The sequence below is a fragment of the Lepidochelys kempii genome, chromosome 1 (assembly GCF_965140285.1).
Source record: "Lepidochelys kempii isolate rLepKem1 chromosome 1, rLepKem1.hap1, whole genome shotgun sequence".
NCBI classification, from domain to species: domain Eukaryota; kingdom Metazoa; phylum Chordata; order Testudines; family Cheloniidae; genus Lepidochelys; species Lepidochelys kempii.
The window spans coordinates 171,881,315-172,025,493 of record NC_136380.1 but is presented as its reverse complement, the minus strand read 5'-3'; positions in this window follow the sequence as shown (position 1 = coordinate 172,025,493).

The following is a 144,179-nucleotide window of genomic DNA, read 5'->3' as shown; positions in this document are numbered from 1 at the left end:
TGGCCCATCCACAGTTGTGCAATGGGGTTTTGGGGGAAGGCTCCTTGTGTCTCTTTCTGCACTCATCCCTGCATGTGTTTTGGCACAACTTATTGCACAGTATAATTCATCTGTATCAGCTCTATTGAAATCCTCATCAATCTACATTTTCATGCCAGGTGACCTCTTGTCCCATTATATTGTCTTACATGAATACATAATGTACAGATTTTATGCTCTGAAATGTTTATTCTATCCATTCTGTATCATAATATATTCTAACTGCTGGTCCTCTGCCCTTCTGTGTGACTACATAAGCACTTTAGTTCTGATTCGGCAGGAAGTCTGTAACTTGCAGCCCCATATAACACCATAAAAGGTCGGTTGGTTATGAGAATGGACTACCTGTTTTCTTAACTAACTCATCAAAGAATAAAATCGAACTTTGCTGGTAATTAAAGCAGCAGTTTGCTCTGTAATTATGAGAACAAAGTTTAACTATAATCGGACTCATAAAAGACATTTTAAAATATTTCTCGAAAAAGCAAAACCTAATTATGCCTTTATCAGGAGGGACTGAAAAACAAATAATTAATATTTGATTGGTTTCGGTTAAAAAAAATACACAGAAATGAATTCCCTCCCCTCACCCCAAAAGTATATTTTTGTCGGTCAAGAACGGTTTAAAATCAGGCTCAAGATATCTCAAGTTGGATATCTAAAAAGGTGGGCATCCACAATCAGTGCCATTCCTGACAACTTGGCTGAAGAGGTTTGAATTTTGTGGACAGTGTTTTCTAGTGTTTCTAGCCAAAACACAGAACATAGATACATGAATGTGAAATGAGTTCTAATCCCATCACACTTATTGGTTTCTCAGATGGCTTTGGCAATGTCCAATTAAAATCTATATCTGTTAACTCCTATGCAAATTAAGGATGATAATACATCTAATTTCACCAGGGACATGTTAGGACATTTATTAATAGATATCTTTACTGTGCTTTGAATATTTAAAGAGATCAGTATAACAACGATTAGCCTCTAAAAATTACATTAAATGAGCAGAAGGCTAAAAAAGTTCTATATTGTAGCAAAATTGATATGTTGTGTTTTACTCCAGTTTGTAGTGTTTCTGTGCATTTTTCTATATAACTTCTTTCAAATCCTCTTGAAAAAGTAATATGGAAATATACTACAGACTTTCTGAAGAGCTTTTATGGGATAATCTACACAACTGTTCTCATTTACTTTCTATTGCACAGTTATCAGAATGTTCTAAGATCTAAATCAGTTCTGCAAAACTCTGTAAAAATCTTTCCTTACACATTGGTACAACACTGTCTGAGAAGAGTAAATGTTAGCCAAATACTTTCAATTGTGACCAAGGAAAGAGTGTTTTATTAACAGAGAATTTTAGTAACAATTTTAGGGATAGAGATCATGTGCCAGATCCTCAGCTGGCATAAATTTTACCTGTTATAGAAGTCAGTGGAGCAAAGCCAACCTATAGCACTTGAGGATCTGGCCCAATTTCTTTATTTTAATAGGTCTGGAAAACATCTAGCATATTATTGCAATCACAATTTTATTAATAATAATAATAATTAATAATCCTTTCTGTGGCTCCCCAGAGAAGAAGGGACCCTACCTCTTGTCATACCATCTCCTTGTGAGAGAGGTCCCCCAAAGGAACTGGGAAGGGGGGTTGTGGGTGGGAGACACCAGAAACTCAATCAAACAGCCACCATGAATAAACTCCAATACCCATTTGTCTGTAGTTAGATCCCTTCAGTTTTTAAAAAATTGGTAACATGGCCTCCAAATGTCAGAGAAGGGAAATAAAGTGGCATCAGTAAAGGACTGTGGGTCTCAACAGGACTGTCAAAAAAACCTTTTTGCTTGGGGGGGTAAGATGTGGAAGTGGATGTTGCAGAGGCTGGGTTCCTAGGTTCATGGTCCCTCTGTTTCTAGCATGGTGGTTCCTGAGGACAGTGGTGTAAAACAGTCTTGGAGTTGGTCTTGCCTTATCCCACTGTCTCTGGTGTTTTCTCTTGGGAGCAGGGGTATAAGTGTTCAGTGAGCAAAGCACTGTCCATTGAGACTTTGAGGGAGTGGAGAGATTCATCTGTCTCCTCATGAAGTAGGTTGACAACATTGAATAGCAGATCATGGATGGTATTCTGCACGGAAACCTGTAGATCATAACCATGAGTTTCTCCTCATAACGATGGCTGCATACCACTAAGTGCAGTATCTGCTGGTTCCACCATAGGTTGGATGAAAATTCTGGCCACCAATCTGCCTTCATCCACTAAGGCCTGGAAGCGGGCCCTGTCCTGCTCAGGAAGCTTGAGCTTAAGTTCCAAAAACTTATAATTAGTAATATCATATTTGGACAGGAGGGCCTGATAATTTGAGATCCCAAAATGGAGGGAAGTGGAAGAGAATATCTTTCTCCCTAGAAGGTCAAGTTGCTTGTGTCCCTTGTCAGAGGGTATAGTCCATGGATCAGCAACCTTTGGCACGCTGCCCACCAGGGTAAGCCCCTGGTGGGCTCGGCTGCTTTGTTTACCTGCCGCCTCTGCAAGTTCGGCCAATCGCAATTCCCACTGGCCATGGTTCACCGCTCCAGACCAATGGGGGCCGTGGGAAGCAGTGGCCAGCACATCCCTCGGCCCTCGCCACTTCCTGTGGCCCCCATTGGCCTGAAGCGGTGAACCGCAGCCAGTGGGAGCTGCTATGATGTAGATCCATTCCTGTACTCACATTTTAGTAAAAGCTGAGACTCTCATTGCTTTACTTCTTCAAGCTCTTAACTCTTTGTTTCTTTACAATCCTGTGCTGAACCGCTGATAAAGGCTACAAGTGTCAACAAAGTGTCTGACTTACTTTACTAATTTTATTAGATTATACACAGGGTTTCTTAGAGGTCTTAGTTCTTAGGATGTGCTTAAATTAAATCACTGTTGGACACTACTGAACCAAATGAACACTATACACACTAAAAACTGACTGCCTCTAGAAAGGACAGATTTACATTTTAAAATAAGGTTATGTATTACGATATTTCCATTAAATTTAATATCATGGTCACACCTACAAACATATGAAAGTTTTATTCCTCTTAGTTTTCTTTGCTATAACAACATCACTATGCCTTGAACTGTTAAAAAGAAAGCCATTTATTGTGGAGAGATGAAAGTTTTTATGTATAAGTATACACATTTGTGCATCTGACATTTAGAAAGAAAAATACAAATCACTTTGCATAAATCAATCAGCAGGCAAGATTTCTCTGAAACAAAATTGTTGTGATAGCTTTAAAAAATCTGCTGCTTTTTGGAAAAAAAACCCTATAAAACAACATTTAAAATGGAAAAAAAAAAAACTATAGTAAGCCACTGCTGCACAGCGAGAGCCTTCTGTCTAAGATGCACTTCATACTTCATCCAAGCTGTCAATCAAAGCAGCTGCATAAACAATGCGTTTCATTGCCACAAAGAAAAGTGTGTCTTTTAGACTCCCATATGTTACTCTTCCTGTAGCCGTATTGCTTGTAATTTGAATTTACATTTGAAGCCTGTTCCAAATGGAAAGATTATTTTGACAAATACAATTCATCAGGGATGCTTTTTTTTCAGGTCCTCTAATCCATGTAGTCACATAGAGCCTGAAGTCTAAAGGCTATTAAGACCATTGAAGCTCATGGAAAACTTTCCATTGACTTCAGTGGGTTTTGGATTGGGTCCATTTTGCTTAATACTACTATTGTCTTTAGTTCAGAGTGCATTATTTCAACAGTCAATTCTAAAAACTATGCTGTCACAGGGTTAGATATATCTATATTGCTCATGTGTAAATTAACAGAAGCCAGATAAATATTCTCTTTAATCAATGTAATATTGAACCTCATTTTTCTACATTTTTAAGTAAAGTACACATCTATTCTGTTCTTTAGATAACAACATTATTCATAGCCTACAAAGGGCTGTTTTTGCTTATTTTATAAACAAAGGCTTAAAGTTACACACATACATCTTGTGATCAGAGAGGAACTGGAGCTTAAGCATGCTTGGGGGTGATAGTTTGCTTTCCTTTGAAATTAAGCTTCCTTATAGACACTATCTTTCTCAGAGGCTGAAATTCTGAAGTTTACCTCACTTGACAGCATTACTTTACCATGTTCAGTACAGCCATTTCTAATAATTTACTGCTTTGAAACTAGCATTTATTCTTATCATGGTCTTACAGACACCGGCTAAATTTGTAAGGCTAGGTACCACTTTAGCTTTTTACTGTAGGCTCACTGTTCATGATGATATAGCTAAGGGACTTCTGTGTTTTCATTAAAACTTATTATTAGGATTCTTTTTTTAATGGGAAGGTATAGAATATATGCTAAAACTTGACAACTGAGAGCCATATTTGAAATAAAATGATCTCAGCAAGTAGGGCTCTCACACAAATTTGTGCAGATTCATATAAAAGATATGACCAGCCATATCACTTATCAGTAAACCCTGGAATTTTACAATCAACCTTTTGACATTCCATTATCTTCCTCAATGGTAATTGTAAAATCAAATTTCATACCTGTCAGTGTAGCTATATGTGTAAGAAATTAATAGTAATCAGGAAGACTGCCTAGAAACATGTAAGGACAAACTGGAGGTGTGGGGGGCAGGACAAGAAGAAGTGGGAGGAAACCTTCAAATTTAACATTCACTGAGGATGAAATTCATCCCTGGGTAGAGGGTCAGTGCAAGGCTCATCCACCACCTAAGTCCAGTGTAAGTCTTGAAAACAGTGTTTAAGAGACTTTTTAGTGTTGCATAGATCTTATGTTGGTCCTCTGCACTGGGGTGAATTTAACCTTGTGTGATTTAATGAAATCAGCTAAACATATGGAGTAGCAGTGGAAAAAGTAACTGTGCTCTCATTCATTTTAATCTGGAAATCTCTACCAGACTTCATAGAAGGTTTTTTCGTTTGTTTCCAGTGCTTCTCATTCACAGAAAAGGCAGTTCCACACCATCTTCTCACTCCTGCCTTCCTCTATCTTAGTCAATTTATTCCTCATACAATTATTACAATTACTTTAATAAAAATCAATGGAAGTGTAATGATAGATGTCCCATTATTCTTCTGGCTATCTCATGTATGACAAATAGAGATGAGAAATCTTCATTCCCCCTTTACTTTTTTTTCTGACTTGTAACAAAATCACTAAAGTCCATCATCCTTATATGATGGTTGAACGTTAAAATTGGAGTTGGACCCAAAGAAAAACATTGATCAATAATAGCCGCCACTCCAATCTTTGAGTAAATTCAGATTTTTAAAAATGGATTAAAATCCAATAGCCTGGGCCCACTTATAATCAAAGGGACAGTTAGCAGGGAATTCATGAGAACATTAATAATGAGAAATGAGTTACTCACTAACCTATATTAAGTAATATATAACATTACTAATTCTAATTTCACATGGAAGACCTAAGTTTGATTCCAGTCCCAGTTTCTTCTTTTCCAGGCTACAGACAGCATTCTCAGGCCCAAATGGGGAAAGAGTCCCTTGCATAACTTTCAGCTATTGCCCAGTGGAAAGGGACTTCCAAGGCAGGCACATAATGCAGCTGAACAGCATCTCCATGAGCATTTGATTAAATCCCTTTTTAAAATATCATTGCAGGCACTAAGTTCTGTCTCACCCTCCGATTAGACAAATAATTTCAAAATGTTTGCAGAATTCTTTTTGAGTGCTAAGACAGACAAACTTACTGAGCTTGATAACAAAACTTGCAGCTCTAAAAGAGTTGTTGGATATTAAGAAAGAAAGAAAATTAAGATGTTGGAGCCATGAAGTCTAAATACCCCAACATTTTAAAAGAAACAACCTTACATTTGGCCATAATAATGGATAACGAGTGAAACCATAGCTCTGTTGAAGTCAGTGGGGACAGGGCAGTATTTCAACCGATACATTTTCAGAAGACAAATTTTCTCCAATTTTCTTTAGATCAACTAACTGAAAGGGGAGATGGATTTCAAAATCATCTAATAAAAACTGAACAAAGAGTAGCAATGTTCAGATCAGCTCAAATGACAATAAACAGTCAATGCAGGGAAATCAGATGCTACCCACCCACTTCAAGAAGTGGGAAACTTGATGGGGCTGATGGTGAAAGGGGAGTACCCCACCAACAAGGGATGGAGACACTCGATGAGGGATACCAGGTAGGTCTTCCCTTCCTACTCTTGGCCTTTGGGGAGGAGTGGAAAAAGTATGATTGATCTGCATTTCTCAGTTCCCAGGATTTAACCTGGAGGAGCGGCCACATGGTGTCTTTCCAAGCTCTGTTCCAGCAAAGAAAAGGTTACTTGCTGTTCCAGAAGGAGTTAGCATAATACAGCATCAGTCGTCCTCTGTATGCAGAAGATGACAGATAAGGGTTCGGGGGCCAAAGAAGGAGCCCCCTTAAGGAGGAATTCCATGCTTGTTCCATCTTGGCCACCCACAGTCCCCCTGCTTGTGGGGTGAAGGGGTAGCCGAGGGTCATGCAATGCCGCTACAGTGCCCAGAAAGAGCCCTGTGTCTCTAGCCAACCCTGACAGGTTTGGTTGCTCATGGGAGGGGAGGCTGTGGATATGCTGTGGCTGCTGTGGGAACGCACTGTTCCTTGTGTCCTGTTCACCCGCCTGATTTGGGAGGCAGGAAGGACTTGTGAAATTTTGGCCAGAGGTACGTCGAGTGCCGCTGGGAGTGCCTGCTCCAGGAGCCACTCTGAAGGAGCCAGGAAGAATATCCAGTCCCTTCCCTCCCCCATACTTTCTCCTGGAAAGAACAAACTCGGACTGTACATTAGGCAATTGTGGGTGGAGGTTAGGTTAGTACAGTCTGAAATGCTCCTCAGATGGGTTTGACAGGGAGCTGCAAACCCAGCCTGTGTGGACAAGACTAGGAAGAATGTGAACAGGGAGGTCATGATGATATTCCTGGAGACAGGGGAGGGGCGAGTTCAGTGATACAGCATAGGGATATCTGTTACAATCAGCCTGAACTTTTCTGGGATTTGTTAGGTGGGAGAGCTAACATGTGACTATGAAATGTGAAGGACAGGAGTTGTGATGCCAGAGGTGGATGGGGGTGGGGTTGAAAAACTAGTCACTGTTGCCCCCTGTGGCCTGTTTTGGTTTAGTTAAATGGATAAAATGAATGGTTCCTAGAAGTAGAGATCCTACTATTTTGATGATGGGCCTTGGGCTCATAGGATAAGGTGAGACCTAGTGACTCTTGCAGGCAGAGGTTCCACCCTTTGCATTGTCTGTCCCCCTGGGTGGGTGCGGGTATGTATGTGTGTGAGAGAAACAAAGGAAGGACTCAGAGTGAGCTGAGTTCTCAGGACAAGGCTGAGGAGAGCCTACCCCAAGTTATGGGTTATATAGTAGAAGCCCTGTAACCCGTGCTACTTAAAATCTGTTCATGTCTGCCCTAACTTAGCCACCATCTGTTAAGAGAATATAGTTAAAGATACTAAATATATATATAAGGCCCTGATGCAATGCATGAGTGGAAAGTCCAAATTCAATGAGCTTTATATTTTATGGATTCCCAAAATTAATAATCTACTGATAGACAGGATTAAGTTTAAAAATAGATAGCTGCCAAGCATGGCTGTAAATGGCATCCTTCACCCTAACTTGTAGTTATTTGTCTACATACATTTAAAGAGAGGCAATTCCTTTTAGCGGCTGGCAAAAACAACAGTCTCACTGAAAAACTATCATTTCCCCAAGACCTTTCTCACCTTTTTATAGTAGCAAAGACTTGTATTAGCAGAATTCTGCTACTCCTGATGTAGCCATTTGGCTCAATCAACTTTAGGTGAAATCGTAGTTGCTGCTCTACACCAGCCATATGAAAGAAGACGACGACCTGCATTCAGTCCAGCAAGTAAACTACTGGATATTAGATATTTTTAGATACATTGATATTAGATATCTTACCCAGCAAGCCTGATGATTTTTATATTTTGCTCAGAACCTTAAAGAAGTCTGAAATTTGTAAAGACCCATGTGAAGCAAAAATTAATAAAAAAAAAATCTAAAGACAAGTTTTTGTGTTTAATTAATGCTGGTATGTGATTAGAATAACAATATTGTTTGCTAAATGAACAATATCTAAATAATTCATTTGATTTTTAGTCATATGGTATATGCTTATCTTCAGTGATTATAAAAAATATGTTTATTAATCGGGAACATCTCTCGTAGTGACTTTATGGCAACCTAATCTTTGCTAGTACTGATCTCAATCAGGACCATGTACCCTTAAGGAGCCTATACAAATATATATTATGTAGATAACTTCTCCACAGATGCACACACCAAAAGTTTTCAATATCCTTTTCTTTTCTCCTGGGCCTGATATTCCCAACCATCGTTCCTAGTATCTGACTAAGATTGCTAATGGGGTGAACTCTCATTCCTCCTTTCAAGAACACATCTTACCTTGCTGAATAATAACTAATACAACCAATTTAAAAGGTTCAAATTACATAATTCCTATTTTGACATGTTTCAGAGTAACAGCCGTGTTAGTCTGTATTCGCAAAAAGAAAAGGAGTACTTGTGGCACCTTAGAGACTAACCAATTTATTAGAGCATAAGCTTTCGTGAGCTACAGCTCACTTCATCAGATGCATATCGTGGAAACTGCATGTGTATATATAAAGTCTGCTGCAGTTTCCACGATATGCATCTGATGAAGTGAGCTGTAGCTCACGAAAGCTTATGCTCTAATAAATTGGTTAGTCTCTAAGGTGCCACAAGTACTCCTTTTCTTTTTATTTTGCCATGGTTTATCTTATTTAATATTAACCACAACAAGAAAATTGCATAATGCATGAAAAGTTCCCTCTGCTAGCTTGCTACCTTACTTTGTGATTGACAATCATCTAGTAAAAATCAATATAAATGTGTTGCTTATGATATTGTTTCTGTTACAAGTTTAATGGCTACACTTCTGTTCTGCCTTTAGCCATAACCATTTAATATCCACCCTTCTCACTTTGGGCCTGCGGCCAGTCCACTGGAGTCAATAGGAGTCCTTCTCTTGACTTCAGAAGACTTTGGATCAAGTCCTTTTTGCCCTCCAAAATAACTCCATTGACGTCACTGTAGGTACACAAGTGTAAACAGTGTGAGAGGCAGAATCACTCACAGTGGGTGAAATTCTGTGCAGCTAGCATAAAAAAGAAAAATGGTTCCATATTTTTAAAGTTTATTTAAAATGCTAAAATAAAAACATCACTTGGACTAAACTAAGGATGGATTCAATTCAGCTGTTTAAGAAATTAAACTAATGGATTAACAAATGTATTTAATTAGTATCAAATTAGTTAAATCACTGAATTATTACAGTAAATAAATCCTACACAAAAATAAAAGGGGTGAGCTATCCTTTTAGTTATATACCAATTAAAGAACTTTTACTCATGGCAAAATAACCATACCTAGCATATTAATAAGTTACTGATCAGACAATTGATTACCTTTCATTTCAATCTTGGAGCCAATCCAAGACTTCTCCTTGGGTTTTGCCTATTCACTGGTGACTAATGTTTTTCTCCATCCTTTTCAACAAAGATCTCAATGAACACTTTAGGATGCATGTGTATCGGATAACTTTGCCAAATTTTTGCATCAATACTTTGCATATAACAGTTTTACAATTTCTCAGGGTTTCTAACACAACACAAAACTTACAAATCTTGTTTGTATTATTTAAAAAGACAGCACTTAAGTTGCGTAAAACTTCAGACTATTTCTTGATAGTGCCTTCCCTTGGGATTTGACAGGTACTCACGCATGCATTCTCACCCTCCCACCCCCCCAAGACACACACATTCACACCTTTAAATTCTAGAAGGCCAAGTTGCTGCCCAGCTTCTTAAACAAAAATGTAAAAGTAAAATACTTAATCTAAAAGGGGTTCAAGGTCTTTAGTTCTTGTTGTCTTCAGACTTGTGTCCCTTGAATGTTTACTTCAGTCAAAGAACATGGCAAGGTGATAACTACTTGGCACTTTCATGCTAATGGGTATCTTTTGGAGGCAGAGACTGATCAGGCTGCCATAGGCTGTCATGCTAGTTTGCACTAGCTCCTTCCATAGGTGGCCAGCCTTAGAAGACAGTAGGAGTCTGCTTCTTCTGGTGTCTTTCACTGTCCAAAAGAACAAAAGATCTTCTGTTGTGATCCTTGTTCTTATAGTTGAGGTTCTTACTTGCTCCACCTCACAACAGCTCCCTTCCATATCTTTGAATGAATCAGCCGTGGCACATGCCTGGACCTCCAACCACATGGTTCAATCAAATTGAAATCATGCAATCCTTGAGAAACAATATGCTGTAAAACTCCAGCTCAGAGTGGCAATTTCCTCAAGATACAAGTTATTGCATATCATAAGATTGCACCTCCAAAAGATTTTAAAAATGGGGTTGGGGAAGTTGCCCTCATTGATCTTCTGCAGTAGACTACTGTGGGATGCTGTACAATGTCAGAATCTAGTAGTGGGCTTCAAGAAAGCCATGAAAATAGGTAATTGCCTAATAAAACAATTTTTCACCCAAATTTCTCATGTAATCTTCAATATTTCTTTAAGTACCTGACAAAATGTCATCTTTCTCCCACTCAAGAATGGGGAAGTTGAAACTTAGTGGCTTAACAAGCTGAACATTCTCAAAGCCGTCACTGGGTTAAAAATTCATAGCTCATTTATGAGGAAAAAACTATTTAGAACTTCAATTCAATCTTAATCTAAAATTAAATTAAATACAAATTTATACCAACTCTGTTTCTCATGTACACTATGTCTCTCACATCCCTCTCAGGTCTGGGCTGTCTCAGGAACTGAATAGCCCCTGCTGTAACTTAAGCAGCTCTAGAGGGCAGCAGTCTTCAAATCTCTACAGCACTTCAGGCTGGGGCCCTGTTCCCAACATGTACCTTCTGCCACCACTTATTGGTCTGGCATACTCCCTGCGTCAGTGCTTGTGAGGTGACAGTCTTTCTCAGTTCTTGAATTGGGGGAATTTTCAACCCTTAAGATCTGGTGCTTTAATAATCCCTTTATACAGTTCTGTCTAGCCCCCCTGCCCTCTTTTTTTTCTCTCTCAGTCTAAAGTGGGTCTGAGAATCTCAGGCAATATCAGTAGGAGAAATGCTCAATTTAGATGTTCCATTTAATTATTTGGTTGACAAAAGATTAATTACCAAACAATTTACCTATGGAGGGTACTCTACCAAGCAACCTTATACAAACAACATATTTACATAATTCCTAAGATACAAACATTAAGACAGGTTTCAGAGTAACAGCCATGTTAGTCTGTATTCGCAAAAAGAAAAGGAGTACTTGTGGAACCTTAGAGACTAACCAATTTATTTGAGCATAAGCTTTCGTGAGCTACAGCTCACTTCATCGGATGCACAGTGAACTGTAGCTCATGAAAGCTTATGCTCAAATAAATTGGTTAGTCTCTAAGGTGCCACAAGTACTCCTTTTCTTTCTGCAAATATTAAGCAAAGCCAACCCCATACCTACCTCTTTTGCATTCTTTAAAATTATATAGTTGGAATATTAAAGTATTAACCATTCAATAAACAAAGTTCTTTCCTTTCTTAAGAAAGGGAAGACTGAATTTACCTTAGTTCAGGAAACAAGTCTAAACACCTCTGAACGTTAAAACAATGATTGGGTGGATGCAAATGTTTACTCTATAGTACTCAAAAGAGAACAGCCATATTAATACATACAAATACCCTTTTTGGTTACTTCAATATTTGTAGATGACAATGGACCTTCTCTCATCTTTTCTGGCATATTGCCTGTCAATAATCTAAATATAGTGTATATATATATATGCCCTTCTGATGATTTGCTATCAGATTTATTTACCAATTACAGTTATCTTACAAATAACTTATCTGTTCTTAGACGAGCCTTTAATATTTTCAAATCTAAATTAGAAAAATGGTTTCCAATTTCTCAATGGAAAGTAAATCTAAAACCTTAACTCTTACCCTTATGGAGAAAAACAAGACTTAGTGGATGTCTGAAGGCTTCTAAACCAAAACACTAAAGATTTATTTTCCATTCTAAAATTCACGATTCTTCATCTAGAATAGATTTGAGGCTAAAGCAGTCACAAATAATTTAGCATCCAAAATAAATATAACTATCTCCAACCATGTACCAATATACACCTGGATAGAAACATTGGATGTCAAAGACCAGCTACTCAGATGATAATTCCCTTCTAATATACTAAAAAAATTAATAAATTGTGCAGTTTACCAACAGAAAAAAAGAACCATCCAATTCTCACTAACATTGATTTTCATTGACTTTATTGGACATTAGATTGGGCACATACACAATTATATTTTGAAACAAAAGACAATAGGAAAGTCTTCCATACGTTTGGGGGGAAATGTAGTTGAGGCATGACTATTACATATGATAGAAACCAAAATAACATTTTTCACATTTTTCTAGTTAATATTAGAAAAGAAACGGATACCACTTGGACTCGGTTGATGATGGGTGCCCCATAAGAAGCTTGAAATTATATAAGTCAGATACATTATCACATTTATGACACAAGCAACTCTCTTCCAAGAACATGATCACTTTTTAAATTTTGGAAATAAAACCAGGTTTATGGTTGGAAAAATATGCCATTCCATGATGCACTGATAATTATATCTGAAATTCTAATGTAACAAAAATAAAATTGATAAAGAGCAAAAACAGACACATTGTTTAAATTCTACAAAACAAAAACAAACCCTGTTCCTCCTCATGAATTCATATTACAACATAAATACATACTTATTTGGAGTAGCTAAAATCCTGTATAAATAAATAAAGTAATAAAATAGTATAAAGTAATAAAAATGTACAATTGGTTGTAGAACTATGACCAGAGAGATTTTAAAATGCTATAGGGGCCCTTCCAATTTTCAAATCTCTAAGGCTGGACAGCTTTAGCAGTGAGTTCTATAAATCTTGTTGTGAGCTTTTAGAGCCTCAAATACTCCAAATATTCAGTCCCTCTTTTGATCAGGGAAAATCACCTGAGTTCTGTTAAGAAGACAAAATAACTCCCCTCCTCCCCAGCAAAAAAATCCAGATGAGTCTGAGTTACACCAATTGTTATAAATAATCTATATAGATTATAAAATATTGATAAAACGCTTAGAAAACTGGCTAGCTTTATCCCGATAACCACTACTTCACTTTGACCAATTTGGCTTTGTTACAGGGAAAATAATAAATCATAATATTCTGCAAGTATCACACATCATCTTCATTTTAAACAAATGAAAGGAAGTAGCCTTCTTCTACTATTAGATGCAGAGAAGGCATTCAGTAGGCTCCTTTGGGGCTATTGTTTTGTAGTGCTGGAGGAATATAGTCAGAATATAACCTCCACCAATGGCTCTGCAATTCTCCAGAACATTCCTTTGTTTGAACAGCTGATGAGGGACTTTCTCCTTAAAGAGCTGCAGGTAAGGTTGTCCTCCTCCAGTTAAACTGCTTGCAATTGCCATGAGATATTCTCCAGAGATTCAGGGCATCACAATCCATGATAAAAAACACAGCATTTCTCTTTAAACAGATGCATCCTGCTTTTATCTCCCAGAAAAATAAATCTCCATTTCATAGCTTAAAGAAGTCATAGAGGTCTCCAACACAACTGTGTTGTTTATGTTTTTGTATTACTTTGATCACATAAAAGGTCTTATAAAACCACTCAGTGAGAGTCTTTAAGTAATTTTCCATGCTGGTGAGCCCCTGAAGTATTCAGATGCCTGGAGTTGCAAATCTCATCCAGTTGAATTAAACTAATAAGGATAAATCTGAAACCCTTCATGTCAAGACCTTCAAAGATGGTATAACTCACTATTACAAACATACCCAATCATGCCCTCCTTGATCAGCACATGGCTGGTTTTTCTTTGTGCTGTATCTCTCCCCTTTAGCATGGAGCAGGGCTCAGGAGCCTCTGCAGGACCAGCTGTTGGGGGAGGACAGGAAATAGGGTGGGATATTGGACATGCATATTTCTTTATCCCTTCTGTAATCCAGTAAAATTTACCTTGAAAAAGTAATACAGCCACATGTTGTACTCCTTTTCTGCATATCTGCTTGGTGGTCACAGGAAACTGCCACAGCCAAAGGGTGGGTGCTGGGGGAAGGAATTGCTAGTAGTGAGATACAAAAGGAGCTTGGCTGTATGCTGAGTAGAGGTCAGGGCTGATGCAGGGGTATAGCCGGCTGTGATGTCCCCACAGAGCCTGTCGATTCATCAGGATTGGACATGGGGCCTCACACCCTTTACGTGAGGGTAGAACAGTGGTTCTCAAAATTTTGTACTTCAGCACAGCAAACCTCTGAGTGCAACCCCTCTTTATAAATTAAAACCACTTTTTAGTATATTTAACACCATTATAAACACTGGATGCAAAGCAGGGTTTGGGGTGGAGGCTGACAGCTCGCGACCCCCCATGTAATAACCTTGTGATCCCCTGAGGGGTCCTGACCCCCAGTTTGAGAACCCCTGGGGTAGAATAATCATATCCCTGATAACAAGTTGTGGGGTATCTTGGCAGTGATGTACATATAAAATAGGCCCTCCCAGAGCTTGACCTGGTAGCCTGGCCCCAAGTCTGCCTTCACCAGCTAAACAAAAGTGATTTTTTTTTTCTTTGAATGTTTTATTTCCTACAAGACCTTCCCTATTTTAACTTACTTGGTAGGTAAACAAATTACATAGAGCTTGCAACAATTTTACACGGCATGACAAGAGACTGAGAATCTCACAGTCAGCTGGGAAGATGCTTTAAGAAGTCCCTTCCTTGTCCTCACTTCTGACACACACAAAATGCATAGACTGAATTTCCTACACTTTTGGTAGTTTTATGTGGAACTTTATTATATTTGATGTTATTTTGCAACAGCTATATTTAAATTCTGGATAAAATCCTAAGGGGTGGAGAATGACATTTTCATAAAACCTATATACTTGTGAGATTTTCCATGTGTTTGTTTCCCATCAAAGATACACAGATATTTCTGTATTATTAAATAGGATGACAAGTTGAAGGTATTATTGAAAGAAGTTCACGCTTGCAAGAAAGATATAATTACATAAAAAAAAGTCAATCTGGAAACTTCCTTCAACTTCAAAAAATACTTAAGTTTTCAAAATAAATATCCTTGGAGCTACCAAGGTAAAGTGATTAGATACAATGTTTATGAGCCCTATAGAAATTCCTAAAATAGTTTGATAGAAAGTCATGGAGAACACACACATTAGCTGGTTCCCATGGACTTTGGCTGATTCATCTGTGCCAAACAGATCAACTGTTGTGCTAGGGTCATTGCTGCAACTCCTAATTTAACCTGTTGATGAAAAGAATAAAATATATTTCTGTATAATAGAATTGGAGGGACTAAATCCTCATATGTGTAAGTCCGTATACCTCCACTAGTTTCAATGGAGCTGTGCTGATTGACTAACTTGCTGAGGGTCTGGTCATTAATTTTTCCATTGCTTCAGCTAGTTTTTAAGAAGGATTTTGTAGCTAAGATATTAAAAATGCTTGACCTGAAAATTGCAGGTGAAAAGGGTTAAATTGTATATTTGTATACTTTGTAGCACAGCATCTGTGTGACCCGAAATCTCTAACACAAACATTTATCTAAAAATGTCAGTTGGCCGTAGAGTGTGCCCATAAATGTATGTTAACATCTATCAGTCCAATAAATGTTGGTGATTGGTTGGATTAAAATTTGTTTTGGGGACACACACATTTTCACATCCACATAGCAGATCTGAATCCAGCCAGGTTGTAACAATATTTACCATTTAATGATGGTTTGGTGGCCTGTGTAAAGGGAGTAGGTGGGCCTAATGCCTTTTTTATAGGAACGGTTTTACATCAACTCTTGAACAAGTCACTTAATATATAGGTGAATCAATTTTCCAATTACTTTAAGATTCTTGAATGAAAGGTATGATTGATATAAATACAAAATATTATACTAAAACTTGCTTATAGTATATTTGGATATTGGGAAGCTTCTAATTGTGAAGAGGAAGGAGAATCTAAAATTGCTTAAACAATTATGTAGTGAAAGTATTTTAGAAATGGAAATAATAATATTCTACCCAGCTCCAGGAAGACAAGTGTCTGTGGATGAAATTCTGGACCCATTAAGTCAATAGGACATTTGCAATTAATTTTAACAGGGCCAGGATCTCAAACCCATCACCACCATACTGGCATTCTTGTTAGCAGTCTCACAATGACATCAAGAACTGAATGGGCATGGAAACTAAACTGAACTATCTTTCTCTATGTATGGATTGTTTTTGAGGATAGGATAAAGACAGATTGTGTTAAAGAGAGTCCCCAAGACTCGAGCTGTGTGAAATTTTTCAGACAAAGCTTTTTCCCCCCCACACCAAAACCTGCAGATTTGTCTCGACCAATGCAGTTTGTGAATCTATATCAAGCGAGTTGAATTGGTTTGGTTTAAAAAAAATCTGTAAAAGTTGAAATATTTCATTTTGGCATTTTCAAAACAAAATGTTTTCATTTCTTATGTGAAATGACGTATGTGTTTTGAAATCTCTATCAATTTAACTAAAAAAAAAAATCAAAAATTCTGTTTCCAGCCACATGATGCAACATTTTTTTTCCAACTTTTTTTTTTTATTTGCTGCAATTTTTTTTTAAGTCATTTTGGCTTGATCCAAAAAGAACTTCCCCTGATACCCAGTTTTTTGGTTTGGTCAGCAAACTAAAAAATCATTTATTTACACAACTCTACCTAAGGCTACTCCGGAAGCTTGTGATATACTTTTCATATAACTTTAGGGATTCCACAAAAAGAACAGGAGGACTTGTGGTACCTTAGAGACTAACCAATTTATTTGAGCATAAGCTTTCGTGAGCTACAGTTCACTTCATCAGATGCATTCAGTGGACACACAGAGAACATGAAACAATGGTGTTACCATACACAGTGTAACGAGAGTGATCAGGTAAGGTGAGCTATTACCAGCAGAAGAGCGGGGGTGGAGGGGAACCTTATGTAGTGATAATCAAGGTGGGCCATTTCCAGCAGTTGACAACAACGTCTGAGGAACAGTAGGGGGAGGAATAAACATGGGGAAATAGTTTTACTTTGTGTAATGACCCATCCACTCCCAGTCTCTATTCAAGCCTAAGTTAATTGTATCCAGTTTGCAAATTAATTCCAATTCAGCAGTCCCTCGTTGGAGTCTGGTTTTGAAGTTTTTTTGTTGAAGAATTGCCACTTTTAGGTCTGTAATCGAGTGACCAGAGAGATTGAAGTGTTCTCCGACTGGTTTTTGAATGTTATAATTCTTAACGTCTGATTTGAGTCATTTATTCTTTTGCGTAGAGACTGTCATTACACAAAGTAAAACTATTTCCCCATGTTTATTCCCCGCCCCCGCCGCTTACTGTTCCTCACATGTTCTTGTCAACTGCTGGAAATGGCCCACCTTGATTATCACTACATAAAGTTCCCCGCCCCCCCACTCTCCTGCTCACAAGAGATCACCTTACCTAATCACTCTTGTTACAGTGTGTATGGTAACACCCTTTGTTTCATGTTCTCTGTGTATATAAAATCTCCCCACTGTATTTTCCACTTCATGCATCCGATGAAGTGAGCTGTAGCTCAGAAAGCTTCTGCTCCTAAGATGCCACAAGTCCTCCTTTTCTTTTTGCGGATACAGACTAACACGGCTGCTACCCTGAAACCTGTCTTTAGGGATGCCATATATCATCAAAAAAAATGTCAGAGTGAAAACGAGCATATTTCTGAGCCAAGATTGCTTTAACAGTTACATCTTAGTAGTACACTTTTCTCATGTTTGTAGTGCAATGCCAGTCATTGCACTGAAATTTCTCAAGTAAAATGATTATTCAGAGTAAAATATTGTAAGGAAATACATAGAATGTTGCCCATATCTATCTTCCATATCTGTACATCTGGCACCTTATTCTGGCAGCAATCTACTTCCAAATAAATACATGTGCTCAAAAACTGATGAGGAAAATACACTTCTTTGTCCAGGAACAATGCAGCCAGAGTGTAAGCATTCGTGAAGCCATCTGGGAAAATAGATTAATCCATTTTCTTTCTGTCTGTACCTGCTTTGAGTGCACTCTCATGAAGGTACTTGAAAATTAGCTGCTGTCTCATTTACCAGTTGTCCACTGTAATCACAATGAAAATACTTTCCCCCAAAGAGATATGCAAATTAAATGAACAGAGGGAGAAATGTATTTAACTAGAACGGAAGCAGAGGTTATTAAGTTTCATATAGGATAGTGTCATTGTTTACCTCACAACAGCTTGATTTTGACAGTTCACCTGAGTTTTGGCCAATTTCAGAGACTGTAGAGATGTGGAGTCTTCAAAGTGGCCACATACATAGAAAATATACATGCTAATGTTAAAGTTATTCTAGCAACATTTATCTGAAGGATGAACAATCCAAGCAGCACTGAAGTACAGACAGGGGTGAAGGTAAGGCGGTAGGGGCCGGTACAGTGTACTGGTAAAAAGTAGCTGCCAGTACCAGCCCCTACCGCTGAATTTAAAGTGCTGCCGTGACAGCACTTCAAGGACCTTGCTTGAAGCGCTGCCCTTTTTGCAACCCCTGCCGGGTCCCTACCAGCACGGCCGCCAATGGGGTGCAAAAGGGGCAGCAATGGCCCGGCCCCGCCCCTTCCGGGGAGGGCAGAGCAGCCCTGTACCAATAATTGCTCAATTTTACTTTCACCCCTGACTACAGAGAATGTTATAGGAGAAAATTCTGAAATAAAGGACAAATATTGGAAACCCAATATGTTTTTTTCAGGTTTAATCTGTCAAAATTAAAGTACCAATGGGCCAAACCATGGAAGTTAGGAGACTCAATACCTTTGAGCCCGAATTATGTTCACTGTTACATTGTTGCAACCCCATTAAATTCAGTAGAGTGTGTAACTAGGAGAACTTACATTCTCAGAGTCATATTCAGGCAGCTGATTATCTCTAGTACAAACTAATGTAGAGTAGGTAAAGAAAGAACCAGTAGATTTTCAAATCAGTCTCAGACTGGACTATGCTTTGAGATGTGATTTCTTATGCCTTCTTGATGAAGACTCCTGTGTTACTCTCTGGTTCTATAAGATAATGAAGTCTATGGCCACTGATTCAGTTTTGAAGATGCAGAAGGATAAAGGTCCATCTTTCTGATATGCTCTCACCTTTCTGCAGATCTCACAGAAGCCCCTCTAGAGACTCCACAGGCTTCAGGCTCTGTGAATTGAGCAGGGAAGGATAGGAATAGGCAAGACAAGGGGGCAGGTAGGGCTAGGATGGCTTCTTCTCCCATCCTAAATCCAGACTCAGTAGTAATCTACACTAATTCTCTCTGTGCTGAGGAAGACCCCACACTGATACCCTTAAAGAGGCTTCCTGGGACAGGAGGCAGTTGAGGGAGTCTCTGGAGTGGGAATTCTTATAGGTGGTGCAGCAAACTGGAGGTGTGGGGGATCAGTGGCCTTTGTCCAGTTTCCCAAGATTTATGTTTACCTCAGTTGATCCACACACTGAGGGAGGGGCCTGACAAGAGACAAAGCTTAGTGCAAGAATTCTAAGGAAATTCCACAAGATAAAACTTTTGTTGAATAGAAGCCTATTAGGCCTTTACTTTTCTTCCACCCATCACATCACATAATCTTGGATGTTAAGGATGGTTGATTTACTTCACTATTAGATTTGGAGAGCATGTGTTCAGAGCTGTATAGGATATATAATAATAAGAATAACCTGGTGAACTATAATGGAAAAGTAAGCAGTAGCAGCACCACAAGAAGAAATCCATTCAGCGAGCGCTGCAATTGATTTAAAACAATAAGAAATACTTTAAGATAATAAGTATTGTAATGTATTTGCATAAAAATGCATTCTGTTATAAATGTTTATTTAGAAAATTATGTCACTTCTACTTTGTTTCATGAAACAATTATATGGTTCCCAGTCAATAAACTTCCCCTTCCCTACACTAGGTGGCTAAAGGTTGAGTAGAGTCTTTCCTGATTAACTAATTAGATTTTTATTGAGAAAACAGGTCAACGTTCTCATTATGGCTACTATGCTACAAGTCTTTTATCAAATTAGTTTTAATTTTTTAAACCCATATGCTGATGTAGTAAGAGAAGTCACAGGAGGGAGGGGAGTAGTTGGGAAGAAAAAGGGAGGAGCAAGATTAGAAAATTTTCTCATAGTCTTGTGGTGATTAAAAATTAGGTCTTGGATTTTCAAAGGGGCCTAAAGGAGTTAGGTGACTGTAGCAGGGTGGTCTGCCCTGTTAAGGACCTGGGGAATCAGGGAGCAGTAAGCCCTGGCCTAAAGAGCAGCTCAGCTGGCAGGTGTTGGGAACCAGATGATCCAGCTAATCAGCAGCTAATAAGATTGACTCTGATTTCCAGCTGGAAGTTGTAAGTGAGGACTGAGGCCTGTGAACAAGGAACCAGAAGAGACAAATACTTTCCTGAGAAGCAGCAGCTGATGATGATAATTAATAAATAAATTAATTAATAGGGCTGACTGACCTATCCAAATCTGCTCACTCTCTTGCTCATCCACACTCGAGTAAAAGGAGGGACATGAGTAATGAGATACTGGGAGTGAAGAGGATCTTGCATTATCAGTTTAGGTCAGTGCTATAATTTTTGTTATTTGTCTGTATTTGGGCGGGAGGGGTGTAGTATAATAATTAATAAAAGAACCTGTGGGGAAAGCTAAAGCAGGGCTGGGCTTGATAAAGTGATTTTTATTTTTCCTCCATGCTGGTGGTTAGGCCCACCAGACTATAGTTCCAAAATCCTGTTAAATGTCAATGGGACTTGGGTGTCTAGCTTTCTTGGGTGCCCTTGAAAACCTCACCTTAGATTTGCAATTTGAACATGTATCTTTTTCTTGTAGGTTAAAAAATGTAATAGTGGGTGTGTAATTACAAATGTGATAAACTTCAGGTGGTTCTGAATTTCCCACACAAGTAAACACCTAAAAAAAATGATTTTTTTTAACTATCCAAAACTTCTAAGTCTGTAAAACTGGGCTAGGAGTGTCATGAGATTAACATTCATGATGTATTCAATGTGTCCTAGATCTTGCTTCTAGTGCAATTGGGAACGAACCCACAACTTTTTCTGGTATTTTCATACATCCAGTTAGTTAATGTAGGGGACATATCCAAATTAATGTTTTTATGATTTTCTACTTAAATCAATTTTTTTTCACTTGGTATGTCTCAAAGCTTAAAAATGTTCCATCGTCATGGTTGCTCACAGTAATCCTAATCTAAAATGGAATGTTTTGGGAAAGTATTTAGGCTGTGCATGTTTTAGACTCTTATTGCACAGACTCAAAGGGAGTTTGAAGGAAACTGTAGGAGTATCACTTCTTTCCCAAACTTTAAGGAACTGTTGTGCCCCACAAAGGATGTGAACACCATTCCACAAAGATTGAGAAGGATAAAGCCTTCCTGAGAAGATCCCTAAGGGACTGTATGTATTTGTGCATGTATGATTTTATGTTGTTTGAACTCGTGATAGTAACAAGTACTAAAATTGAGGCATAATTTGTTGAGTGTTAGCTTTAAGAGTTGTTGACAGTATATACAGTTGTGTCAAGAGAGATTTAGTAAATGTTTTCCTTCTGAAACTTTGTTTCACGATCAGATTTAACTCTGTGTAATTATCTATAGGTTTATGTATGTCCTGAAAAGACTAAACTCCAGTCTGTACCACAGCAGAAAAATAAACTGAGGTACAGAAAGGGGAAAGAAATACTATGGCTGATGTCAGCCTGTTGCCTTCCCCTACCCATTGAACAAAAGGAATGAGCTAAGATACAGACACCTCCCCCGTCTCCTTTCCTCCAGATAAACACAAGCAATACTTTTTGCTATTTCATAAAGCATGCTGCATTGGTGGGTGGATCACTAGGTAAATATAGGCCCAGGTCTTAACTAGCTTAGGTCCAAGGAAGTCTCCAGTTTTTAACCAGTTGAGGAGCTAGACCATGATGCATTATTGTTTCTATTACTGTATCACTTTATTACTGTAACTGGAGGGAGGGCAGGGGAAGGCTTAACCACCTGTTGTACCACCCACATACTGAATCTAGCTCTCCAGTACTGGGGAGGGTAGATATATAATGACTTGGCTGAGGCTGTGCATTGAGGTGTGTAAGTGAAAGCAGCTGACTTATACCTGGAACGAATTAATCAATCAAAAGCAATGCCAAGCAGACTCTTATGTTTTCAAGTAAAGTACTCAAAAGAAAGTGAATATTTTATTAGAGAATTGGAGCTTATGATTCTAAATTTGGCCCCTTACATTTGATGTAATCACAAATAATAAAGATTTTTCACCTTCACTTTATCATTTCTCCCTTACACCCATACCATGTAGCTTTTTGGACAGTTCATAAGTCTTACTTTTTGTGTTCTAATGCATATTGGTTAATATTATTAGACACACTTTTTGTCCTTTGTTTTCTTTTCTAACACACAGTTCAATATCTTAATATCATAATGCCCTGAGCTCTGTTCACCACTACTAATTGTGCTGCATTTTGTGCATTGTGCTGATGGGTTAACACTAGTAATTTTTTTTAGTGATCGAATTTAGTGGTTTAGTCATATAACTTTGACTAGGTAAAATTTTGTTGGCAATATTTGAAGCCCTTAATTGGGGCTTCTGTGAACATTCACGGACCAAATATTGTTTGTAGAAATGGAGAAAACAGATTTCAGCCCAGAGTCAAGATTAGTCTAATCATGTGACTAAAAGAATTTTTTTTATAAAGTTTAGATCAGCAAATTAGGGAACAGAGAAAAAAATATCATGTGACTTAAGTCACCAAGCACAAAGCTCAAACAACACATTGAATATACTGGCTACTCAAACAATTAGTCACAGCAAACAGTCTGTGAATAATCCATAGGCTGAAGTACTTCTGAACAAAACATTCAATGAAAAATTTCTAATAAGAGCAAGTTAATAAACATCACAATCTGTTCACAACTCATGACCAAATAGATTAAAAAAAATCTTGTTTAGATTAATACTATTCCAGATATAGCTAATGGTAATTAATCAAGACTGTTACTGCCGAGGCAATGTCCATTTTCTATTACAAGTCAGAATGACCAACAAAAATTGCATCTCTAATAACTCAACACTCCCCCCCTCTTGCAATTACCTCAATGGCTTTAATTTCCTATCTTTTTTCAAGCTACTCTAACTTTAGATTATATGCCTTATTCTTTCCTTCCACTGCTACTTACTAAACACAGATGACCTTGTCTACCGATACATACCATACCTATTCATTCCTATTATTTCAGTCATCATTCAGCCTCATCAACTGCTCTAAGTGGAGTTAGAGAGAACAGGAGAGGAAAATATCACGAAAATAGCTTTAATAATGGGATTCAGTGATTCACAATGTTCTGAGAGATACTATAAAGATAACATTGTGTTCTCTATGAATATTTAAATAGTCATTTAGAAAAGGCTGTAGTCTGTACCTAGTGGTAGCACTAAAGTAGTAGGAGGTAAAGCATTCTTGATTCAGGGTGATAAGTCTTCAGGACTCCTTGACCTAGCTTCAACCTTCATTTAGGCCAGTGCAACCCCATTGGTTCCACATGCACACTGACCTCAGCAGTGTTTCATATGCATAAATGAGGAAACAAATAGACCTAATGAAACCCACACACCTCCAGGGTGTGGTGTTCTGTCCCCTCTAGTGGCACCGAGAGATAGAGATTAATGAGTTTGCTCTACAGCCTTAGCTAAGGTCATATAGCTTTTAGCTTATGCAGTAGATGGTCATGCACTAATCTCCAGAGGCCCTAGGTTCGATTTGGCCCAACGATGACTGCGGCGTTACGTTAACTGGTCACAAAATAAAACATTGTGTCAAGCTGGTACTTAATGCTATTCTGCTGGAACACCTTGACTACTCTCAGACCTGGAAGAACTGGGGAAAGGGAACAAGACCTAGTCAAAGCCAGTTAAGTGGTGCTGTTTCTGCCTTTGCAGCAGTAAGGACCAGGAACAGAGGAGTGGCCTGAGTGGCAAAGGCTTACAGCATCAAAGCAATCAATTTCAGGTGTTACTTTCTATCCTAAAAACTATTTATCATTCTCATTGCCAGAGAAGTTTGACTAATCTTTGTGGCCGTCAGGATTATGGACATCAGGACTGAAAATACACAGGAAAATTGTGTGTGTGAAGACTTACTTGCTTTGTGCTTTTTATAGTCTTGTCATCTTATGGCTTCACGAAAAGAAAGTGAGACTTGCTGAAGGTTTAATATGGACAACGTGCTTTGGAGATGTTTGTGACAAGTCAGTTGGTCCCAGATCCTCAAAAGGTATTTAGGCACCTAAATCCAAATGATGTCAATGTTATGACAGGATTCTGTAAATCAATAGCAATATCCATCATTATTAGGCAGAACTAAGCAGTAAATATAAATGGATATAAATAAGGATTTAGTCAGGAGGAAGCTAATTTAATACATAGGGCATGTTTCAGCTGAACATCAGCTGGTTAGAGTTTAGTTCACTCTCCATAAAATAAACTCAGTCATCCATGTACCTTCCTCTTTTTATATCTTCAGTTATCTTTCTGTGGTTTCCCTGGGCTTTGTCTAGGAAAACAACAAGAATATCTTAGAAATAATTGCTTTGTATGGCTCGAAGAAGAATTCAAGCATAAACAGGATAGAATTTCACTGGGCTAATACCTTCTGTTTCAGCTGATGACGGGAATGGCTATCTGGCATGTGCAGGTCTTGCAAGGCATGATAAGCATAATGGACAGTGATTAAGAATTTTTGCATTTTTCATACATCTTGGTTTTCACTTAGGAGTTGTTGGGCACCTATTCAGAAAATGTGGAATCTGGATAAATATAAATGATGGCACATGCTTGTCCTATCAGAGGCAATATATCAATCTAAGGAAAAATAAACAATGTCAGCAACTTGCCAGGAGGCTTTTCCAATGCATTAGCTACATTTTTTGTAGCACTGGCAGACTTTCACTTTCTGATGGGTAATGGATGATGGACATAAAATATGTCTCCACTGACCAGACTGCAAAGGAGTTACACCAGTGATGAACTTGGCATGTAGTTCATGACCTGCTTGGTAGTTGACATGTTAATTAGCGGAGGTATCCTTCTTCCCCTTCACCCTCTGCCCCCGCATTCCCATGTGGTCTCAAACACTTGGACAGCAACAAAGAGTTTTACGTGTAGGCTTGGGGGACACAATTTGGAAAATGCAGAGTACAACCATTTTGATATTCCACACATTATGGGAGTGAACAAAGGGATCACTGAAGGGTTGCTCATTTTTAAGCTCTGTAGTCAGAGGAAAACTTAGAGCTGCACAGAATTCTTATTGAACTCAAACCACTTGAAGTGAGGCTTTTGAAGTTGCTTGTAGTTTTTCCCTTGCCCCCAAGTGTGTGCAAGGGTGACAGACGCCCCATAATTCCTAGCAAGGCATTCCTTTCTTTCATTTCATTGTTCATTCACTGCTATACACACTGGGACCACTCTGTCCTTATGCTTGTATGTTGAGACGTTACTGGAGCTGGGAGTATTTCTCCATTCCTACTTCACCACATAGCCCGCTGTCCATATCCTGCTTCTTTAGAAGAGCATACCAGGAAAGGGAATGACTACCTGAAGATGGAGGAAGGGCCAATGGGTAAAACAAGGTGGCTGAGGGAAGATGTTAGATGCCCGATCACTATAAAACAAGGTCCATTTCGAGACTGGGAGGCGACACGATGTCTGTCTTGGGGATTTGATTTCATTAGACTGGAACCTCAAAGCAAAATACAAGGACTGGCTCACTGCCAAACTCTGTGATTCAAAAATAGGGAAGTTGTGTTTCTTGAAGCTGTACTGCAAAATTCTCAGTCTTCATGGAGATTGCAAATAGATACAAATACAAATTGCATTGTTTCTGAACCTAGAGGCTCCCATCAGGAATCAGAACTTTGTTTTGCTAGGTACTTTACACAGTTGCAGCAAAAAGACACCCCCCACCCAAAAAGGTTTACAGTCCTAGCATGTGATAAGGGGAAAAAAAAAACACTGGCCTAAATGAGTGGGAGTGGGTAGTGGGAGTGGGCAGACGAAGGGAGGTAGAGATGACAAAGTACAAGTGAAAAAAATGTTTGCCCCAGAAAGTCGCAGTACCAGAACACGGGCAATCTAGCCATTCATCAACCAAAGAAGAGAATTAGTGTATGCTAGGTCCCGACATGTTTTCTTCCTATGGCAGATTACTAGATGTATAATTACTATATGTAGTAATTTTTTAATGCAAGGATGAGTAAGAAGGGTTTTTAATTGTGTAATAAACCAGAAACTAAATTGCAATCTGTTCCATTTTCAAATTTAAAAAAAACACTTTACTGAAAGATAGGTAAGACAGACATTTTTCTGGCATCAAACAGAGTTTTAGCTACATAATTTTAAGTCAATACGAATCAGCTGTCTAAAATGCTGCATAATACATTGAAAAATTACCTCATGGGTCACACAAGAAAAATTAGTTGCAAACATTTTTCTTCATTTATTCACAGATAAAACTGCTTTGTGGGCTGCCAGTCACATCCCCCACCATAGCCATCTGTGATAAATACCAACATTTCTGCAGTCACATTCTTGCACTGAACAGTGTTTTACCATGTTGCATCTCTACTAATTACCCATCAGCTCTTTCCATAAATGACATAACCTATGATTAAGGATATACATTGGTGTTGATCCATTAGTTTATCTTTTGAGTTGAAGTAACAAGAAAGATCATGTATGTACCTTATTAAGATTTCTCTCTCTACTTTGGGCCATATTGTGAACACCTTATTTTCAGTTGTAAGCAGTGAATCACATGAATACAGTTATTTTCAAGAGGGTTACTCATGTGAGTAACAGCTCTCCAGTGGTAGTAAGTGGTTCAGATTCTGTTCTTTTGAAAATAAACAATGAATGCAATTTTCTGTGTGAGGTATTTTTTTTTAAACAGGAAAATGATTGTTTGCTTAGGAAGAGGTGTGGTTTTTTTTTTTGTAAAACTAAAAAAGCAACCTACAGTATTTGAGAAAGTTATATTATCAGATTAAACTGATGAAGTCATTGCTCAACTGCCCATCTCAAAGCCTTTATGCATAACAGTCTAACTCCTAATTGCCCACTTCAAGACACTGAGGCCATGTCCACACTACAGAGTTAAGTTGACTTAAGTTATAGCAATGATTCTAAACCGCTATAATTACATCACCTGTGCATGTTCACATAACTCTCCTTGTGTCAGTGGAGCAGGTCCATAATTGGTGCTCTAGCACTGATAGAGAGCAGTGCACAGCAGGCAGCTATCCCACTGTGCAAATCACCACCTTCTCTCTCTAAGAGTCCTGGGAATGGATCCCAGTGCATCATGGGGGTGGGATCAGTGCCCCCATGATGGAATTATGGTATGGAGAAAACTGCAAGGGCTTCCAACTGGAAATTGTGCTCTTTTTTTTTTTTTCAACTGCACCAGTAAACTTTGTTTCAGAGTAACAGCCGTGTTAGTCTATATTCACAAAAAGAAAAGGAGTACTAGTGGCACCTTAGAGACTAACCAATTTATTTGAGCATAAGCTTTTGTGAGCTACAGCTCACTTCATCGGATGTGCCTGCCATCTCTGCCTGAAAGCATGGATCCTGCACTGCTCTCCAGTCTTGTGGTACGCATTATGAACACAACGTGGCTGATCCTGCAGTATTTCATGAGCTGTGAATCTGAACAGGAATCTGTGCTGCCTGCCCTGCTGTGTGCCATGGAAAGAAACAATTCAAGATGTTGGCATTAATGGAGAAGCATCACATGGTGGACTGTCACTCTTGGGCTCAGGAAACAAGCACCGAGTGGTGAGATGGGATTGTGATGCAGGTGTGGGATGATGACCAGTGGCTACAGAACTTTTTCATATGCGCAAAGACACCTTTCTTGAACTGTGCAGAGCTCACCACCACCTTGCGGTGCAAGGACATCAAAATGAGAGCTGCCCTAATAGTGGAAACACTAGTGGTGGTTGCTCTGTGGAAGCTGACAACTCCAGACTATTACTGGTCAGATGCCAATCAGTTTGGAGTTGTGAAGTCCACCATGGGCAGTGTAGTCATACAAGTGTGCAAGGCCATTAATTGCTTCCTGCTACAAAGGACTGAGACTCTGGGTAATGTGCAGGAAATAGTGGATGGCTTTGTGGCAATGGGATTCCCTAATTTCAGAAGGGTGATGGAACGCATATCCCAATTTTGGCCCCAGACAATATTGGACGGAATACATCAACGGAAAGGGCTACTTCTCTAGGGTACTGCAGGCTTTGGTGGATAAGCGGGGCCATTTCACTGAAATCAACACAGAGTGATCAGTGATCAGGGATCACCTCTGGAATGCTGACCTGTACAAAATCTGCAAGCAGGGACTTTCGCTATTGGAATCTTGTGATCTGGAAAGAGTGTGGAAATGCTCACAGTGATCCTCGAAGACCCAGCCTACCCGTTACTCTCATGGCTCATGAAGCCATACACCAGAAACCTTAACAGCAGCGATGAGCACTTCAACAGGTTCAGTAGGTGCAAAATGACCATAGACTTTGTTGGGAACACTGGGGCATGACCACTAGGTAACTCGAGGGGATGGAAGACCACGAGTGTCAATGAAGCCCCCTCGCACTAGGCCCCTGTGTCCTTGCCCCTCCCCCTCCTGCCTGGAGGCATTCGCAGCAGCTCTGCGTACTAGGCCCAAGTGTCCTTGCCCCCCCCCCCCCCCCCCCCGCCTGGAGGCACACACAGCAGTTATGCTGAGAATCTGCAACAGTATGTTGCAGAGTCAGACTGCCTGAAACTAAGCAAGGCCAAACAGGGGAGATATGGAAGAACAATGCTGAATAAAGCAGCTTTATGTATAGTTTAACAAATGATACAGAGAATCAGGGAACTAGCTGGGAACTGGATTGGCTGGCTATATGGATACTTGGAGCAGCTTGCTATTGGATAAGTATGCTGGAAAAAAGAATGTATAAAAGCCTGTGTAACTTCCTGCTCTGTTGTGCAGGATTTGAGATTTTATTCTCCCTGTACCTTTTTGCAGCTGCAAATAAACTTTTCTGCTTCTCCACCCCGTTGTGGTTATTGGGTGTAGCACACCGGGTAACGAACCACTCAAGCTGTTGTTCAGCCTCTCGGCACTGGGTGCTGGCAACAGCTTTTGGCGTCCCTGGGTGGGCTCAAGGCTGCAATTTAGCCTTGCCCGGACCCCTCCTGGAGGTCAAGGATTGCGGCGAGAACCAACGCCCAGCGCGCACCGGTGAGTTCATCGGGGGCCTCGGAGGAGACGCAATTTGATTGACCCCAGAGGGCACAACGGTGCAACGCACTCATATAGTGGAGAAGCTGTTGTGGACCACGGTGAAGAACTGGTCCCTTAGACGTGGGGGAGGAGCAGCTGCAGGGCCACGGTGAAGAACCGGTCCCTTGGATCAGGTAGGATCCTTTTAAAATCCGGATTATATGCTCTGTTGGAACCTGGGGACGCCCAGAGTTACCCTGTAGGTATGGGACAGGGACAGAGCTCAGAGGTTAGGGCACAGTGTACGCCCCTAGAGTGCATTCTAGCAAACTGGAAGGTATTTGGTGCGGATCCGATGACTAAGAGCCAATTAAAACGATTCTGTACAGTTGACTGGCCTCAATATCAACTAGAGGACCAGGAGTGGTGGCCACCAGGAGGGTCAATTAATTACAACACGATCCTCCAATTAGTTTTGTTTTGTCAGTGAATGGGTAAATGGAATGAACATATGTATGCGCATTTGTTTCTGACTTTATGTACTCGACCAGATATTTTACAGCACTGTAATCTGACTCCGACTGGTTCGGTAGCAGCTGATGTTAGTCCCCAGACCCCCAACCCCCACTGTAATGGCAGAGCCGGTGTCCCCTTCGGCCCCCACACCCCGACCGTATAAGGGTAGGATGCCTCGGGTTACGGAGATTGCCCCCTCGGTGGGACTCTATCCTTTGCTTACCGAGACGGTTGTGGCTTGCCCAGGGGCAGACGGATGTCAGGCTACCACTATGCAAGTTTAAACCCATGTGCCATTCAATCCAATAGACCTAGCAGCTTTTAAAACACAGGCTGGGGAATTCTCAACGAACCCAAGCAGGTTTATATCGGTCTTTAAGGGGTGCCTCAGTAGTCACAAGCCGATTGAGACGACTGTAATATCCTCCTGAGAACCCTGTGGTCTGAGGTGGAGAGGGATCAGGTTACAGCTAAGGCAAGGGGAGCGTCAGCGTTCAAGCGAAAAAAAAGAAAGGAATCTATCTGTCAAGTTCCTCTCCAAATAATTGTAAGCAGCTCAGGGCATTTCTGGGTATGGCAGGCTTTTGCAGGATATGGATCCCAGAGTTTGGACTGTGGGCTAAACCCCTGTACGACTGTGTAAAAGGAGCAGATCATGACCCCTTCTATTGGACCCCAGAGGCTGACAGGGCATTTAAAATCCTGAAAAGAAAATTGATGGAAGCCCCAGCTCTGGGCCTGCCAGATCTCTCTAAGCCGTTTCAGTTGTATGTACATGAACGAAGGGGGATGGCGCTAGGAGTGCTCACACAGCTGTTAGGAGCATGGAAGCGTCCTGTGGCTTATTTTTCTAAGCAATTGGATCAGGTTGCAAAGGGTTGGCCGGCATGTTTACGGGCGGTCGCAGCTACTGCCCTATTGCTTGAGGAAGCGAGAAGCTAACATTGGGAGGGGTTATGCAAATCTATACTCCCCATATGGTCCGAGCCTTATTGGATGCAAAGGGAGGGCTTTGGCTCACCCAGGCTCGGATTGCTCGGTACCAGGCTAAGCTGTTAGAGAACTCTGAAGTCACCCTACAGCCTTACCCCTCCCTTAACCCAGCCACTCTCTTGCCAGAAACAGAGGAACAGAAACATGACTGTTTAGAAATCATAGATGTCCAGTACTCCAGCCGTCCAGATTTAAAGGATGTACCTCTCCCAAATGCAGATTATGAGTGGTACACTGATGGTAGCAGTACTGTAATAGATGGGCAAAGGAGGGCGGGTTATGCTGTTGTGACCCTCCATGACACTGTGGAAGCTGAAGGTTTGCCTGCTGGGACCTCTGCCCAGCTTGCCGAACTAATAGCCCTGACCCGTGCACTTGAACTGTCAAAAGGAAAGCGGGTCAACATTTTTACTGATTCAAAGTATGCTTTTGGTGTGCTGCATGCTCATGCTGGCCTATGGAAGCAAAGGGGAATGCTGACAGCCCAAGGCTCCCCAGTCAAGCACGGGCCCCAAATCCTCCAGCTCCTAGAAGCTGTACAACTCCCCTCGGAAGTGGTGGTGGTACATTGTAAAGCCCATCAAAGGGAGGATCAAGATGTGGCCAGAGGTAACACCCGGGCAGATAGAGAGTCTAAGCATGCTGCCACCCTGCCATCCCCTCAGACTGAGAACGCCCATATGCATGCCCTTATCCCATCAGTAGGGGAGCTTCCAACCCCTCAGTACTCTGGGGAGGAGAGACAGCTAACTGACAAACTCAGTCTTCAGGAAAAGGAGGGATGGCTTCATTCCCCAAAAGGGAAGGTCCTCTTACCAAAGGGCCTAATCCGGCCAGTGCTGCAGAAACTACATCAAAACCACTCATGCTGGCAGGGAAGCACTTATCCAACTAATGGGAAAATACTTTATCACCTCCGGACTCCGACCCCTGGCTGCCCAGGTACAAGCGGACTGCTTAGTCTGCCAAAAGAATAACCCCCGACCGGGACATCCTGTGCCACCAGCTGCCCTAGAACCCACTCCGGGCCCCGGACAAGTGTGGCAAATAGACTTTACTGAGTTTCCCCGGACCCAAGGGTTCAAATATCTCCTTGTTATAGTGGATCGGTTCAGCGGATGGCCAGAAGCCTTCCCCTGGTGTAACTGCACTGCCAGAACAGTGGCCCTCAAGTTTGTTAAGGAGATCATTCCTCGCTTTGGACTCCCCCTGTGGATGGAATCTGACAATGGGACACACTTCACGTCAAAAATCATTCAAAGCATCTCACATGCCTTACAGATCCCCTGGAACTCCATACGCCCTGGAGACCGCAAGCCAGTGGGGTAGTGGAGCGTACCAATCAGACCCTTAAACGGCATCTCTCAAAAGTGTGCCAAAAAGCCTCACTGCGATGGCCTGATGCTTTGCCCCTCGTCCTACTCCGTATCCGCGTTCTCCCAAAGGGTAGATTAGGGCTCAGTCCCTTTGAAATTATGTTTGGAAGGGCATGGCCCATGAATGGCACCCCGGTTCTGTCAGGGGAATGGAAGTTGGGTAATGTTTTTTTGTCACAGTATATGTGTTCCCTGTCTGCTGTTCTCTTGTCTCTTCACAGGTATACCAAGGATTCCCAGCCTCTCCCCTTGGACTCTCCCGTTCACTCCTTACAGCCCGGTGACTCTGTGCTTGTTCGCACCTGGAAAGACGAGCCTCTCCAGGAAAAGTGGAAAGGACCCTATACCGTCCTGCTGATCTCCCATACAGCGGCAAAGATCAAGGGACACAAGAACTGGATCCATCACTCTCGTCTGAAGGCAGTACCTGCCCCCTCGTCAGCAGAACAGTGGACCGTCCAACCTGCTGACTCCTCATCTAGTGACGATCTCGGGCTAAAGCTACTGTTTAAAAGACACAAATAGCGGGAACCTTAATGCTAAAATGGGCCCACCCAGGTACTGGAGACCCTGGGTTGGGAAGACTCTGGTAATAATTAATTGGGTAACATTGTTATTCTTTGTATTGGTATTTCCAAATTGTGCATATCGGGAGCATAACTCCTTTGTTTTGCTTGCGCACCATGTTGCTACTTTAACAAACCAGACTGATTGCTGGGTGTGTGCTCCAATTCCACTATCCCCCAAAACGGGAATGCCCCTTGACATGCTGCCCTTGACCCTAGCAGAATTAGCCACCACCAAAGAGCAGGAAAGAACGGACTCACCGTTCTGGAACAAGACCTCTTTACAGCAAGCCACCTATCAGGACCAGGAGTATTCAGTTGCAGTACTCACTGAGGGAGTGTTATGTTTTACCTGAAACCAATCTGATCCCTATGGGCATCCTGTGGAAAAGAGCTCCTGTGTTATTACACAGTGGGCTGATGGGTATTGGATAAAAACCAACAGGGGAGGCCAACAGTGTGGGTGTAATGGTTCCTCCCCTTTTAGGGAAACACTTACAAATAATCTTACCACAAAAAAGGGGTTTGGAAATGTAACTTGCCGTCCAGTTAATATCTCCAATGTAGCAAGCCAATGGTGGGTTTGTAGTCATCCCTATGGCGAGTGTAATTTGAACAGCACAATTAGAAACGCCCCCACTTGTACCCAATCAAAAAAATAAGATGCTCCCATAGAGGCATATAAATTGTTTAAAAAAGCAGCCAAAGCAGCCTTAAATATCCCAGAAATCCCCTTAAGAAACAGTCCTTACTGGGCCCTACAGGGTCACTATTTTGTATGTGGCCAAAAGGCTTACAAGGTGCTGCCAGCCAACTGGACAGGTAGCTGTTATATAGCTCATGGAGTTCCTCATCTTTCCATAACTGCCACACTGCCCAAAGGAAAGATTAGAAATGCCCGAGACACCTCTGTTGAGTCACGAGAAAAGACCCTGCGGCGACTGACTACGGCATTAGAGGGCAATATGAAGAATCCCCTCACAACCGAGAAGCTGGTAGGGTGCTCTGTACTGGGAATAGCACCACTGTTTACTGGGCCAGATATGGCATGCATAGGCTGCTATACTGTAAGGCTGCAGATGGTACTTGAGAAAGTGGCCTTAGAGTTAGAGGACTCGGTTAGTAATTTAGGGTCAGCAGTAAAAACATTAAATGAAGAGGTACAGCAGCTCAGAACGTTTTCCCTCCAAAACAGGCTGGCTTTGGACTATCTCTTGGCATCCCAAGGAGGGGTTTGTGCCCTTATCGGGCCCCGATGTTGTGTATATGTAAATGATAGCAGTTATGAGATCTATGACAAGGTGGTACAGGCTGAGGCCCATGCCCAAGCCGGAGCACAGGTTGCCTATACTGCCCCAGAGAACGATTGGTTGCAAACCTTGTTTTCAGGCTGGGGTTTGTCGTCTTGGCTTGGTGGTTTATTTAGCCTGCTATTGAAATTTCTCTTTCCTGTACTGCTTGTATTACTGGTATTATGCTGTGCGGTATCATGTGTCAGGGCCCTTTTGCAAAAGTTAATAAGTCATTCTCTTCAGGGCTATCACAAAGTGCTTATGCAAAGTCATATTGTAAAGAAATAAGTAGCCCAAGTGAGAAAACTCAGAGCCAAGGCTGTTGAGTGTTCTCAAAGGGGGGAGTTGTTGGGAACACTGGGGCATGGCCACTAGGTAACTCGAGGGGATGGAAGACCACGAGTGTCGATGAAGCCCCCTCGCACTAGGCCCCTGTGTCCTTGCCCCTCCCCCTCCTGCCTGGAGGCATTCTCAGCAGCTCTGCGTACTAGGCCCAAGTGTCCTTGGCCCCCCGTGCCTGGAGGCACACACAGCAGTTATGCTGAGAATCTGCAACAGTATGTTGCAGAGTCAGACTGCCTGAAACTAAGCAAGGCCAAACAGGGGAGATATGGAAGAACAATGCTGAATAAAGCAGCTTTATGTATAGTTTAACAAATGATACAGAGAATCAGGGAACTAGCTGGGAACTGGATTGGCTGGCTATATGGATACTTGGAGCAGCTTGCTATTGGATAAGTATGCTGGAAAAAAGAATGTATAAAAGCCTGTGTAACTTCCTGCTCTGTTGTGCAGGATTTGAGATTTTATTCTCCCTGTACCTTTTTGCAGCTGCAAATAAACTTTTCTGCTTCTCCACCCCATTGTGATTATTGTGTGTAGCACACCGGGTAACGAACCACTCAAGCTGTTGTTCAGCCTCTCGGCACTGGGTGCCGGCAACAACTTTGCATTTGGCAGATAGAAGGATTTCTGGCACTGCCTTTTCAGCAGAATAGACCTGAATGAGGAAAATATTTCCATGGTCATAGAAGCCTGCTGTGCTCTGCATAACATTTGTGAAGCCAAGGGGGGAAAGTTTCCCCAGGGCTGGGGCATTGAGGTGGATCAGCTGGCAGCTGATTTTGAGCAGCTAGACACCAGGGGGACTATTTCAATCAGGGGGCTTTGAAGGAGAATTTTGACAATGAGCCTCAATAATGTGTCTTTCTGTAATGAATTGAGCCAGGAATGATTTACTTGCCACCTTGAATGACCCACGTAATGATTTCTGCCTGAGCATTAATAGTAGTTTCCAAATGTGGCAATTGCCACTGTTTGAATTTCAGTTGCAACCACCCCGGGTAGGTCACAAATAAATAATCACTGTCTTTTTAAGTCTCGATTTTTATTAAACAGCAATACACAGATTAACATTTCTTACAAGGGACATGTGAGTCCTCCTGTCCCTCTGGAAAATACCCTAGGGTGGAGTGCAATGGGTACTGAGATAGGCTGGAAATGTGTGAGGAATGTGTGTGTGAGTTTGGGGAGGGCAAAGAATTCACTTTTGTATAGACTTCATGGAGAGTCAACCACACGTGTTCTGCCTGCAACTCGATCAGGGACCTCAGAATCTGTTTGGCTCTCCATGAGCTTTATTATCTGCTCCTGACCATGTCTTGTCTCCTGGCTATCCGTTTGTTAGCAAGCAGAGAGTGTGAAGAGAGATATCAGCCTAATCTGACTGTTGCAGCAATTCCCAAACAAGGTGTCGTCATCATTATCATCCTCCAATTTATCTGATGGGAGGCACTCTGCCGGTATTTACGAGCTGGCTTTCAAGGGCACATCTACAGAAGCAAAAGAAACAAGACACCGTATCCTGTGTGCACTCTCATTAATAATTAGTTACATGTGCCTCTTTCTCACTTTCCCTTGGCAAGCATGCAGCATGGCCAGAGCACTAAACATGGTGAGTTTGGCCTGAAGGGTAGTCGGGGGCAAGACAGGACAAAGGGCCTGGCTGGTTTCAGAAGGGGAACAGTACAAGTGCCTGGGGACACTATTCTGAATACTGGTGCTGTTTTCCAGAAGCAGAGGCAATTGAAGTGAAATCACACTACTAAGGGTAATGGAAGATGCAAGGGTGCATTTCCTGCATGCATGCAGCTTCAGACTGGGTTTGTATGCAGCTCTCTTGCATGCTGCTTTGGTTCCTGCAGAAGTAATTGCTGATTGGCATGGCAAAGTTTCCTACAGTGGGGGAAGAAACGAGGCAGCTCTGTCAAGGAATTTTTGGCAGAGGATTGCAGAGTATCTGCAGAAAAGTTTCCTAGAGATCTCGAGGATTCCTGGGAGATGTGTGTGCATTAACAAACTTTTCCACAGGGCCCCCACTAAACAGATGTATAGGGGAATGAGAAGCAGATGCGAACAGTAGCTACTGTTGTTAATTTCGATCCCTTCTTCCACGTGAACCATTTAACAAAATAAAGGACACCTCTACCTCATGTAACCATGCAGTATCAGAGAAAAATGACTATGTACTGAAGCTCCCTTCTCCTGCTTCAGGCATGCCAGAGCTGGAATTCTGGGACTGGATTGATCTCCCAGAGTCAAAAAGAGATCCTGGCTTGCCACACCACCTGATGAGACTGTTGCCTGTCCCACATTCTCCTCCAATTCTACCTCCTCATTCATGACTTCGTGCTTGGGTTTGACTCTCCTGACCATTGACTCCAGTCCCCCCATAAAGTATCCATGGGGCTCTGAGGAGGAGTTGGGGGTCACAGCTGAGGATGACATGCAGCTCCTTTGTAGAAGTGGCATGTTTTTGGAACCACACCAGAGCAATGGCTGGCCTCCATTGCCTTCTGGTGCCCCTACCTCCTTTATTTTAGCACAGCAATGTTGTGCATCCCTTTTGTACCTCTTCTCATCCATGCCACATGCGAAGTTCCTATGGCTGGTTCGAAGCTGCGAATACACAGCTTTCTCTCCCCACAGATCCAGCAACTCCAGTGTACTCCTTGCAGGAACCTGTTTGCTGTGGAAAGTCAGCTGGGAAGATGTGATGTTTGCTCAGTATGGACAGTTCACAAGAAGTGGAGTTTTAAAAATCCCTGGGGCTTTACAGGGGCTGGGGCATATGTCTGCGTACCTGGCTGCAGGGCAGCAGAGTAGAAACAGCTTACCAGACCAGAGTGGTCATGATGGGCATTGTGGAACACCTGCTGGAGGCCACTTAGGGCAATATTAAACAAGCACAGTATCTACACTGACACTTCATCACTCTAACTTTGTCACAAAAATTCTATGCTGCTCATCAAGGAGATTTTAGGTCAGCATAGCGGGAGAGTTAAATTGGTAGGAGGAGCATTGTCTTGTGTACACCACCACTGCTTTGTCGACAAAACTATGTAATGCAGATATGACCTGATTCCTTCCCCAGACTTGAAGAATACTGTTGGGCACCTCAAAAGGCTATAGACCTTCCACCAACAGAAGTTGGCCAATAAAATATATTACCCTCCTACCTTGTCTCTTTGCTTTTACACTAGTCATTTCAACTTAAATGATTCTTAGTCTTCAAACTGAAATGGTCATCAAAGAATGTAAAAAGTTTTCCTCTTAACAATCCTTGGAGAGGATTTTTTTCTCTTTCTGAGTTTGGTAATGAAGGGCTAGATTTAAAAACAACAACAACAAAAACGGTATGTTGGCTGCTTAAAGCTGAAGAGGTGCCTAAGGACCAGGAGGATCCTATATGCATCTTTAGGTGGTCCAATACCCTTTAAAAATGTATCCTGAAGTTTCTTAAGCATTTCCAGATAACTAGTTCCTCAATTCTGTAAATATTTTTTATTAAAATGGCTTATTTTTGTAATTTACAGCATGGTCATTTGATCTATATTGGTACATAAGAAACCTCACTAATCATATGATATCAGGAAGCTATTATATCAGGTGCTTTCCTTTATCTAAAAATAACCTTTACAAATGAACATTGCAAAAAGAGCTTATGCTTAAAATCCTATGTAAAGAAATATTTTCACCTTTAAATGGAAACATGAGGTTACAAAGAACCAAACCATTTCCCAACTGTAGAACTTCAAGGAAAAGTTGAAAAAAGGAAGAATTTAATGTGTTTATAAATCAGTTTCAAGGAAAATATGTTTAGAAATCTGAGAGAAGGAGAAGAAGAGGTGTTATGAAGAAGCTTTTAGCTTAGCTTTCATGGCTGTGAAACACTAACTGCTACAAATCACCTCTCCTTCAGCTACCCTTGGGAAAAGAATAGCTTCATATCCATTAACAAGGAGGGGATGACCTGCTCTTTGAGAAGACAGTTGTGTTGGTTGCTTGCCTTTTAACTAACTTGTTCCCAAAATTATAATCTGCAGTAGCTTCACCCTCCATTCAGAATGAAAGACTTGTACTATTACCATGCAAGGCAAAGAATCACAATAATATTTAGATCTTTCTATTAGAATATGGAATATCTAAAGCAAAATAGAGCTTATAAAGCTATATTCCAGAGTCAGTGCAATCAGCCCTCAAAGTTTATCGGTATGACTTTATGGCTAAAGAGGTGTCATTGTCCCTGACACTGAAAGAAAAGCAGAGATTTATTTAGTTAGACTGAACATTGTTTTATAAAATAACCAGACAAAACCAGCATGTGAACCACACTATTCTCTAAGTATTTTACGTGTGAAGTAATTATGTCCTAATTTCAGTAAAGATACTTGTGTAATCTAAATCTATTGTCATCTTTAATAATATTTGTGGATTAATAATGAGGTTTCCTCCTCCCCAACAATAGCAATCAAAGTGAGGGTTAGCAATATCTCCCCTGCTCCTCCCCCCATACCCTTACCTTGGAAAAATACAATTATTTTAGTGAAAGTGTCTGTCTGTGTGTGTGTCTCTCTCTCCCCTTCCCCACCAACCCACAAAATAACAAAAACTGCAGCAGCAGTGTAGCACTAAAGCTGAAGTGAATCTTGTGACCTGTCAAAAGAAGGGCTTTTGTGTTCTGCTTCAAATGAGGGGCTAAATCAGGGAGTAAAGTTCAGTTACATGACTTTCTCACCATCCTACCTTTTCTTTCCTCAAACCAGTGGGGATCTCCTCTACTTCCCTTGGGTGCCAGTAAAGCATTTAAGCATTCACTAAGGCTATGCATGTGCTTAAGTGCTTTGTGTAGTTGCAAGAGCTAGGCACATCCCCCTAGGGAGGCATGGAGGAACTGGGAGGGGGAGGGGCATGGCTGGGGCCCAGGCCAGCCCCCACGGGGGACAGGGAGGGAGGGCCACGCATCTCTGCTGCAGGCCCGAGGACTCCACCTACTGCCCCACCCCCAGCTGTGGCCCTAGCCCCTGCTCCCTTACCCCAGCCGGGAGGGATGGGGGACATGGACAGGGAAGGGGGTCATGAGGTAAAAAGTTTGGGGACCACTGAACTAGGCTGACCATATGTTGGAGTACTAAATTAGCCACAAGCTGTGTCTTGATATGTTTACATAATACTGGTCTTCCTGGAGTATCTCAAAGTGCTTTACAATCATTGTAAGCTCTACTGGAAGGAATCACTTCACTCACTAGTATTGTACATGTCTGGGATAGAATGTAGCATCTCTTTAGCCATGTCACATTATATAATGGCTCAGAACAAGGAAAATAATGCTGAATCCAATTAAAACTGTATGGGGGAATTAGGCAAGCACAGTGTAATTACCTGAGGTGGGATTTAGCCAGTTTAGGAGCATTAGCATCCAACTCCTTTAAAGTTGTCTTGAGTTCCTTCATAAACATAGCTGAATCAACATCACCAAACATTTTGACCATAAGTATTCCCTTGAGTTTATATGGATTTCATTTGTCCTCATCTTGTCTCCTTTTGTGTTAATTTTCCATGAGCATTCATACAACAGATTTTACTGGCATAAACAGCTTGTGGAAATCATCTCTGAAGCTTGCACACTCAGTTATTCACAGTGGAAGTGTTTTGTTTTAAATGGGATGGGACATTGCTCACACAATCATTTATAAACATTTTGATTTTTTTAAAGGAAATTTTGAAACTCAAAGTTGCTTCAAAGTGCAAAAAACATCAGAATGAAACATTTTTCCCCCCGCAACTGAAACAAATCAGCAAATCCAACAGGACTGAAAGGGACCTCGAGAGGTCATCTAGTCCAGTCCCCTGCCCTCAAGGGAGGACTATATAATAAATTGGTTTGTAATAACTAGACCATTCCTCACAGGTGTTTGTCCAACCTGTTCTTAAAAGCCTCCAATGATGGAGATTCCACAAACTCCCTAGGCAATTTGTTCCAGTGTTTATTCACCCTGATAGTTAGGACATTTTTCCTAACGTCCAGTCTAAACCTCTCTTGCTGTAATTTAAGCCCATTGCTTCTTGTCCTATCCTCACAGGCTAAGGAGAACAATTTTTTGCCCTCCTCCTTGTAGCAACAGTTTATGTACTTGGAAACTGTTATCATATCCCCCTCCATCTTCTCTTCTCCAAACTAAACAAACCATAGTTTTCCTCATAGGTAGTTTTTTCTATCTTTAATCATTTTCTTTTGCTTTCCTCAGGCCTTTCTACAACTTGTCCACATCTTTCCTGAAATGTGGTGCCCAGAACTGGATACAATATTCCAGTTGAGGCCTTATCAGTGTGAAGTAGAGCAGAATAATTAGTTCTCTTTTCTTGCTTACAACTCTCCTGCTAATACATCCCAGAAAGCTCTTTTCTTCCCCTCCCCAACTGTGACACTTTTAACTGATATTTTGCTTTTGAGCCACTATAACACCCAGATCTTTTCTGCAGTGCTCCTTCCTACATAGTCATTTCCCATTTTATATGTGTGCAACTGCGTGTTCCTTCCTACTTTGCATTTGTCCTTATTGAATTGAATTCTGTTTACTTTAGACCATTTGTCCAGATTATTCTGAATTTTAATCTTACCCTCTACAGCACTTGCAACCCCGCCTATCTTAGTATCATCTGCAAACTTAATAAGTGTACTCTATGCCATCATGTATCTCATGTAATATTTCAGAGTCACCAAATCTCTGTATTTTTTTGTCAGCTGTTTTGGGCGAATAACTCATCCAGATGTACTCAGAATTACTTAGTGTGAATATAAAGAGAGAAAATAAAATGTAAGTTGCTGTTGTTCCATAAATCTTAGACTACCCTAATATTTTTGAGGCAGAATGCAAGTATGAAGTTTGTGTGCCTAGAAAGGAGAAGGTTTAACCTCTCAGCTTTGTCAAGCCCTCCTTCTTAAACGGAGTCAGAGGTCAGAACTAATGCCCTGTGACTGTTGTGACCAATCACGGTAACCCAATACAGTCTGAATGTTAAATATCAACTAATAAATATACAGTGAACTGTTCACAATAACCCACAAATGTGCCAAAAATTAATCAAATTTGATTAGGGAATAAGTTCCAGGAAGTCACAATCTTCTTTTTGAAAATCCTCAAGTGAAAAAATGAGTAAATTATTCACTGAGTTATTTGTGCCAGTTATAATACCATAGATGAGTCCTGTGCTTTCTCATAAAGGATCTAGAAATAAGGGATGAACAGTGAGGTGGCACAGTTTGCACGTGATACAAAATTACTCAAGATATATAAGTCCAGATCAGACTGCAAAGAGATCTCACAAAAGTGATGACTGGGCAACAAAATGAGACGAAATTCAATGCTGATAACTGCACACTGTAAAACATAATGTCAACCACACATACATAATGATGGGGTCTAAATTAGCTGTTACCACTCAATAAAGAAATTTTGGGGTCATTTTGGATAGTTCTCTGAAAACATCTGCTCAATGTGCTGTGGCAGGCAAAAAAGCTAACAGTGTGAGAAACCATTAGGACAGGGACACCTAGTCAAATATTAAATGTGTAATGTCACTACATAAATCCATGGTATGGCACACCTTGAATTCTGCATGCAGCTCTGCTTGCCCTATCTCAGAAAAAGATATATTAGAAATGGGAAAAGTAGAGAGAGAGGCAACAAAAATGAGTAGGAGTATGGAACATCTTCCACATGAGGAGAGATTAAAAAGACTGGGACTGTTCATCTTAGAAAAGGGACAGCTAAGGGGGATATGATAGAGGTCGATAAAATCATGACTGTTGTGGAGAAAGTCAGTAAGGAAGTGTGCTTTACCCCTCCATAGAACACGAGAACCATGAGTCAACTAATGAAATTAATAGGTAGCAGGTTTAAAACAAAGGAAAGTACTACTTCACACAACACACAGTCAACCTGTGGAACTCATTGCCAGGAGATGTGAAGGTAATAACTATAACAGGGTTCAAAAAAGAATTTCCTAAATTCATGGAGGATAGGTGCAACAATGGGTATTAGCCAAGATGGTCAGGGATGCATTCCTATCTTCTGGATGTCCCTAAGCCTGACTGCCAGAAGCAGGGCCTGGACAACAGGGATGAATCGTGATAATTGCACTGTTCTGAAAAAAAACTGCCATTCTCCACAGTTTGGAGACAGGATACTGGGCTAAATGGACCATTGGTCTGACCCAGTATGGCCATTCTTATTTGGTATTCTGATTTTTATTTATTTTTAAACTGCATTTGACAAATAGAGAACAGGGTGTTAAGGCAAAATGAAGGGAAAGAAATGCAAGATTAATGCATAAAATGAATGTGTCTTGAAAATGTGTAGTATCAGTCTGATTTGTGTAAGATGTATCATCATGACTTCAATACAAAAGTTACATTAAAACAAACACATTCACAAAAGGCATACAATATTTTAGACAAAAACATTTTGAGGCCAACTCATGCAGAAATTCAGAGAGAGGTGCAATATTGGTGTAGGTGTTCCTTTTTAAGAAAAAAAAATATTTAATGCCTGTTTTAGATTAAAACACTGTCTATTTGATGTAGCTCCCTCCCATGTCCAGCTAACAAGAAAAGCTGGATCAAGCAGTTGTAAGACGAATCCGTTGCCAAGGTTACTGATTTCAACTAATTTGAAGAAGGCTAGTTATTTTCAAATGAGAGACTTTGTTGAGTACATGGAGGATAAACTTACCATGATTCAGTGGAGCAGTGCTGTTTTTATTCACACTTCATCAGCTCAGGAATGAGAAACTCAGCAGAAAGAGGGCAAAAAATGCTTCAAAAATCAATGATTGTAGCAGAACTGCAAAGTGACACTATTTCAGCTCCAGAGAGGGTTCAATTTTATTAATTTGATTTATATTTTAATATTATATATTACAAATCTTTTTCGATTTGTACAGCTGGAGTGAGAATGAAATAAATCATGCGTGATTCAATGATGATTTATGACAAGTGATTAACTGTCACTAATTCTCAAGAGAATTCGTTTCCTTTTTTTTTTTCTTTTAATCGTCTCTTTCACGGAAACTCCGATTAAAGTCTCTCTATGAAAACAAGGAGTCAACATTTTCCCTATATCAGCTCTCTGTGTCATTTGTATCCTTTTTAATGTTCTCATAATCACTGCCTCTTTTATCTAGAAGACATTAGGATAACAGTAAATAGCCTAAGAACCTTAATTTTCACTTTAACTTTATTAAATTTTCTGTTGACAATCCTGATGGGATATATCTTTTGCTGGGTAGTTAATTCAGGACCTGAATGTCAGAACCAGATTTATTTTGGCAATTTAGTAAGTCCAGTAACCTTCTAGAAATGTGTAATTTTTCTCAAGCAATTATTAAGGTGTTTGTTCTTCCATCTCTGAATATGCTTATCTCAAATTAATGCTAATGGAACTTATATGCACTCTTCACTGGGAAATAGATACTTAGTAGGAAGCTTCACTTTAGAAGTAAATATCTGCTTCCCCAAGAGTGATTAATTCATGTAAAATAAATAGCATATTTCTTTAAATATTTGAGTCTTTGGGCCAGACCCCAGCTAGTATAAATCAATATACCTGTAGTACCACTGATTTGAATGGAGCTGCACTGATTTACACTAGCTGAAGATTTGGTCCCTTGTTCTCAACAATCCGATCAGATGTCTACATTGCAGTTATGTTGTTAAAGGTTTGCTATAATAAAAGATGGAAAAAAGGCATGCTGGTGGAAACTGAAACTTTGTTTTTTTCACTTCTGTCACATGATAGGAAGCGGTATGGACTGGTTCATTGACTGTAGTGCTTACTATTGCAGTTTTTCCTGAATGTATTTTCACTGCTTTTCGTTTCCATTTCATTCAGAAATTAGTTTTCTTTTGTACTCAAAAGAAGCAGCTTGGTTTACAGGGACAACTAATTTGTGTTTGTGTTGTGTGGTGGTGCTTTTATTTTTAAAATGACATACAGGTTTCTACAAAGGATGTTTGATGGGGTGGGGACAGAGACAAGATGGGCCTGGTGAGGTAGCGTTGATTAGTGTTGTTTCAGTTTTCTTTGTGATATTACTTTCCAGAAAATCTAGTTATTGAATAAAAAGCTCTAGCACAGATTCTCAAGTCTGGTGTTAACACTGTTTGGTATGGGACTTGAAACTGGCTTTTTGAAGCACACAGGTGTTGGTAATTGATGTCATGCTCTGTTTGTCATTAGATTCATGTTAATCATTCAAACTTTCTCCAATATGTCATTCTATTGCTGTCATGGTTTTTTTTTTCTTGCCAGTAATAGCCAATACATATTTTTTTTCCCATCTAGTTACTTGCTTAATTTCTTCAGCCCTGCCTCAGTTATAACAGCGACAGCTGTGGCAGAAAAACATTAGTTTGTGTGGTAGTGAATTGGTTTGCTTATTCTCTAGCCTCATCTGCACTAGATAAAGAAAAGGTTTATTTGTACAGTATGGTAGCTAAAATATTGCAAAATCCTAATGTAGATGAGGCAAGTTGTAATTTTAACTTTATTTAGCTGCTTGAGATGATCCCTGGAGGGAGCAAGGACTGTACAGTTTAGGGTCACAGTACAGTAAGGGCTGCTTCTTTTGGAGCTGTGTAGAGATTCCCCTAGTAGCTCTTATTGGCTGGGAGTGGGGATGGTGCTGGCTTCTTGCTGCTAACTTGTCTCTCACTGTGGGGTGGAACAGAAACAAGGAATGGGGTTGCTCATTGCTCCCCATTGGAGAGAAGTGCTGCTTCAGAGCAGTGATGGATGACTGGTGACCTGACTCCCACCGGAAGGGAAGGAAGTCATTCCACAACAGACAACATATGGGCTGAAGATTAGCTGGTTGGCTCTGGGTCTGACAGATGGGGGCTGGAAGGAAGTGACTGCAGTTTTACTTTGTGCTGTAGGAGAAAAAGTAGAGAGGGGTCTCCAGAGAGATTGGGAGTAGTGGGTGAGCTACTGATCTACGGAGAGGTGGGAAACATCTGGGACGCCAAGACCAGCCCAGCAATATGGGGAGCAGACTTGTCAGCCCACCCAGCTGGGGACTCAAGGACTCTGCACAACGAGATCATATCATACCCTACCAGCAGACTGCACAACAAGAGGGATGCAAGGTAAATTTGTGCAGGTCTGAGCACCGGGGTGGAGCTGTATGAATAACTGATTTTGACTTGCTGGCTGAACCCAAAAATCTCCTCTTCATCTCACTCCCTACAAGAATAAAAAGCTTCTAGCTGAGCTGAAATGAAAAAGTGGTGGTTTGTTTTGTTTTACAAATTTTGGGGGCAAGTTTTTAAAAACCTTTAATTTGAGGTTGAACAAAATGTTTTGTTTCTGAGTTTTTACACTTGAAACAATAATTTTGAATAAAAAGATTGAAACACTTCATTGAAAAGTCAAAACAAAATATTATTTTTAATTAGCTTGTTTTGTTAACTGAAGACTTGGTGTATTTGACATGAATTCATGTAATGGTGCAGTTTACCTGAATCTGCATTTTTTTTTTCAGTGAAAAAGTTGTTGTGCTGAAAATTTTCACCCAGCTGTATACTAGTGCTTGGGCTGTTTGAACTTCTAATCAGGCCAGAGAAAATTAATCTGTGTATATTGAGATATTGGGGGCTGGATGCATTGCATTATAGCTGGGGGAGGTGTATGTGTAACTCCCATTAGAGATCTCCTCCTGGAATCTCCCCCGATACTGTCTGAGGGATCGCTCCTACTTAGATAAAGGTATTACTTCATTGTTGAGAGTTATGTCAATTCCCAGAGCTAACTGATGCCTCTCCAGGGTGGGTTAGTGCAGTGGTTCTCAACCAGGGGTATGTGTACCTGGGGGTGGGGTACTCGGAGGTCTTCAAGGGGGTACTCAGTTTATCTCCATAGTGTTTGTCAACCTGGAGCCTGCAACCTTCAGGGGGGTTGAGGGATGGGTTTTGGGGGGGAAGGTGTCAGAAGTTCAGGGCCAACATTAGGGGGTGGCAAGCAGAGCAATTGCCCAGGGTTGCACACTACAGGGGAGCCCGGGAAGCTAAGTTGCATGCTTCAGCCCCGCAACCTGGGTTTGAGCTTCAGACTAGGCTCACAAGTGAAAAACAGGCTCAAGTATCACACTGAAATGTAAGTACAATATTCATATTCCAATCAATTTATTTTACAATTATATGGCAAAAATGAGAAAGTCAGCAATGTTTCAGTAATAGTGTGCTGTGACACTTTAGTATTTTATGTCTGATTTTGTAAGCAAGTAGTTTTTAAGTGAGGTGAAACTTGGGGGTATGCAAGACAAATCAGCCTCTGGAAAGGTTGAGCACCAATGGTTAAAAATGGGCCAGGAGTGTTGTCTGAGGCGCACAGTCTGTCTAGGAACCACCCTACCATCCCCAGGGACTCCCACTTGACAATATTTACCCTGTACATACAAACCTGCCTCCATTCTATTTAATGGCAGGCTAGTCTGTAGCTGACTCTTCAAAAGGCCATGTGCTAGGGAACTAAACCTTTCCCCTCAAATCTATGGGCCAGATTGCAGCTCTGCAATCCTGGAGCAGCCACAGGGCTATCCCCTACGCAGAGTATAGCGTACTCTGGCTATATCTCTCCCTTCTCCCGACAAGCTGATTCTGCTATCTCTGAAGCTCTGGATTCCCCTGCACTGAGGAAATCTTCAGATATGTAGATCTGCCTGCTTTTCAAGCCCTGTGCACCACCACTGTTCAAAGGATTGGATTGCAGAACAGGATTTGGCTTGTTGACTTTTTAAATATGTGGATATTATCAAGGCTCATTTAAATTGGGAAAACTCCCCTCTAGCGCCAATGCCTAGGAACTTACAGAGCAACAAAAATGGGTTAATGTATTCCTTCATTTAACTCTGTGCAGCCACAAGAGCAGAAGTTGGTCAAGAGTTCAAGCCTCTGCTGTTACATTTCCACAGGAATTGGTGTCACTTATTCTGACAAGCATGGCACTGCCTTTAAGACTGTACAATGTTGGTTGTCTTAACTGTTTTGTTAGTAGAGCAGGATTGTTCTTTGAACCATGACAGGGCCTCCTAGACGTCTTATGACATTCTTCCCATTCTGTGCATTTTTTTTAATGTTTATAAGTTTAATATTTTACAGTCTACCACCATATCATTAAACTAAATGAGGGAGAGAACACCTTGATACAGAATGACAAGGTTAAGTGAAACCAGATCTTAAGGAATTATTTTGATGAATATTTATCCAGAGATGTCCAGAGGAAGATACTGGTGTTTTCTTATGGTATTTTCCTTTTAAATTGACAATATTGCAGTTCAGAGTTGTCATAACATTTTTCATTAAGGTGTTGAGACTGTTAGGAGAGAATTATTGCTTAACTTCCACCAGCACTCAGGATACCTAAAAGTAGCTCCTTGGATAATTTTAATAAATATCATAATACTGACGTCTTCATTTGTGTCATACTTACTGTGACTCCTAAGGAAAAAAACTACAAACTCTTTCCAAATGATAAGCTTTGATGCTATTTGATCTAAGTCACCGTACAGCAACCTCTACATTTGGAGCAAGGGATGCATATCCCAGCTTGGGTAGACATACTCATGCTAGCTCTCCTCAATCTAAACTCCAAAAGCAATAGTGTATCTCAGTGGTCTACAACCTTTTTACGCACAAGATCACTTTTTGAATTTAAGTGCAACCCAGGATCTACCCCAACCTGCCCCGCTCCCTCCATCCACCCTCCCTTCATCTCTTGCTCTTCTCCACCTTCACTCACTTTCACCGGGATGGGGCAGGGGGTTGGGCTGCAGGCTGGGCTGGGGCCAAGGGGTTCAGAGTATGGGAGGGAGCTCTGGGCTGAGCGTAGGGCAGGGGGTTACGGTGAAGGAGGCGGTGAGGAGTGCAAGCTCTGGGCGGGAGTTTGGGTGCAGGAGGGGGCTCTGGGCTGGGGAAGAGTGTTAGGGTGCAGGAGAGGGGGTTGGGGTGCAGGAGGGGGCAAGGGGTGCTGGCTCTGGGAGGGGTCTCAGGCATGGGGGTTAGAGTATGGGAGGGGTGGGGGCTCCCGCTGGGTGGCACTTACCTCAGGCGGCTCCCAGTCAGTGGCACAGCAGGATAAAGGCAGGCTCTCTGACTGCCCTGACCCCATGCTGTTCCCAGAAGCAACCAGCACACCCCGAGGCCCCTGGGAGAGGGACAGGGGGTCTCCGCAAGCTGCCCCTCCCTGCAGACTCTGTCCCTGCACCTCCCATTGGCTGCAGTTCTCCATTCCCAGCCAATGAGAGCTGCAGAGGCAGTGCTTCCAGGCAGGAGCGGCACACAAAGGTTGCAGGGGTGTGCTGGTCGCTTCTAGGAGCAGCACGGGGCCAGGGCAGGCAGGGAGCCTGCCTTAGTCCCGCTGCTCCTCCAGACTTCTAGCAGCTGGAGATCACTGTCAGAAGCTCCTGGACTGTCTAGAGGCTGACAGAAGCTCCAGGATTGACCCGTCGATTGCGATCTACCAGTTGGTGACCACTGGTGTAGCTGCAGTAGCATAGGCGGGAGTGGCAGCATGGGCTAGACACCTCGTTTAGAAAACCACCTGGACCTTGTGGGTCCAGCTATCCCATGCTACTGCTGTTCCTAGTAGCTAAGCTACTATTTTTAGTGTGCTAGGGCAGTGAGACCCAGCATATGTTTACGTGAGCTGAGAATCACATCACTAACTCCAAGTGTAGATATGCTCTGTAAGATGTAATTAATCACTGTAGTCTTAACTACCTTGCTGTCATCTTGTAAATACATAAGTTATTGTTTTTCCGTAAGGCTATATTCTTGCAAAAACGTATGCACATGCTTAATGTTACTATTGTGAGTAGTGGCTACTCATGGTAGTAAAGCTAATCATGTGCATTAATGTTTGCAGAATTGGGACCTAAATAATTACTATTAATTCTTTATAACCAGAAGGTAAATTGCATGACTGAATTACGTGTTACCACTTTTGTGGTTTTCTTAATGCACATATTGTTAGAATCCAGTTATATTAACTATGTTGTATTTATACGTAGATTATTCTCAGTTATATAGTGAACTTTCTAGTTTCATGAATTAATAGTAATTACAAGTATTGAAAAGCAAAACAGTAGAATTGAACTGTAATTGCTGTTTAACTGCAAGGTAATTCCATTATAATGTAATACACAAAGTTTCAACAAAGTTTAAAATACAGAATACTTGAACATTTTTCTGTCATTTCTTGCATCAATCAGGAACTTTGTACTTTCAGCAGAATCTCTGCATTTAAACAACGAAGTGATTTAATTCTCTCTTGGCATAATATTGCATTCTAAGAATTCATAACTGAATCAAGCTCCCTCAAAATCATGAAATTGGCTTGAACATCATGTCTTTAAACTTTTTTTTATTATTATTTGCCTTTTGAGCTCTTGGAGTTTTTGAGGTATTTCTCTGCAACAATGAGGGCTAAAAAAAGTGTGTAAAAGAAGGAAAGCTGAGATTCTCACACAACTGCATGACTCAAGGTGCTGGACTCTTATAAAAATAAAAATGCCACAAGACTCACGATAAAACCACAAGAGTTGACTACACTGCTGATGGTATAGTCTGGATTGGATTTTCAGTTTTCTTCCTATAAATTTTTGTTCAGTACCTTCTTGAGCAACAGTGATTTTTGAGGTGTGTATGGTCAGGCTTAATTTCCTGAGTCTTTGAGAGGGTTTTTTTTTTTCTTATTTTGTGTATTTCTCTTCTATACAACCCTCCAGATTGATATGTTCCATCAAAGTAACCAGGACACCAATTGATTGCTGCACCTTCCTAATTCTTGTTGTTATTTTTTAATTACAGATGACATGTTTAACTAAAGTCCTCCTCCTTGACCCAGGCTGCTGTACCATTTATTTTTGTAGCAGAGGATTGACATTTATAGAAACCTTACTGAATGTAGAAAGTGCCTGAGAGAAACAGTCTCAGATGATTTATGAATCACTTAAGTCCCAAATCTGCAACTGAGACAGAAAAACATTTGAAAATACTTTAAATCCAGATTGCAATTGAAACACAATATCATAGTTCTGTTACTGTCAATGCCCTATACCGCAAAGCAAGAGGGTGTATATGTATGTGTATAGAAAGGCAGTTGTATAGACAATGAGAACAACAATTACAGTAGATAGGATAAAATTAAATAAGGAATATCCACATTCATGGTTCATGATATAACACATCTCGTTACTGAGGGAGTTCAGGAAGAAATTTCCCTTATGGACAGGGATCCTTGGAGTTTCCTCTGAAGCATCTGGAACTGGCTACTACATGATATATTGATCTAACCAAGTACATCAGCTCCCACTCCCTGAGAAGTACACTAGAGATCACAGGTAAATGGCCAGAATACCTGATATAGCAGCCCTCCATACAATACCACTAAACCATTTGGTATTGTTCCTAGGCATTCAAATAATTTTGGAAAATGACAGAGCATAGTACCAGAAAAGCAATATCAAGGCATCGGCCAAAACTCATTAGCTAATGTTACCATGTAACTTATGGAAGCACCTTTTTGGGGGATAATACTTTAAGTGAAATAAACCCATCCCCCCCAGCTTACCCCCTCACTCTAGGTAAGCCTTTTTGTGGGGAGTAAAGGGGACTCATGAATAGCAAGTATTGGTCTGGCAGGACATTCCTGGCTCTCACATACCTCAGTGTAATGTAGCACTAAGATGAGGAAAAAGCAAATTATTTGATCCTCTAAACTCACAAATCTGTTAATATATCATTGGAAAATATTCACCACAGAAATAGAGATTTAAAAGCAGCTGCCACTTGCAAAAGCATCAATCATTCATAAACCATCTGAGCACCTTAGACAGTTTTTTTTGGTATTTTCTGTTTGTTTGGTGGAAACTTCATTTATACATTATTCATGCTGGTCTAATTGATTTGCAGGAGAGCTAACAATCCTATTTCCTGCACCTGGTTTGACAATTGATACCATCTGGTTCATTGGATTAGCAGCTGTAGTTCACAACTTCTATCAATTCAGACACATTTGACAAGACTTCTGCTTCTTTGGTCTCTTCCAATTCATTTCCCCCCTTTTATATGCTGAAATCTGCAGAGCGTCTTCATTGCAAAACAAGGGTTCCTTAAGTTATAGGATCGGGATAATGATTATCCCAATCTCACTAGGGGAAAAATGCATCATGCTAACAGCAAACACGAAGGGATGAATTAACACTGAAGGGTACATCTGTATTTTATTTACTTCAGTGGAGATAAAGGGGGGCTCAGCATCTCATAGGAGCAGACCATTCATCGTGAAGTAGCTAAATATAATTATCCAATTTTATTAATTAGAACCCAGTTTTGTCTAATCCTCTAGTCCCCAGAGAATACTTGCCAGCTCACTAAAACTTTGAGTCCAAATTCCCAGTTAGGTAAATTGGGAGAATAACAGTATAATAGTCTCCTACCAACAGTTGAAGATACTTGGTGTATTTTCAGATTATACTTTATATATATATATATCATTCTACAGATGGGAAAACTGAAACACAGGTAAAATGACTTGATGCTGAGACAGGACGGCCTGCTTGTGGTCTGAGCCTGGGCCTAGTAGTCAGAAGACCGAGATGTTCTCAGCCTCATGCTGATTGAAATGATATGCTAACAAGGACTTATTATGTGATTTGAACTGGCCAGCTAACCTCTCTGTATTTCATTTTCCCTATATGTACATTTGGGATAGTATTTACCTGCTTTATAGAGGGATTGTGGCCCAACTAAATTCTATATGTTGGTATAAAAGCACTAAGTGTATCACAAAAGATGTAGGGGAAAAAAATCAAGAGCCTTAAACTCCCACCATGTGCTCATAGACTCATAGACTTTAAGGTCAGAAGGGACCATTATGATCATATAGTCTAACCTCCTGCACAACGCAGGCCACAGAATCTCACCCACCCACTCCTGCAATAAACCTCTCACCTATGTCTGAGTTTTGACATCCTCAAACCATGGTTTAAAGACTTCAAGGTACAGAAAATCCTCCAGCAAGTGACCCATGCCCCACGCTGCAAGGGAAGGCAAAAAACCCCCAGGGCATCTTCAAATCTGCCCTGGAGGAAAATTCCTTCCCGACCCCAAATATGGCAATCAGCTGACCCCTGAGCATGTGGCAAGACTCACCAGCCAGATACTCAGGAAAGAATTGTCAGTAGTTATTCAGATCCCACCCCATCTAACATCCCATCACAGGCCATTGGACATATCTACTGCTAATAGTTGAAGATCAATTAATTGCCAAAATTAGGCTATCCCATCATACCGTCTCCTCCATAAACATATCAAGCTTAATCTTTACGCCAGATAGGTGTTTTGTCCCCATTGCTTCCCTTGGATGGCTGTTCCAGAACTTCAGTCCTCTGACGGTTAGAAACATTCATCTAATTTCAAGTCTAAACTTCCTTATGGCCAGTTTATATCCATTTGTTTTTGTGTCCACATTGGTACTGATCTTAAATAATTCCTCTCCCTCCCTGGTATTTATCAGGGTCATCCAGATCTTCCTTTATGATATCCCAGTCCTTCTCTTAATTGGCAATACCTCCCAGCTTTGTGTCATCCGCAAAATTTATTAGCACACTCCCACTTTTTGTGCTGAGGTCAGTAATAAAGAATAAATAAGATTGGTCCCAAAACCAATCCCAGAGGAACTCCACTGGTAACCTCCCTCTAGCCTGATGGTTCACCTTTCAGTGTGACCCGTTGTAGTCTCCCCTTTAACCAGTTCCTTATCCACCTTTCAATTTTGATATTGATCCCCATCTTTTCCAATTTAACTAATAATTCCCCATGTGGCACCATATCAAACGCCTTACTAAAATCAAGGTAAATTAGATCCACTGTGTTTCCTTTGTCTAAAAAATCTGTTACTTTCTCAAAGAAGGAGATCAGGTTGGTTTGGCATGATCTACCTTTTGTAAAACCATGTTGTATTTTGTCCCAATTACCATTGACCTCAATGTCCTTATCTACTTTCTCCTTCAAAATTTTTCCCAAGACCTTGCATACTACAGATGTCAAACTAACAGGCCTGTAGTTATCCGGATCACTTTTTTTTTCCTTTCTTAAAAATAGGAACTGTGTTAGCAATTCTTCAGTCATACAGTTTAACCCCTGAGTTTACAGATTCATTAAACATTCTTGCTAATGGGCTTGCAATTTCATGTGCCAGTTCCTTTAATATTCTCAGACAAAGATTATCTGGGCCCCCCCAGTATAGTCCCATTAAGCTGTTCGAGTTTCGCTACTACCTCGGATATAGTAATATATACTTCCATATCCTCATTCCCATTTGTCATGCTACCATTATCCCTAAGCTCCTCATTAGCCTCATTAAAAACTGAGGCAAAGTATTTGTTTAAATATTCGGCCACGCGTAGATTATCCTTAACCTCCACTCTATCCTCCGTGTTTAGCGGTCCCACCTCTTCTTTCCTTTTTTTATTCTTACTTATATGGCTATAGAACCCTTTACAGTTGATTTTAATTCCCTTTGCAAGGTTCAACTCTACATGACTTTTAGCCTCTCTCACTTTATCTCTACATGTTCTGACCTCAATAAGGTAGCTTTCCTTGCTGATCCCTCCCATCTTCCGCTCTTTGTTGGCTTTCTGCTTTTTCTTAATCACCTCTCTGAGATGCTTGCTCATCCAGCTTGGTCTACAACTCCTGCCTATGATTTCCCCCCCTTTCTTGGGATGCAGGCTTCTGATAGCTTCTGCAACTTTGACTTGAAGTAATCCCAGGGCTCCTCCGCCTTTAGATCCATAAGTGCTTCACTCCAATCCACTTCCCTAACTAATTTCCTTATTTTTTTTAAAGTTAGCCCTTTTGAAATAAAAAACCCTAGTCACAGATTTATTTTTGTTTATCCTTCCATTCAGTTTGAGCTAAATTAGCTCATGATCACTCGAGCCAAGGTTGTCCCCTACAACCATTTCTTCTATGAGGTCCTCACTACTCACCGAAACCAAATCTAAAATGACGTCCCCTCTTGTTGGTTCAGCAACTACATGATGAAGGAATCCATCAGCTATCGCATCGAGGAAAATCTGAGCCCTATTATTATTACTAGCATTTGTCCTCCTGTCTATATCTCAGAAGTTAAAGTCTCCCATGATCACATAGTTCCCATTAGTATTTACTTCATTAAAAACAAGGAAGAGGTTTCTATCCATATCTAAATTAGATCCCGGCGATCTATAATGCATTCCTTATGCTATTATTCCTATATGCTATTCCTTATACTTGATTCTGATAATCTTCTTAACAATTGTCCAGTATTCTGATTTTCCATTTTTGGTTAAGATGAATGTGAAGGGTGTGGCAAGACAATCCTGGATACCTAGATGCCACAGATCTCCTTGGCCCTTGTCAGTCTAGGTACAGAGATTTCACTCGTTGCTTAACTTAATGATTTTCTCCTGGTGATGGATGAAGATCAGTTGTCCATAATGATATTGTTAGGGATAACAGCTGTCTCCTATACTAATGTTCACAATAACGAGCAAAAGTGGATAGGACTTGCTGTTCCCTTGAGTGATTTTGTTCCAATCTCTAAGGGGGATTGGAGGCGATTCCGTTTGTGCCCAGATGATTCACTAGTGTAGAACTCCCTTTTCTCCTCTCTTGTTCAATATGTATGTGGTGTCATTGAGAGGGCTAGAGAGCAGGCATGCACCTAAATTTAAGAGCAAAACCAGGGTAAGTTGAACTGATGCAAGCCATATATTAACTTGGCATTGCACATCCTTGATGAAGCTACACTGGGTGCATAAATCCTAATGCAGGAAAAAACCTAACCTCTCTCATGTTCCATCTAGGCAGCACTGTTCATTGCCTTACCGTTTGGCAAAGATCAGGGTGTAGGAGAAGGTTATGGCCAGAACTTGATCTGGATCAGACAAAAGTGTTGCTGGCAGGATTTGGGAAGCAACTGGAAGATTTGGCAAAGGCTACAAATGCCCCTTTTTAGCATATCTGTTCCTGACACTTCTTACTTGAGTTCACATTCTGGGGTATTGTTGGATATCCAAGGGCTGGTATGTGATCATATAGCAGCCACGATCAGAATGGCTTTCTTTTATGCTTTGTCTGCTCAAGAATATTGACAGTCATTGCTGTCCTGATTCTTGTCTGTCATCTTGTCATTCAAATACTGCAATGTGCCGTACATGGAACAACACCTTAAATCAAATTGAAATCCCAGGATAGTGCCAGAATATGGTGGCTTTGTAAGTAGAGTTTCTCACTGTGATCACATGATACCAATATTCTGGTATCTACATTGGCCGCCCATTGGTTTCTAGGGAGAGTTCAAGGTACTGCTTTTGACCTATAAAGCTCAAATGTTTTTGGCTTTGCCTCTTTCTGCATATATTATTTGTATCCGCATGAGACTTTATCACAGCTGTAGTCAGTAGGGGCTTTTGAGGTGGAGTCTTCTTGTAAAATAGAAGGAATTTCTGGAAGATTATTTTCCACAAGGGATCCTAAAGAAAACAATCTATGGCAGTGGTTCCCAAACTTATTTCGCCGCTTGTGCAGGGAAAGTCCCTGGTGGGCCGGGCCGGTTTGTTTACCTGCCGCGTCCACAGGTTCGGCCGATCGCGGCTCCCAGTGGCCACGGTTCACTGCTACAGGCCAATGGGAGCTGCTAGAAGTGGTGGCCAGTACGTCCGTCGGCCCGCACAACTTCCAGCAGCTTCCATTGGCCTGGAAAGTGGTGCGGGCCGACGGACGTACTGGCCACCACTTCTAGCAGCTCCCATTGGCCTGGAGCAGTGAACCGCAGCCACTGGGAGCCGCGATCGGCCGAACCTGTGGACGCGGCAGGTAAACAAACTGGCCCGGCCCGCCAGGGACTTTCCCTGCACAAGCGGCGAAATAAGTTTGGGAACCACTGATCTATGGCATACACAAGCAGTTCAATGTTTCAAGGCTTAGACTGAGCAAAGAATTTGAACATAAAATCCAATTTATGCATATAGAGTATTCATACCTTGAAAACTTTTCTCCAGCTATATTCTTCATTCTTGATTTGTACTTTAGATTGTCATAAAATAGGCTAAGTTTGTCCAAAATCCTATCCATCCCTACTGGATTTTATGTATGCAGAAAACCACTGATTGGGTAATAGTGGCATGTATCAAATTCAAACACTCTGTTTTTGAAAATTTGAAAAAAAATATTTACCATCTCCTTTGGGCAGAGAACTGGTAGACAATTTCAGTCCTAAGGAAACCTAAATGAGACCACCTGAACAGGGTATTGTAATAAAGCAGTGTTTCTACTTTAACCATAGCTGTAACTATTATAGTGATGCTTAGCATTCTTTGGGTAAGTGTGCCTCCTAGCCCAGATACACAGATGTGTGCCAACTCTGCTAAGTTAGTACACTAAAAATAGCAGTGTTGACGTGGTCCAGGTGGCGGCACAGGCTAGCCACTCAAGTACAGACCGAAGGGGTTGAGCAGACTTATACTGGGGTGGTTAGCCCATGCCACGACCCATGCTACGATATCCACACTGCTATTTTTGGTGCACTACCTTGAGCAGAGCTAGCATATTTGTTTACTCTATTTTCATGTGCAAAGTGAATCTCCGATATTTCAGATTAAATACAGTTTTGGGGGTAAAACACAAACTTGTTGCAGTATATTATAATAGGTGCTTTATGTTACCTATTAGTTTATTAAAAAAAGCTCTGAGTAAATGTTGTTTGAATCACTGGAGAACAAAGCCCTTAGTGGAGAGAGTTGCCAGCACTGATATCTTCACAACTCTCTCCCATTAAAGTTAACTTTCATGAGTTACATGAGTACAGCTAGTCAGCAACCTGTTTCCGTTCTTGCAGCACACTCTCAGGACTGTAGCTTTTGAAAGAGATATTAATTAAAATGTGCTACCTTTTCCTTGGAGAGCAGGATATCGAACTGCCAGAGACTAGTAAGAAAATCACTGTTTGAACTACTGTATTTCAATTGGAAATGGTAAGATCAGTGGGAACTCCACTTTTCCCTAGAGTCTCTGTTTATTTTCTATCCTAGAATTTTGCACATTTTAGTTATTGACACATTAGAAGAATATCTCTGATAGTTTGCACAGCATATTACTAATTCGTTCTTTATATAAATTGAGGAAAAGAGAGATTTGCTAATATCATGGCTTTGATACACTGAGGTGCTATAGCCTTTGGGAATTTTGCCCTTTGATTCAGGAGCTCTTTTGGTTGATAGGTATGTGCATTCTATTCCTCTTCTCTTCATTCCCCCATGTTGGGGCGGGGAAATTTACTGCTATCATAATTGCAATTAATGGAGTGTTACAGCCTTTGGGAGGGTTGGCTACTGTTTATGAGGCATTGATTTATAAACTTGGCGTTATTTTCTGGAAGGAGAATTAATTGCCCCTTCATTTTACCCCCTCCTCATGCAAAGGAAGGATCAATAATTTGAAGGATGCTTTTTATAGTGCAACACTTCAAAGGGGTGAAAAAGTCTGATACCATATGTTGAGTTTTGATTGACACTTTAGTGTTTAAAAGTCTCTTTAGAACTACCTGGTATATCTGTTTCTTAACTGACTCTTCTAAATTTGCACCCATTAAAGTCAGCATGGGATTATGATGAGGTGTTTCTATAGTCAGTGGAGTAAGAGGCGGGGGGAAATACTGACAACTATACAAATCCAGTATTGGTTTAGTTCAACTGGAAATAAACAGACACCTACATGCAGAGATCCGGGAGCGAGCAAGTATTTTACTACCACTGCTGTTGCATTAGGAGCTTAATCCAAACTCCACATAAATCAATAGGTTTTTTTTAATTGACTACAAAGGAGATTTGGATTAAGGCCGAGATGGCCATATTCTCCCCTGCCCTAGCTAGTATAATATGCAATGGTCATCATTAACGCTTCCTGGGGATGGAAATTTGCATGAGAGCCAACCTTATGTAGGTCAGGCACAATATAGCCCAAGTTACTATGATGTCTGAGCTCCTGTTGTTTGGATAAATAGATTAAAAACAACAACCCTGTAAATTAGAAACACATTATTCTCATTTGACAGACAGATAACTGAGACACAGAATCCAAGTTGACATAGAAAATCTATGATAAAGTAGGAAATTGATCCTGGATTGCAGCCCTGAACCATTGGGACATCCATCCTTTCTAGCAGATATTGGCATCTCCTGTGATTTGAAAGTACTCCAACACTTTCCAGGAGCTGAACAAAGTATAGAGGTGTTTCAAGCACACCAATAAGTCAGAAAGTATTTGCAAGATATTTATGAGAAGTCAATAGATTTGAGCAATCCAGCTCCCTTCAAATAGCTTCTTTACAGAATTTGAGATTATATAAATTTATTTATCTGGGGAGCTAGCCACACCCCTACCTCTGAAATTAATGGGAGTGGTGTAGGTAAGTCTCCTAGTGGAGTTTGAAAGTCCCATCTATAGCCTCTTTCTTATCATTAATTCTCAAAGATCAGTTTACAACCTTCTCAGATTTATTTGTTGCATAAGTTACTTGTTACACAAATTACACAACTCTCCCCACTTTTTTTAGTGTGTATCTTAAACAACTAGTTATTGTGAATATTGAGTACTTGACAATTAAGACTAGATACTTCAGTTTGAATAGGATATGTTTTTCAGTTCCTTCTTCAAAATAATTTAACTCTTCAAATCAGGTGTCCAGCACAAATTATGTACTCTGAATTTAACATTACTTTCTCCAACTGATGCAAAGTTTGTATGTGCAGATATTTCTGCTAGTAAACTTATTCAGAAAGATACGCTTTCAAAGTGAACACAAAGTTCATTTTTTTCCTCTATATTCAAGTGAATATTCATGGATTTTTTAAAGGTATTTACCTAGCTCTAGTAATAAATCGCAAGAGACATCAATATGCATAGCAGCAATCTACCAGTACTTAATGTTTGGGGAATTTTGTTTTGTTTCAAATTACGAAGACATTTTCCTCCCTCCCTTCCTAAACATAAAACTGATGTGACATGACAAGGAAATTTTGCTTTACTACAAAGTAATTAGTAACACATTAAGTTTACTGAACTAATATATGAGCTAACACAATTGTTTCAAGGAACTGTGGATAAATAAGGTTGTAACATTTTTTTTTCAGTGTTGACAGGGAATCAGTTTAATTCATTGTTTGGCTTTTGGGGTCACATCTACATTTCAGTTAAGTGGTAGTGTTTGTTTAATTGGGACTTACCAGTATTCATAATATTCTATTTATTTGGGACAGGGTACCCAACAGTTTTATAAATAACGTGACTTGTATTTTATCCATTCATTGGAAAAGGGAGAGATTTAGAAAAATTATGTTCAATAGTCCTTCAGAAAAGAATGCCTGGAAATACCAGTGAACACTATAAAGTAAAAATTTCCACAACACTAATAACCATGAAATCAGATACTTAACTAACCAAACATAATTTAAAGTATTGAACCATAGAGTATTCAAATCACATATGTTAAATAATCTCTTTTAATAAACACTTCTGTTTGTTATGGTACATAAAGAATTTGGAATAATTCATTCCCCTACCTGAACAGGTTCAGCCATCTCTATCAGCCTGCCAGTCCAGGTCCTGCAAGAGGATTTAGGAGGCTGCACAAGGGATGGGGATATAATTAGGTGACATGCACAGGAAATACGTGGCACAGAGCACAGCTTGATGATGCCTCTCTTCCTGCTGTTGTCAGTTGGAAGTGACAGGGGAGGAAAAAAGACCTGGATGTATTGGTTGATCACAGGATGACTATGATCTGCCAAGGTGATTCAGCTGTGATTCATTTCCAGGCATCTGGCTGGTGGGTCTTGCCCACGTGCTCAGGGTCTAACTGATCACCCATATTTGGAGTGAGAGAGGCATTTTCCCTGGGGTCAGATTCGCAGAATCCCTAGGGCAGGAGGAGTTCATCTTTCTCTGCTGCATGGATCACAGGTCACTTGAAGGTTTAAACAACTGTAAATGGTGGATTCCCTGTAATGTGAAGTCTTTAAATCATGATTTTAGGACTTCAGTAACTCAGCCAGATGTTATGAGTCGATTACAGGAGTGGGTGGCTGAGGTTCTGTGGCCTGCAATGGCAGGAGGTCAGACTAGATGATCATGATGGTTCCTTCTGGTCTTAAAGATTTACAAGTAATGGGATAAGGGCAGGGTTATCTCAGAGAAGGATTATAGGTGGAGGATTAATTTCTGTGAAGATCTTCTAATCCTCCCTCACTATACTGACACCTCTGATACCACCCCCACACACCCACTTTGAATTTCCCTGGAAGGCAGGCAAATTATTCAAATGAGGCTCTGTGGAGAAGACTTTGCCCAAAATGTCAATGTAAAATACAAACTAAACAATGGATTGTGGCATAAAAATATTCATAACAATTTTATATAGCTGCTAATACCACCCACATTGCCATAGTATCTGAGTGTTTGCCACTAGTGCATAAGGTCCAATCCTGCAAAAACTTACGCATGTGGGTAACTTTGCTACCATGAATAGTCTTATGGACTTAACTGAAACTAGTCCATGGTAGTACATTAAATATGTGCACAAGTATTGGCAGGATTTGAGCCTAAGCATTGAGACTAACATCTGTCATGTGTAGTTTGTGCTTTCTCCTTCTCTCTCCAGGGAGAGAATTGTGTGTGCAATGCAACACTTTATTTTGGTAAGGGGTTTTGCCACTTTGTAGTAGATTCTCAGCTGTACCCATGTGCTGAGCGCTGCTTGGGAAGGGCTGTTTGCAGTTTCTTGATCTTGGGGCCAGTTGGACACTAGTCTTACCCCTAGTGCATTTAGAGTGTTCAGCACCCTGCTATGCATACAACTTAATGTACGTTATACATTATAATTAATGTTAACTAGCAAAATTGGTTGAAAGATTAAGGGTTTTTTTGGGTCGGGGTGTTAATGTGAACAAGATTATGGTTTCGTTTTGGAGATGGGAAGCTTTTACATTATTCAGAAGTGAGCACCACATGGAGATCTATAGACATAGTTGCATTTGTTTAAATTATTAGCTATTGCAGTAATCATTCGATTTCCCCATCAAAAGAAAAAAAAGTTTTTATAGGAAAGACTTTTAGTGGAAAAAATATAAAAAACTAAACCAACTAGTTTTTCTGCCATGCTAGCACTAAACCAATGAGAATTTTGCATCACCCATGTTTGTGTGAACCTACTGGTGCTCAAGGGGTACATAATTCCAAAGAAATAAAATGAGTGAGAATATGGAATGGCTCAAAGGCACCAACAAAAATAAGCTGTACAATGCATTCGTAAGATAAAACATTCCTTTCCTTCACTTTATTCTTTGGATATTTTGCTTTCCTAATAGCTTCAGGGCTTATAATCACTAAATAGCTAAAATGTACAAGGCTGTACCACTTCCTTCCCTTATGCAGTTGTACAGTTGAAGGAGGGAGTATGGACTCCTCTGCCAGCCTTTGCATGGTCCATGTAAGGTCCACTCTGAATTGCAGTCCCTGAACGTGGCAAGGTTTACCTTCCATGGCCCTCAGGAGCAACTTAGCATAAAGGAAGTGGGGATGGGCACCTCAAACAAGTTGTACTACTCCAGTAGTACCAAGGAGACATTTATGAGTCAGTCATCCCTTAAGTCAAAATTCTTACCTTGCTTCCTCCTTGCTCTGGTAGGTAGTGGTTTGCTGTTGTCATATAACATGATAAGGCCTTAAAAAAAAAAAAAAAAAAAAAGCAGGGTGGGGGGGAGGAATCTCTAGGCCTAGTTAAAAACAAACTCACTAGGAGTTTGATACCTTCTTTTTAAAGTGAAAATGTAACTATGAGAAGTGACATGCATTCAGTCAAATTATAAGAACATAACAGACACTTTATCTCTTTGGTGACTATACGCTGTGTCTTTATATTCACACTCCAGAAGTGTTAAGAGAATAGAAGACAAAGCACAAACAAGTCCATAAAAACATTGCTAACAAAGTCTTAAAGAAACAGTGCAGTTGAAGTAAATCTGGGCCACAATGTTCTTTGGTTTTGCTCTCATTTTCTGTAAAGCTCTTTCCCCCGAACTAATGACAGGCTTTTTCTATCAGTCTTTGTCTGCTGTATGCTCCAAAAGTCTTAACCCAAACCAAATGATACTTGCCTGTTTTTTTTTTTATTTTATTTTATTTTAGATTTTAGGGTATGCTTGGGTCACAGTTCTCAAGCTCTTCTCTGAAACCAGGAGAGCTAGAGACTTTATTTATTATTTTAAATTAAACAGAGATTCTCACCTAATTGTGGGGACTCTAAGAAAAAACCATTAAGTGTCACAAGATTTGCAGTGACATCATGAGTGCTAGCAATGCTGTGTTCTGAAATGTGCTCTCAATTTCTGTAGGAAAGTGTGGCCTGTGGAGACTCCAGTTCCCAGCATGCAATTCTGCATCTTGATAAGAAGGGATACAAATTGTATCTATAGTCTGCAATTCTAAAAATCAGAGTAGCAATAAGGCGTTTTGGAACTCCAGTCTGGGCCACTTTATCGGGTCAGGGGTGGGGGAGTGAAATCAGTGGAACCCATATATGCTTAGCCAATTGCTATTGTGGCCTGTGTATCAATAATACGTCTAAAGCATCCTTTCAACATACTATCAAATAACTTTGGACTAGATTCACAAAAGGATTTAGGTGCCTAAGCATCACTACTCCAAAGTGTGTCTGCAAATCTATTCCTTAATCTACTTTAGGGTGACCTGATGAACAGCAATAAGATCCCCTTTCTTAAAGATTATGAACATGTACACAATAACTAATTGTAAGTGGATCATGGGAGATCATATGTGTCTTTCAGTGTCTGCCACAATGAGGCTCTGATGCTGATAGGGACCTCTGAGATCTACCGTAAGCGGATGTAGCCTCCCAGTTCAATGGGTGAACAGTATAATGCTGGAGTAGAATGTTTAGTACTTTGGAATGTTTAGTTCTCATGGCTCTTCACGTTCTCTTTAACACTTCTCAGTCTGCATAGCAGTTCGTAGCTTATTCTCAGGAACTTTTTACTTACCAGAGAAATCAGATACCTTCCTGGACGTGGTTTTGAGTTGTAGTCTAGTATTGGTGCTCTGCATGCCACATGCATGCTTATAATGGAGTATTAAAACACAGTCGGTAGAATGTCATTCTGCTACCCACAGGCCTTTCTAGATATAACTTTAAGGAGGCCCTGTTCATTCAGGGTGAGGCTGCAAATTCTACTGAGGTAAGTGTGTCTCCACAGCTGACTGAGAGTGCACTGCTGACTAAATACTTTAGCTGCCACACCCCCTATTTATCAAGAACCTATGGCTGCACATCCCTCGGCCCACACCGCTTCCCTCAGCCCCCATTGGCCTGGAGCGGCAAACCGCAGCCATTGGGAGCTCCGACCGTCCGAACCTGCAGACGCTCCAGGTAGACAAACCAGCTCGGCCCACCAGGAGACTTACTCTGATAGGCCACATGCCAAACTTTGCCGATCCCTGTTCTACTGAATGATCACCAGTCAGTTGAATGAATCCAATAGGGTATTTAGTCAGTTTCTATTCTTACTTTGGGCTTCTCGGGCACATGCCCAGTCTCAGATTTCTTGTTGTTGTCCTTCCCTGGGACATGAGACTCTGCAGTCCAGCCACCCTTAGACCCTAAAACCAGCATCTCGGGTCTCCCAAGTCCTCCAATACATTGATTACACATGCTCCTTCAGCGTTCATTCTAGCTGTGCGCACTCTAGCTTCTAGATTAACCCTTTCAGGGACAATCTAGCAGAAAAGCAAGGAAAACGGGCTTAGCAAGAGAATCCCTTAATCACAGTTGCTTTACTCTTTAGAGAACTAGTGAGGTACAAATCTTCGCAAAATAAGCCCTAAAATGCATCCCTCACCAAATATAAAATAAACAATCTGATCTCACTTTTCTGAGTCCAAGGCTTGTCAGTGCCTAGCTTGAAACAGAGTCCCTTCTAACCCCCTCCCCGCCCCCCCCTCTAGCCGGTTCTGCCTCCAAGAAGCATCCTCTCAAAAAGTTTCTCTTCTGTTGCCATGTGCCCAGACTGAGAAGCTGCACATCCACCAGCCATGCTGGTGCCCCTGTGTAGAAAATTCATTAGCCCCTGGGGTTGGGCCAGCAGTTAAGACAAACAATGTTGATGGCTCCTGATTTCTTTGTGATGGCTTCTCCATGAAGATCTTTCAACAGTGTGTCAAGCATCTTTCCTGTCCAGTCTAACTCTCTTGAATGTAATTCAAAAACACTGATTATTAAGCCTAGATGTATTCAGTCAGCAATACAAAATGGAGGTTACCATGCATAATGGAGTCCATAATTTGATACAAACACATCTCACTTTGTCACACAAAATATACTACTATAGACTCCCACCAAAAGTAAAAGGAAAGGAGTTATTTTCTGTCTTTAATTTAATAATATATTAATTTAATATTAGTTTAAGGAGCACAGATGTTTTAATGTAGCAGTCTATATAAATTAATAGATTGTTTTAACCTATGTCTGTTAGCATATTTCACAGGGCTAGAAAGCTAGGAGGCTTAAATAAGATAAAGGGTTGCAAGAACAAAAATACGGTGATACATAAAGAAAATGCCATAAGAATTTGTTCTTCAGCTAGTTTTTGTCTTTTGCCAATTTACAGGGCTTTAACTGGTCCAGAGCAACAATTGTGGATCAGAGGTGGAAGAATCTGGGTGCCAGTTTTGACCCAGTGCTTTCAGGCTGACCACGGTCCATAACATGGACCAACAGTCATACCAGCACTTTTCTCCCGAGTCAGAGCAATGTCAATTCACCTCTTTATAGCAATCTTCTCATAAAACTGTTAGGCATTTGATCTAGCAAAATTCATTCTGAATTTTGGGCAATTATTATTTCAGATAACCCCCTAGAAGCACATAACTTTGTTAGTGCCTGCAAACAAACGTGGATCCTACTTGGTATCGTTAGTTCTGCACTGTTCCACTATACATTAGCCAGGTTTATTTTTCTAGAGTCACTGGGAGTGCTTTGATGAAGCAAACGCAGCAACTAGATGAAAGAAAAGATGGGCATACAGAAAGAAGATTAGGATCAAGGCGCTAGGACAGGGATTGGCAACCTTTGGCATGTGACTCGCCAGGGTAAGCCCCCTGGTTGGTGGGGGGGGGGTTGTTTACCTGCCGCGTCCACAGGTTCGGCCGATCGCAGCTCCCACTGGCAGCGGTTCACCGCTCTGGGCCAATGGGGGCTGCGGGAAGTGGCGGCCAGCAGATCCCTCAACCTGTGCTGCTTCCTGCATGCCAAAGGTTGCCTATCCCTGCACTAAGAGAAGGATTATAGAATCATAGAATATCAGGGTTGGAAGGGAGCTCAGGAGGTCATCTAGTCCAACCCCCTCCTCAAAGCAGGACCGATCCCCAATTAAATCATCCCAGCCAGGGCTTTGTCAAGCCTGACCTTAAAAACTTCTAAGGAAGGAGATTTGACCACCTCCCTAGGTAACGCATTCCAGTGCTTCACCACCCTCCTAGTGAAAAAGTTTTTTTCCTAATATCTAACCTAAATCTCCCCCACTGCAACTTGAGACCATTACTCCTTGTTCTGTCATCTGCTACCACTGAGAACAGTCTAGATCCATCCTCTTTGGAACCCTGTTCAGGTAGTTGAAAGCAGCTATCAAATTCCCCCTCATTCTTCTCTTCCATAGACTAAACATCCCCAGTTTCCTGAGCCTCTCCTCATAACTCATGTGTTCCAGTCCCCTAATATTTTTTGTTGCCCTCCATTAGACTACTCATTTTGAAAAGTGCTCTGTGTTCATTAACTTCTACTTCAGCAACTACCACAGATGGCCAAGGGGAGAAATGGGGGGTGGGGGTGGGAAGGAGGGCGAAACTTGGGTAGAATGTCACTGGAAAGAGAAGCCCATTTTTTCCCCTGACTATGGCACTACACTGAAGTTACATACACAAATCCTAGTATAAGATTGGAACTAATAAACTCCTAGCCTAAAAGCAACGGTCAATAATCGACTAAGCCATATTGTTAGAGTGTGACTGTGAACTACTATTCCTTCAACTCTTTAGATGGTGCTACTTTTTTTTTTAATGACCACATCACTTCTGACCCACAACTTTTCAAGTTATTTGAGACACAAATTTTAACCTGTTCAAATGACACAGGGTCAACTTCAGACAAAAATAACGACCAGCATCAATTTAAAGCAACCATCAACAAACTGTGCATGCACGTATAGTATTAACTTATTTACGCTAATGTTCCTGTGGGCTTGACAATGTCAATGTTATAGTGATGTAAAAATTAGCTAATATGAATGAAGAAATACCAAACATAAATCATTTTTTCAAACTAACAAGCAGATTAAAATGAGCAGACACAATCACTGGCAATAAATAATCAGGCTTATATCACTTCAAAAGGTAAATGATCTTCACAGTATTTAATCACAAGAATTCCATTAAAGTCAATGGGATTCATGTTGTTGAATTTCTCGGCATGTACTGGCATATGTTTCAGCATGTACTGGTATAAGCTTAGAAGAAAATTTAATAAGAATATTATTTCTGGGCTGGCCCAACCAAGGTCAAAAGGGGTCCCTCAATATAGATGCTTTCCTGAATGTTTTGTAAGTGTGACCTACTTTAAAATCTCTACAGAAGACAACCCCTTGCAATTGGCAGGCTAGGGAAGAGTGACAGAGCCAGCTGTGTTAAACGTGTTGTGTATAGGGTGAGCCTGATCCTGCAGTGGAATCCAATAGCATGGCATGGACCCCTGTACCTAGGTTATATCCCACTGACTTCACTGTGATTCTCCATATATAAATGCAGGAGGCCTTTCCTCTGGTGGCTCAAGATACAGTGACATGAACCTACAAATATTTGAGCACAGTTACTCATCCTTAAATATTTTCAGGATTGGGAGTTATGTAAGTAAATACTGATCTGCTGGATTCCTTAAGCAAGTTTCTTTACCTCTGTGCTTAAATTTCCCCATCAGTAAAATGGGGATACTGATAGTTACCTCTTTTGTAGAACACTTTATCTATGGTCGGGGAAAAAATGGTGGTGGAAGTAACCAGGGGGGCAGCCATTTAAGAATTGATTCTGACAGAGAGGAATTAGTTGCTAATCTGAATATAGAAGGCAACTTGGGTGAAAGGAATAATGAAATGATACTTCTCATGAGTCCAAGACAAGGAAGAAGTAAAAACAGCAGAATAAAGACAATGTTTTTTAAAAAAGCAGACTTTAACAAATTCAGAGAACTGGTAGGTAAGATCCCAGGGAAGAAAATAAATGGGGAAAAGTAGTTTGGGAAAGCTGGCAGTTTCTCGGAGACAGTGACAGACTATCCTGATGTGAATGGAAGAGAGTAAGATTAGCCATCAGGAGATCTTTAATGACCTGAAAATCAAAAAAGAATCCAAGTTAAAACATGGACAAATTGCAAAGGATGAATACAAAGAATAGCACAAACATGTAAGGACAAAATCAGAAAGGCTAAGGCACAGAATGAGTTACACCTGGGAAGGGAAAGAAAAGACAAGAACAAGAGATTTTATAAATATATTAGGCATCAGAGAAATATGAAGACTAGTGTAGGTCCACTGCTTAGCGGGGAAGTAAAGATGATAATGGATGTCACAAAGAAGGCTGAAGTGTTTAATGCCTATTTTGCTTTGGTCTTCTCAAAAAAAAAGTTAATTATAATGGGATACTTAACACAATGTTAAAACAATGGGGAAGGAACAGTAGCTTGATAAGGGGAAAACAGGTTAAAGAATATTTAGCTAAGTTAGATAAATTCAAGTCATCAGGGCCTGATGATATTCATGTTAAAATACTTAAGGAACTAGCTGAAGCAATTTTGGAGCCATTAGCAATTATCTTTGAAAACTCATGGAAGACAGGTGAGGTCCCAGAAGACTGTGGGAGGTGGGGCTGGGGTGGGAGGTGATGATGGAAACTTAATACCTAACTTTAAAAGGGGAACAATGAGGAACCAGGGAATTATAGATGATTCAGCATAACTTCAATACCTGAAAGATATTGGACCAAATTATTGGACAATCAGTTTGTAAGCACCTAGAAGACAAGTAATAGCCAACATGAAGCTGTCAAGAAAAAATCATGCCAAACCTACTTAATTTCCTTCTTTGGCAGAGTTATTTGCCTAGTGGATAGGGGAGAAAACAATCAACTTTATTTTAGTAAAGCTTTTGATACTGTCCCACATGACATTCTCATAAGTGAAGTAGGGAAATGAGGTCTAGATGAATTACTATAAAGTTGCTTTGCATCTGGTTGAAAAACTGTACTCCACGTAATCATCAGTGGTTCATTGTCAGACTCTAAGGCTATATCTAATGGGGTCCAATGGAGGGAGGGGGGTTCCTCAGGAGTCCAACATTAGTCAATATTTTCATTAATGTCTTAAATAATGGACTGGAAAGCACACTTACAAAATTTGGTACAAATTTGAAAGACACCAAGCTGGGAGGGGTCCAAAGCACTTTGGGGAACAAGATTAGAATTCAAATGACCTTGATAAATTGGAGAATCAATCTGAAATCAACAAGCTGAAATAAAATAAATACAAATGCAAAGGACTACACTTAAGAAGGAAACATCAAATTAAGTGGGGAATAACTAGCTGGTACTATGTACCAACAATATGATGCAATGGCCAAAAAAAAAAAAAAGCCTAATCATTCTGAGGTGTCATAACATAATGTAACAGTATGTACTGTAACATAACAGTAACATAACATAACAGAAGTGTCATATCTAAGACGTGACTTTGCTCAACACTGGTGAGACCTCAGCAGGAGAACTGTACCTTCTAAGAAAGATGTGGACAAATTCAAGGAAGTCCAGAGGAGAACAACACAAATTGATTTAAAAAAAATTAGAAAAGTTGACCTGAGGAAAGATTTAAAAAGAGAAAACCTTGGTCATGTTTTGTCTTGAGAATACTGAATGCATACCTTGTAAGTCTTTAAATATGTTAAGGACTGTTATAAACAGGGTGGTGATCAATTGCTCTCCATGTCCTCTGAGGAGAGGACAACAATTTTTCAGCTTAATGTGCAGCAAGGGTGATTTAGGTTAGATATTAAACTATAAGGATAGTTAAGTACTGGAATACATTACTAAGGGAGGCTGTGGAATCCTCATCACTGGAGGTTTTTAAGAACATAGGTCAGGAATAGTCTATAAATATTTTGGTACTACTTCCTCACTGGGGCAAGATTAGACGACCTCTTGAGAATAATTCCAGCCATATGTTTCTATTATTAAACCCCATTAAATGTACCTGCTTCTGATTAATCTGTTGTACTAATACAACATTTTTGTACTGTGGGAAGCTGAAGTTTTATATAAAACTTTTAATACAGCAATTGCCAAAGTTGTTTCTTTTTGACTGGCTAAAAAACAACAACACCCAAACGTATGTCCTATTTTATCATAACCCTTAACTGGGGAAGGACAAAAGAAACATTTATTCAACTAGCTGTCAGTATACTAGGGGAGAAATCAATAAAGTCAATTTCTGAGAAAAATAAATCTGAAAAATAACTTCATAGCCTTATCGGTGCTTTTAAAACTTGGTATCCTTTTATAAATCATGTGGAATCCAAATGAAATAAAATGGAGAAAGTGTTTTGATTTCTTTTGTGATTCTAATACTTCTTATGACTCTTATGGGCTAATGATGAATGATCATTCACATTTCTGTGAATCTTTCATTCCAAGATCTCAAAGGTAATTAAAGCAAAACATGAGCTCAGAACCAATCTCTTGACCATCCCCAGATTTGTGGGTCTTATCAATCCACACCTGGATCCAGACTTTGCAGCTCTGACATTTCCTTACCACCTGATCCTGCTATCAGTGAATAAAGTGAAGTAGGATTGAGATCCCCCTTCTGTAATCACAGAAGCACATAAATGTCCAAATTACTAGTTTACATACTATCTGCCTTTTTTTCTGCAGTTTGGACTAACGTGTCCCTGCTATTGTACATGTACAACTTTAAAACATGCCACTAAGATACAATTTTCTCCTGTCATGCATTATTAATAAATCATTGTGACTTCCATTACTGCAAAGTTGTTCATAAAACATTTTCCTCATTAAGAGCAATTGATAAAGCAGAATATCATTGTAATCTTTTCTTTGGGATTTTTCCATTTAGTGATGAGATGCTTCAACAATTATATCTTCTTTTTGCACATGGAAACTTTCAGTTAAGCCTTATGACTATTAATAGTAATATTTTAATTTAGTAATTATTCGACACTCATAAAGAAAATTAATGTCCATTATCCTGAGGGGTTTGGACAAAACTAACGCATTATTAATTCAGTTTTACTACTTCGAAGTAAAATTTTTTCAGCACTAAAAATTGGGTATCATTGCTCCAATTAACATTTTTATGAACATATAATCCATTTTTTGTAATGCTGCTAAGTATTACTTATTATATTAGTTAGCAATAAACTAATTTGTAGGAACAGTTGTTCACTTTGCTTAAAAGAGGACTTTCACAATTGCATAAATGTAGCCAAACAGACCATTTATATTAGAAAATGCCTTTGCTTGCAGCTTCAGCTGGCTGTTCTTGTTCTGGCAAAACTCTCATGAACTCAGAAGTGTTGTGGTGTGTGTAAGAACTAAAAGATTGGATTAGGCCTATGTATCCAATGATTACTGATGATGGGAGTCTTTTTTTTTTAATTCAAACTAAATACACAAATTAGATACTTTCCTCAACATTGTACTTGTGACCATTGTGTAATTCAGTGGTTCCCAGACTTGTTCTGCTGCTTGTGCAGGGAAAGCCCCTGGCAGGCCAGGCCAGTTTGTTTACCTGCTGTGTCAGCAGGTTTGGCCGATCGCGGCTCCCAGTGGCTGCGGTTCGCTGCTCCAGGCTAATGGGAGCTGCGGGAAGCAGCGCGGCCGAGGGACGTACTGGCCGCTGCTTCCCGCAGCTCCCAGTGGCCTGGAGCAGCGAACTGTGGCCACTGGGAGCTGCAATCGGCTGAAACTGTGGACGTGGCAGGTAAACAAACCGGCCCGGCCCACCAGGAGCTTTCCCTGCACAAGCAGCGGAACAAGTTTGGGAACCACTGGTGTAATTGTTATGTTTGACAATCATTTGTGGGTCCCATAAGAGCTGCAGGCAGCACTTTATGAGCAAACAAAGAGCTTTTAGTCCCAAAAGGAAGATTATCTGCCCATTCTTCTCTGGAGGCTTTGTGCCTTGACATGAGTGGTTCCTAAGATGAGTGAGTGTCAGCTCCATGACACTGCCTTCTCTAATCACCACAGCTGGACACTGAGGCTCCCAAAATAGGAAACCTTGAGAAAGTTGCTTGTTCTAGTACCACTAATTAAGCTATTTCCCAAGTCCAGAGAGTAATGATGCTTTCCTCTGGGAATGGGTGACGATACCCATGCCTGAAGAAAACTATCTGAAAGGCTCATGTGCAACTGTGCCCAGTGATTGAAATCCAGCCAAGCTACTTCTCCAAAGTAACGGGTGGAGAATGGAAAGAACTGAAACTTGTTGTAGGGAAAGGACATAACAAAGCAAACTCAGAGAATAGCTTACCCAGGGATGTGAAAAAACAACAACAACAAAACTGTGTTATACGTTGTTATACCCGGTGTTATACCTTGGTTGACTTCCAGATAAAGGAATCTTTAGAAAGGATTTAGATTACACCTGTAAGCACTTTTGGGTACATCCATATTGCACTTGAGTAGGCAGACACCCACTAGCTCTGATCAAACTAGCATATTAAAAATAATCGTGTAGCCAGGAGTCGTGTAGCCAGGAGTAACACAGGTAGCAGTTCAGGCTAGCTGCCTAAGTACAAACCTGCTGGGAACCCTGGGTACATGTGGAGGCAGCTAGCTTGTGCCACCACCTGAGTGTGACCCCCAGCTACATTGTTATTTTTTGTGTGCTAGCTCACACAAAGTGAACACATGCCTGTCTACTTGAGCTGGGATGCCTGCTTCCAGCTGCAGGGTGGAGGTACCTTTTGAGAAGCTGCTGTCTGCTATATCTATGAAGTTCTTAGTGTGGTGCTGTTATATTTTATGACCTAAAATAACAATGCATTTGTCTCTTCTCCCTTGCATCAGAAACACTGCCATTCTAGACATGCCAGGACTCCCTAATCCTGAATAGCTCATCACATGATTTCACTCCAGCCAGGAGGTCCTCCAGATACTGGCATAAGTGAATTAAATTAAGCCAGTGTGATCCACTAATACCAGAAAGGTCTAGGGGGAGAGAAGCAGTCCTGAGAACCATTGGTATGCCAAATGGAAGGGATAGAACCCAAAAGTATCTATACCCCACAGCCAAACAGAAGGGTAGTTAATGGAAGAAATGGATGGTGATATACAGAAATATATCCTTAAAGTCCATCAGACAGAGATACTATGGTTCCTTGGCCCCAGGCCCTGAAATAGACTCAAGAAAGGATGGGGGTCTGTATCCTTCAATTTTCCTGTTGGTCTGGAAGTAATCAGGATAAAATGATTCCTGTTCCTGAAGTAGAGTAACAATGGATTAGGTTTGCAATCCCTTAATTACAAGGTTTCTTGGAAGATGAGAAGGGAAAGGTTTTGTGGAGGGGTTGCCTTTTTTTTTTTTTTGGTGGGGGGGGAAGTTGAAACTCGAATAACTAGATCAGACTCTCTTACACTGAAGCTATGAAAAGTCTGGGACCAAGCTTGTGTGAAATGGTAGAGCCTCTGATAAGAGAGGGCGGGACTCTAACAGAAAGGCATCCCACAGGTTGACAAGTGGAAGTAGAGTTAGGGCCACATCCTCAGATGGGAGATGATAATTACACATTAATTACAAATTTTCAATTCTAACTTAAAAAAAAGATATTGACATGCACTAGCTACATTTAAGTTTTGTGTGCACAAACTTTTATACATTTTCCACTATTTTTAAACATTTAATAACAATTTGATTGTAATATTTTGCATATTTTAAACCCCAACTACTTTATTTTTAGGGTCAGCCAATAATTTTATCTATTCTATTGCACTAGAGACTCCTATTATCCCACACATTTATATTATTCATTTTTATTGTACTAAGCCAGTATCCTACACCTATATTACCTTCTAATCTATGGGGTTTATACATAGATAGCTTAGTCTGTTACTTCTTTTTTGTGTTTTTTAGAGATGAGTGGACATCTAAATACTTGTCCTATTCCTGATACCTCTGGCGGTCCAAATCTCCTGTTTGAATATATCTGTCATCATAAAAGTAAATGCAAAATTCTCATTATACAGTTGGAGCTCATCTGGTAGTTGCATGGGTCCTGATCCTGCCATGCTTGAAGAGATAAAACCATCAGTAAGAGTTTTGACTCTACAAAGACACTCATGCTTGAGTGCTTCAGTGGATCATCTGCAGTTATCAGGAAGGATATTTTTTTTCTTCAATGTATTCTCTCACTAACTTTTCCCATACTCCTTTCTCTGAAGTATCAGGGGTGGCTACAGCTGAAGATGGAACATGGGATGGGGTGCACTGGTTCTGCGGTGGGACTAAGAATTATCTTTCTTGGATGCCTGGCTGGCTGCTTCTTGCCCCATGCTCAGGGTCTAACTGATCATATGTGGTGGGGTCAGGAAGGAATTTTCTCTCAGGACAGACTGCAGTGTCCATGAGATGGTGGGGGGAGATGGTTGCCTTCCTCTGGGTCACTGGCCAGGATCATCTGGGTGTAGTTCAATCAATTGCCAGCTATTGCAAGGGCCTTATGCATTAGTGCACCTTGGTCCTTCCTATTCTCTGATTGTGGCACTCAATAGCTTAGTTGTCCTGCACACAGTAAACAAAAAATTATGTTGTAATGTGCATAATTATACTCATTTTACAACCCCCTATGTGTGTGTTTTCTTCACTCAATAGTTCTTAAACTATAAGAATACACTTGTTTTCTAATATTCTGTCATTTTGTTATGAGCATATTTAGGATGATGGGCAAGCTGTTTAACAGGATGACCCTAGACACATGCTTCATTAAGTTAGGAGTCAATAAACCACTATATGAAGCATATACAAAACAAATGGGGATTATGGTGTCAATGTAATAACATTCCCCCCCACCCCCCAAACCCCCAAAGGGAAACCTCAGATACATTGTTACATCTGATTTTCTGCAAGGAAAGATGACCTTGTGGCTATGGGAGAGGACTAGAAGTGGGTTCTGGGTTTTAATTCTGGCGCCCCTTCAGATTTCTTCTATGACCTTAGGCAAATCATTCATGCTCTCTCTGCCTCTTTCTTCATTCATTTAATGGGATTAATAATAAGTAATAGAAGGGTGTGTTGAAAATCAAATTTGTTTGCGAAGCTTGTGGAGTTCCTCAAATGAAAAGTGCTCCAGAAGTAACGTACTTCTGTTTTGCAAGAACCTGTCATTTTGGATTCTGTCTTTTTTCATATGTGAGGAATCAGATGACAGTCCCACTCTTTCTCCATATCCAGACTCTGTCCAGTAAAACCAGTAGAAGAGGCTTTTGAGAGAAGCATCTCACTGGACAATAAAAATGATGCAGGAGATGGAGGCTTTGTTCAAATAATCTGCTCATGCAAAACTGTAAGTTTGCACTACATCAAGGTGTTATTGACTACTTTAAATCTATCTTCTGTATTATAAATACAGCTTGCAGAATTCTTTAATTAAAAGTGTGCTCAAATAAGCATATGCCACCCTATTTCCCAGGACCCAGAGGCTCCAGAAATCAAGAAGTCTGTACATTTTCTTCGGGCATTCTAGCAAATAGCCTGTAGGAGAATTTCTTCTTTGCTTTGTTTCCTCACTAAAAGTTTGTAACACTTCATAGCTTCTCATACCCATAACCCATTACATGCAAGACTATATGACTGGTTCTCTTGTGCTGAGTGGGGAACAAGACAACAACATTTAGACTACTTATTAGAATTCCTGGACCTGTCCTATGCCTACTATTGTCCATTTATGTGTGCCCTTCCTCTTCATGCCCTGATAAAATACTGCAGCATTCTACAATAGGGGGTAAAGTCCTTGCCCCCATTGCAGTCAATGGTAAAACTTCCACTGAATTGAATGGTACCAGGCTTTCACCCTAGGGTCATAGAATAGTACTAATAAAGTGTTGGTTTTGGCTAGCAGTGCAAAATATAAGGATTTTATATTTGCTAAATTTCAAAAGGTTACTCATTACTAATGCTCCCCTTCTTTGGGTGATATTTATTATTTCAGTGGCACTACTTGCTACCCAATATGGAAAAAAGGCTGTAGAATCGGACTCTTGGATATTAGACTGTCTTCTGCATAGGAATTCCCTCATTTTGTTCTGTAAAGCACCACACTTTTCTATGACTCTCGATAGAAATAATTGTAACATCACTTGAATAGACTTGTATTTTGGGTATTTTTCAAAAAACAAAAACTTGAATTCTCCATTTATCTAAACAATCTGAGTGATTCATCTCTGTTTTTCTTTTAAAGGTGCAAACTGCCCAATTCTGCAGTCCTTATTTAATCAGTTAAAAAATAAATACTATGACATGCATAATATAATATTAACCAATAGGTTAATTTAAGGTTTGTTACTAAATTATAAATGACCACATGGGTCACATTCTGTGTTCTATACTATGGTATTTTTCTTTTTTATTCCATTAGAAAGATATGTGTTCCTGGCATTGGTGCATCTTTCTTCTGGATCATGTGTCAGTTCTGTAGACTATTTTGCATTTGTTTTCAAGATTTTGGAAAACCCTTATTTTTTCCAAATGACCTAGGAAAATATACCTCATAGTAAAATGGAGTTTTCAGTCTTTACAAAATCTTTCTTCCTGTTTAAACAGCATTGTGTTCTTTGTTTAATTCAGTATTGCAAGGTGTAAAGAGACAGCATTGTATTGGCCCTCCTTACTTTTTTCAAGCTCCTGGTCACTTCAGCGCAGATCCTCTGCTGGTGCAAATTGGCATTAATAGAACTATAATTGGCATCAGCTGAAGCTCTTCCCCCTGTAATTCACACAGGGGATGCTCAGTCTTAACACATTCATGTAGTCACCTTCCTACTAACATTACTTTATCTCATTAGCATACTCTCTCCCATCTAGTCATCTGAAGTTTGTTTTAACAAAAACTGGTCAGTTTATCTATCAAATATATGCCGTGAAACTATATCATTTAAATATGTGTTAAGGTTGATGCCATGGCTTTCTAAGCTCTTTTGCTAAACTTCTGTACTCCCTGGTTCACTTTTTTATGCTTCTAATTTATATTTCAGTATGAGATTAACTAGATATAAACCTCATGCCTACATCTGGACTGCTTCTTGGACTTTACTGACTTTTAAAACATCATGGCTGTAACAGCTAGTTATGCTGAAGACTACATTCATAGTCCTATTTACCAATGTATCAGAACAATGAATGAAGTGGAAATTCTTATCTAATCAGTCTACTAAAAACATAACAAGCAGCAATTAAAAACGTTGCATGACTTCTTAAAAGGCTATGTGACCCACTTTTTTCATCTATCCTCATGTCTTTGAAGCTTTTGCTTTTTAGCATCTGATAACCTATATGATCTCTAGATAGATGATATCAGATCAAGATTACATTCTGAAATAAAGCTAAATAAATCAACAAAGAAGTTCTCTACTCCTTGCCCTTATTTCTTACATTTTCCCCTCCATCGTAATTTGGAATGTGTAGATTTTGATCAGAACAAGCCTACATTTGTGATGAAATATCTATTAATAAACCAGACTCAAGAAGCTGGTAAGCTGAGAAATAGCTTTTAAAGAAGAGAGGCATACCACTTTGGAAACATTTTAGATTTATCCAAGCCTGGAGATACCAATTTAACTGACACCTCACTGGTTCTGATATATTTGACCTGAAGTTTAACCTATGAAAACATATTTCACTAAACTGAAACTAACATTTGTTTGTTTTTTTGTTTATTCAGAGCTGGAATAACAACCTCTCCCCTCCTACCCCACCCAAAAAATAAAAAAAAACCCATACCTCATCTTTTCCTGAATGGTGCTTTTTCCTAAGAAGAATTTTTAATTTTTTACAGAACAGTGTGTTTTTTTAGACCTTTCTGGCCTGCTGATTACTTGCAGTCTGTCTGAATCAGGTAGTTATAGCTGCATTATTTGACACACAGTGAAACAGGGCATTATGGATACTGTGCGATGAGTCACCTGAAGCAACATTGTATCAGCCAGAAAAGATGTAATTTTCTGACAACCAGGGTGTGAACAAGCAATACTGTAGAAATCTTTTTAAAAGATTTTAAAAAAATCTACTATCCCCTCAGGATTATGTCTAGACTTCATACCACCTATCTACAGAAATCTGGTGGAGAATTAGCTGCAAAAATAGGTACTATGTTCTTGACCCTCATTGTAAAAGCAGGTTAGGATTATTTTAAATCAAGTTAAATATTTCTAACCTCTACTATATACAAGAAAACCCCACCAACACAGGACTGGGAAAAGAGCTACTGAACTGTGTTACATCCACTTTAAACATGGTTTCAGCTTAATCAGTTTCTAGCAGCTTCAGTTAAATACTGCTTTCTAGCATGAATCTAAGAGCATCCTGTGAAATTCATGCCTTTGCAGAGGGCCTGCTAAACCCCTATGCAACATGCCACTTAATCCCTCAAAGCAGATTTAAATGCGGCTTAACTGGTGCATGGAAGTTTGTGCTTGCTTTTTATAGAAGAGCAATTTCATTTAATTAGATCAAGATTTGGTCCTTGACCCACCTTCTATCCAAAACATGTTAAAAACTGATTTAATTAGAATTTTCAATTTGAAGGCAATTCCTTAACTTGATTCTTAGCTCAGATTACAGAAGACCTAAATAATCCTGGGATACATTACCTCTCGTGTACATTTTATTTATTTTTTTTTAAAATCCCATGAGGCTTGTTTCTTTCCTTCCACTTCTGTTTGATAATTGTATTAAGTAATTGTCTCTCACATTACAGAAAAGAACTGTAAATTACATTATGTGGGTCTAAACCTGCAGACTGTACTAATGCAATAGGAACTGCTGGGTGCTCAGCACTTTTTAAAACACAAGGCCATGTATTCAGGCAGCTTAAACATGGATTTAGGAGCCTTTCTAAGCATCCAGTTTTGAATGCCTTGGTCAAAAATTAAAATGGTTAAAGAGAGAATATGGCTCCAATTCCTAGACCTAATGTGATCTCAGGAAAAATCCAGGCAGCTACCCCACTTAATTCCTATCAGCCTATTATGGTCTATAAGAAATGAATATCTTGTTACTTTCTCTTGACTTCATTGCAAAGTTGGATATGGTTCTAAAGTAGCTGCTGAGCTATAGAAGAAACTCCCTAGTAGTAACACTAATAGCCTGTTTCAAATAACTGTGTTAGAGGGCACAAGCTGATATTTCTTTTCTCAACCTTGGAATAGAACACCCTTTGCTATTACAAGTCACTACAAATCTCAGTGATAATGATAAACAATATTATCCATTCAAGGCATATACTTATACATTTGAGGGGAAAGCAGTGGCTTTTCTAAACATAGTACACTAAAATCTCAGGGTGTCCTTCTTTTGTCCTTTCTGAAAAGCCATTTCCTGCCCCTCATGTACACTTAAGGTAAAGTCAGAGATTCAGAGGCATGTTGTCAATTACCATGAACATTGATTTAAATGTTGTGGCAACTTTTCGTAAATTGTTCCTGGTGGCATCCTTGAACCAAAGTTCTTGGCAACTAACAACAGTACTTGTCTTTTAACATATGTTTGTACGATAGCTGCTGCAGTAGCACACTGTAGTTCTGTAGTGTAAACGCTTCTCACATCTATAGAAGGGGCTTTCCCATCAATATAAGTAATTGACCTCTCCAAGTGATTGCAGTTAGGTCAACGAAAGAATCCTTTAAGCTATCTAGCTTCAGAGAGTGATATTCAGAGAGTGGTGCTCAGAGAGTGATATTTCTCACAATCCTGAGCAACGTAGGTAGGTTGATCTAATTTTTATCTGTGGACCAGACCTTACATTGTGTTATCTTAAGGGTACACGAAAAGTAGGGAACAGATTTTTCAGAAAGGACAAAAGGAGGAGAGCTTGAAATCTTTAGATGCCCACTTGCTCGCTACAGAAGTACTATACTCACTGTAGAAGTAGCACACTATCCCCACTATCAAAGTAACAAGGTTTATTTGGGGTGAGCACTGCTCAGTGTTACAAGAGCCACATATAATAAAAGTAGCATCTGTATATATGTAGACAGTGTTTATATAAAGAGTGCTTTCTACTGGCAGGTATGTTTAAAGTACCATGTATTGTTTGTAAATCTGTAAATTCAATAAAGTGTTTGTTATGCACTGCAAATGGCTGTGTGGAGCTAAACACTATTGTTCAGTAGAACTATTCACAGTAGCCAGTAATTAATTCTCAAGTTTGTGTTTAAAAACTGGAGCCATTTTAACTAAAGGGGGCATTCTTCCCCCTTCCAACCCACCCCAGAAATCCTGAAGTCAAAGATGCCAAAGTTTCAGGCTACACAGACTCAGTTCCCAAATCCCACCAAAGTTATAATCAGATCATTTTTAATGGGTTTATATGTTAGGAATGGATTACATTATTTTGCTTAGTTACTTAACCAACTCAATCTTTGTGGGTTCAGAAGTGTGACTTTAACTCTATTATTGTTGAATTTGCTTATGGGTATATTAAAAGTCCTCAAAACTGCTAGGGGAAAAGCATGGGGTGAAGGACAGGGAAAAAAAAAGATTCAAAATAAATGAAATATATACACTCCATACCTGGAACACACACTTGTCTCACAAGCATTTGGGGCTGTTGTATCTCTAATCCATAGTACAGACTTTCATTGAGATAGAATTTCATGATTTTTCTTTAAAAAAAAAGGTCTTTGGAGGGGGGAGAAGAGTTTTAAATGATAGGAATATACATGTTGCAAACTGAAAATGGTTTTTGTTTTTTAATTTAAAAAGACCAACAACATTCAAAACTGTTTAAATCCACACACAGTACCAATCCCAGTGTATATAATGAAAGTAATTTATCAATCTTCTATTACTGTAACCCTGAAACTAACGAATATGTTTTCAATGTCTGAAATCATATGATAGTGACTATGTATAAAGGCATTAAAGAAAAAGGTAATTTTTGGCAGTATGCTTTACAACAAAGCAAGATTTTCCCAGTTAAAAAAATACATGCTATGCATTGTTTTCAATTTTTCATACAGATACTGATGGCACACAGGCTCTTCACAACATCCACAGCAGTTTGTTCTGTAACACCAGATCTAATGTTTGAGGGTATAGAGTGCAGTGTGCCTAAGACTCGAAGTTTATTAGTGTGAAATAACTTAAGAAATTAACTCTTTGCACACAGTGACTTTATGCATGTCAAGTATTTTGAAACAAAGCAACAGTGAAGGAGAACAATACATACAATTCTATACCCTAGAGTTTTATTGTCCTTCTGCAAGTCCTAGACTATTGACATGTAAATGGACAAAATATAAATTGGGGAATATGTCCAGTATAGATGAGTATCTTTGGAACAAGTTTTAGGGGACTATTCATGCTCACAGATGGATTGCTAACTGATTACCTCTTTCCATATTACATACTCAGAAAGAGATGTTGGAGTCAGTGGCTAAAAAAAAAAACAAAAACAGATCAATATGCAGCAGTGGTGAAAAAGGAAAACAGGACATTAGGAACTATTAGCAAAGGGATAGAAAATATAATAATGCCACTATGTAAACCCATGGTGCACCCACAATTTGAATACTGGGTCCAGTTATGCTTGCCTTATCTCAAAATGGATATAGTGGAACTGGAAAAGGTTCAGAGAAGGACAAGTATGATCAAAGGTACAGAACTGCTTCCATACTATAGAATCATAGAATATCAGGGTTGGAAGGGACCTCAGGAGGTCATCTAGTCCAACCCTCTGCTGAAAGCAGGACCAATCCCCCACAAAATCATCCCTGCCAGGGCTTTGTCAAGCCTGACCTTAAAAATCTCCAAAGAAGGAGATTCCATCACCTGCCTAGGTAACCCATTCCAGTGCTTCACCACCTGCCTAGTGAAAACATTTTTCCTAATATCCGACCTAAACCTCCCCCCTCCCTGCAACTTGAGACTATTAATCCTTGTTCTGTCATCTGCTTCCACTGCGAACAGAATAGATCCATCCTCTTTGGAACCCGCTTTGAAAGCAGTTATCAAATCCCCCCTCATTCTTCTCTTTTTCAGATTAAATAATCCCAGTTTCCTCAGCCTCTCCTCGTAAATCATGTGCTCCAGACCCCTAATCATCTTTGTTGCCCTCCATTGGACTCTTTCCAATTTTTCCACATCCTTCTTGTAGTGTGGGGCCCAAAACTGGACACAGTACTCCAGATGAGGTCTCACCAATGCCAAATAGAGGGTGTCAAGGTTCCTTCCCCACTCTGAACTCTAGGGTACAGATGTGGGGACCTGCATGAAAACCTCCTAAGCTTACTTTTACCAGCTTAGGTTAAAACTTCCCCAAGGTACAAATTAATTTTACCCTTTGCCCTTGGATTTCCACTGCCACCACCAAACTTTATCTGGGTTTACTGGGAAACGTAGTTTGAACACTTCTTTCCCTGCAAAATCCTCCCAACCCTTGCACCTCACTTCCCGGGGAAGGTTTGGTAAAAATCCTCACCAATTTGCATAGGTGACCACAGACCCAAACCCTTGCATCTCAGAACAATGAAAAAGCATTAAGTTTTCTTACAAGAAGACTTTTAATAGAAGTAAATTAATCACCTCTGTAAAATCAGGATGGTAGATACCTTACAGGGTAATTAGATTCAAAACATAGAGAATCCCTCTAGGCAAAACCTTTTGTTACAAAAAAGACACACAGACAGGAATAGTCATTCTCTTCAGCACTGCTCTTTTCTCAGCCATTTAAAGAAATCATAATTTAACACATACCTAGCTAGATTACTTACTAAACATTCTAAGACTCCATTCCTATTCTGTCCCCGGCAAAAGCAGCATACAGACAGATACAGACCCTTTGTTTTTCTCCTTCCTCCCAGCTTTTGAAAGTATCTTGTTTCTTCATTGGTCATTTTGGTCAGGTGCCAATGGTTACATTTAGCTTCTTAACCCTTTACAGGTGAGAGGATTTTTCCTCTGGCCAGGAGGGATTTTAAAGGGGTTTACCCTTCCCTTTATATTTATGACAGAGGGGAATGATCACGTCCTTAAATCTGCTGGAAATGCTCCTATTTATACAGCCCAAAATGCTGTTAGCCCTTCTTGGCAACAAGGGCACACTGTTGACTCATATTCAGCTTCTCGTTCACTGTAACCCCAAGATCCTTTTTTGAAGAACTGCTGCCTAGCCACTCAGCCCCTAGTCTGTAGCGGTGCATGGGATTCTTACGTCCTAAGTGCAGGACTCCGCACTTGTCCTGCTTGAACCTCATCAGATTTCTTTTGGCCCAATCCTCAAATTTGTCTAGGTCCCTCTGTATCCTATCCCTACCCTCCAGCATATCTCCCAGTTTAGTGTTCTCAAGGTTCCTCCCCCACTCTGAACTCTAGGGTACAGATGTGGGGACCTGCATGAAAAACCTCCTAAGCTTATCTTTACCAGCTTAGGTCAAAACTTCCCCAAGGTACAAAATATTACACCCGTTATCCTTGGACTGGCCGCTACCACCACCAAACTAATACTGGTTACTGGGGAAGAGCTGTTTGGACACGTCCTTCCCCCCAAAATACTTCCCAAAACCTTGCACCCCACTTCCTGGACAAGGTTTGGTAAAAAGCCTCACCAATTTGCCTAGGTGACTACAGACCCAGACCCTTGGATCTTAAGAACAATGAACAAGCCTCCCAACACTTGCACCCCCCCTTTCCTGGGAAATGTTGGATAAAAAGCCTCACCAATTTGCATAGGTGACCACAGACCCAAACCCTTGGATCTGAGAACAATGAAAAAGCATTCAGTTTTTTACAAGAAGACTTTTAATAAAAAATAGAAGTAAATAGAAATAAAGAAATCCCCCCTGTAAAATCAGGATGGTAGATATCTTACAGGGTAATTAGATTCAAAAATATAGAGAACCCCTCTAGGCAAAACCTTAAGTTACAAAAAAGATACACAGACAGAAATAGTTATTCTATTCAGCACAATTCTTTTCTCAGCCATTTAAAGAAATCATAATCTAACACATACCTAGATAGATTACTTACTAAAAGTTCTAAGACTCCATTCCTGTTCTGTCCCTGGCAAGAGCAGCCTCCAGACAGACACAGACCCTTTGTTTCTCTCCCTCCTCCCAGCTTTTGAAAGTATCTTGTCTCCTCATTGGTCATTTTGGTCAGGTGCCAGCGAGGTTACCTTTAGCTTCTTAACCCTTTACAGGTGAGAGGAGCTTTCCCCTGGCCAGGAGGGATTTCAAAGGGGTTTACCCTTCCCTTTATATTTATGACACGCCCCCCAAATCTCAGCTAGGGTGAAACACTGGCTGGGATTTCTTCCTGGAGCTCTAGGAAAAACAGAGTTAATAAGACACATGCATCTCTAAATATACTACCAAGTACATAAAGACTAACAATATTTTCCACATCTCAAGGACGATTTTAACCAGTTGATTCTGGGAAACTTTCACGGGAGAGTGCATCAGCCACTTTGTTAGAAGCTCCTGAGATGTGTTGGATGTCGAAATCAAAATCTTGGAGAGCTAAACTCCACCGAAGAAGTTTTTTTTAGTTTCCTTGACGGTGTGAAGCCACTTCAGTGCAGCATGGTCGGTTTGCAGGTGGAAACGCCGTCCCCAAACATATGGGTGTAGCTTTTCCAGAGCGTAGACAATGGCGTAACATTCTTTTTCAGTGACTGACCAGTTGCTTTCCCTCTCAGACAGTTTTTTGCTGAGAAACACTACAGGGTGGAATTCTTGATCAGGTCCTTTCTGCATTAAAACTGCTCCCACACCACGCTCGGACGCATCTGTGGTTACTAGGAACGGTTTGTCAAAGTCTGGGGCCCTTAGTACAGGGTCAGACATGAGTGTCGCTTTAAGCTTGTTAAAGGCCTTCTGACACTTTCCGGTCCACTGAACAGCATTTGGCTGTTTCTTTTTGGTTAGGTCTGTCAGTGGGGCAGCGATTTGGCTGTAGTGCGGTACAAATCGTCTGTAATAACCGGCCAAGCCTAAGAAGGATTGAACCTGTTTCTTTGACTTTGGGACAGGCCACTTTTGGATAGCATCCACTTTGGCCTGTAGGGGGCTGATAGTTCCTTGACCCACCTGGTGTCCAAGGTAAGTCACTCTGTTTAGGCCTATTTGACACTTCTTAGCCTTAACAGTTAGTCCTGCCTCCCTTATGCGCTCAAGGACTTTTTGTAGATGTTCCAGGTGGTCTGCCCAGGAATCCGAAAATATGGCCACATCGTCAAGGTAGGCGACTGCATATTCTCCTAATCCCGCTAGGAGACCATCTACAAGTCTTTGAAAAGTGGCGGGTGCATTTCGCAGCCCGAAAGGGAGTACATTAAATTCATACAGCCCGAGATGTGTGATGAAGGCTGACCTTTCCTTGGCAGATTCATCTAGCTGTACCTGCCAGTACCCCTTGGTTAAGTCCAAGGTAGAGATGAACTGGGCCCGTCCCAGTTTCTCTAATAGTTCATCTGTGCGTGGCATTGGATAGTTGTCTGGGCGAGTTACAGCATTTAGCTTACGGTAGTCCACGCAAAAACGTATTTCCCCATCTGGTTTGGGAACTAGAACCACTGGAGATGCCCATGCACTTTCAGAGGGGCGGATTACACCCATCTGTAACATATCCTGGATCTCCTGTTCTATAGCAGTTTTAGCTTGAGGAGACACCCGGAAAGGTTGAACCCTAATTGGGTGAGCATTAACTGTGTCAATGGAGTGGTATGCCCGTTCAGTCAGTCCTGGGGTGGCTGAGAACGTTGGCGCGTAGCTAGTGCACAGCTCCTGGATCTGCTGTTGCTGCATACGCCCAAGGGTCATGGAGAGGTTCACCTCTTCCACACCACCAGCACATTTCCCTTCATAGTAAACACCTTCAGGCCACTCAGCGTCGTCTCCTCCCTGGGCTGTAAACTGACAAACCTTTAATTCTCTGGATCGATTAGAAGAGCTGAGAGGCGGTGGGTTGCTCCGTGCCGCCGTCCAAGCTCTCTGGAGGCTTTCATCTGCTTCCTGTTCGGTCTGGAACTGTTCCTTTGATGCTGGAGACATCAGTCCCTCATTGGATTGGGGACCTAGGCTTGGTCCCTCTGGAAGCGATATAGGGGATGGAGCTGTTTCTGTTGACTGTGAACCGCTCTCCACTGGTGCACTATGTTGGGATTCAGGCTCCAGCTGAGCCTCTTGTGTAGGGTTATCGGCTGCTGCCAGTTCAGGTTCAGTGGGGCCCTCTGGTGTTGAGGTTGCAAGTACTGAATTCAGTGCTGGCACGGGGTCTGGTGTTGGTTGTTTGGCTGGTTCCGGTTCTGGGACTGGTTCCGTCTGGGTCTCTGGGACTGGATCCACTACTGCTGTTGCAGACATTGGCCTGGGGTCCGGGTCCATCACCTCTGTCTGGGTCCTGATAGAAGTTTCCGGAACAGAGCTAGGCCTCATGGTTTGTTTAGCCTGGCTGCGGGTTACCATTCCCACCCTCTTGGCCTGCTTCACATGATTGGCCAAGTCTTCCCCCAACAGCATGGGGATGGGATAATCATCATAGACTGCAAAAGTCCACATTCCTGACCAGCCCTTGTACTAGATAGGCAACTTGGCTGTAGGCAAATTGAAAGAGTTGGACTTGAAGGGTTGAATCGTCACTTGGATCTCTGGGTCGATTAAATTGGGGTCCACTAAGGAAGCATGGATAGCTGACACTTGTGCTCTGGTGTCCCTCCACGTGGTGACCTTCTTCCCGCCCACACTCACAGTTTCCCTCCGCTCCAAGGGTATCTGGGAGGTATCTGGGCCTGTGGACCTCTGGTGTGATTCCGGTGCAATGAACTGTAATCTGTTGGGGTTCTTGGGGCAGTTGGCCTTTACATGCCCCAGCTCGTTACAATTAAAACATCGTCCAGCTGACGGGTCACTGGGGCGAGGAGGGTTGCTGGAGAACGGGGTGGTGGGACGATAAGGGGTCTGGAGGGTTCTTTGGGAGGTAGGTGGGGCTTTGGGCGGCCCCCGGTAATAGGGTGTGGTCTGGGGTGGTCCCTTCTGGTCTCCGCTCCAACTGCGATCAGTTTTCTTCTTCTCTGCCACCTCCACCCATCTGGCTCCAATCTCTCCTGCCTCAATTACAGTTTTGGGTTTCCCATCTAGGATGTATCTTTCTATTTCCTCAGGAACACCCTCTAAGAATTGTTCCATTTGCATTAGGAAGGGCAAATTTACTGGAGATTCAACACTTGCTCCTGATATCCAGGCATCCCAATGTTTCACAGTGTGGTAGGCATGTCAGGTAAATGACATGTCTGGTTTCCACCTTAGGGCTCTGAACCTCCGACGAGACTGCTCGGGTGTTATCCCCATTCTGACTCTCGCCTTGGATTTAAACAGTTCATACTTATTCATGTGTTCTTTAGGCATTTCAGCTGCCACCTCAGCTAAGGGTCAACTGAGCTGTGGCCTCAGCTCTACCATGTATTGGTCAGTAGAGATGTTGTACCCAAGGCAGGCCCTTTCGAAGTTTTCTAAGAAGGCCTCAGTATCATCACCTGCCTTGTAGGTGGGGAACTTTCTGGGATGGGAAGTGGTACCTGGAGAAGGATTGCTAGGGTTTGTTGGTATATTCTGCTGGGCCTTTATCCTCTCCACCTCCTCCACATGCTTCCTCTCTTTTTCCTTCTCCTCCTCCACATGCTTCCTCTCTTTTTCCCTCTCCTCCTCCACATGCTTCCTTGCCTCCATTTCCCTCTTGTGGGCAGCCTCCTGTACCTCCTTCTCCAGCCACATGAGTTCTATCTGTCTTTCATGTTCCCTTTGTTTTTCCTCAGCCTGAAATTTGGCTAATTCCAGCTCTGGTCGAGCTGAGGATTTGGCCATTCTAACCTCTCTGTTTTTAACTAACTTTACACCCGAGGTTTAGAAATAAACAAACAAAACTTGGCTGTAAAATTTTGCTGTGCTGGAATAGAATACCTATTCTCTGATAGTGATTGTCAGCCTACAGAAAAAGACAATTCCCTTGTCTCTGCTCTGGGCCCAAATTAAAGTAAAAAACCTCCAACTACTTGGAAACCTGCTTACCCAGCCCAAAGAAAAAAAATTCCTTTTCAAACCTGTGCTCCTTGTAAAACAAAAAAATCAAAATCCTAAAAAAAAAAACCCTGCCACTTTTGTCTCCAGCAAATGGGTAGAACACACACCCCCTATTTACTTTTAGGAAGAAAAGAAAAAAAAAACTCTGGGTTGGAAGACTGTGAATTTCCCTGCAGGAGTTAAGTACCCTGCCTCCAGGCAAAGAAAACCTGCAATTCACAAAGATAATCCCTTTTTGTCTCTGCTTGGCCACAAAGCACAGAAAAAACAATCTGCTTTCAGTTTCAACTGCTTTCTGGACTTTCTTTCCAAAGGAAAAAAAAAATTCTTTTTAAAATCTGTATTTCTAGTTCAAAAAATCTCAACTGGATCTCAAAATGATTTCAGGTTAATCCCACCACTATGCCACCATGTCAAGGTTCCTCCCCCACTCTGAACTCTAGGGTACAGATGTGGGGACCTGCATGAAAAACCTCCTAAGCTTATCTTTACCAGCTTAGGTCAAAACTTCCCCAAGGTACAAAATATTACACCCGTTATCCTTGGACTGGCCGCTACCACCACCAAACTAATACTGGTTACTGGGGAAGAGCTGTTTGGACACGTCCTTCCCCCCAAAATACTTCCCAAAACCTTGCACCCCACTTCCTGGACAAGGTTTGGTAAAAAGCCTCACCAATTTGCCTAGGTGACTACAGACCCAGACCCTTGGATCTTAAGAACAATGAACAAGCCTCCCAACACTTGCACCCCCCCTTTCCTGGGAAATGTTGGATAAAAAGCCTCACCAATTTGCATAGGTGACCACAGACCCAAACCCTTGGATCTGAGAACAATGAAAAAGCATTCAGTTTTTTACAAGAAGACTTTTAATAAAAAATAGAAGTAAATAGAAATAAAGAAATCCCCCCTGTAAAATCAGGATGGTAGATATCTTACAGGGTAATTAGATTCAAAAACATAGAGAACCCCTCTAGGCAAAACCTTAAGTTACAAAACAGATACACAGACAGAAATAGTTATTCTATTCAGCACAATTCTTTTCTCAGCCATTTAAAGAAATCATAATCTAACACATACCTAGCTAGATTACTTACTAAAATTTCTAAGACTCCATTCCTGTTCTGTCCCTGGCAAGAGCAGCCTCCAGACAGACACAGACCCTTTGTTTCTCTCCCTCCTCCCAGCTTTTGAAAGTATCTTGTCTCCTCATTGGTCATTTTGGTCAGGTGCCAGCGAGGTTACCTTTAGCTTCTTAACCCTTTACAGGTGAGAGGAGCTTTCCCCTGGCCAGGAGGGATTTCAAAGGGGTTTACCCTTCCCTTTATATTTATGACAAGTGTCATCTGCAAACTTGCTGAGGGTGCAATCCACGCCATCCTCCAGATCGTTAATGAAGATATTGAACAAAACCAGCCCCAGGACTGACCCTTGGGGCACTCCGCTTGATACCGGCTGCCAACTAGACATGGAGCATTTCATCACTACCCGTTGAGCCTATCTAGCCAGCTTTCTGTCCACCTTATTGTCCATTCATCCAGCCCATGCTTCTTTAACTTCCTGGCAAGAATACTGTGGGAGATGGTATCAAAAGCTTTGCTAAAGTCAAGGAATAACATGGCCACTGATTTCCCCTCATCCACAGAGCCAGTTATCTTGTCATAGAAGGCAATTAGTTTAGTCAGGCATGACTTGCCCTTGGTGAATCCATGCTGACTGTTTCTGATCACTTTCCTCTCCTCTAAGTGCTTCAGAATTGATTCCTTGAGGACCTGCTCCACGATTTTTCCAGAGACTGAGGTGAGGCTGACTGGCCTGTAGTACCCCGGATCCTCCTTCCCTTTTATATTAGCCTTTTTTCAGTCATCTGAGACCTCCCCTGATCACCATCAGTTTTCAAAGATAATGGCCAATGGCTCTGCAATCACATCAGCCAACTCCTTTAGCACCCTCGGATGCAGTGCATCCGGCCTGATGGACCTGTGCTCATCCAGCTTTTCGAAATAATCCTGAACCACTTATTTCTTCACAGAGGGCTGGCCACCTCCTCCCCATGCTGCGCTGCCCAGTGCAGTAGTCTGAGAGCTGACCTTGTTCGTGAAGACAGAGGCAAAAAAAGCATGGAGTACATTAGCTTTTTCCACATCCTCTGTCACTAGGTTGCATCCTTCATTCAGTAAGGGGCTAACACTTTCCTTGACCTTCTTCTTGTTGTTAACATTCCTGAAGAAACCTTTCTTGTTACTCTTAACATCTCTTGCTAACTGGAACTCCAAGTGTGATTTGGCCTTCCTGATTTTGCTCCTGCATGCCTGAGCAATATTTTTATACTCCTCCCTGGTCATTTGTCCAATCATCCACTTCTTGTAAGCTTCTTTTATGTGTTTAAGATCGGCAAGGATTTCACTGTTAAGCCAAGCTGGTCACTTTTCATATTTATTATTCTTTCTAAACATCGGTATGGTTTATTCCTGCAACCTCAATAAGGATTCTATAAAATACAGCCAGCTCTCCTGGACTCCTTTCCTCTTCATGTTATTCTCCCAGGGGATCCTGCCCATCAGTTCCCTGAGGGAGTCAAAGTCTGCTTTTCTGAAGTCTAGGGTCTGTATTCTGCTGCTCTCCTTTCTTCATTGTGTCAGTATCCTGAACTCGACCATCTCATGGTCACTGCCTTCCACGTTCCCCTCCACTTATGCTTTCCCTACTACTTCTTCACATGAGGAGAGATGAAAAATATTAGGGCAGTCCAGCTTAGAAAAGAGATAACTGGGGTGGGAGGGTGTACGATTGAGGCCCATAGAATCACGAATGATGGAGGGGGGAAAAGTGTAATGTACCCATTTTCCAGAATACAAAAATCAGGGATTACTTCATGAAACTAATAGGCAGCAAGCTTAATACAAAAAAAGAGAGAGTATTTTTTCATGTAATTCACTCATTTTCATGGACTGCTGTGATGGCCCAAAGTATAACTGGGTTAAAAAAAAGAACTAAAGTTCACAGAGTTTAGGTCCATCAATGGCTATTAGCCAACATGGTCAGGAATGCAACCCCATTCTCAGAAGCAACTCTAAAACTCTGGCTCCCAGAAGCCAGTAGGGAAAGCCAGGACATGACAGAACAAGGAGCAGTGGTCTCAAGTTGTAGTGGGGGAGGTTTAGGTTGGATATTAGGAAAAAAAATTCACTAGGAGGGTGGTGAAGCACTGGAATGGGTTACCTAGGGAGGTGGTGAAATCTCCTTCCTTAGAGGTTTTTAAGGTCAGGCTTGACAAAGCCCTGGCAGGGATGATTTAGTTGGGGATTGGTCCTTCTTTGAGCAGGGGGTTGGACTAGATGACCTCCTGAGGTCCCTTCCAACCCTGATATTCTATGATATTAACAATTTTTGTCACTATTTAGCTTTATTAAGCACCTGTTTACAAATCTAGACATTGATCGGTGTTCTATGCTAGGCTGGTGGCCTATCAGGAGTGCTCCGAGAGAACGAGGCCTAAACGCAGCAAAGCAGCGAGTTATCGGCTTTAATGAAGGTAAGTGACACACCTACAAAGGGGATTCCAAGCGTTGCTGTCACAGAGGCGGGGAACCCAGCGCACCGGAACTCTGCCTGGGACGGAGTCCGACGAAGGGGCAAACAGCGAGCCGTAATAAGCAGTACACAGAAACAGCTCATGAATATATAATTAGATACTTTCCTAAAGGGGTTTTCCACTACCTGGCAAAGTGCCATGCAGGGCAGACAAAACTGGCCTAGAGCTGGTTGTAGCCAGATTTCCATGTCCTACAGTGACCCGTCTGCTCCGAGAAAGCGGAAGTTCCCTAGCTAGGCCATAACAAGGTCTTCCACAGTCCCTTACAATCGGGAAGGAAAGAAGAAACATAAAACCAATAAGCTGCAGATTTTTCTCTGCAACACTGCACCACAATCTGGTAATGGCTAATTGAATGGACTTTGCTAAAACAGAGTAATGCATACCATTTTTAAATACCCTGAATGGTCAGAGTTTTTTCTTTAAACCAGTCATGATAACCCTCATACAGGTCATATTTTATATGAGAAGCAATAAAGGAAATATAAATTGGTTTGAATCAGCAGAGTATTCTCACTAGGGATGTATCCTATCACCTCTATTCTTCCTAACAGCTGTGCTTTTAAAATTGAGAACTGCAACCACACATGGTAAGAACTCTGAAATAACTTGGAATGAAGAATAATTATTAACAGCTGTTGACTCTGCTGTCTACATTGTCTAGTCACTTGTTACCTATGCAAAGTGCCGAAAATGATGGATCACAAAGCTACCTGCATCTCTCAGACTTAGTGTAAGCTCAAAAAAGTGGGTGCTGATGGAATTTAGTGGGTGAGGGAAGATGAGACTAGCAACTGGAAGACTGTAAATGTTGAATGATTTTTTTCTTACAAATAATTCCCATTGTTGAGTTAAGATTCTTCACATTTGTATTAAATATAGCCTGCCAATAAATAAATAAACTTTTGGGAGTTACATGTTCTGTGCAGCTTGAGACTTTCCACATATAATGAGGTTAAATGGCATGCTGAGTAGAAGACAATCGGGTGAAATCCTGAAAGTATAAAGTAAGCATAGGCCTCACCATCTTTTATCTATGCAAAACCAGGCATGTGCTTAACATTGTACCTTTGAAAAGTTTTCTGTTGCACAGAAAGACATTTTTGCCAATGTAGATTCTAGTTTGGTGGAATGAATGTTCTCTTTCTGGACACAATGAAATTTCAGTAAATCTCCATAGAGAAGACAAATTAAGGCTAGTAATATAACCTGAGCTTGCTGAAAAAAGCCTATGGGGGAGGGGGAATAGGAGGGAAGAAAGAAAGGAAAAGTGCAAGACAATGGGTGCCTGTCTGAATTTCTTCACTTGTCTATCTAGGCTGTGGTTATTCCTTTGTCTTTCAGAACTGATTCAGCCATCCCTAGAAAGCATATGGATGGTGTAGGGAGTTCTCTCCTGTGCCAATGGCACGTACACAATATATAACAAGAACAGTTAGAATTAGCCATCAGAGCAGTTACAAGAGTACATTCTTGTACTTGTCAATTCTTATTGTTCACTGTACTCTAATGTTTTACACACACACTTTAATACCGTTTGTGTCTTTGTCTCAACCCTTGAGTCATCTTCCACCAAACAGATCTACAGTGCTCTATTTAACTCATCTAAAAACTTGCCACTACTTGAAAGCCAATATGCACAAATTCACTGTCATTACAAAATTGTGTTGTTCTTGTGTTTCCAGATACAAAGATAAAAATTACTTTCAGAAACTATAAAACTCTAGGGGTGCAGGTTATCTCTGCTTCTCCAGGAACCAAGGACAGTAGGAGTTGATTAAGATGAAATAGCTATCTACTAAATACCTCCAGAGAGATCCCATCCCCTTGGGTGTATAGGCACCCCATTTACCATTTATACTAATTCATACTAGATTTTCCCAGAGACTAACAGACAAACAAAGGGCTTTTGGTATAAAAAGATGGCATTTAAACTGACTTGGGGCCTTCTTTCTGATCCAGCAAACAGAGAGCACCTTTTGACCAAGGTCCCTAGCCCTTACAGAAGGGTTGGAAAGTCTTTGACCTACTAGGACCTCAAAAGATTGATGAGTGATCTCTGGTAAGCTTTTAGCATGCATATAGGAACTATTATTTTTTTGTTTTCTTTTTAATGCTTTTACCTTAAGAATAAATATGTTTCCTTAGAGATGTGTGATAACATAACTGCTGACAATGCACTGTTTGTTGCCCTCAGAAACAAAGCAAAGTACAGGTGCTGACCTTTAGGCAGAATGGCTTGCTGGGAATATCACAGTGTAACCAGGGAACTGTGCAGCCTTACAACCCCTTGTCAGGAGGGTGAGAGATGTGGGTCTTCACCCAAGAGAGGTGATGACTGGAGTGGGTCCTCTCACGGGACCATGGCAGGGGAATAAAGGTGCAGTTACCCTGAAAGGGGTATATCATTCATACTGATTTTTGAGGTCCTCATCCAAAGAACTCTGAGTACTTTAATCATTAGTGTTGCCAGCACCCAGTGCCGAGAGGCTGAACAACAGCTTGAGTTGGTTCATTACCCGGTGTGCTGCACCCAATAATCACAACGGGGTGGAGAAACAGAAAAAATTATTTGCAGCTGCAAAAAGGTACAGGGAGAATAAAATCTCAAATCCTGCACAACAGAGCAGGAAGTTACACAGGCTTTTATACATCCTTTTTCCCAGCATACTTATCCAATAGCAAGCTGCCCCAAGTATCCATATAGCCAGCCAATCCAGTTCCCAGCTAGTTCCCTGATTCTCTGTATCATTTGTTAAACTACACATAAAGCTGCTTTATTCAGCTTTGTTCTTCCATATCTCCCCTGTTTGGCCTTGCTTAGTTTCAGGCAGTCTGACTCTGCAACATATTGTTGCAGATTCTCAGCATAACTGCTGTGTGTGCTTCCAGGCGGGGCGGGCCAAGGACACTTGGGCCTAGTACGCAGAGCTTCTGCGAGTGCCTCCAGGCAGGAGGGGGGGGGGCAAGGACACCGGGGCCTAGTGCGAGGGGGCTTCATTGACACTCGTGGTCTTCCATCCCCTCGAGTTACCTAGTGGCCATGCCCCAGTGTCCCCAACATTAGAATTGAAAGGCACAGAGAAAATAAGTCAATTAAAAGTGAAGGACACTTTCAGAGGGTGTCTATTGTCTCTTCTCCCTCCATGGGGAAACAAAATGAATATCTGAGGTAAGGAAGGAGTATTTGTAATTAACACAGAGTTAAGGCACTCAACTGGGACTTGGGTTCAGTTTCTGCCTCTGTCAGATGTCCCGTGTGCCACTGAGCAAGTGACTTAGTCTGTGCATGCCTCCAGGCCCTATCTCTGACTATGGATAATAATGCTTCCTGTCAAGGCTGAATCCCCACTCTGGCACTTTGAGTACAGAAGGTGGGGCCCTCAAGGATTTTAAAAAATAAAACCTGCCACTCCATGCTTGTATTAAACTCCCAAGGTTACAGCTTTTCTCTGACCTTGGCTTGGTAAACGCTGCCACCACCCAAATGCAAAAATAACCCTTGAACCCAGGAAGGAGAACTTGGGAATTTTTCCCTCTGGGGTACCCGCAAGCCCTTTTACCCCCCTCAGGTAAAAGCTGAGAAGAAACAAAGAAAATTGACTGTTGCCACCGGCTAATCAAACAATATATGCACAAACCGCTTAGGACACCAAAAATCATAGAATCATAGAATATCAGAGTTGGAAGGGACCTCAGTAGGTCATCTAGTCCAACCCCCTGCTCAAAGCAGGACCTAATCCCCAACTAAATCATCCCTGCCAGGCTTTGTCAAGCCTGACCTTAAACCTCTAAGGAAGGAGATTTCACCATCTCCCTAGGTAACCCATTCCAGTGCTTCACCACCCTTCTAGTGAAAAGGTTTTTTTCCTAATATCCAACTTAAACATCCCCCACTGCAACTTGAGACAATTGCTCCTTTACCGTCATCTGCTACCACTGAGACAGTCTCGATCCATCCTTTTTGGAACCCCTCTTCAGGTAGTTGAAAGCAGCTATCAAATCCCCCCTCTTTTTCTCTTCTGCAGATTAAATAATCCCAGTTCCCTCAGCCTCTCCTCATCAATCTTGTGCTCCAGCCCCCTAATCATTTTTGTTGCCCTCCACTGGATTCTTTCCAATTTTTCCACATCCTTCTTGTAGTGTGGGGCCCAAAACTAGACACAGTACTCCAGATGAGGCCTCACCAATGCCGAATAGCGAGGAATGATCACATCACTCAATCTGCTGGCAATGCTCCTATTTATACAGCCCAAAATTCCATTAGCCTTCTTGGCAACAAGGGCACACTGTTGACTCATATCCAGCTTCTTGTCCACTGTAACCCCTATGCAGAACTGCTGCCTAGCCGCTCGGTCCCTAGTCTGTAGCGGTGCATGGGATTCTTCCTTCCTAAGTGCAGGATCTACACTTGTTCTTTCTGAACCTCATCAGATTTCTTTTGGCCCAATCCTCTAATTTGTCTAGGTCCCTCTGTATCCTCTCCCTACCCTCCCATATCTACCACTCCTCCCTGTTTAGTGTCATCTGCAAACTTGCTGAGGGTGTAATCCATGCCATCCTCCAGATCGTTAATGAAGATATTGAACAAAACCGGTCCCAGTACCGACTCTTGGGCCACTCCATTTGATACCGTCTGCCAACTAGACATGGAGTCATTGATCACTACCTGTTGAGTCCGATGATCTAGCCAGTTTCTATCCACCTTATAGTCCATAAATCCAGCCCATACTTCTTTAATTTGCTAACTCTAATCCAATCCTGTTCTTAAAAATGGTAAATTTTATTAAAAACAAAAAGGAAGGAAATACATCTGGAACATAGTTTTTTGCTATATTTTAAAGGCGCAATTCCAAAAATTAAGCACCCAAAATAGCTTTCTTGGGGGTTCAGCTTAAAGGTTACAAGCAAACAAAAGCATCTGGGGTTAGCACGGAGGGGATTCATAAGCCAAAATAAAGAAATGAACCTGATCATGTCTATCTGAACATTTCCTGCCTTCTAATGATTTCTTCTAGGTATGGAAGATAATTTTTCATATCTGGTTCAAACCTTACACAGCATTCCTGCTCATAGCATTGCTGCTCTGTGTCCCTGCAGCCCAGAGAGAACAACAGACAAAGGGAAAGTTTCTTTCCCAATTTAAAAAGTTCTACCTTCCCATTGGCTCTTTTGGTCAGGTGCCCACTTCCTTTTCTTTTACCTGTGGGCTTGTTAATCCTTTACAGGGAAAAGAAAGTAGAGAACAGCTACTAAGAGGATTTTTATAGCTAACTGGCTATAAAGTCAAGTGGGGTTTTTTTTAAACAAAATATTTTTAATCAGAAAGTTCCAATTCATCAAACCCACAATTGTTTGCCATTGACTGTTCCAATATGACAGGAAAAAATCATTAAAAGTCTCAAGTTCTTGCTAGACAGCATAACAGGTGAGCTCTACTTTAAACTGCTTGTACAGTGCCTAGTTTTATGGGACCTCCATATTTCCACTACACACAATTGTAATATTGTTTTTTTTTCCTCATTGGGTCATCTTGCACCAAACAATAATACAAATGAATAATAAGTGAAATCCCACACTTGAAATACAATGGACTTTCAAGTATGACTTAATGAACTGGTGAATACTTCAAATTTCCTATAATTGAACCCAGGGGGGGCATATTTTCCAAATCTTATTTATCTGAATAATCCTTACTTAAATAAGTAGTCTTCAGTGGGGTTAGTCATGTAAGTAAGGGTTAGAAGATTTAAGACCATGATTTTCCAGAATTGTTTGCCTCTTCAATACATATTTTGGTTGACAAAGTAAAGGAAACATGCACAGAATAGTACAGAATCCTGGCAAACAGTAAGCACATTTTAGCATGGCTAAAACCTAAGTATCTAAAAGCTGGTGTGGAACCCCAGTAAATAATTGTTGCCACAGATATGTGGGTGTGTGTGTTTGTGTCTGTCTGTCTGTCTCTCTCTGTTTACAATTAAGACTGCATTTGAATTCTGCCTTCACTGTCAAATGTTGCATAAGGCATGAACAAGGCTTTGTGTGTATTCTCAGATATAAGAATTCACAAATGGTACTATATTATTGAAGCATAGAAATCTACACTAGATAAATTTCAAATTGTTTATTAGGGGAAATCTCTGTCCTCAGATCAGAATGACTCATCTAACCTCTGAAATCCTTCTTTCCCTTCTGGGTGCTCTATGCATACATGGAGAACTGAATATTAGAGTTGAGATTCTCTGTGAATCTGAGAGGTTTAAAAAAAAAACAGATTTACCAGCTAAACTCACTCTTTTCTGACTTATATAACATTTTAAATAAAAGCAAAAGTTTATTTCCACTCTCCATTGCAAATATCTGATCTGCTTATTTTAACAGAAATGATGGTATATTAGCAATCACATCCTCAATGGATTGAATAGGAGATGAGAAGATGGCCCTGTATATCCCATTTGGGCTTCACCTTTTAATCTATTGGTTTTATCCATGGCTTTAATGAAAATATTAATAGAAGTACCTTCTCATTTAAGTGCCTTAAAATTAATTGGGCCAAATATCTGCTTTTAGATACACTAGTGTAAACCCTTTGATTTCAGTGGGATTAGCCAGGTATAAAGGAAGGGAAGATGAGACCCAGTGTATAAATCAGTGCAACACAGCTATAAAATTTCTTAATTTCTTCCTGGTGTCTAGTCCAGATATATGTTAAGAGCCAGCTACTGCTGCCAGTTAATGGAGTTAACTCCTTTAGCCTGCATGCTAGAAGTCTGTTCTGTGGTAATGAGGGTCACAGGTTCAAATCCTGCAACAACATGAGAGTAACCAAGATCAGGAGAGAGAGAGAGAGAGAGAGAGAGAGAGAGAGAGAATAGCCAATCAAATGAAGACTTCCCACTATCATTAAACTAGAGGACCTCATTCACTGAGCCTGTACTCACTGTTGATGTCTTTACCATTAATGTCAAATTTGCTTGAATAAAAAGGTGCTGAATCAGACTCATATTGGTTTACGTGTTGCAGAAGTCACCTCCAAATATATATTATAGCAGTAGAAAAAAGCTGTTGATGGGAAGTTTTCATTTTTTAGTTGTCTGAACAAAGACCACCTGTGCCTTATTTATTCAACATTCAGAGGTATCCTCCGAGTCAATAGTTACTTTACAAGGAGAATGTAAGAATAGAATGCTTTAGATTTGTATCATCAACTCTGGTAACTAACTCAATGTGACCGAATGAAATTGTGAAATAAGTAGAATGATTAAAATGTAAAGTCATGCATATTTGTGGGTGTTATAGTCAGTAGACTTTACAAGTCGAAAAGCTGTGAGGGAAATAGAGGCACAAACTGGAGTACAAATTTATACACATCCAGCTCCATCAGTTCACCCTTCTTCAACCCCCACAATTGATTTGCTGGGATGAAACAGATCAGTCTTCAGTCCCTTGTCTATTCTGTTTGTGAAGTGTCAATACTTTTAGTTACAGCTCCTGATTAGTATGGCCTCACAGGCAACCACTCCCTGATCTTTAAATGCTTAACTATGCAAATGTATTAGTCTATTAACACTGGGACAGATTCACAGGTATACTCCAGGTGCTTTGTGTTGCTTTAGCAATGCAAAATGGCCACAAATCCAGCTGAGGTGTTCATTTTAAGCTGGAACGTTTGCTCGTGCAAAACATCCACAGACTACCAGTGATTCTGAGCCATTATTTTTTCCTATGAAATATAAATGTACAGTATATGGAAAAACTTACCTGTATAGTTAACACACAATAATACAAAAGCTTTGTTTTGAAAAAGTTAACACTGTTCTGCCCATAACAAACCTGACACCCCCCCACAAAATCACGAATATAAAAAGTTAAACCATCTACCAGTACATAACCTCTACTCCTCTGCCCATTAGCACACGCCTTTGCCATTACCATAACAATCATAACTCTGGGTCCCTCAATTCACAACGAGAAGTCTGCTCACCCAAGCAGTGGTGTACATTTTTAGTTGTGACTAAAATGATTCACAATTCAATTTTCATAAGCTGCACAGTGAACCAGTTACTCAGAAAATACCCCACTAACAAATTTTGTTTAAAAAAAAGCCACCAATGAACAATTGGACTGTAACTGATGAATTTCAGCTAGAGCCCAATTTCAAAGACTTCTATTTAAAAAATTATGGAAAGAAAACCAAAAAAGCCACCAAAATCAATGGGCATTAAAAATTACCTCGTATGAAATATCACATTGTTAGGCCACCAATTTTTTAATAAAACTAGGAATTCATGCCCCATTTTCGAATGTAATCTACACACACAGCAATGAGGACAAGCACACATTAAATGCATTTTTAGTAATTTCCGACTGAAGCAGAAGTTGTCAGGATTATTTGTTGCGGAAAGAATGTAAAACAGTAAACATACTGATGAGTATTATACAGCATGACTTTACATATGAAAATGTAAGTAGGACCTTATCTTTTTATTCTTTTAGTGTTAAGCATCTTTCATAACGCTTAAAAATACATTTAAACATTTGAGGCAAAGTTGGTGTTTACATCCCAGTTGGCATCTAATTAAAGGTATTTCTGTTTGTGGAAAATTGAGCATCTGGGATTGGCATGGGATCTTGTGATGGCCAAAAGTATAACTGGGTTCAAAAAAGAACTGGATAAGTTTGTGGAAGATAGGTCCATCAACTACTATCAGCCAAGACGGTCAGGGATGCACCCCATGCTTAGGGCAACCCTCACCCTCTGACTACGAGAAGCCGGGAGTGGAACACTGGCAGATCACCCCATAATTGCCCTGTTCTGTACACTCCCCCTAAAGCTCTGGTATGGGCCCCTGTCAGAGACAGGCTACTTGGCAAGATGGATGATGGTCTGACACAGTGTGGCAGCTCTTATGTTCTCTCAGATAAAAATTAGTTTTTAAGGAGGCAAGAACGTATATTTCAGGGATCGGCAACCTTTGGCACACGGCCTACCAGGGTGAGCCCCCTGGCGGGCAGGGCCAGTTTGTTTAGCTGCTGCGTCCACAGTTTCGGCCAATCACAGCTCCCACTGGCCATGGTTCGCCGCTTCAGGCCAATGGGGGCTGAGGGAAGTGGCATGGGCCAAGGGATGTGCTGGCCGCCAATCCCTAGTATATTTTAAATAACCCGATATAACCAATTTCTTACTGCTCAATACATTAATCAAAATCACTTGTATTCATTAATAATTTACAAACAGGAAAAATGATTCATCCACTTTATAGAGCTTAAATCAGCCAATCTAAGAACAGAAATGTGATTAAAGTGACCAGTAATATAGCATAAACAACAAATACTAGACTAGTTCACAGGAAAAATATAAGCAGACTAATAATTTGCATGAGCAAATTTTAATCAAACAAACTAACTACAAAGAAACAAGTTTGGAGGACTCACAAGCAGTCTGAATTTTTCACATGAAGAGCTAAATTATTCAGTTAAATTATTTGTAGTGGATTAACAACATTTTTAGTATAACCCAATTTATAGTCCATTTTAAAATTCAGAAACACTTTCACAGTAGACTTTCTGATAGGGAAAAGGTATTGCAGCCAATCAAAGAAACAATGTAACATTTTTACATGAGTTGATAGGAATTCTTCGTCTTTTGTGATATATAAAATTGGAAATATTGATCTATCAATAACCATCACACAAATTGAATGGAGGCTTTTAAAATAAGTCAAAATAAAGGAGATAAAATTCATGTAGAATTAGGTTTTGAACCTGTAAATGCTTATGCCCATGGTGAACTCTACATACATGAGAACTCCTGTTGTCTCCAATGGGACTAATCACAAGTATATTAAAAAATATATATGTCTACAGGATCCAGCCTTTACTTTGTTGAGGTCTCTGTTTTCTTTCCCCTTATTTCTCTTCTCTTGTGCCCTTATTTGAAATTATTAGCAGAGTGTTCAGCCCTATAAGCCCTCTGTACACAGAACTACCCTTCAATGGATATGCTGCATTATATTAATAGGTATAAAATGTGTTTGCTGCTTTTGTTTTTGTAAACATCACAGTAAATCTGCTGACCAAGAAAACACTCACGTCAAGGCTGTGAAACACACTTAAAAAGGCAACATAAGGCTTAAATTCCATTCTTTAATGAATCTTCTAGTGATAATGTGCTAGTAATGTGCCAAATCTTGACTGTGCATCCGTTGAACTTACTGGAAGTGGTACAGGGAACACTGTTCCTCGAGGCATTTTCCCTCAGACAGACACTACTAGTAAAATCCTGGCTTAATATGTCAGAGTTTTGTCACTGATTTCAGTGGGGCCTGGATTTCACCATATGTCTTTTGAAACACTTGTCAAGTATTAACTATCACACTCATTGAAAGCGTCAAATATGCACTACCCTGCCACACCATGAGCAACTAGTGGCCTGCAAAAGGGAAGGAAGGCTAGGGTCACTTCTATTAACCTTTGCTATTCACCTAGTGGAGTCTAATTTCATAGCCATTATGCCTCTCCTAAATGCGGAGATCGTAACAGTAACAAGCAGAACTGGTCAATAGTTAAAAATATTGAACACATTTTGAAATTAGGGGAAAGAAAAACAGGAACTATTTCAATTATTTTTTTTCCCGGAATGTTGCTCTGTTTTTTTTACTAGTTATACAACTGGCTGGATGTTTTTTATTTTTATTTCCCCTACTCCCTTTTTTTTTTTTCTTATCAGCTCTTGTAACCAGCTGTTGTTAAAAGGGGCAAAGGAAAAGGTTTTCCTTGTATCACATCCTCCCAGCGCACCCTTGCGAAGATGAATATCATCCTACCCTTTGTGTTTGTACAACATTTTTGAAAGCATGAAGTACTATGAAATTTCTTAGGATACTGATGAAAGATAACCTACGCAGTGCATTGCCTAGGGTAATGATATGAGTCATTGGTGCTGTAGAGTGGTAGCATTAGTTTTAAGGGCAAGATCGGGAGTCATTCCCTGTATTACTTCTCATGGTAAGGTTTCCTGTGTCTTCTGCATTCTGGGACTGTTTGTACATGTCCCCTCTACCCCATTCCACCCCTTCCCCTTGGGAAGAGGATGCCTGAAAGGGGGTTTAGAATCCTACCACCATAGGGTTAGAAGGGACCACAAGGGTCAAACCTTGTCAAGATGCAGGATTTGTTTGTGGTGTTGGGTAAGAGGAAGGGTGGAGGGACATAGCCCAACACCCCCCTCTGCATCAGCCCACAGTATGGAGTCAATGGACTGGAGGGAGAAAGATGCCCATTCCCACAGATGCTCACAGCCTGTACACCAGGGTCAGGCCTTGGAGAGGTGGTGCTTGCCAGAGACAAGATTCCTCTAGGATGTCTTCTGGATGTCAACCCCAGGTCTGCACTGCCCCTCCCCTTCCGTGGGTTAATAACTACACTTACCATACATTCCCTTGTTTGCCTGCTTTTTAATCAGTCCCCTTTCCCCATTACTCATTATCTTAGCATTTCTCGTTTGTGTATTCATTTGGTTTAATTTTAGAGGCTTTTATTTTTTAAACCTAGACATTCAAGCATTGTCAGTGTTTCAAACCAACATCTACAATAGGAAGCAGGGGATATATTGAAAGCCAGGCAAAAGCTCATCCATCCATTATGTTAGTTCTGCCATTAAGGATCGCTGGCTAATGGATTTCTGATGTAGATGGAAGTTTTTGTGCCACTGAAATATTACTGTGACAGATGAGGTCACAATAGCTTTAACTGATAGTCTTTCAAGCCTGAAGAGTTTGCTTTCATGGCTTCTGCTGAAGCATTTCCAGTGCAATGAATGATATTTAGAGCATCCAAGTTCTCTATTTCAAAGAATGTTGCTTTTATTTTTCGTTTCAATTACCGAGGCCTTAAGCTTGCTTCAATGTTAAAAGTATAAATCATGTTAATTAGAAAAAAATAAAGGGGGGATCTTAAAGGACAAAATAAAGGCCCAGAAGGTCTAGATAATGAAAAGTCATCTTTGAAGTAAAATCTTCACTAATTTGAAATTAACTTTAAAACATTTAAAAGACTGCCACCCCAAAACAAAACCAAAGCCAGGACTTACTGTCCTTCTGATTTTCTGCTCACATGTTTTATAGAAGCAGCACTTGTAGTGATTTTGTAGTAGTACTACTGATTTTGTAGTAGATTTTCAGAAACAGCACATTAAAAATTTAATAAACAAAGCAGTAATTTTTGTATGTATCTCATTTCATTCAGTTTAGTAGTATATGGGAGAGGGTACACACAGGTATCATAAGATATTGTTCTTTAGTGAAGTAAATTAATGTAATAATTGGAAAGAAAAAAGAAAAGAGGAGAGATTATCCTATAATAAACATGCAAAGTTAAATGAGTCAATCTAAGATCTGCATAGACCTAACTTAATACTCACTGAAGTCTATGGAAATGACTTCCATTGACTTCAAATGGCTCTGGATCATGCAGTCTATGAAGACCTTCTTTTTGACCATTAATATATTTCTCTTCCCCCTCCCCTGTTCTTACCTGCCACTTTTTAATATATGTTGTAATGTGTATATATTAGATTTATATTTTATATTCATTATATTCTTAATACAATGTGGAATTTGAGCTCCAAAGATGTTGGCTTTTTAAATAATGACAAACCATGTTTTATATCCATGGCAGTATAAAAAATAAAATAAATATTGAAATATAAGAAAGACAAATGTCTTATTTGCTTTTTCTCTCTCTCTAAAGCATAATAGTTCTGGAAACCATCAGACCTAGCAACCAATTTGCCTTTTATTATTTTGTCCAAATTATGCCATTTATGAAGTGGTCCAGGTTGGGATGGGAGTGTAGTGGAGCCCTTTCTTCCTCTAGAATCTCAGGGAGAGATTGTGCCAGGGTGACCATCCATCTCCCAGAACTAGTAGAGAAGAAAGTAGGGCTTCTTGATCACCTCCCACTTGGAATAATAAACCTCCCTCTGAGTGTGGAGACAACAGGTGTCTCTGGCACACACGCACAGGGCTGATAAGACCTCACCTGGAGTATGGTATCCAGTTCTTGGCATCACACTCTGGGAAAGATTTGTACAAATGGGAGAAAGTCCAGAGGAGTGCAAGAAAAATTATTAAAGAAAACATGACCTATGAGGAAAGATTGAAGAAAAATTGTGTTTATTTAGTCTGGATAAGAAAAGACTGAGGGGGGACATGATAACAGTGTTCAAGTATATAAAAGGTTGTTATAAAGAGGAAGGTGATAAATTTTTCTCCTTAATCACTGAGGACAGGACAAGAAGTAATGGGTTTAAATTGCAGCAAGGGAGATTTAGGTTAGACATTAGGAAAAAACTTCCTAACTGTAAGGGTAGTTAAGCACTGGTACAATTTATCTAGGGTGGTTTTGGAATCTTTCATTGGAACTTTTTCAGAACTGTTTAGAGAAACACCTGCCAGGGATGGTCATAATACTTAGCCCTGCCTCATTGCAAGGAACTGGATTAAATGACGTATTGAAATCCTTTCCAGTACTACATTTCTGTGATTCTGTAAAGGTTTCTTGTGCCCTCCCCACTACTCAAGAGCCATTCACAATCTTCTGGCTCTATAATTTTCCATCATACTCTGTTCTTAGACACTCAGTGATGGTCTTCATACTTGTGATATAAAGAGGGATAGATACCCATGGAGCTACAGATAGTCCTGATCCCTCTTCCCCAGTGGATTTTTAATCAAAGTCTATTTCTGCCTACAGTTTGTGAATTTGTTAGTATTTAATTTTGCCCCCCCTCTCCACCCGCCCACCTATGCCACCTCCTCCATTGCCAAAGGGCCCATTTTGCCTTTGATTTAAATTGTGGTGACAAAATAGTGAGTCAGGCCCACTATCTTCAGTGTGAAAGTACATGTAGCTAGTCATGTGAGCAGCAATGTGACTAAATCCCAGGTGATCACCAAACTGTTTTAACATTGGTTATAGCTCATTCTCCACACATTTACACATACACATACACATACTCATGGTGCGTATATAAAGGATTCAGAAAGAAAGAAATTCCTACTTTGGAATGATTAAATATCCTCCCATCAAAAAGGAACATAAGAATGGTCATACTGGGTCAGACCAAAAGTCTATCAAACCTAGTATCCTGTCCTCTGACAGTGGCCAATGGCAGTTGCCCCAAAGGGAATGAACAGACAGGTTATCAAGTGATCCATGCCCTGTCACCCAAACCTAGCTTCTGGCAAACAAAGGCTAGGGACACCATTCCTGCCCATCCTGGCTAATAGCCATTGATGGACCTATCTTCCATGAATCTATCTAGCTCCCTTTTGAACCTCATTATAGTATTGGCCTTCACAACACCCTCTGGCAAGGAGTTCCAGAGGTTGAAAGTGTGTTGCGTGAAAAAAATAATTTCTTGTGTTTGTTTTAAACTGGCTACTTATTAATTTCATTTGGTGGCCCCTTGTTCTTGTATTATGAGAAGGTGTAAATAACACTTCCTTATTTACTTTCTCTATACAACTCATAATTTTATAGACTTCTATCATGTCCCCCCTTAGTCACCTCTTTTCCAAGCTGAAAAGTCCCAGTCTTATTAATCTCTCCTCATACAGAAGTTGTTCTATACCCGTAATAATTTTTGTTGCCCTTTTTGGAACCTTTTCCAATTCCAATACATCTTTTTTGAGTAGGGGCGACCACATCTGCACGCAGTATTCAACCATGGACATATTTCAATTTTTTACCAAAAAATCCCAAACAAACAAACAAAAAACCAAAATATCTAGTAAGTTTTATTTTTGGTGCTGTTTACAGAACTTTAGCTGTCTTTGCAGTTCCATGGTCCAGGGAGCCCCTCCAAGCCAAGTGGCACATCGTACTCTCATCAGGCCTGAGACACTCATTGCTCCAACTCTCTGTTATCATAATCTGTATATAAAAGGTGTTGTGTAAGGTGTAAACTGGTAACACGCTGATCATTAAATTATTGGTAATGTATATACAGGTGAGGAATAAAGAACTATAGGAGCGTGCTGAAAACATGTTCCTAAATGTATTTAACAGGCAGTGCATATACCCAGCCTGCCATAGACAAAGGAATGTTGATTTGCTGGCTTGACTGTGTTTCACATGTAAACTAAGCAAAGGGAGACAAAAAGGACATTAAATGTATGGTAAACAAAGCCATCCGGCGAGCAAGTGGTGGAAGATAGCCTCTGAATCTCCATGAAGGATGGTGACTCCAGCCTCCGGCGCATGGGATTATGTGTCTGCTTAACTGGCTTTTTTAATTTCAATTTGAAAAAGAAAAAATAAAGAATGGAATTAGGGGGAGCAGGAAACCATGTACCCTCTTCAAACAGGATCAATGAACTTTACGAAGATATAAACCGAGGCAAAAAGCCATTTTGTTATCCTTTGCTGTATGGACAAAAGAGACCAGAGCTCTTTTAATCCGAGAAAGTTGGATCCTTGAACTGAGGCGGGGGGAGGGGGTGCAGGGTTTGAAGTCTTTGGGAACTGACTGTAGGTGAGAAACCTATTTACACAAAGATTGTAATTTGCTGAAGTAAAGTTTTAGTCAGTTGTAAAGTGTATTTAGTTTGGTTTTATTTTACTTGTAGCTATTTATGTGAATTCTATTCCTATTATCCTTAAATATCTGTTCTTTGTTAACAAACTCATTTTTGCTTTATTACAAAACCATCTCAGGGCTGTGTGTTAAACTGAAGGGTAGAATCCTCCGAAAACTAACAGCCTGGTGTGTGAACTGTCTCATTGGAGGCTGCAAACTTGATAACTTCTGCAAGAGTTGAGTGAGAGTGACTGGAAACTGCAGAAAGATATCTCTAGAGAACTTGGTAATTGGCATTCACTGATTATTACTGGCAAGGCAAGCTATGGACTAGCAGAATCCTGAGAAGTTTGCTAGTGAGGTAGAGAAATTGGTGTATCAGGGAGCTGCAGCAGCAGAGCTCACTTTTGCTGAGGCAGAGCGGTAACGGAGTGGCTCACAATTCTGGTGACCTGAGCAAAGTGTCGCAAGTATTATGGAGCGCTTACACCAGGATGTACCTACCTCTTCTAAGGAAAATAAATTATTTGTGTGTAGGAGTAGCTTTTTCCAGTTTAGATTAAGTGAATTTGGAACAGGTTTAAGTTAAACTCAAATGAGTCTCTGCCAAGCTGAAACAAGTGTCCTCAAAGGGATTTGGGCCAGGCTAACTCCACTGTTTTAAAAACAGATTTCAGTTAAACCAATGGAACTTTCCCATGTAGACAAAGTCTTTAGTGTCTCTGTGTCTCAGTTCCCCAGCTATAGCTTAATGGTAATCACACTTCCCAACCTCATAGGGGAGTTATAAGGATAAATCTAATAGAGATTGTGTCATGGGGACCACATAAATGCCTCAGGCTATGTCTGTACTTCCCTGAAGGTCGGACTCTGGGGGTGTGAATAGCAGTGTGCACCAACGTGCTGCACTGTGACTCTCCAGTCTGAGGGTGAGAGCTAAAACTTTCCTAGTTAGCATTAGCATTTAGAGACTACATTAATGTGAACTAGGAACCTTTTTGTTTATGCCCACGGTGTCCATATAGGGGAGTCACAGCTCAGCACTTTGGTGCCTGCTATTTACGCTCCTGTGGTCTGAACTGGGGGGTAGTGTTGACAAGCTCTTAAATAGATAAAAGAATAGAACAAGGTTCATGGCTGGATGATATTAGATGCCTGGTTATGCAAGGGGTATGTTTCTGTTTGAAAGGTAGAGCTCTGCACATCTGCAGATATCCGTGGACCATGTTTGCCAATTGTGGATGGATGCAGATCAAAATTTTAATCTAGAGCTCTGCAAATCTGTGGATATTCACTTTATAACCATAGATCATGTTTGCCGGTCAGCTGCAGATACAAATTTGTATCCACACAGGGCTCTAATGATAGGCTGCCTATTTCAAGCACCGAATTGGGTGCTGGAAATTTTATCATTTTTCACGGAAGTAGCTGTGCCTCTCCAAAGCTCAAAATGGCATAATTAGTAAATGTCCCCCTCTGTTATCAGTTTCTCTTGCTCATTCATATTTGACAGATATTACTCTTCTATTTGTCTTTCTTGATTCAGTTCAGATGACATTCATAATGTCTTAGATGTTTAAAATAACTAGTGTCATTAATTCTTCTTTTTAAATTGAGAATATAGCTTATTTGATTCCCTTTTGACTCAGTAAGCCTAAGCCAAACAAAGTTTATCTTTTTTATTTCAAATGCACCTTGGAGACAAAAGCTGGGGCTGACACCTCTTGCCAGCTCATATTTAATGAAATATGACTTTCATTTGTTTTATTTCTCATCATTCATGTTTATAGGCTATGCATACTTGACTTTGACTCTTTAATTTCTTATAGAATGGCATACCCACCACTTGTCTTCATATCTTTTCTTTCTGAAGACATATATTATTTATCTGCATTGGATGAATTATTGTTGTCCCTTCCCCATTATCCTTTAAAACATCTCAGTACTCTATCTGCAGTTTATTATTATTTACGACCGTGAACATCAATTATCTATTCCTGAGCCACAGTTTATGAGGGCTAGAGGTTAGCCTGTGACATCTGCCTTGCATGTCAAATCTTATCAAAGCTTTCACTCAACATTGTCATTTGTAAATCTGCAAGAGTGCTCCAAACAATACTCATTTAAATAGTTTACTGTTTGATTTAGTGCACAGTTGGCTAAATTAAACACTTTCTTCCCAACTCCAAGTCTCTAACTTAATGTTTGGCATGACCTTAAGTCTTTCTTGGAAAATGAATTTTGATCAGAGATATCTGATCATGATTTTCAGAGTAATTTAAGAAATAGGCAAACTGACATTAGTCCAAAATGAAAAGATTGCAATGTTGTAAGTATTGCACAGAAACACAGTCTTGCCCACAATTTACTAATTAGTTGGAGCTGCAATGCTATGGTATCTCCTCTTAGACTACAATACTAACTTCAACAATTTATTTGCTGTTTCATTACCTAGCCTATTCCACTGTTTTGACTAAGCCAACATTGAGTGTGCTAAAGAAATGATCAATTGACCCCAAAATTGCTGAATGGGATGGCAGGAGTTTTATTTATTTTTTTAATTTTATTTTATTTTATTTTTTCAATCTAAATTCTAGTGACCTGGGTTCTCTGATTTTAGTGCCATAATATTCTGCCATTGTGATGCAATAAACTTTGTATACATTGTGTGACATAAGCTCATTCACTAACAGAAATTTGGAGACAAAATCTGGATATTCTTTTGAATGCTAGCTATATACATAAATATTCATTGTAGAAGGGGTTCTCAGGTGAGTATTCTAAGCACCAAGCTAACCACCAAAAGGGGCACCACCATCCTGGCTTTAGTGTGGGTTAAACATGCTCAGATTTGTGGAGGAATGACTATTTTTTGAATCCTAATAAGAGTTATACAGCACATTGCTTGATGGTGTCAGGACTTGGTTGGTTGTTCATGCCCAGCAGCAGAAATTTCAGTTCCTGGGAGATTTTAGCAGCAGAAAGTTTGAATGGTACTTTTGTGAAGTCCAGTGGTGCCTAAATATTAGATGTAAGTACATAAAGTGGCAGCTGGGCACCCCTTGTGAATCTAGCCCAATGGGTGAAATTCTGCTCATATTGATGTCAAGGGGAGTCTTTTCCATTGACTTCACTGGGGCTGGGAGTTTACCAAGAGTGTCTGATCTGTTGGATCAGCTGAGCTGTGCTAAGGCACAGTTTTGGACTGGAAAAGTCAAATGTAGGCATGAGAAGTATCTATCTACAACTACTCCCAAGGCAGAAACCTTCATCTCTTATAAAGAGAAAACATGGGCTGCACGCACTACACAGGATGGAGTTGTCTCATGATTATATGCAGAACTTGGAAAGTTCTCTAACAGCAGTGGAAGAGTGGTTGCTGGTTGAACAGCAATCAGCAATGTGTAGTAGAGAGCGTGTGGCAATACATAGCCCTGAGGACACGACCAGGACTATGGAAATGCTTTGATGGACCATTCCAGTATCCCTCCTGCCTAAAGACCCATTTATGCTAGATCATATTTAACAAGCTATTGTACAATACCCCAGGAGAGCCAGGATAAGTAACAGCAGAGTATCTAATTTATCTTTGCCTTTCTTTTGTGTCACTATACTGACAATAAATAAATGTACTAAAACAAAGAGCTTCCTCTAACTTCTCAGTATGACCTTAAATTAAAAGTCCCATTCCAATTAACACTATGATCAGGGGGTTTTGTTTGTTTGTTTTTTATTGTGAAACACCCAGCATTTATCAAACACATTCATTTAATCATTCAGTGGAGTTGGATCAACCCCAGGAGTATGCATGGACCCAAAAACATTTTGTGCTTCTCTCTCCAATATTCAGTAACTTTTTATCCTGCTAAAGCTGCTAAAGTGAGGCAATGGGGACAGCTGAGATCAATAGGTTGCAACACTCCCAATGCATTGCAACCCTTTCATATTGCAGAGCCAGCACTCCTCAGCCAGTGCTGGAGCTCTTTTCTTGGACTGCATTTCCACTGCACTGTGGAGCCAACAGGCAGCTGCAGCCTGACCAATCTCAAGCATTCAATAATCATGAGATAGACTTAAACATAATGGGGCTGGTTAAAAATACTAATTCTGGTTTCTTCTTAATTTTCCTTCTGGCATTTGAGGCTTTAGGGTTCCTGTTTCCCAGCTTTGCTCCACAACAATGAGAGCTAGAAACTTACTTTTAGGCTACATCTACACTACACTCCATTTTCAATGCTGCAGTGGAAAACAGGCTGTGTCTACGCTGCAGTGTGTAGCTACGCAAGTCAGTGAAATGCTCTGGCAGCGGGGAAAGGTCTTCAACAGCTTCCCCATGGTAGAGCCTTTCCCTGCTGCCAGAGTCTTTACCTAGGCTGGGAAAAGGCTCCAGCAGCTAGGAGATAGCAGAACAATTCCCTGCTGCCAGAGTCTTTACCTTTGGCAGGAAAGAGGTCCAGCAAGAGGAGCTCCCAGAGTTATTTCCCTCAGACACAGAAGGACTCTAGCAGAAGGGAGTTGACAGCCTTTCCTGGCTGCCTCCCCCACCAGAGCCTTTCCCCTGGTGACAGAGGCTTCTCCTGAGGCAGGGAAAGGCCCCGGCTGCTGAGAGGCAGCAGGACACTATGTGGCTAAATATATCAGTGTAGACTGGAAGGCATGGCTTGGGTGAGTAGAGAGCCAAGTAGGGTATGTACATACCTTCAGGTGTGTCCATACTCTAGTCGCCTAAGTTATGCCTCATCATCTACACTGTTAGTTAAGCCTGTGCTTGCAGAGTACCTGAGTACATACTCTACACACTGCTGAAAGAAGTATCCAGCGTAGACATAGCCTTAGTGAAATGAAAGCTGAAATTCTCATGTAATCACATGACTCCAGAAGCTGGGACTTCTAAGAAAAAACCCTACATACCATGAGATTTTCAATAAAATTGTGGAAAGTAGCAACTCCGTAGCTGCAGGCACTCTGCTTGCATGACCAGTGCAGCAAAATAGATACCTGCCAACCTGGGTTCCCTTTTCTACTGCTGTTTCCCAGCCTGCTTAGCTATCTCTCCAAAACAGCACCCCAAAATTGTTTTAACTGAGCTTCTTTCAGAACTATTTGGTAATATAGACCAGGGGTTATTTTTCTCCAGTATACAGTACAACTAGTGGAGTACTGTATAAATATAGGCCATCTCTACAATGGTGACAAGCACTGTTTCTGTTTTGTTTCCCACCCTAGCAGTACATTAAAATTGTAGTGCATGGATGCAAATTCTCACACTGCACTGTTGTATTCAGAAACCATTATCTCCACAGGAAATAATAGCAAGTGGCAGGTTTCAGAGTAACAGCCGTGTTAGTCTGTATTTGCAAAAAGAAAAGGAGTACTTGTGGCACCTTAGAGACTAACCAATTTATTTGAGCATAAGCTTTCGTGAGCTACAGCTCACTTCATCAAATGGATATATTAATTAAGAGTTCTGCACACTAACAATGAAGATAAGGTGTGTTGACACTGTAGCTATGTGAATAAGAATAGCTAGAGATTGCTTCAGAAATTGACATTGAATCCTTGTACAGTAAATACATTTACTTACAATAAATACTGACTGTAAACTAGCTAGGAATACCTATGGGTAATGCTACTGCTAAATTTCACTTGAAAGACTCCCTCACTGTGGCCTTGGGCAAATCACTTAAGATCAGTGTGCCTCAGATTCTACATCTGTAAAATGATGTAATGAAGATAGTATACAGTATTGTTGTAGCTGTCTTGGTCCCAGAATGTTAGAGACACGTGATGAGTGCAGTTTTGTTTTATTTTAGATTTGCAATCTAAATTCAAGTGACCTGGGTTCTCTGATTTTATTGCCATAAAATTCTGCCATTGTAATGCAATAAACTTTGTTTACATTATGTGACATAAGCTCATTCACTAACAGAAATTTGGAGACAAAATCTGGATATTCTTTTGAATGCTAGCTGTATACATACATATTCATTGTAGAAGGGGTTCTCAGGTGAGTATTCTAAGCACCAAGCTAACCACCAAAAGAGGCATCACCATCCTGGCTTTAGTGTGGGTTAAACATGCTCAGATTGGTGGAGGAATGACTATTTTTTGAATCCTAATAAGAGTTATACAGCACATTGCTTGATGGTGTCAGGACTTGGTTGGTTGTGCATGCCCAGCAGCAGAAATTTCAGTTCCTGGGAGACTTTAGCAGCAGAAAGTCTGATGCCTGCAGATGAATGGTACTTCTGTGAATGCCAGTGGTGCCTAAATGTTAGATGTAGGTACATAAAGTGGCAGCTGGGCACCCCTTGTGAATCTAGCCCAATGGGTGAAATTCTGCTTGTGCTGATCTCAAGGGGAATCTTTTCCATTGACTTCACTGGGGCTGGGACAACCTTTTGAGCTTATTCAAAGCTGTGTAAGCTTTTTGTAATGTAGGCTTCTCCCCTTAGGGATGAGCAAACTAAATAAAATAAAATAAGCACCAACCTGAATATTCACCCATACCTTTTGAAACAAATACTGAGCTAATGGTACATTAAAATCAATTCCCCCCCTTGTTTGAGCAGTTCCCAGTGAAGTCAATGGGAGATGAGTCTGCTTACACTGTCTGAATTTGGTGTGCGTTTATTGTCTGCTACAGAAAGATTCAACAACATGAAATGAAATAGGAGAAACATGGACATAACTTCTGAGAAGTCCTCCAGATTTTCACAAAATATTTCATGTTTTACAGGAGAGGAGAGTGGGGAAAAAGAAAGGTCTCTCCAAGAAAGCAGCCACTGAGGCAGGATCAGTGGGAGAAATCCAGATTTCTGTGAGAGCCAGAAGGTGGAGAAAATAGGAAATGAAACCACAGTGGATGACAGTGATTTTCCTAGACATTGATTGGCATTCCAAAGCCGCAAGATAAGGGGAAGGGAGGACTGAAAGTAGGAATGGGTCTGAGGCTGGAGGGTTGGGGATTGTTGGGGTGGAGGTCATGATGAGAGAGGGTGGAGGAAGGGATAAGGGGAGGGCCAAATGTACGCAAGGATGAGAGGGTAAAGGAGGAGGAAAAGGAAGTGCCTGTTCAATGTGGATTTGTGAGAGTGAGAGGATGTGGTGGAATTACACTGAGTTTAAATAAAGCTCCAAAACACACACAAAAACCTCATAAAGGCTTTTGCATGTGTTTAAACTATACATACAGAGAGTAGTACAATTTTGTGGTCGACAAATGCATACACAAGCCACCATTTTTTCATGGACTAAAAATCTCACAGTAAAACTTGAAATATTTTGTAAACTGCTGAGTCCACTTGAAATTTCACATTGATTCCTCAGGCTGTCCCTGCAATTTATTCTAATTCCTAAGTACTTTCAGAAAAAGCAATCAAGAATTTCCCTTGGGTTTTTCTTTTTGCATTTTGAAATTTTGAAAATTATAGCCCCTTTCCATTATTAGCCAAGCCACTCTCTCTAAGCACGGCACTGTGCACTAGTGATTATGGAGGTAGCATCTTTATTGTGCTGACATGGAAGCTTTCACTGGCTAAACAAGTGTTTTGGCACCGAAAAAAAATGACAAACACTTCACTCTTCAAAAAAAATCAGTTTATTTTTTGACAGTTGCCCAAACAGTAACATCTTTGCTCAGTTATACGGACGAGTTCATTTTAAAAGCACTAATAGTTTTCTCTTTCCTGACCATTATATATTAATGAATGTTATTTTTCTTCTATCTGCTATATTGTCTAGCTTTGTTTTTGCTTTCTAATCTGGCATGGTATATGATATAATATGAAAGGTTTTCTCTTAACTGAAACAAAAAAGTAGCAATCCATCCCTCTTCTCCCTAGACATACTAGGTTTTAGGATATAAAAATATGTTCTCAGTGGGAGGAAATTGAATAAAACATGTCAATAATAAAACCACACATTCTATTGTACATAATACTGTATGTTCCTTTCAAAAAGCACAGCTTGTGTATGCCAATTGTTTTCTTCTGCCCTCATTGAGACATTGTACAACAATCCCTTTCTGCTGAGAAATTCAGCATTGCTTTATTATTTTTATTTTATTTTATTGTTTGTAAGAGTATCAAACACTCAGGAAAAACACAACTAAAATAAAAATCTGTTCTTATCATCTCCTTCCCTCAGAACTGCTATTAATAATTTGGACTTCCACAGTGCCTTTCATCTTAGGCCTTGATCTTGCAAACACTTATGTACGTGTTTAACTTTACTATGCTGTGTAGCCTGGGACTACATGCAGTAGTAAAAGCAAGCACATGTGTAAGTGTTGGGCTAGATCAAAACTGTAGGATCTCAAAACATAATATAAATGCAGACCAATGAAACCTTAGTACCTGTGGTATCAATAAATAATTACTTCCCACAGTTTGCAGAGGCAGAAAACTGTAATACAGAGAAAAAGTAGGGTTGCCTATCCTCCAAGAGTGTCCTAGAGTCTCCAGGAATTAAAGATTAATCTTGAATTAAAGATTATGTATGATAAAACCTCCAGGCATATGTTCAACTAAAATTGGCAACCCTAAGCATAAGGGAGCTGCTGAACTCCCCCTCTGCCCCCCCCCCCCCCCCCCGCTCCACTTTCTTAAACTTCTCATGGTTTTATTGAGGGCACAAAGGAGAAAGTTGTTCCGCTCTTCACAAGATCTGGCCCAGGATGAAGCTGAGTGTGATGAATCCAGAGGTCCAGGAATCAAAGCCACATTTCTCAAATCCCTAGCTTGTCTTTGTCTCTGGTCTGAATGGTTAGATGTGGGCAGGAACACCTAGGCTACACTTACACTATATATGTAGTGAGAAGCAGGCTGCATCCTCTCCGTGGTTTGTAGCTACACATATCAGTGAAAGGCTCTGGCAGAGGCAAGCCAGCAGGGAAAAGATTCAGTAGCTCCGCACTGCCAGAGTCTTTCAGTGAGGCAAGGAAAGGGGGGAGGGAGGATATGCAGCAGGGAAACACAATGTCTTCCCTCTAGCGCTGTCAAGCAATTAAAAACATTTATCGCAATTTAAACAAATGAATCGCAATCTATCGCGCTGTTAAACAATAACAGAATACCGGAGCCTTTCCCTGCTGCCGGCGTTTTTTCCTGTGAGGGGCAGGCTCCAGCAGTGGGGATGAAATAGAACACTACACTGCAATAAATAGCAGTGTAGAAGGGGAGGCACAGCTTGGACAAGTAGAGAACCATGTAGAGTTTATACTCTGGTAAATATCTATACCCTTCAAGCATGTCTTTACTTGCCTAAGCTGTGCCTTGCAGTCTACACTATTTATACCCATGGTTCACATGTATGTACATTATAATCACCACAAGAAGTGTGCAGTGTAGACTTACCCCCTAGGGGAATATAAATAGTCCTTTAAAATCTCCAGACATTTTGCAGCATCTGGTTGATCTATCCAGCAGTGAGGTATGGAATTATTCTCAACTCACGGATTGTTTTAAATGTTTAGTGAAAAAAAAAATCCAATGTCATGTTCCAATTGGGATGTACTAGTACTCCTGGCAGCCCCTGGGCATTCGGCTCAGCTCTATATAAATATCCATACAATCAAACAATTTAATCTACACAGGGAATAGAACAGGGTAAAATCATTTATCTAAAAGAATGCTTGCTCCGTTATATGCATAAACATTGCAAGGTTTTCAATGTATTAAAGAATAGGTTTGGTTGAAATGAAAATATTTCACAAATATTTTGGAAACCAGTTTGAAAGAATGGAAAAGAGTGAAGATGCAGGGCAAGAGTAAACTGGTTTCCTAGAAGATTAGGGAAGGGAGGTTAGATAGATGCATGATTTATTAAAGGGCTTAACAGTGGTTATGAGGCTATAAATTCTCCACTCTTACCTGGTGGAGCTCATTGACTATAAATTTGACTGTGGATGCTTCTAACTGTAATAAAGATTTTTCCCCTTTCTGCACTGAATGGAGTTCCATCTTGCCTGTCTCTGGGCACACTACCTTCAGTCCATATTATGGAAGTGTATGGAGATGCAACTCTTGTTGAGGACCATGACAGAAGGGTTTACCTGGCCTATTAGGTTGGTTTTTTTTGTTGTTTGTTTGCTTTTTGTTGTTGTCTTATTTTATTTTTTTCTTGGTTTGGTTTAAATCTGATGTACTCTGCAGCCTTAGTTACTGTGTTTGCCTATACAGAACAGTACTGGATGCTAAAAGCAATAATGGCCTAAAAAACTAAACCCGATCAAACCATTTGGATATCATGAAAGCGACTGAACAAAATTCATGACATTTCACACAAGTGTTAATTCTGTGTGGCTTCTGTGGAGTTAGGATTCTGTTGTCACAACATTTTCACAACTAGAAGCCAAAGGGTTTGTTTATCAATCCATAATCAGACATCTTCCTGATTTCTATTTTCTATTATAGGAAGGGGAAAAGTGGACCATGAAGTTGAAATACAGGACAGAGTGTCAGAAGATCCAGCTTCTATTTTTGGCTCAGCCACTAACTCATTGGTATGTACCATAACATTTTGGACTCTGACTACAGGAATGCAAAATAGTTTTAGCTATTGTTACATTAGCTCTTGTACAAAATAATCAACAATGTGATCTCACAGAATTTCCTGTTTTCTAATTCACAAAGCACATCTAACTATATGATTAAAAAATAAACAAAAAGGATGATCACAAAATGTTGTGGTGGTTTGTTTTTTTCATTACATTCAAGGTGCAATTTAGAGTAGGGTTGTTTGATTGTGATAGGTTATGACATTCACATAGCAATGGCTCTGGTTTCCTGATTAATTGAGCATATTCTGTGTAGTCAGGAGAATTAGCAGCAGTCAGTTTGACTCTGAGGGAGTGACTGCTCTGAGGTAAACAGGACTGGTGAGTGCTGAGCATTTCTGAAAAAAACATCAATCCAACTGTGGGTGCTGAGCATTTTTGAAGATCTGACCTTACACGTTTGACCCATCCCAAAGATTGAACGAGTTGACTTTTGATTTTGTTATCTCAAATCTTAATGATAGATTAGGGATGACAAAAATTGTTAAAACAAAATATTTGTCTTCATACTGTACCTTCAGTGTTGTATGTGAAATATTAATATTTATATATATTTTTACTTTCAAAAGAAAAATCAAATTGCTTTTATTTTTTGCTAGATGTTTGATAATGTTATCTAGCTAGAATCTTTCTCTATATGAGTCTGATTCAGCTCCTATTAAAATCAGTGCTAACACCCCTATTTCACATCAGTGAGAGTTGGATCAAGATTTGTATTGCACTTTCATGATTCAATTTTCTCTGAATTCATCATGATACCTGATGACAATTAACTAGATACTTCATTGTAGAAAGTTTTTGTTTGTTTGTTTGTTTGTTTGTTTGAAAAATGGAGTGGGTGGCGTAACAACTGGATGAAATAAAGAATTTATATTATAATTTTTGTACCCCATATAATTTGTTGTTCGGCAAATAAATCAATATCAAATTACAAGACAAAACATTGTTTTCTCAAGGTATGAAAATATGACCTTTACAGTTTTCCAGCAAAGGGCCCCAATATAATTTCTTATTCTTGCTTTCATCAAACCAGGCATTTCTTCACGTTTGATGGAGATTACTTGAACCTGGTAACTTCAGGTCTTTGAACTGAATATTTGTAAAAGATGACTTTCCCCTCATACTGAGCACAAAAAGCTATCTAGTTGTAAATTGGCAGATGAAGTACTGTGCATATCTCAATATTCCTTAATACAGGATAAAAATGAAATTCAGTATTAATACAAAATATATTCTACTGTTATTATACGTGTAATGCCATACAACTTACAATACCTAATTTCTGTGTATATCATCATACTTTCTTAAGGCTATATTTTGTATTCTCTGTGAAAGTGTCAGGGTTTAGCTATTTCTTGGGAAGGGGAAATGGTGGGTTTTGTTGTACTACTACATCATTGCTGAGGTGTGGCTATGCTTTTGGACATGCTGGATTCTCTTTTCTTCTCCTACCCCAACTATTGTCTAATAGATGATCCTCCCTCTCTCAGATTCTCTCCTCTCAAACTGTATGGCCCAACTCCCATCCTTCTGATTGATGTAAAAGAGAGAGACTTCCCCATTTTATCTTCTCCTTCAAATAATTTGCACTCTTCTAGGCTGCTCAGAGCTTTCCCAAGCCTCAAAGTGAAATGAATATGTGTCTGACACATGTTCTGAGTAGAAGTGAAACTGACTGGTTAGTTTCAAAGATTCAACGTGGATGAAGTAATATCTTTTATTGGATCAACTTCTGTTGGTGAGAGAGACAAGATTTTGAGCTCACACAGAGCTCTTCCTCAGGTCTGGGAAGCTTAGAGTGTCACAATTAAATGCAGCGTGGAACAGATTTTTCAGCATAAGAAGTTAACACATATTTCAAGGGACCACTCAGGATGAAGTGAATAGTTTCACTGAGGTGCTGGAAAGGTAGTAGTTTAGACAAATACCTAATCCTTGAGTGAGTGAAAAGGTGTTGGGGAAGAGAATAACAGTAGAACACCCATTTTCTCAGAGAGAAGTAATTCAGGTTCTGCATGTACTACTGCTGCCCACGCAGTTCTGTGAGCCTACATCTAAAATGGTCAAATTTACTACAGTGCCCAAGTGGATAAGCTGCCGCACTGAATCTCCCCAGATGTACTGTGCCTACTCAATGGCAAATGTTCAGTTTCCCCAAACCCTGTGTGTGTAATGCCCACCGTACATATGTATCAGTGTAGCAAGAGTTAATCAATCAGAGAACATTCTCTGGTAATTAACTCTACATTGATTTTGTCTGATAGCTTGATTTTGAATTGATTCCTTATTTGACATTGTGGTTGAAAGACAAATTTGTATTGAGTATCACTGACATGCTCTGGTTTGGCATTTTCTATGTTCCTCAAAACACTTTTGGATGTTGTATAGAAAACATACAGTGTTGCCAGCATAAGAACATAAGAATGGCCATACTGAGTCAGACCAACAGTCCATCTAGCCCAGTATCTTGTCTTCCGATAGTGTCCAATGCCAGATGCTCCAAATGGAATGAACAGAACAGAGCAATTATTGAGTGATCCATCTCCTGTTGTCCGGTCCCAGCAGCTGGCAGTCAGAGGCTTAGGGACATCCAGAACATGGGGTTGCATCCTTGACCATTTTGGCTCTTGTGATTCTATGGGTCTCAGATTATTTGGCTTCTGGAGTCACATGATTACATGAGAATTTCAGCTTTTTTAAAAGTAAGTTTCTAGCTTTCAAGGTTGCATAGAAAGTCTTGAAAATGTGAACCCTAACTCAAAAGTTTGAAAGGAAATAAAAAGAACCCAAAATGTATTATTTTAAAAAATCTTATTGTTTTGAGGGGCGTGACTTATGATATTTCAATACTTGGAATTGACAATAATGGCTTTTTGTGTTTTTTTACCATTAAATGTCATGTTTACAAAGTGCTAATATGCATAAACTCTTCATAGAAAGTATTGATGATTGATTTCATTGGCATTTACCAAGAACTCATGCCATGTATCCGTTACTGAAATGCCTAATTCTACAGTCAAATTGGATTATATGAAGAGAAGACTGCAATCAACAGGAAATGAACTCTGAATGTTTTATTAATGGATTTGGTGAAATCAAAGTTCAGCATTGATACTGTAATTATAGTCTGCCTTCACCTTAGAGCCACTGTTCATAATGTAACAGCTAATGTAATGTCATAGCAGATTTTCACCCCAAATTCAATGACTCTTAAATTGGTGGCACCTGATTTTTTGTGAAAATGTTGCAATTATGTTAACTGAGTAAAAACTAACACTGGAAAAGTTCTCAGTGTTTCTTGCTTCCTAAAATGTTGCCATATAATTTTCTGAACAGTCACCTTTTGCTGTACAATAGAACATGTAGTTAAAGAGGCAATCCAAAAATGTCAATAGATAGGATTAATGCTTTGACACAGAGACATATATACTTGTAGGATTTTGGAAAAATTTGGGGTGGGATGAGGTCTAATTTTCATCGTATTGGGCAGGGGTGGTGACTCTAGCCGCTGTTTGTCAGAAGCTGGGAATGAGTGACAAGGGATGTGTTAATTGCCTTTGTGGCACCTGGCATTGGCCACTGTCGGAAGACAGGATACTGGGCTAGATGGACCTTTGGTCTGACCCTATATGGCCGTTCTTGTGTTCTAATTGCCATCAGCTCATCAACTTGTGATAATCAACATAGTTTCATTGAAGCTCTATTATATATTGCAGAATTAGTTGTTGCCAAATCAGAGATGTAAACCCGATTGGCAAAATCCAATAAAATGTTTCATGCAGCCAGAGCCCCTTCACAACAGCCCCTCTCTCTCTATGTTCTACACCTGGTAATATGCCTCTCTCAGAAAAGCCCCCACAAGTTTTCAATTCCCATTCCCCTAGTCTCTCTCTCAAACTGCACCCACCTGTAACACAGTTCAGAGAAGGGAAACCCAGTAATCAGCAATCTAGATACGTAAAAGTGTTTTCCTTAGCCTACAGCTGGAATTCTGAAAAGTCACATCAATCCAGAGCATTTGTCACTGGTCTAGCTTAGAGTTCAAAATTAAGGCCTCAAACCTGCCATCTGTAATCAGACAAAAGTCTCCTTTATGCCAATGACAGTTTTATTTAAACATGAGCTATAGGAACAGGCTGAACGTTTAATGATATTTTAACCATTCTTTATTTTAAAGGGGAAGAGATCTGCCTATTATTGATGTCCCAGAAATGTGGACTAAACCGATGAACTCCTGAGTTCATTTTCTTGGCTGCTGAACCATTCACAAAAGTCCTTTTTCAATGGGAAAACCATGTAATAAAATCACCGAAATACATTTATTTCAATTTCCCATTTAGCATGACTTTCTTTATAAATCTGATGAGTTCCTGAAGTGATCTATAGTGCAAAACATATATTAATGAACTTACTTGATGGAACGAGTAATCATTCAATGGGATCTTCAGGTTTAGAGCTTATCTACAATGGCAATATTAGCCACTGTTAGGGCTTGCACTGGTGTAGCCACTAGCCTAGATGTGCTGCAGTGATGTAAATTATGATTTGCACCAGTGGGGTTTACCCTAGTTTTCCACCATGTTGAGACTAAGAGTTTGAAGCTGCATCACTGGGTAAAAACTCTAGTGTAGATCATGGATGTCTTTAGATAAATACTCAGAAGTAGAGAAAGCTGGGTATTACAGATCTCTCCTGGGCACCTCCAATAAATGAGATTAGGAGATCTGACTCAAAGGATTAGGATTAACATCTGCCATGCAAACTAGAGCCTCATCTAAATTATGAAATCATTCTGACTGCCTTTCATATGGGATGATTCACCCCATATTAAGGCCACACCCCTAGCCACAACAAAAGTCACTCATAAAGTAGGATATGCTACCTTGAAAATTTTTTCATCAGGTAGTGAATTTAGCCTACTGTGAGCTGTATTATTACATGGCATGCGGTTTGGTGACCCCCCCAACAAGTAGAATGCCACTGTAATGAAAATATAAATACCCAAAGAAAGAGCTTGTGGAGATGATGAAATATTTGGAACACTCTAATTTTCTAAATGAAGAATAATAGATTACTTCTGTGAGCTTGGTCACCTGATTGAAGAAATGGGGAATTCACTGCTTTGGAATGTCATTATTTCCACTAGTTTAAAAAAAACACATTAAAATAATAAATACGAATTAGGTTGCTTTGTCAAAATTATGTCAGTTATTTTGCAAAACTAAAGAAATTGAGTTCATAATTAGGAGTGGTTTAGTGTATATTTCTGTCTTTCTTTTACAGGGCATTTGGTTCTTGCTTTTAAAAAGGATACTGGTGATTACTTTGACACTTGGAAATAAACAGAAGTAAAGTCAATTAAATTGGAAAACTTCTGGCTTTTCTGCAAAAAAGCTCACAATGAGCACACTTGCACATGCTCAAGACAGAAGAGTTCAGCACACACTTAAGTTCATTGTTAGATTGAGTCCAGCTGTCCTGGCCCTCACTGTCCACCATGTATATATATTTTCCTAAAATAGCACTAATCTTTATCATTCCTACATATAGAAGGTTGCTACAGTTGTGTCTCTTTTAACTTCACATTCTTGCATGGAGTTTCCTGTTTCCATTCTGATCAAAAGATAATTTATCATCTCTCATAGAGTACCTTACTCTATATATACTATACATGGTGATAAGCTGGTTCTAGAAAGTTTAAGGCTATGGTGTTTGTTTCTTCCCTTAAGAAAGCACTATATACCTTGGCTCTATAACAAATGAGCTTTTCATGATATTACATTTATTATTAACGGGTAGATTGTCCCTTACAAAGAATTCTTATGAAAGGAGATAGTCAACAAGTGCCTGAAAAACTGTAAGAGCAGTTTACATCTGCTTAACTCTGTACTTTGGCTACTGGCATATAGGAACAAATTGATTTCTAGACACAGGCTGTTTTACCTATTTGGGGAAATAGCCCAAATATCACTAAGCAGTAGCTCAAGAGATTTATCTGACAAAAATCTTTGCCTCCAGCAATCTTTGATTCCTTTTGGCTGAGCTGAAATTCCTGCCCACAGAACTCATTAGTATCAGACATGCTGGGGATGGGTAGGTGAGTCTATTCATATACGGTGAAATAAAATTCAGTTCAAACCTTTGTCCTAGAAGGAACCTAATATTTGAAATGGAAAATGCTATAATTTACAAAACACACACTTTCATTTCCATATTCCTCTGCATTTGCTGGTTCTATCCAGGAACAGAAGCAACATTTTCAAAGTAAGCCAAAAAGAGTTAACATTATTTTCACTTCGACTGGGACTAGAGTATATAATTATTTCTCATAGACTCATAGATATCAAGGTCAGAAGGGACCATTATGATCATCTAGTTTGACCTCCTGCACAATGCAGGCCACAGAATCTCACCCACTCACTCCTGCAATAAACCTCTCACCTATGTCTGAGCTACTGAAGTGCTTAAATCATGATTTAAAGACTTCAAGGTGCAGAGAATCCTCCAGCAAGTGACCCGTGCCCCATGCTACAGAGGAAGGCGAAAACCCCCCAGGGCCTCTTCCAATCTTCCCTGGAGGAAAATTCCTTCCTGACCCCAAATATGGCGATCAGCTGAACCCTGAGCATGTGGGCAAGATTCAGCAGCCAGATACTCAGGAAAGAATTCTCTGTAGCAACTCAGATTCCACTCCATCTAATATCCCATCTCAGGCCATTGGTCCTATTTACCATGAATAGTTAAAGATCAATTAATTATCGAAATCATGTTATCCCATCATACCATCTCCTCCATAAACTTATCGAGTTTAATCTTAAAGCCAGATAGATCTTTTGCCCCCACTGCTTCCCTGGGAAGGCTATTCCAAAATTTCACTCCTCTAATGGTTAGAAACCTTCATCTAATTTCACATCTAAACTTCCCGATGACCAGTTTATATCCATTTGTTCTTGTGTCCACATTGGTACTGAGCTTAAATAATTCCTCTCCATCTCTGGTATTTATCCCTCTGATATATTTATAGAGCAATCATACCTCCCCTCAACCTTCTTTTAGTTAGGCTAAACAAGCCAAGCTCCTTGAGTCTCCTTTCATAAGACTGGTTTTCAATTCCTCGGATCATCCTAGTAGCTCTTCTCTGTACCTGTTCCAGTTTGAATTCATCCTTCTTAAACATGGGAGACCAGAACTGCACATAGTATTCCAGATGAGGTCTCACCAGTGCCTTGTATAACGGTACTAACACCTCCTTATCTCTACCGGAAATAACTCGCCTGATGCATCCCAAGACCGCATTAGTTTTTTTCACTCCATATTACTTCGGTGGCTCATAGTCATCCTGTGGTCAACCAGTACTCCAAGGTGGTCAACCAATACTCCAAGGTCCTTCTCCTCCTCCTCCATCTCAGTTCAGCAACCCTGAGAAGTTTGGAGCTCTTTACAACTTAATTTTCAAACTGTTAGGGCCTTATCTGAAACCAAAAGAGCCTCTGTTTGTTTTGAGGCCTTCTCATCATTAGACAAACTCCTGGGGATGCAGCTGTGGTCTTCTTTATCTATAAATGTATTGCAGTAGATTCTGCTTAATAGCAATCCTGATATTCGCCACCAATCCCATACCAGTAACATCAATGTGTTAATGGAATTTGAATATTAACAATGAAATGCTGCTTAATAGCACCTTTTTTTTTTTTGGAAGGAAGCTCCCACCTGCAGGCAGGTTTGTGAGGCAGCAGCCAGGGAAAGAGGTGCTGGGATGTGCTTTCCCTGGCTGTGGCCCTGCAAACCTGCCTGGAGCATGTGCTCATCCCATCCCAGCAATTCCTTCTAGAGTTGCAGCCTGGCAAACCTGCTCATGCACAGGAACCACAAAGAAAGTAAGGGGCTGTGGACAGGGCAGCAGCGGGGAGATGGGCTGCACTCTGATGCTGGGGCTGCACAGTACCTCCTCATGCACTCTCCAGGCTGCACCTTGCTGGGCGATTGCATGCAGGGAAGGAAACAATGGGACATTCTGGGCCCCAGCTCCCAGAGCATGAAGAGGGAGGTATGGTGCAGCCCTGTGTGCCTCCAGTGCCCTCATTCTACGTAGAAAGCCCCAGCATCTGGTCTGCAACTCGCTCGCCGCTGCTCTGCCTGCAGGCAGGCTTGCAGGGCTCCTGCCAGGCATATCCCATTGGTTTATTTCCTGTCTGCACCCTCACAAAACTGCCTTCTGTGTATTAGCAACTGCTGGATAACAGCAACATTTTGCTGGCCTTTGAGGGGTTGCTAATTAGAAGTTCTTCCAGTCAGCCTATGTGCTAAGTAATTCCACTAGCATCAAACCGTCTCAACACCTGGTAAGCACCTGTTCACTTGTCAGCTGAAACGCTAGTGCCACTGATGCGAAGGACAATGGTGGTTGTTAGTTTCTTGGAATATCATAATAGAAGGGAAGAAAAACAATAGAAGGTTCCTTTCTTTTTTAGGACAGCTGATACTAGTCAAGCCCAGTGATTCTAGGAAGCTCTGTGATTGGCCAGCAGGCAATGGGGAATCTGTTCATAAAAGGCAGTGCTAGGAGGATGTGTCTCTCTTCCTGTTCTGATCCTGCAACCTGCAGTGCACAAGAGACACTCTGCAGAGCCATCATCTGGATACATGAATTTTCTCTGGATTTAGGAATCAAAGGGAAGTCAAGCCAGTGACAGCTCAGAACAGCAAATGGCTTTCTCTCTTTCACTGCTGGCAGGGTGGGTAGCCTTTAGAAAGGATTTTCTTTGTGTGTTAAAATGACCATGTAAGAGAGTTGTGGCCACTTAAGTAAAAATGTAAAGCTTGTGTTCACCCTCACTGGCCTCTTCCATTTGCATCCCTCCTCTTGGCTTATGAGGTATAGAAGTAGGCCTGTGACCATCTCATTATGATTGAGTGATCTGGAAAGACACTGGGGTGTTTTTTTCAAGAATCTTACCTTATGGTGAGTTTGCTCTGGGGGAGGTTTGCTCTTTGGGTCTGGGATTGATTCCTTATGGCAGAGGGAAGTTGTTTGGTGATCCTCTTTTGGAATACACCTGGGAGGGAAAGATATTTCCCTTCATATGTCTGGGAGTACACAAATGAGTCTTGGGACAACACTCAGAGAAACAAATATTCTCTAGGGGCCTAGGAATGACCACAACCTACTAACAGTGCTAAATGTGTTAAAGCCTGTCTAAGTTAGGCTTTAGCCAGTTTTAAATCAGTATCCATTTCCCTAATCTAGACAAGGCCTAAGTGTTTATTGAAATTTGGTCCTTTTTAACTATTCCTGATTAATACCATGTGTAGTGTTTCAGGGATGGTGTGGATTAAGCTAAACAGGAACAAGGCACTCTTATTTCACAATGTATGTCCACACGTGGAATTGTTCAGGAATAGGCATTACACTTTCATTCACACCCCACCTTAATCCAAAACAACTTTTAAATGTAGACAAGCCCTAACAGAGAATGCTTTGCATTTTGAAAGGGATTACTATCAGGGAAGCCCTGACCTGAACAGCTATGAGAGCACTCCACAGCACACAAATTATGTGTGAAAATATATTTTATCTCCTGTGACTTCTCTTTTAAAAATCCAAATTTAGACTCTTGCTTGCCTTGTTTAATGTTTGGATTATGTTTCTATAAGATCCTTTCCCTGTTGTAAATATTAAAATTCTTTTTAGGTTTTCTAATGTGTAGTAAGCAGGGGGTTTTAGACACAGTTGAACTGAAAAAATGCAAAATTCTAAAACAAATCTAACACTGCCACATCTTGCCACAGAGTCCCAAAGGAGTAATGGTTTGAAGGCTCAGGCTCTTACAGAGTAAACTCCAAGTAGCACATTGTAGATATTTGATGTGTGTGATTAAATATAATGTACAAATTAATACATTATAGGAGTGGTACTTCAAAAACATTCACAACAGAATTTAATGTACTCAGTAGATTTTTTTTTTAAATCTGCCTATTTACGAATTATTAGTCCCCATTTTTGGTCAGTTAGTAAGGAATATTGATTACATTACCCTTTACTGCAGTTTTGATAAGTCAAATGAAGTAATAGTATGTTAATTTTGTAATCATATGTGCCTCATTTCATTCCAGGTAATCTATGCAAATTTTCAATTGCAAGGTGAGCAGGGGACGAAATTGTGCTATATTTCCTCTTGACTTCATCAGGAGGTATACCCACTCTAAGATTGTCCTTAAACTTTAACAAGAAAGAAAGAAAGAAAGAAAGAAAGAAAGAAAGAAAGAAAGAAAGAAAGAAAGAAAAGAGCATTGGCCTGCTAAACCCACAGTTGTGAGTTCAATCCTTGAGGGGCCCATTTAGGGATCAGGGGCAAAAATCGGGGATTGGTCCTGCTTTGAGCAGGGGGTTGGACTAGATGACCTCCAGAGGTCCCTTCCAACCCTGATATTCTGTGATGCTATGATTCTTTTCCAATGAAAGGAGAAAAGCGTGGGTGGAGGGGAAGACCACACATCGGCTCCAGGCTATGACCAGCAAACCCACCCAGGGTGAAAAAAACATGTTGCATTCAACTGCTGGTTCTTTATTACCATTATTGGAACTCACGCCAAAGGCCACTGAAGTTGGTGGAAAAACTCTCATTGACTTCAAATGGTTTTGAATCCTACCCATTCTGCAACAAGGTGATGTGCACTTCTATCTTACTGAAAATAAATGGATCCTGTTACCTGAGCAGCTGATACAGAGTTGATCATTTTACAGACAAGTTTTCCAGTATCTAGTTAATTTGGGAATTCTTGACAATCTGTGAAACAGGGAAATGCCTTGGTTGCAACCATGTCATTATTTCAGGAATAACACATATCAAAGACATTCATCTGGAAAATGATTAATTATCACATTACAATTTTGTACTAAATCTCTCTCTGTAAAAGTAATCTCCTTCCCACTTCTGAAGAAGCTCCTCCAGTATTTGCCTATTTGACAACAAGTGCGTTTGAAATTACGTATTGGTGTAATTTGGTTCTTTTGCGGGGGTTTTTCAGCAACAATTTGTGTGAGAATCCTTTTTATTAATAACCTGGTAAAATACCTTTTGCCTACTCTTAGCTAATAACTAAGAACATCTGCCAGTCTTAAAATAGAAAATATAAAAAGTCTCTACAAGGGAGAGAAAGGAAGTAGTGGGGCTGGAGCAGTTAATTTTTTTGGATGCTTCTATGTTTAATGTCTTAAAACATTTCTGTGATAAAATTAAGATGAAGAGGATGGTAAGGCCTGGTTTACACAACTTTGAGAAGGTATTGCTCACATGAGGCCAGGTCTACACTTTGAAGGCTTTACCAGTGTAGGTATACTTGTATACTAACACAGCAAAGTGCTCTTAGCATGGACATACCTTATACCAGTAAAATTGTGCTTTTTCCAGTATTGTTTGTGTCAGCCTTTCAAAAGTGAAATTAGCTATCACAGCAAAAGTGCACTTTTGCTGGTCTAAGTGCATCTAGTGGCTCTTGCTGGCAGAGTTGTGTTAGTCAGAGAGCATCCCTCAAACACCCCTGACTGACACAGCTATGCCAGCACAAGTCTTGTAGTGTAGACTGGGACTGACGTTGCTCCTTTTAAGACTAATCCTGCAGTCCTTCCTCAAGGATAAACAAAGGTCAATGAGTGTTGCATGGCTAGTGCTGCAAAGAAGGCCCTTAAATTCTCCTTATTTACGCAGGGCTCTGATGCTGCGAGCTTCTGAAGGTTTTGCTCTTGGAATAGGCTCAGTTTATGACCAGTGATTGCAACCAACATGAAGAAGTAGGTGGAATAAACAGACTAATGCTCATGCAGGAGCATTCAAAGCACTTGTTGATGGTAAGCAGACTGTGGATTTCAGTGAGTTATGTTTCTGAAACCAATTTCTGCATTCCCAGCATGACTGAAAGAAATATAAACTGAAGTTTATTATGACGCTTATCAGGCAGAACCCTCCAAATGGACTAACATCCAACCACAGGAAAAATATTTGCGAGCTAAGACACTTTGCCAGCCAAATTACTGCAGCCTCAGATCTTACTAGATTGACGTTAGATGACATAAAAGCTATGTAAAGCTAAAGTCTGTAGAGGAATAGAATAAATCCTGTGATCTTAAGCTATATTTGACAGCTGTTTTGCTGCTATTTTTTTCAGAATTTTTGCCAAGTGATGCATCATTTGTATTGCATACTGTGATCTCTTGTCTTAGTGGTATCATCTTTTTCAAGAGAAATCCCATCTAGAATATTGTGTGGTGTTTTATTAGTTACAGAGTGCCTTCAGTTCTGAGAGACTGACCCAGAGTTGTGCATTCTAGTTAAACATCTCACCTCGTCAATAGGTAATATAGGTGCATCTATCTTGAGAAGGGAAGGAGGTGATTCCAACTCAGCCTAAAATGCAACCTTCACAGCTTTCTAAGGAAAAGGTGGATCTTTTCAAAGCAGTTGATCTCTTCTAATAACATGAATTAATTACTTCCTGATGTATAACAAACCGATTTTTTCATGCCACAATATCATCCCTATCTCAAAGGCGACTGTTGTGGAATTTCTCTGCCACGCTTCATAGCTACCTTGCATATATATACCGATTAAGACTATAAATCATGAGTTCTCAAACTGGGAGTTATGATCACCCTGGATTTTCCATTTGGCTGAATTGGGAAGGGGCTCTAAGTCTGGAAAACTTTGAAAACTAGTGCTATATATCTCTTACTTTCCCCACCAGTGCTGCTTCTTCCTTCCTCCAGCTAATGTTTCTGTGCCTGTATTGATTTAACATTTCCCATGCACTGCTTCTCCTGTTCCCTACTGATTTTAGTCTGAACTTCTACATTTTAGACTCCATCGTGCTAATCTGCTCCCTGTACAGCTGCTCCCTGATGATGATGAACACAAGGACTGTACCTTTAAGAATTTTCCTAGGTACTATCAAAGTGGCAGGAAAGATATAACAGCTGGGGCCAGGAAAGTATGAGGAAGAGAGTTCTTGTTGTGGGCAAATTGTCCTTTGAAGTTCAGTGAGATTACTTCTTATATCACATAATTGCTAAAAGGAGAGGTATCTGAGAGGAAGGAGGAAAGAAGGATTGGTATTTTGGTAAAAATGGGGAGGAGTGGTAGGAATGATGCAGGGAAAAGGATCCATTTAGGAGATAAGAAACAGGCTCAGATAAGAATTCTTCCATTTTGGCATGTATCCTATCTTCGAAACAAGATGCTAGGTATAGACCAGTGGTGGGCAACATGCGGCCCGTCAGGGTAATTCACTGGCTGGCTATAAGACAGTTTGTTTACATTTGCATGGCTGTCCACAGTTCCCAGTGCCCGTGGTTTGCCATTCCCGGCCAATGAGAGCTACAGGAAGTGGCGGCCAGGACATCCCTGTGGCCTGTGCCGCTTTCCGCAGCTCCCATTGGCCAGAAACGGCAGACCGCGGCCGTGCAAATGTAAACCAACTATCTTGTGGCCCGCCATCAGATTACCCTGATGGGCTGCAGGTTGCCCATCACTGGTATAGATGCAGGAATATATTCATTTGTGAACAGTCAACCCCTTCTCTGCCTAGTAAGAACACATGTTGTGGACTGTGTGTGTCTGCATGGTTCAGCAGACTAACATCCTAGGAGAAATTACCACAGCCACTACCTCAAGGTATTTAAAATTATAAGAAGGGTGTGTCCTTGGGGCTTTTCTGGCGAGGGTGAGTGAGGGGTCACTATTGGTAGATAGGTTTCAAGCCTGCCAGCTATTCAGAACAACCACAGCTCATGTACCACGAACTTTTGCAAGCTGAAGTACGTGATTAAACAGAATCTTGACAGAAGGACAGAGTTGAGCTAGATTGCCTGATATGGTAGAATGCAGTTACCATCTTAATAAACATGCCATCTTGGTAGCATTTTCCCACACATGAATCCCATTGAAGATTTTTTTCCTACAAACGTAATGTTAAGAAGTCCTTGAGGTTTTACATAGAGCAGACTAAAGAGCTTATTAAATCTACCCATATTGGTTTCCGTTGACACCAGTTTTTTGGGGTGCTCTGTCACAAAAAGGACCATGGTCTGATTGCAAGTCATGCCATGAAAGTCATATTTTCCAAGACCGAGCGGTTTCTACTGAGAACCTCAGGGGAGGGGATAGTAAAGAGAGAAGCTGTCCAAACCCAATATAATTAAGAATTCAACTGCAGTAAGTAAAAAAAAAAAAAATGAGGGGGCTTTTTATGAAGTCAGAGTATAGACTATTATTTTGTTGTTCTTAAGGTACTATACAGTTCAACCAATTCTTACTATGCAGAACTCTAACTTTTGTTTTTACCTTTCATCTTGCCTTCTTTCTGTTAGCCAATCACTTTTTAAAATCTCATCTGCCCTCTTCTATATCCGTTGTTCATGTCACATTAAGTGTATTAAAATACATATTTCTCCTGTTTAAAAATTCAGTTATTTTTCCTTATAAATTGACCCTGCTTCGTAAAAGCTTTTCTTCAATACCTTTTAGAGGGACACTGACAAGATTTATTGGAAAGCAGTAAAAAGGATAAAAAATGATCAAGCAGTTTTATTTTTCAGGTAAACTTCATTTAGCTATTTCTTTCTGTTCTGCCCTGAATAGTTAGAATCCCATGAGGAGAAATGACTTTGTCCTTTGCTAGTTAGCCCAACAAGAATGCTATGTTGCAACTAACCTGATGGCTCCCTGCCAAAAGTGACACCAAAAATAGGAGACAGAGATCAACTTGTATCCCAGAAACAAACATCCCAAGAGCTGTTGAGTTTTATGCTGGTAGTCACAAAAACCTGCAGAGTTGGAAAAGGTCATTGCTGAAGCAGTGAGCCATTTGTACTAATGGAGAAACTACAGAATTTGCTTTATATCATACACATGTGAAGCTTTAAGAGCAGGTATCTTTTAGCCCCTTTCAAACTTCACTGCACTGACTTCAAAAAGCAATGCAGGTTGAATACTTGTGTGATATGACCTTGTCAGGCCAAGTTGAGTCTTGTGTATACTATTCCTCTTCCAGAAAATGATGTGAATCAATAGCCTCACTTAACAAAGGAGGAGAGAGTTGGTTAATTAACTCCTTTTGTAAAGCAAGTTTTTGTATCTTTAAGAAATGGTCTGTACATTGGCACGATATTCCACAGGGAAAATTCATTATGAAGGATTTCCTAGGGATGAAACCAATAAGGTCCTGAAAATAAAAATTCTAAAAACTTTGAGAATGTGATAGAGAATACCCTTACTATAGAACTTTTCAGAAGTTTATAGAATATAATAAAGAATTATAACCCTCCTACAGAATTTTTAAAAAACAACCTATATCTGGTTTATAATTTGTTATTAAACTCCATGAATTGGTTTAAAAATTCTACAGAAAGAGAATCATTCCCTACTGTGTTCTGTAGACTGTTGAAGATGGTAATGCTCACTGTACAAGTACTATTCAAAACAGTTTCTTGACAGCTGAAGTTGGTTGGCTAAAGACAATTGAATTTGTCTCAGATAATCAGATTGCAGCAATACAGATGTATAACTATACCTTTATTTTCACTATGGCAGAAGGGAAATCCCTGCATTCTGAATGGAGTGGGTGTGTTTTGCAGAATGCCTCTATGGTTATTTCTTTGTACCAGACAATATGCAAATCCTTTACCCCATTTGGCTGACTAACACATTTAGCTAATAAAATGACAAGGCTTTGCATAATCACAATGTATTGATAACTTAACTGTACAAGGAATAGCAAATCTTTGGCGTCTATAATTCCCGTGCTCTGATTGCCTATCTACTTAGGTCTGCAAAGATGTCACCGGCAACAAAGATATCACACCAGATTCTCATTCTCTTTGGCTGAAAAACTACATGGGAAGAAAAAAAAGTTACAGAAAAGCCAAAGGAAGTGGGCTGTAAAAATAATAAGGTAATTTCTATTAGAAATTAAGACACATACCCAACATTGGCTGTTTTCTTTCTCCCCTTGCCCCAATCACCCATGGTCATCATCCTCCATCTCAAACACATTGCCATGCATATAGAGAAGGCTTGTGCACAAATAACAGGAAAAATATATTTTGTTTTGAAATGCATTTAACATTGAATCAGGAGAGCTCTTATTCCTCTATATCTGCAAGGATACATTTATGCCCATGAAAGTTGTATGTGTTTTATGTGTTCTGTGAAGTCAGTATAATATCCTAATTGAATTCTTCTTTTCCTCATATGTTCTGAGTTCATGGTTTATCAGTAAGCAAGGAAAATTATTTTTATTTATCTGAAGAGTCACTGGTTTGTGCCAGGGAACAATATATATTTTAGTTTATAAAGGGTTTGGTTTTGGGGGGGGGGAGGTCTAGGTTCATGTACTCTAGATCAGAGGTTCCCAACCTTTTTTCTTTCTGAGGCCCCCCCCCAGACATGCTATACAAACTTCATGGCCCACCTGTGCCACCACAACTGGTTTTCTGCATAGAAAAGCCAGGGCTAGTGTTAAGGGGTAGCAAGCAGGACAGTTGCCTGGGGGCCCCACGCCACAGGGGGCACCATGAAGCTAAGTTGCTCAGGCTTCTGCTTCAGCTTCAGGTGATGGGAGTCAGGGCCTCGGGCTTCAGACTCATGCAGTGGAGGTTTGGCTTTCTGCTCTGGACTTCAGCGAGTCTAACGCTGGTCCTCCTGTAGGGCCCCCTGAAACCTGCTCGCTGTCTCCCAGGGGCCCTCAGACCCCTGGTTGAGAACCAATGCTCTAGATTCTTCCAGTTGCTGAGAACAATGTCTGTAAATGAATTCAAAATGTAAGTTGAATGCTGTGCAGTACAGTGGGCTAAGTGCATTAACTTCTAGACTCCTGTCAAATGTTGTTTTGGTCAGAAGAGTAAATGATACAGCTGGTCTTATCCTAGTTCTTTGTGGACATCTGTTGATGTCACAGAATCATTGCATAATTTGGGTAAATTAGCAGTTTCACAATTAACACATTCTATATATTAATAATGCAATGAGGCCTTATTTTCAGAAGTTCTAGGCACACAAACATATATAAAATGCACACATTTCAACACCTAATTTACACACACAGTTACTATTAATGCACAGACAATTTGAGAAATGACATGTGCAACTGACCAATTGGATGGATGGGCACCAACATATGCAAATAGTCAAATTGCATGCACAACTATAGAAGTTAGTTATACAGTTGAGTAGGCCTAACTTTCCTGATTATCCCACTCCAGATGTGAATGGTACAGGTAACAGACACAAGCTATTTTGTTAAAAAATATATTTTCTTATATTTATCTCTTTTGCAGGTAATCTAAACTTTTGTTTAGCAAAACTTTGAGCCACTTTTGCAAAAGTAATCAGCACTCAGCAGCTGCAATTGTTCTCCATGGGAACTGCTGAGTACCGAGCAAAGCTAATTGAAAAAAAAAATAGTAACAAGATAATACAATGTTTTGGGTCTGTTTTTTTTCCTGTGTTCTATTTTGCAACTCAAAATTTTGATCAGTTTTCAAAATTCCAAAAAATCTGACCAGCTTTGCCAAGGGCACTCAATTCAAAATACCATCTGTTCCTCTCATGATTTTTTTAAACTTTTTAATTTCCCTCCGATTTTTGTAATTCTAGAAGTTTTGACCAGCTCTAGGCCCTGACTCAGCAAATCAGCCCTATTCAGCAAAGCATTTTAAGCATATGCTGAACTTTAAATACAGTCTTAAGCACATTTTTGGGTCTTATCTGGCATAACATATACATAATAACTACATTAATTTGGGAAGAATCTGTTTGAGTTAAACCAGTGCAAACTGGTATGTTGATGGTCCTAACTCAGTTGACATTAGATTTGTGTATTGTTTTTTTGTTTCAAGTAACTGAAACTGAATTAAGCTAGATCAATATAAGCCTGGTGTAAACCGATAAAGTTTGAAGATCTGGCCGTTCATTGCTTGTCATTTTCCATTACAAAGGTGGGCTTCACAATGTCGTTCAATGCCATGGCAAGCCTGTGAGTCAACCTTTGTTTAAAACAGGTCCTGAGGAAACAGTAGCTGTAGTTAATGTATCAGCTAATCCCTCCCAACACTTTGAATGAAATGAGACATGAGTTTTTCTCCCTACCGCTTCATTCATCTCAGTGAAGGTGTTACCTTCCAGATGTAGTTAGGATCATTTGCTATGCTAACAATATTAGGCTGTGGCAATTTTAGAAATGGTGCACTGTACTTGAGGCAGTTTAAAATATAATTGATTTACATGGGTATAACAAAGAGCAGAACTGGACCCATTAGCTGTATACTTACCCTGTGTCTTTCTGTCCTCTGAATTTTTTGAGTTTTTTTTTTTTGGCTGAGGTATCAGTGAGGTGGAGATATTAAAATACTCAAATTAATACATGAATAAGGCTATATTCAAAGCCCTATTTACACATGAGAGATTGAGCCCTAAATTCATCTGCACAACTTCCTGCAGTACTGCGAGGGGTGGGGGGGGAAAGTTGGGAGGGGGTCGACTAGAAATTCTTCAGCACATACTCATACATTAAAAACAAGGGTTTTTTGGAACTAAATATGAAAATGATCAACAAAATCTGTGCAGTTGCTCTTGTGTTGTTTATTTCTGTTGTTTCTCCCCATGTATTGTGTATATGCTTTAATTATTTTGTGTTGATAAAGGAGATGCTGTTGCAAAGGTTGCTGGTAGTTTAGGTATTGAGGCTTTTGGCACCCAAGAAGGTGTTGAAGGTGGTTTGGGATCATGCATTAAACTATTATTGGGATGATTTCTTTTCTAAATGGATCAGTGCTGAAATTGTTAACAATATAAGCATTTAAGGCCTACTCGAAAAGATGACTCTTTGGCTATGTCTACACAATGAGCTAGGGGTGTGGCGCCTAGCTCATTTGAAATAGCACACTATTATATAGAGAGCTATGAGAGCATTGGAAGTGGCGGTACAGACTAGCCACCCTAAGTACAAACCTGTCTGAGCCCCTTGGTTACATACTCAGAATGGCTACCTGTGCTACCATTGTCCATGCTACCGCGGTTACACTCCTCTTTTCATTGTGTTAGTTCAGATGACGGCTAATGCAAGTATGTCTTTGTGAGCTGGGAATACCCCCCACCCCACAAGCTGGTAGTGTAGATGTAGCCCAGCACAGAACTCCAGTGAGGTTAATGGGGTCCCATGTGGGTACATGGTTCACCTGTGTGGATCCAGTTCTTGGATTAAAGCATTTTATTGTCAACATTAGATCTCAGATTAACACCTACTGAGATCATTGTGTCTCAGATTGGGTGTCCAAAAACTGTAACACAATCTAGTGCTACACAAATAATCAAGAAATATAATTTAAGTATGGTGTGCAGAATAACGTATTATCTCATTCTAGCAAAGTACATAATATATATGACTGCTGTGGTGTGTATTTCCAATGCGCTATGCTAGTCATTTTAAATTAGCTAATGAAATACCTATTTGTTATACTCATGTATGAAAAGGTACTCTCCCCTTGTATACACAAGGTACATAAATGATCTGGAGGATGGTGTGGATTGCACTCTCAGCAAATTTGCGGATGATACTAAACTGGGAGGAGTGGTAGATACGCTGGAGGGCAGGGATAGGATACAGAAGGACCTAGACAAATTGGAGGATTGGGCCAAAAGAAATCTGATGAGGTTCAATAAGGATAAGTGCAGGGTCCTGCACTTAGGACGGAAGAACCCAATGCACTGCTACAGACTAGGGACCGAATGGCTAGGCAGCAGTTCTGCGGAAAAGGACCTAGGGGTGACAGTGGACGAGAAGCTGGATATGAGTCAGCAGTGTGCCCTTGTTGCCAAGAAGGCCAATGGCATTTTGGGATGTATAAGTAGGGGCATAGCGAGCAGATCGAGGGACGTGATCGTTCCCCTCTATTCGACATTGGTGAGGCCTCATCTGGAGTACTGTGTCCAGTTTTGGGCCCCACAATACAAGAAGGATGTGGATAAATTGGAGAGAGTCCAGCGAAGGGCAACAAAAATGATTAGGGGTCTGGAAGACATGAGTTATGAGGAGAGGCTGAGGGAGCTGGGATTGTTTAGCCTGCAGAAGAGAAGAATGAGGGGGGATTTGATAGCTGCTTTCAACTACCTGAAAGGGGGTTCCAAAGAGGATGGCTCTAGACTGTTCTCAATGGTAGCAGATGAGAGAACGAGGAGTAATGGTCTCAAGTTGCAGTGGGGGAGGTTTAGATTGGATATAAGGAAAAACTTTTTCACTAAGAGGGTGGTGAAACACTGGAATGCGTTACCTAGGGAGGTGGTATAATCTCCTTCCTTAGAGGTTTTTAAGGTCAGGCTTGACAAAGCCCTGGCTGGGATGATTTAACTGGGAATTGGTCCTGCTTCGAGCAGGGGGTTGGACTAGATGACCTTCTGGGGTCCCTTCCAACCCTGATATTCTATTATTCTATGATTCTACTCAAAACAATTGTTCATTAGTTGGCTTGTATTTATATCCTAGTCAGCCAACTAGAGCCCATTTCCAGAGTAACTGTGTATTGTTTCATTATATATTATTTTTCAAGAGGGAAGTGTATTCCCTATTAGAAGGAAAACTATGCCAAGTAACATGCATTTGCAGTTTGCCTAATTGTGACCTTTCAAACACTTATTTTCAGTTTTCCATTTGAATGTAAATGGACCCCCCCCAAATTGCAGCATAATGCATCAGTATTAATTAAAATCTAAAAAATTAATGGTTCCATTAGTCATCTGTTTTGTTTCATGCTGCATGTTAATTTTTAAATTGACTACTCAGCTTCATTAAATTATGGTCACTGGGTCCCCTTTTTTCTGCTTTTTTTATTAACAATCCCTGAAACAAATAATAGAATCACTACTTAAACATCCCTTATACAAGCTGTGACACTTTTGTTACTATTAGGTTGTGCTTGCCCAAGTGTTATACTTGGCAATTCTCTTAGACACTTTTTGTGGTACAGAGGTGAGACTTAGTGGTCTGTAATTCCCATAACATCTGTTGCTGTTAGCAACTCTCCAAGATTCAGAAACAGCTGCCATGCTAAAGACTATATTACATATCTTTATTAATATTCTCCTCTGTTTCACACTTTATTTATTACAAAAAACTCCAAAGAATAAGGTCCAGTTCTGATTATTTATTTCCCTAGAGTTCCTCAAGGAGTTTTGTAATTTGCTCTTTAGAGAATTCAATCTTCTCACACTGCAATATCCTATGAAAATGGCCTTTGGAATACATTTCTCTCATATCTTCTAGTGTAAAATATTGTTCAAAAACATATTTAACTTCTGTTACTTCAGCATCTAATATTAATTATTTATCTATTTGTTGTCCAAAGTGCCCTAGGACTTAACTACATAGCATTAAGAGATGGTCCTTGCCCAAAAGACCTTACACTCTAAATCAAAATAATACAAGTGAAGATAAATAAAAAAGGAATGGATAAGGATGGAGGAGAACAAGGGTAACAAGGATAGGATCATGAGCTTGCATCTTTGTGTATTTTCTTAAACGTTTACTTTTGTTTTATGTACACAGACTTATATCTGTCATTCCAAGTGAGATATTTTTAAGGCTTGCATCACTGTAGTATATAAGCATTGCACAACAACTAGAGAGCACAGAGCACGTCCAAAGGGGAACATTCTCTCTCTCAACAAGACACACAGTCACCATGTACAACTGTGGTGCTTTGAGGGTCTCTCTACATCATCATCTTCCTTCTCCTTATTCTTGTTTTCAATTCACTTTTTGACTTTTATTTTTGCCCATTGTGGATTGTTCCTGGGAGGGAGAGGTTGCTACTGTGTGAAGTCCTTATAGAAGATGTGACCTGAAGAGGCTCAGACTTGGTTTGATGATCCCCTCTGGCAAAATGTTCCATATCTTGGGTCCTGCCACTGAAAAAACCCTCTGTCCTCTTACATACAAGGGTCTTGACATTGGCCAATCTAGTTTTAGCTCCCCCATGGGGTGTGGATTCCTGCTAGGTCATAGATGGATGTAGGGAAGTCCTAACTCAGTTTTAAAGTGAAAGCAGCTTTTTTTTTAAATCACTGACAAAGCGGGGTGGGTGGGGAGAAAAGAGGGGGAAATAAAACGTTTCATTCTGAAAAACAAAACAAAAAAATCCAACTGTTAAAGAAAACTCAGAAAAAAAAACAGTGGTTTTCATAAAAAACACTGAAAATGTTTTTTTTTTAAATTAACAACATAATTGATTGGAGGGTCCTGTGCGGCCCTCCCCATGGTACCTCCCCCTCCCTGGCTCTACTTCATAAAGGAGTGGAGGTTAAATTGGCAAACACCCTTAATTCTGAGCAATGCATTTTGTTGCTTTACACTGTTCAGAATTCATGTTAGTCCACATTCTGTTGCTATAGATCATTAGATCAATTTTCCGTGTGTGTGTTATAACCTTAAACTGGAGAATGAAGTTGAAACTTTAACATTCATTGTGTGTAATGATGTTATTTCCTGGATGCAGTCTCCTTTTAGTATCATTACAGTAGACACACAGAGAACAATAATTGACTAATTTCATGGTTTCTATTTGAGATTATCAGTCACTTAAAATATCTGTACTCCTGCAGATCAAAAGGCTACTTGTTACTGGTTGTTCCACGGTGGGGTCTTGCAGTTTTAAAATAAATGTTTTATCCTTTCTGCACAAGCAAAAATACAGTACAACTGTTAAAAGTACATTAAGGACTACATGGATCAGTGCAGATACAAATCCCTGAATCGTACCACTGGGTGAACTATAGGTGAAATGCTGTCTTGGGGGAATTTGCCACTGATCACACCCCATGTGTTTCTTCATTGAAAGTTTAAAAGGTGGTGTCCGTTTATCTTTTTGCCAAGCTCCTGGTGATCTGTCCAACTACTAAGTAATTATTGATCAGCAAAATCCATTCATCTGCTCTGGGTTTTGTTCAGTTGTCCAGTGCAAATTTGTTGCCATTAAAAAAATTCTTGATACATCTTATTTGCCAACAAGCAAATGTTAGTGTCCTATGGGAGAAACGTTTAAAATAATTTGTGCTATATAATATGAGGTATACGTATGTATGCCCGCTGAACTTTTCTACATATGTTCAGTTATATAACAGAGTTAGTGTCATTTCTAAGAACAGAACATAAAGAAATCCCTTTGCTAGAAAACAAAATACTTCAGAAAAAACTATATTGAAACCAGTGATAAATATGTAAATTAAACTTGGTAGATGGTATGAGCCCTTTCAATATTATTTTTTTTACCTTTAGGTGGAGTCAGAGAGCTTCTGTCTCATAGGAGCTGCCAACCTCTGGGGCTCACAAGTGATCTTGAGGAATAATCTCCTTGACAAACTTTCAATGGTAGCAATTGATTGATATTACCAAGGCTGCCATTGCACCAGAAAAGACTGGAAAGATATACTTAAAATAAAAATACTACCAAGGTTAGTAGTGATAATGAAAGGGATGCCAAATTTTGGTTAGGGGAGGAGCAAGGCGGTTTTTACTATAGATTTCTCATCAAGTCTACCATGGAGGAGGGTCATATTCACATACCTAAGGATGTATCAGTGGGCATGTAGTTTAAGGTACTTTATATCTGAACCTGAACATACCCAGAGTAAAACCTCTCCTAGCTGACAATGAGTACAGAAACAGTTTAACTGGATTACTTACTGTTCTTAAGTATTAAGTATATTTAAAGCAAATAAAATGGTTAGAATAGCTTTGTATTAAACACATGATGTAACTATGAAATGAAATACCTTTCAAAGCACAAACAGGTTCACTGTTTGTTTGTTTGTTTGTTTTCCTTTTAATATTTTTTATTAGTTTTTAGGAAAAGTAGTATATCACAATAAAAAAGAATGGGGTAGCAGTTAAGCATAGGTCAAATCCATATGTCATATACCTGATTAGTTAGCTAGTCTAGCAACAATCTTTTGCCTGAAAAAAGAATCTTTTCCTGCACTTCAGTGAGCCAAACATTAAACTAAATATGATGAAATCTTAAGTACTGTATTATTAAAGCCCACAAAATATATTTTACTGTGTGCACTCTAATCTTAATACAGTCACAGAAAAAGAAGGAAGCAAAAGCACTCTAGTATAGACTACGTGGTAGTCTTTCTGTAGTTAAGTATGGGTAAGGACCCTGGCAAATAGAGGAATTAAGTGTCACTTAAATGAGGCAATGATCAAAATATAAACATATTAGTACTCTACTTCTGAGACCTCAAGAGAGTAAGAATAGATGATTATTTATTTTTTAAAGCAGGGCTTTTGCTAAACTAATGTCATGGAACTTAAACTTTTTCCTCATTGATAACGCAGAATTCTTCTGGGAATCATATAGCTGTTTCTTCCTCTGCTTCTTTATATGCCTGTTTATATGGTACCAACTTATTCCAATATGCCTACGAGATAAGGCTTATGGTCAAGAAATAACATCTTATTATCCTGATAAGCAGTTGCCCTTATGGATTTAGCAGCTTCCAGGGTTCTCTTTTCTAAATACATCAGACAGGGTGGTGCTAGCATGATTCCTCTATTATTCTGGATTTTTGTTTGTTTGCTTTTGTTTTCTCATAGACTCATAGACTCAAGGTCAGAAGGGACCATCATGATCATCCAGTCTGACCTCCTGCATGTTGCAGGCCATAACTTCACCCCTCCCCTTCACTCCTGTAATAGAACCATAACCTCTGGTTGAGTTACTGAAGTCCTCAAGTCATGATTTTAAAGACTTCAAGTTACAGAGAATTCATCATTTACACTAGTTAAAACCTGCAAGTGACCCGTGACCCAGGCTGCAGAGGAAGGCAAACCCCCACAGGGTTTCTGCCAATCTGACCCAGGTAGGGATTCCTGCCCAACCCCAAATGTGATGATAGATTAGACCCTGAGCATTTGGACAAGACCCATTAGCTAGACACCTAGGAAAGAACTCTCTGTAGTAACTGAGCCCTCCCCCATCTACCATCCCATAACTGGCCATTGGAGAAATTTACTACTAGCAGTCACATTTGGGCAACGTGTCATTGTAGTCAGTCCCATCATACCATCCCCTCCATAAATTTATCAAGCTCAGTCTTGAAGCCAGCTAGGTTTTTGACCCCTACTGCTCCCCTTGGAAGGCTTTTCCGTAACTTCACTCCTCTGATGATTAGAAACCTTCTTGTAATTTCTAGCCTAAACTCATGGATGACCAATTTATATTCATTTGTTATGGGGTCCATATTGGCAGATAGCTTAAATAACTCCTCTCCCTCCCTGGTATTTATCCCTCTATATATTTGCACAGAGCAATCATATCTCCCCCCAGCCTTCTTTTGGTTAGACTAAGCAAGACAAGCTTTACAAATGTTCCTAAGGTAGGTTTTCTATTCTGCGGATCATCCTAATAGCCCTTCTCTGTACCTGTGCCAGTTTGAATTAATCTTTCTTAAACATGGGAGACCATAATTGCACGTAGTATTCCAAATGAGGTCTCACCAGTGCCTCGTATAAGGGTACTAACACTTCCCTGTCTCTACTGAAAATACCTCACCTTATGCATCCTAGGACAGCATTCTCTTTTTTCATGGCTGCATCAGACTGGTGGCTAATAGTCATCCTGTGATCATCCAATACACCCACGTCTTTCTCTGACTTTGTCACTTCTGTCTCTAAATTCATGATCTTGCACTTTGCACTGTTAAACTTCATCCCATTTTTATTACTCCAGTTTTCAAGATCATCCAGCTCTTCTTGTATGATATTCCAGTCTTCCTGTATATTGGCAATCACAGAATCATAAAATATCAGGGTTGGAAGGGACCTCAGGAGGTCATCTAGTCCAACCCCCTGCTCAAAGTGGACCAATCCCCAACTAAATCATCCCAGCCAGGACTTTGTCAAGCTTGACTTTAAAAACTTCAAAGGAAGGAGATTCCACCACCTCTCTAGGTGCTTCCAGTGCTTCACCACCCTCCCAACTTTGCATTATCTGCAAATTGTACAAAGTGGAGTACACTTCCACTTTTTGTGCTAAGGTCATTACATAAAAATATTAAATAGCATTGGTCCCAAGACCTATCCCCGAGGAACTCGGCAGCAAACTCCCTCCACCCTGAGAGTTCACCTTTCAGTATGAGCTGTTGTACTCTCCCCTTTAATGAGTACCTTATCCACCTTTCAAGTCTCATATTAATCCCTATCTTCTCCAATTTAACTAATAATTTCCCATTAGAACTGTATCAAATGTCTTACGGAAATCCAG